Source organism: Cetorhinus maximus, chromosome 13 (genome assembly GCF_964194155.1).
Source record: "Cetorhinus maximus chromosome 13, sCetMax3.hap1.1, whole genome shotgun sequence".
Taxonomy (NCBI): domain Eukaryota; kingdom Metazoa; phylum Chordata; class Chondrichthyes; order Lamniformes; family Cetorhinidae; genus Cetorhinus; species Cetorhinus maximus.
Window position 1 is genome coordinate 17,022,196 of NC_135891.1, and position 144,179 is coordinate 17,166,374.

At 40.3% G+C, this 144,179-nt stretch overlaps 3 protein-coding genes across 9 annotated transcripts in view; 2 read left to right on the forward strand and 1 right to left on the reverse strand.

Moving 5' to 3' along the window:
- The first annotated feature begins 2,474 nt into the window (after nucleotides 1-2,474).
- Nucleotides 2,475-44,700, forward strand: ift52 (intraflagellar transport 52 homolog (Chlamydomonas)). 7 transcript variants are annotated; one of them, XM_078555023.1, is made up of 15 exons: nucleotides 2,489-2,595; nucleotides 15,601-15,659; nucleotides 16,803-16,927; nucleotides 20,909-20,996; nucleotides 23,599-23,728; nucleotides 23,824-23,899; nucleotides 24,939-25,010; nucleotides 28,180-28,306; nucleotides 31,986-32,072; nucleotides 38,400-38,468; nucleotides 38,992-39,146; nucleotides 39,796-39,883; nucleotides 40,407-40,515; nucleotides 43,889-44,028; nucleotides 44,197-44,700. In XM_078555023.1, exons 3-15 carry the CDS (start codon nucleotides 16,809-16,811, stop codon nucleotides 44,248-44,250), a joined length of 1,314 nt encoding a protein of 437 aa, XP_078411149.1. In that variant the 5' UTR covers nucleotides 2,489-2,595; nucleotides 15,601-15,659; nucleotides 16,803-16,808; the 3' UTR covers nucleotides 44,251-44,700. The 7 variants fall into 7 exon arrangements, with proteins under 7 accessions (XP_078411153.1, XP_078411147.1, XP_078411148.1 ...); XM_078555021.1 differs by lacking the exon at nucleotides 15,601-15,659 and having other exon boundaries at nucleotides 2,481-2,595; XM_078555022.1 differs by lacking the exon at nucleotides 15,601-15,659 and having other exon boundaries at nucleotides 2,481-2,595; nucleotides 23,830-23,899.
- Nucleotides 44,701-53,623: 8,923 nt separating this feature from the next.
- On the forward strand, nucleotides 53,624-99,340 carry mybl2b (v-myb avian myeloblastosis viral oncogene homolog-like 2b). The gene is made up of 14 exons (XM_078556282.1): nucleotides 53,624-53,856; nucleotides 63,519-63,612; nucleotides 70,742-70,834; nucleotides 72,176-72,396; nucleotides 75,144-75,300; nucleotides 78,759-78,827; nucleotides 85,969-86,211; nucleotides 89,721-90,080; nucleotides 91,325-91,467; nucleotides 93,211-93,313; nucleotides 93,418-93,513; nucleotides 94,116-94,229; nucleotides 96,241-96,384; nucleotides 97,143-99,340. The coding sequence occupies exons 1-14, from the start codon at nucleotides 53,837-53,839 to the stop codon at nucleotides 97,266-97,268; spliced, it is 1,983 nt and encodes a 660-aa protein (XP_078412408.1). The 5' UTR covers nucleotides 53,624-53,836; the 3' UTR covers nucleotides 97,269-99,340.
- A 21,473-nt stretch (nucleotides 99,341-120,813) lies between these two features.
- Nucleotides 120,814-144,179, reverse strand: part of taf4a (TAF4A RNA polymerase II, TATA box binding protein (TBP)-associated factor) — a 78,807-nt gene continuing 55,441 nt past the window's right edge. Inside the window, exons 6-15 of the mRNA XM_078555029.1 lie at nucleotides 143,114-143,203; nucleotides 141,927-142,160; nucleotides 138,653-138,791; nucleotides 135,722-135,845; nucleotides 134,783-134,952; nucleotides 133,615-133,745; nucleotides 132,426-132,551; nucleotides 127,426-127,482; nucleotides 124,626-124,751; nucleotides 120,814-121,234 (exon numbers count right to left, since the gene is read on the reverse strand). Of these exons, the coding sequence (XP_078411155.1) occupies nucleotides 121,070-121,234; nucleotides 124,626-124,751; nucleotides 127,426-127,482; nucleotides 132,426-132,551; nucleotides 133,615-133,745; nucleotides 134,783-134,952; nucleotides 135,722-135,845; nucleotides 138,653-138,791; nucleotides 141,927-142,160; nucleotides 143,114-143,203 (1,362 nt within the window). The 3' untranslated portion in view covers nucleotides 120,814-121,069. The remainder of the gene's footprint in view (nucleotides 121,235-124,625; nucleotides 124,752-127,425; nucleotides 127,483-132,425; nucleotides 132,552-133,614; nucleotides 133,746-134,782; nucleotides 134,953-135,721; nucleotides 135,846-138,652; nucleotides 138,792-141,926; nucleotides 142,161-143,113; nucleotides 143,204-144,179) is intronic.

The following is a 144,179-nucleotide window of genomic DNA, read 5'->3' on the forward strand; positions in this document are numbered from 1 at the left end:
AAGTGCACTTTCAGATCTTCGGTCATGCCAAGCAAAACACCACTGCTCCAAGATGCCCATGGTAAGGAGTCATCAACCTTTGGCTGCCCCCTCGGATCTTCAGGCTTCCTCGAGCCCACTTTGCTTCAAGTCTGCTCCCTGCTGCTCTCTCTATTTTTAACTCGGAGTCTATTTCTCTGCTCCTTTCTCTCAACTTTACTTAACAGGACCTGTTTCTGATCTCTGTCCTTGTCCCTTATCTGAGACTTTCTTCTAGGGCCTCTTTCTGATCCGTGTCTTTGTTCCTACCTGGGACATTCTTCTGGGACCATACCCTGGTTTGGAACCTTCTCCCTGTCTCGCTCGCGAGGTCCTGCTCCCTGGGACACCTTCTCTGGAATGGCACTCCAGTTCCAATCACCTGACCTGTTTCGTGCGATTGTTCTTCTTTTTCTTCTGTGCCTATACGCAAGGCTAGTTCCCAGCCTAAAGAATGTAGAAAGACTAACTGCACATGTGCAGCGCTTTCCTGGCTGGAGCATGCGTGAAAGGTCCAGGCTACGTAAAAAAAGACCCGAACTGTGACTGCCGATTCAAAACCAAGGTATCAGATTTTGTTCCAATATGAAGTTGCTTTCTATTCATTTTTAGGAACACGGTAGGGCTGAAGATTATTTTTAATATTGCAAATCCACATAAAAAGAACTTGCATTAGGTAGCACTTTACATGTTGGTTCAGGAATAAATGTTGGCCAGGACACCAAGATAACTTTCCACAAATAGTATCATGGAGGTTTTTACATCCCCCTAAGAGTGAAAAAGCTTGCAAGTACAAAGATTAAGCTCCAGTTTCATACTTCACTGCCTGGCTATCTGAATGGTACACTGCCAATGTTTCTGCTAGAGCATTCCATATTCTAACAACATGGTGAATGGAAAAACATTTTTTTCCTGGCCTCTCGATTCTTTTGGTAGTAATCTTAAACTTATGTTCTCATTAGTTATTCATCTAAAAAAAAAACTAGAATCATTTTTTGATAGTGCAGCATTCCCACAGCAGTGCTTTGAATTCCAAGTCCAGTTAATAGTTCAAATTTTTAGTATAGGAATTGAACTCAAACCTTCAGACTCAGAGATGAGAATGCTCCCCTCAGTTTTAGAAAGTGAGGTGAGGAGAATTTGCATTTTTAGATAAATCAGGGTAGTTTGAATTTCAAAGAAATGGTAGGATGTTATACCTAGCCAGGGAAGCTAGGCTAAACAGTGTTTATTTTCCCCAAAGGTTACTGATAATATAAATCTTTTCATAGTGCTAATATTATGAGAAAGGTAAAGTTCCAAAGACATATGGGAACAATGGAATTTACATTAAAAAAGGAGAAACATGTATAAAGCAGAATGAGGCTATGTGTCAGGAAAGCATTGTAAGATTTACCAGAAGTGTGAAAAGCCTCAGTGTTTGTGCATGTCTACAGAAACCAAAGCTGGGAAAAGCCACTTTGAATTCTACTGCTCAGGGTATTGTGGTGACTTGCCTGGATCTGTTTCAATTTTTTTTTTACCGTTACCTTAATCGACCTTAATCGGGGTATAACTGGAAGCCAGATTAATTAGGGGTTTTAGCAATTATTATAGTAGTAATTTGTAGACCTACGTATGTGCTTGAAATCTTTTGTTAATAAGTGTTTAATTTAGTTTTCTAAAAAAAATCTCTGACATCTGGGTGGACTTATTGCTACTGAATTCAGGGCACACATCTCGAAATAAATACAAATTGCAAAGCTGTTGTGACTGCATGAACAAGTTTCCTTCGTGGATTTGATCTGCCTGGCAACCATCATCTGCCGCGCCATAACAGATGTGGACATCACTGGCAATTTATTCCCCAACCTTCATTTCAATTGAGGTGGTGGTGAGCCACCTTCTTGAACCACTGAAGTAGAGCTATGATGCAGGTACACCCAGAGTGCTGTTCCAGCTCCAGGATATTGACCCAACGACAATGAAGGAGCAGCAGGATGGTGTGTGGCTCAGAGGGGAACTTACAGGTGGTGGTGTTCCCCTGTCACTGCTGCCACTGTGAATATTGATGATGGTAGGTGGGGTACTGATCAATTAGGCTTCTTTATCCTCAATCATTTCATCCTATCCTTATATCCTTCTATCCCTGTCTCATTTATGTACTCATCTAGATTCCCCTCTGAATGTTGGTTTTCCATAGAGTTGAATCTATTGCTTTAAGTTCTGTCCGAAGTCAGCCCATATGTTTCCAGTCTCATCAGTTCTGACATATATTTTCGTTACATATATATAAAAAACTATTTCACACAATTCGTCTTTGTGCCTTTTATGATTCCCACATTTTCTCCTTGCCCTGGCGCAGCTCCGACCGATTCCAGTCCGGCGATGAACGGCGCCTTCACCCTCTTAGCAACCGGAGGAGCGGCCACTAGTTATCCGGCTCAGGATGCAGCACGGCTCCTTGGTTACCGGCCCAGGATGCAGCGCGGCGCCTTGGTTACTGGCCCAGGATGCAGCGCGGCGCCTTGGTTACCGGCCCAGGATGCAGCACGGCTCCCACCAATGAAGGGGAGGAAGATGGTGCCGAGTTTACAGGTAGGAAACTGCGGGTGGACTAGGGTCCAGGCTTTTTAATTGTGGTGGTGCGGGACGCCCCTTGCTATTTGGGTTGGGATTTTTATGCCTGTCCAGCTACGGAGAGAGACCATCCGCTTATGAAGCCCCTATCTACATTGAGCATCTGTTGGTGAATAGTAACCATAGAGATTATGGTGGATCCTCTGATTTGCGAGCCATTTCCAACATTGCTTCCACCAATTCACTCACTCGTTGTTAGTTACGAGAATGAGTAACTTCACACTGAGAATCCTCCCTAAAGTTGATGATTTTGGAGGGAAAATATTTTAGTGGCACGTTGCAATGGTGTCGTGGGACGTTGACGGCGCTACATAAATTAAAGTTATCAATCATTTTTAAGAGGAGTTTCTGCCCATACAGATACAGTTGGTGATTATTGAAGATGTGAATTGTCAAACACAATCTCACCAATTTATGGCGTAGATTGTATTGGATTATATTAGCATAAATTTTTTTAATGAGTTGTCTTCCATTTGTGCATTGTGATGTTTTGCAGATAGGGAAAGGAATTCACAAACGATACTCACAATTGATTGTTCATGAAAGTTTGTCCTAGTTGTGTTGCTCATTGCTACAATATTATGTCATTCTTTTAAAGAAGCCAGCCATTTCAAATCTATATGAAGTACCTATTAAATCAGCAGAATTCATCCTGCTGGAGTTCGTAAGAATAAACCCCTTCCCTATCATCTATCTGGCTTTCTGGTCATAGTTTCTTATCTAAAATTGGCAAAATCATTTTGCCATGTAATGAATTATGGCTTCTATGAGCCACTGAATGTACAGGCTCTTGGACAAGCAGAAAGGAACATGATTTATTCAGTTCACAGCTGTTTCCAGTCTCCAGTGCTGCATACTTTCAGACTACTTGATCAAAGTACAACTGGAGTGTCACTTTTATCCTCCCCTGCTATTTGTGCTTCATACGTTGTCAATCACAAGGCTTGAGCCACCGTCTCTGCTTGAGAAATGTACACGTTTATGTTCTTATAAAAGTTCTTATCTAATTAACGCAGAAAGCCATTAGGGATTCACAAATATATTTAGTTTTTGAAATAAAATTTGAAAAGGACATTGCTGATGCTTATTTATGTCTGTTGGCGGACCAAGCAGAGGAGACCTGATGGGTTCAACAACCATGAAGACAATACAGCAACTACACATCTCGAGGTGTCAGCTCAAGTATAAGGGAACTGATGGCCTGAAACTCAGCTATGGGCAAATAACCCTTCTGTCTTGAGGACAGGCTCTTAAATTAAAGGCTAGAGGAAGGACATTCCCAACATAATATTTACAGCTTTGTGCAAGCTGCAGTTATGCCAGCCTGCGGAGCCGCTGTAGAGAAACACAGCCTAAAGTGTGGGATTAGCCTGAGCAAGCTGATTTTCACTTTAAACAGACTTAGTGCAGATGGATAGAAAAGTCCTACAGCAATGGGGAAGTAAGGAGAAGTGGCAGGTGCAAGATGACAGTGGCAGTCGTGCTTCAATCTTGCATGTAGGCAGCTCAGTGGTACGGGTCATTTGACTGTTTACCCAAGACAATATCATTCAGCAGCACCCTGTGTAACAAAGCAGCCTTCTCCAGTGGTAGCATAGCTTGCTCCAAATGAAGACAGGCCTCGAAAAGGTGGTCCAAACATTGTGTCTCAACTTACCTGGTTTGCTTACCACAGCCAGCGGGCATATCCTACAATGCTACAAAAGGAAGAAGAAACAAAACATCTTGAATCTGGCATGCTGGAATGTTCACACAATGTCAGATTCAGGTGACCACAGACACCCTGAAAAAACATTCCGCACTGGTAGCCAGGGAGCTCGTCCAGCTAGGCATTAACATCGCAGCTCTCGGTGAAGTTTGTTTTACAGAGAAGGGATCATTGACAGAGCACGGAGCAGGTTATACAGGGAAAGGTAAAGATGAATGATGCCTCTCAAATGTTGGATTTATTATTAAGAACTCCATTGCCAGCAAGCTTCAGAACCTCCCCCTTTGTTTTTCTGATTGACTCATGTGACTACAAATACTAATCGACGACAACTAGTTTGCCAACATTATCAGCATATTACTTCCAAGCCAATATAGTAGCCAAAGAAGGCTTCTACTGTGACCTGCTCAATTTACTACTGAAGGTTGACTCCATGGATAAGCTCATCATACTTGGAGATTTCAATGCAAGAATTGAGCATGACCAAGAGCAAGCTGTCTTGAGCAGACTTAGCATTGGTAACTGTAGTGATAATGATTTGACTTTGCTGGAATTCTGCATGGAGCATGAATTCAACATGACTGATTCTCTATTACAGCTGAGTAGGCTGATTCGAGCTAACATTGCTTTCAGAATCAAACCATCACCCAAAAGGAAAGGCCCACAAACAAGGAAACAATAAGAGTCCTTAATTCTGGTAGATTAAGTAGACTTAATCTACCAGAAGTAAAAGCAGTTTTCCAGAGCAAGCTTGAAGACAGACTCCACAGTGACCTGCAACTGAGCAGGAATAATCCAGCAGAGCAGTGGGAACATTTGAAATCTATCCTACCAGAAACAACTGCAGAAGTGGTTGGTTTCTCAACCAGAAGAAATCAAGATTAGCTACAATAGTTGCTTATATGGAAGCCTGCAGCCCTCTGCAAACCAACCTCTGAGTCATCCAAAAATAACTGGTGGACAGTGCTCACTGAGAGGATAAAATTTGTGCAGATATGGGGGATATGAGACCTTTCTATGAAGCCACAAGATCTCTATTTGGATCTTCCTACCAGGTGCAGGCAGCACATAAGCCCTGCTCATAATGAAGACAGCATTTTGCACCAATGGTCAGAACACTTCAAGAGCCTGTTTGGTGATCAGTGGTTGGTGCAGAAGATGTCCATTATATAGTCTCCCAGAGGGAAGTGGAGTCTGAGCTAGCCAAACCACCAGTTTATGAAAAGATCAAGACAACTACAGCACAACTAAAATCATACACACCCCCCCCCCCCTGGAATAGATGGGATTCCAGCTAAGTCTATAAACAAGGTGGAGATGTGATTTTTGGTGGACTTACATACTTGTTTACAGCCTGCTGGCGGAAAGGGAAAATTCCTCAGGACCTTCGAGATGTATTGTCTCCCTCTACAAAAACAAGGGAAAGAAATCTGACTGCATCACCTTGCCCCTCCATTGCAGGCAAAATCTTGGCCAGGGTACTTCTAAACAGACTTGTTCCAAAAATAGCTGAAGAAAGCCTCCCTAAGGTCAGTCCAGATTCAGATCCAGTAGGGGAACTGCAGACATGATCTTTGTGCTGAAACAGATCCAGGAGAACTATAGAGAACAAAACATATTGTAAAGGTCTACTTTTCTGGATCTCACCAAGGTATTTGATAGAGTCAGCTAGGACAGACTTTGGAAGATGCAATCTAGATTGGGCTCCTCTCAAAAGTTCCTCCCCATTCTCCATCAACTGCACGAAGACTAGAAAAGGTCAGATCGAGCAGAAAGGAGCCCTGTCCAACAGTTTCACTATCTGCAGTGGTGTTAAGCAAGGGTGTGTCTGGCACCAACCCTTTTCTCTCTTTTCTTCAGTATGTTGATTCAAGAGCCAAAGGCAGACTTGACAGAGGGTATATACATCCGCTTCCAAACAGACAGCAGTCTCTTTAACCTGTACTGACCACTGGCATGTACCAAAACCACAAGAGCTTATTGTGGAGTTTCTGTTTTCTGACAATTGTGCCCTTCTGGCGCACACACAGGCAATGCAGCTCATTGTAAACTGTTTCTCTGAGGCTGCAAATGCTTTGGTCTTACTGTTAATCTAAAGAAAACAGGAGTGCTTTACCAATCACAGCCCTGAGGACATTGCAATCCACTGCAGATCAGCATTGACAACAGCAACCTCAATTCTGTCCAGACAGTTTACCTATGTAAGCAGCATTATCTCAAATGATGCCACTGTTGACAAGGACATAGACAATCGACTGTCCATGGCCAACGTTTCCCTTTGCTCATCTCTCAAAGCAAGTAGGGAAAAACCATTCACTTCACATTTCTACCAAAATGGTTGTCGTCATCATCACCCTCTTGTATGAGTTGGAATCATGGGTCCTGTACAGAAACCAATGCAACTGCTGGAGCACTTCAGTCAAAATTGTCTTCAATCCATCATGCACTTCAGATGCCAGAACTACATCACAAACAATGAAATCCTCAACAGAACCAATCTGCCCAGCATTGAATGCATTCTCTTACATCGTCAGTTACCCTAGGCACATGTGTCATGCATGAGGATTCTTCAATGCAAAAGCAGTGCTTTTAGGGTGAATTATGCTCTGGTAAGTGAGACCGATGGTGCATCTTGCAAACACTTCCAGCTGAAAAGACAGCTCGCTCTGGCTAACATTGATCAACTGGTATGGGAGCAGAAGGCTGCGAACAGAGACAGCTGGCGTATAACAACCAGGAAAGCAGCCTACAAGTTTGAAATGCACAGATGTGAGGCTTCTGAAGAAAGATGCAGACAACAGAAGGAGTCTGCTTATGCCTGAGCCCTTCCAAACCAAGAATTCCTGTGCCCCCACTGCTCAAGAGACTGCACATCAAAAATTGGCCTCTTCAATCACCAACAATCTTGCAAACTACCACAGAGACAAAGCTTTCCCATGATTTTTGCTTGTGAAGTACCTGCCATCATTATGTTTAGGATAGTCATTCAAAGCTAATCTTTTTATTTATATCATTCACTCACCATACGTTCTCAGGATGTGAGCATTGCTGGCAAGTGTGGAAAAAGTTAGCATTTGACAATTCAATATAACCTTTTTTTAGAAAACCTTTGGGAATTTGCATTTTTATTTTCTGGTAGCTGGAAATCTTTCTTGCATAGATAATGTCATGTCAAATGTTACCATGAGGACACACATTTTTAACAAATGCAGGACACTTAAAGAAAGGTAACAGGATGATGTAAGTACATTCATGAATGTAGGGACTGTTTGCCAATATTTCCCCAAAATTTCCATACCAATTCTTCAACCCCTTGTTCTTTGATGCAATTTTGGTTTTTAAGATGGCACAAGTGTCAATTTCATGCCTTCCCTGAGTGACAATCGGGGTGGAAAATATCTAACTTGACCCAATAAACCTTGCTGAGGCTAAGGGAATGTGGGTCAGGCAGGCATAAAACCCTCTACATCACTGCAGTTCTGTGGATTGGGCTGGGGGAGGCATCCACCTCTCTTGTTTTGGCATCAGGAGATAAACAATATTCTTAAGTAGTTGAGAGATATCTGCACGAGCCAAGTCACAGCGGTAATAATTTTGCCTATCTTTATAAACTAATTGCAACAGAAATTCTCTTTATGAAATATTAATGTATACCATTTTGCCAACCGGTGAGAAGACTTCATTGACTTTAGTGTTGTGCCCCATCCCAATCCTAATGGATATAGGATGGACAAGGCAGAACACATTCCTTTGTGTCCTTACCTATCTCCAACCCTAACCTTTCCTTTTTCCTGAGGGCAATTTCAGCAGCGTGTAATGCACCTATCCATATAAATTGTGGTGAAAGCTTGGATACAGGGACTGACTGTTAGCTCCCTTTATTCATTTGTCAATTAAAATAACTGCAGTAGAGCTCAGAAGTTGTCCAAAATTTTCAGTCAGGTTTTCTCTTGATGCAGTTTACCACAGAAATCCTCCACCCTTGCACTGGCATGGCTGTCCAACAAAAGCTGGAGACTCCACTTCCTCTATGCTATTGACCATAAGGCCACATACACAGCCAGGTTGGTGGACTTCTCACTCCCATTGGAAACAGACTGTAATAAATCTTGGCTATTATCTCCAAAGGCTGAACCTGAACCATCAGCTAAATTTACACTTATCAAAAATCCAATGTGAATTGTTTTGGACCTTGGCATTTGAGACTCCAACAACATGTCACATTGCTTATTAGCTTCCCCTGCCAATACTTTTTATGGCTACTTTGAGCTTGAGATGTAAACCTGTCCTTGTAAGCCCCTAAGGACTTTAGTTCCCTGTTTTCACTATTTATCTGAAATAATGAAATGGAACCCTGTGTATAACCATGTTCATTTAACTTTTTAATCGGGTAATGAGTTCAAAGAGTTTTTGGCTCCATTTTATTCAACGGTTTGTAGGTGAAGAATTGTACTTGTATAGCTGTATATCATGTGCAATTATTATTGTAAAAAAATTGGTCTCCTACTTTTAACCTGAATGAGACATTTGTGAGATTAACCAACTTTCAAAATTGGGCATAAGTGCATGGTGGCCAACTTCTGGTACAAAACGCTGTGGTAAAAGAGTAAACATGAGTCCTGTGGCCTGCTCTCCCTCCAATTCATGCAATTTATGAAGTTGCAAGTTCCAGTTCAAGGCTGACAGGAGTGACGTTGACTTCCCCAAAGCAGGAAACTGATGTGGTCACATTAAAAATTCTGGTCTCTCTGGGTTGATTCCATTTGTTTCCCAAATGAAGGAACTTATTGATGGCTGCACTATAACAATGACTCAGTTCCAACCTCCAGAGCTTTTTACACCACTTACTTCCAAAGGATTCATCCACATTAGATAGCCGTTAAAGAGCTTACTTCTTTAATCATTTGAGAACCATGGAAATGGAATGTCAGGCCTGCTTCCCAGTGTTTGGGAATGAGAATCATCAGGTGATTAGTATTTTTACTAGGCAGGGAAAAAAACTATGCTGAGACTTTTAACAAGAATTCTATTATGCTTTCTATAACTATTTTGAAAAAGCTTTTGACCCATTTCTTCATAGTTTAGTGCATAACCTAACCATGCTGAATGTCATAAGATGTAGAGATTACCTGTGCAGTAAGGGACAAGCTGACTATAACTTCTCTACAATTTGCGAAGCATGCTAGCTCCAAATTCTAGTATTTCTATATTTCTTTCTCCACCTTCATTCTTGGTTTTGGACTTCTTTTTGCAGTAAGTAGTTAGTTACTTGGTAGTCATTGTATTTATCGTCAGTCCCTCAAACGTAGGATGTTGTCTGCCAAGCTTCATGATTTGTGTGTCCTCGAGTGACTCAGCAGGCCAATCCTGGAGCCACAGGTATTTGGGCAGAGAGGACAGAGTTGCCTCCAGGAAGTGTGGTCTCTCAAGCTTGGGTTCTGCACTCCCTCCTTCCACTTTCATCGCTTCTCCCCAGCAGAGTTTGAGGTCATTTTCCATATGTGTTGCAGCTTGTTGGATTAGGCACTCATGTGGCGCATTGGAGGCAAGTTCCTCCCAAGCACCAGTGTCAATTTGTCCCCTTTTCAGTGAGGCCTTCAGAGTGTCCTTAAAATGTTTTCTTTGTCCTCCTTGAGATCGGGTACCATCCTTAAGTTGTGAAAAGAGGATCTGCTTCGGAAGCCAATTATTTGGCCTGTTGATGCAGAGTCCAGACCAGAAGAGCTGGTTTTGCATGATCGTGGTTGTGATGCTGGAGGAATTGGCTTCAGTGAAGTTGCTGGAGTTTGTTCACCTGTCTTTCCACTTGACTCTGTGCATTCTGTGCAGACATTGCTGGTGAAAATTGTCCAGTGCCTGGGAGTGCCTTTAGTAGTTCTTGCATGGCTCTATACAATGGTTGGAATTGGACGCTGCTAAAGTATAACATTTCAGTATAGTACCATCACCTAATGGCAATAATTCAGTACTGCGTCATTATTAAAACACCCGTTTTCATAACAAGTATGTAGAAGAATTACTTTTTTTTAAAGAATCTTTTATGGGATTAGTACGTTCCAAATAAGAGCTCCTCAGTTTAAAATCTCATCTGCAAGAAGGTACATCTAACAATGCTGTACTTTCTGCGCTCCATGTAGTGTTAGCCGCATTGTAAAGAGTATTTACTCTTGACCCCAATCAAAAGCATTAGATTAGGAATCTTTAAGAAAATAATCTTTTGTCCTTTTAAGGTGTTTAAATTTCAAGTGTGTTTATCAGTATCTCTAGATTTTGTAGAATACTAGTTAGTATGAACAGAGGCTCTATCAATCTCATCCTTATCTCTTGCTCTCAAGTTTTTTGACTTTTATTACTTTAAATTTTGTAAGTGAAGATTTTCTGTTTTATTAATATTCATATTGTGATTTCCTTTTCCTGTACAATGTCAGAACTATTCTAGCTTGCAATTGTAGCCTGCAAAAGAAAGAATGAAGAAAAATTTTTTTGGTTTCACTTAATTTTCTTTCAATGATTAATTTTCTCCCCTCTTCATCCACCGTAAAGGATTGATTCCTCGCTGGGGTATAGTTCCATAGGCAAGGGTCACCATTGTTTATCTTCTAAACATTTGAAAAATAGGAACACAAGTAGGCCATTCGGCCCTTCAAGCCTGCTGTGCCATTCAATAAGATCATGGCTGATCTGTTTGTGTTACAAATTCCACATTCCTTAGGGAACCTATCTACCTCCACCTTAAAAATATTCAATGAGCCGGCCTTCACTGCCTTCTGAAACAGAGTTGCAAAGTCGCATAACCCTCTCAGAGAATTTCTCCTCATCTCTGTCCTATAAGGGTGACCCCTAATTTTAAAACAGTGCCCCATAGTTCTGGAATCACCCACAAGGAAACACGTCCTTTCCATGTCCACCCTGTTGAGACTGTTCAAGATCCCCTCACTCTTCTAAACTGCAGTAGAAACAAGCCCAGTCTGTCGAACTTTACTCCTAAGACAACCTGTTCATTCCAGATATCAATCTAATAAACCTCCTCTGAACAGCCTCCAATTCATTTACATCCTTCCTTAAATAAGGAGACCAAAATTGCACACAGTATTCGAGATGTGGTTTCAACAATGTCCTGTATAACTGAAACATAACATCCTTACTTTTATGTTCAATTTCTCTCATAATAAAGGATAATATTCCATTAGCCTTAATTACTTGCTGTACCTGTATACTAACTTTTTGTGACTCATACATTAGAACATCTAGATCCCTCTGCACCTTGGAATTCTGCAGTCGTTCTCCCATTTAAGTACTATTTTTTATTCTTCTTGCCAAAATGAACAACTTCACATTTTCCCACATTATACCCCATCTGTCAGATTTTTGACCTCTCACGCAACCTACCTATACATCTGCAAGTTCCTTATGCCCTCTTCACAACTTACCTTCCTACCTATTTTTGTGTCATCTGCAAACTTAGCTACCATGCCTTCACACCCCCCCATCTAAGTAATTGGTATAAATTGTAAAAGGTTGCAGCCCCAGCACAGACCCCTGTGAGACTCCACTTGTCATATTCTGCCAATCAGGAAAAGACCCATTTATGCATACTCTGTTTTCTGCCAGCCAACCAATCTTCTATTCATGCTAATATGTTACCCCCTACACAATTAACTTTTATTTTCCGCAATAGCCTTTAATGTGGCACCTTTTCAAATGCCTTCTGGAAATCCAAGTACAGTACATTTACAGGCTCCCCTTTATCCACGGTGCATGTTTTTCCATCAAAAAACTCCAATAAGTTGGTTCAACATAATTTCCCTTCCAGATTATCTTGAGTTTTTCTAAGTGACTAGCTATAACCTCTTGACCAAGTGACCATTATTCATGTGTGCATATGTGGCTATTTGACCACATAGATTAGGCTTGCCTGTGATGCCTATCGTCTGCCAATATCTGAATAGAATCATTGATTGGTACAGCACAGTGGAAAGCCATTTAGCCTGTGTCCTTTATCCCGGCACCAGGGAAACAACAGACTCAAGTCAGCAGCTGGACTTCCAAAATGTGTTGTTGGATGTATGCACTTAGAAACGTAGAAGATTTACATATGAAAGCCATTCAGCCCATTGTTTCTGTGCATATCCAAATATTTTTTAAATGTTGTGTGGGTTTCTACCTCTTTCACTCTTTCAGACAGTGAGTTCAGGACTCCTATCAACCTCATGTGAAAGAAAATTCTGAACTCCAATCTCATGCATCTGCCAATTAATTTAAATCTATCCCCCCCTGATTGCTGACTTTTCTACTAAAGGAATCAGGTCCTTTCTATCCACTGCATCTCAGCCCCTCCTAATTTTGTGCTCTTCAATTGAATCTTCCTTCAGTCGCCTCTGTTCCAAAGAAAACCATGTTAACCCATTCAATCTTGTCTTATAGCTAAATCCTCCATTCCTAGCAACATCCTCCTCATCTCTTCTGTGTCGTCTCAAGTGTGATCACATCCTCCTGTAATGCAGTGACCAGAGCTGTATGCCGTACTCCAACTGTAGCCTAACAAGTGTTTTATACTGTTCTAGCATAACCTTCCTCCTCTTATATTCTATGCCTCAGCTAGTAAAGGAAAGTATTCCACCTGCTTTCTTAACCACCTTATTTACCTTAAGTGACTGTGGACAAGCACAGCAAGGTGCCTCTATTCCTCTGCACTTCTCAGTATTTTACAATTTGCTTTGTATTCCCATGTCTTGTTTGCCCTACCTAATAGCATGACCTCACACTTCTCCGGATTGAATTCCATTTGTCACTTTTCTACCCATCTGACCGTTCCATTGCTATCTTCCTCCAGTCTATTTTTGGTATCATCTGCAAACTTCTTAATCATGTCCCTGACATTTAAGTTTAAAACATTGATATAGCATGAAAAGCAAGGGACCTAATTTTGATACCTGGGAATCCTCACTGGAAACAACCTTCTGGTCACAAAAACACCCACCTTTTATTTCCAGTCACTGAACCAGTTTTGGATCGCACTTGCTCTTGGATCCCACGGGCTTTCACTTCTCTGATCGGTCTATATGTGGGACGTCATCAAAAGCCTTGCCTAAAATCCAGTGGACTAGATCAAATACACTAATCTAATCAACCCGCTTGTTACTTCTTCAAAAAAATTCAATCAAGTTAGATGCAATCTTCCCTCATCAAACCCATGTTAAATGCCCTTGATTAATGTGTGCCTTTTTAAATGAAGATTTATACCGTCCCTCAGAATTTTTTCCAAGAATTTTCCCACCAACAAGGTTAGGCTGACTGGCCCCTAGTTACTCGGCCTATGCCTTCCTCTCTTTTTAAACAACGGTAACAGTCCTTCAGCACCACGTTTGTATGGAGGATTTGAAAATGATGGCCAGAGCCTCCGCTATCTTCTCTTTAGAACCTGGAATGTGTTTCATCTGAGCCTGTGATTTATCTACTTTCAAAGATGCTAAATCCTGTAATATTTCCTCTCTTGCTGTGTTTATTCCATATAATATTTCACAGTCCTCCTCAACTATAACATCATCTTCCCCTCTTTTGTAAAGACATGTGCAAATTATTAATTGAAAAGCATGCCTTCGTCTTCCACCTCCACACGCAAGTTGCCTTTTTGTTCTCTAATCAGTCCTACTCTTTTCTTAGCTATTACCTTGTTCTTCAAATATATATATAAAACAACTTTAGTTTTTTCTTGATTTTACTTTGCAATATTTTTTCCTGCGCTCTCTTTTCTTTCCTAATTTCCTTCTTAATTCACCCCTGCATTTTCAATACTCTAAGCTTCCTGCAGCATTGAACTCTCGGTATCTGACCTAAGCTTCTCATTTCATCTCATATCCTACTCTGTATGGTCTTTGATGTCTGGGTAGGAGAGGAGTCTAGATTTGGGAGTCCTACTCCTTTTCCTTTCTGGAAACTTATTTGCTCTGAACCCTCTATTTCCTCCTGAATGCCTCCCACTGCTCTATACGTTTTAAAAGGGTATTTAATGAATTTAAACAATTTAATTTGGTTGCATGCAGCCTATTTACTGGAACCTGAATTACTCCTTTAAACTTATTCTCTCCTACAGAGATATAACCATCAGGCAAAGACTCAAACACTGAATTAGCAAATAAGTATTTTTATATTCTTTCACAGAATGTGGGTGTCACTGGCTAGGCCAGCATTTATTGCCCATCCATAATTTCCCTTGAGAAAATGGTTGTGAGCTGCCTTCTTGAGCCACTGCAATCCATGTGGTGTGGTTACACCTACAGTACTATCAGGAAGGAGTTCCAGGATTTTGACCCAGCGACTGTGAAGGAACGGCAATATGGTTCCAAGTCGGGATGGTGTGCAGCTTCAATGGGAACTTGCAGGTGGTGGTGTTCCTATGTATCTGTTGCCCTTGTCCATCTTGGTGGTAGAGGTTGCAGGTTTGGAAGTTATTCAAAGCTTATTGATTATAAGCAAAATGAAACAACAATACAATCAATCATCACTCAAACTTATCAATCATCTACAAACTAATTAATCAACTTATTCAATGAACTAAAACTTATCAATTAACTAATAAGAGAAAATAAAGGCAAAGTATACTTATCAACAAAACTCTACAGACTTCACACTTTCAAATGGGTGATAAATCCAAAAGAAGTGGACAACAACCTCTACTCTTTATGTCATAACTCTCAACTGCCCCTGAAAAGCACTACTCCTTCCTTGGGATCCACGCTGACAGGATAACTCTCAACTGCCCAGGCCCAGTACTACAAACACAAATCCTCAATGACAGGGAAAGTCTCCACTATCCCCAAAGTTCTACAAACACGATGTCCATGCTGACAGGGATTCTCGCTTCTGTCCCCAAAGATCAAACTGGTTTCCCTTACACACAAAATGGTACCTGCACTCTTTTTTTTTATATATACCTAGAAAGTGTTGTAACCCACCTTAGCCAATGTTGTTGAAGATTGTTAATTGGTCAATAATGTTGTAAAGGTTCATTTTCACTGGTTCTAGCCAATTGCGCAAATTGCCTTTAAACTTAAGACAGTGCCTTTAGGCTATGTTTCTTATCTTAGTGTCTTTGCAAGCATTCAATTCATTCACATCAGAACCTCAGCAGTCAGGGTCAGTGTGTTCCCATGGAGAGGATTTCTCTTTCTATCTAATTCTTTCATACTGATGTTAGTGGAAAAATACAGAAATCCGACTTATTTGATTATTAATTACTTATCCTTCAATTACAGGGTAATTGAGGTATTTCCTCACACAATCATCTGTTGCTTGTCGGTGAATACGACATCAGGTTAGTTTCTGAGATATAATTGTTAGCAGTATCAACTTGGCACTTTTTCTGCCCACGTTAATATAAAATGACAACTTGACCAAGTTGATTCTTTGCAGGCTACATGATTATATAACAAGCCCATAATTATAATAATATGGTCAAGTTTAAGCAAGCACACTAAATTCTATTAAAATAAAATCCAAAATCTAGGTCAATTTGCAGCTCTGACACTGATTTACCTTCAAGTAGCTATTTCCACACCACTTTTGCCAAATCACATCTCAGCTTGATAAAATTGGCCTTTTCCCAATTTAAACCTTCTACTCTGGGTCTATCTTTGTCCTTTTTTCTAAATACAGTAAATTTAACTGAATTACAATCACTCCCTACAAAATGCTCTCCCACTGATTCCCTTCTTTCTGCTCAGCTTCATTTCCTAAAAACTAAGCCCAGAATTGCCTCTCCTCTTATTGGACTTGTTACATGCTGGCTAAAACAAAAGTTCTACTGAATGCATTTCAAGAATTCTGTGCCCCCTATACCTTTTACACTGATTTTATCACAGTTAATATTAGGATAGTTGATATCCTCTACTACAACTGCCTTATTGTTTCTGCATCTCAGCAATTATCCTACATATTTGTTCTTCCAAAAAGGTGGTATTGTAACAGGATGTCAACCATGGTTGATTTTACCAAATCCCTAACTCGGGAATACTCTGGCCAATGTGACATCTCAATGTAGTCTCAGCTGAGTGCTACAATTGCAAGGTACCTCCGGATAAAGATGGGATCTTCCTAATCTGTACCATTCAGTACTGTACTAACCAGCTATTCACTGGTTAAATTCATTGAAACCTGAGAGATAGGGAGACAACACTTTAATACAGAACATGTAATTCAGTATGCTGTGATTAACTATACAGTAGTTAATTTGATTGTCAGACATGTATCTTAAATAGCAGTATTAATTTTGTACAAACTGAACCATGGCCAAATTCACAGATGTAATGTAGCTTATATCTGAAAATACAGGTGTTCATTAGCTTTACCTTACTTTTGGAAGGGTGGCAGGTATGTGGTTATGTTTGAATTCAAATTCTTGCTTACGCTTTTAGCATTGTGGAAAAATGTGATCAGCAGATAGGTTGTCTTTTTTTAGGAAACCATGGAGAAAGATCAGCGAAATACTATAGTTTTTAATGCATCAAAGAAAGAACTCTTTACTGCCAGTTGTGGGTACAAGTCGTTGCAGAAGAAACTACGGACCAACTGGAAGATACAAAGGCAGGTGTTTGTTTACATTTTTAACTTGTAATTACTTTATTTGAGACCCACCTTAGATATTCATGTTTTTAAGTCAAAGCACTTTTCCTATGCTTTAAGTACTTTCCCAAGCTGTAGACAAAACTCCGAAGATCATACTATTTGATTCTACACTTGAAATACACTAGGCTCTAGATTACACCAACTGATGACAGATACCACGCTGACAAACCATGTGACTGTAACTGAAATAGAAGTTTACTAAACAGAAAGAAAATCGATAATAGATTTAGTTAGTTTGCAGTACTTAGTTTTGCTTCAAAACATTTAATGCTATTAATATAACTGCTTTCTTCAGTAACTTAAGCATGGAGCCATGGTAAAAATATTTACACCAGCGTTGTCCATAGGAATTGCTGATTAGCCATGGGTATGGCTCCAGTGACATTGTTTTCATCACATGCATCATTTTTAGTAAGAAATATCTTGCATAAATTCACATAAGAGGTAAATATGCTTCACATGTTCATATACCTAATATTTACCGCTATTCAGTAACCAAGGAAATAGAGCACTCAACAATTAAAAAATACTTGCACATTCGGTTTCTGGCTATCATTATCATTTTACCAACAAGCTCAAAGTTTAAACCACACACACAAGTTTGCGAAGAACATTGAGATCATGTGCCCAATAACAGTGTCTATTATTAAGCTTTATTTGCTAATCAGAAATGCAATTTGCTATATCTGTATTCCAAATTCATCACACGTAGCTAATAGCTAATTTATTTGATTACAATTGCTTTACCTGTTACTGATATCTAATGGAGAATTCTATTAGCTCCATGTACATAATAGCAGGTAGGGACAGATGGAGCACTGCCAGTATTGAAGATTCAGAAGAGACTGAAGGTTCTTTTTGAAGTCTGGCTAATACAAAAGGATAGGCAAAAAAATACTGACATTATTAGTCAAAAATAGATTTCAAAGACACCTATACTGTAGAACAGGTTGACTTGATCCACACACCTCATATCCAATTAATGATGTTACAGAGACGCAGATAAGCCCAGAAGATAACTGGCTGGCTTGCCACTTGATGCAGTTGTCCAGCATCTTACAGATAGCATGACTCCAGCATTGTGAATAGTCAGAAAACAAAACTTCATTTCGCATAAGTAGTTCAAAGACATGCAATTTCTCATATAATTACAGGTGCCAGAGAATCATTGTCATTTTCAGTTATTTGAGTTAGGGAAGCTAAACAGCTAGTTATAAATATTTAATCACTCTATCTTTTAAACTCGTAATACTAGAAAACTATGAACTTCTAAAAAAAAATAATATACATACAAAGAATTTTTTGCAGATCTGAAACAAGATTGGTATGTCCATCACTGATGTTTCAGAGACATTGGATCATGACATTGAAAATAGTTCAACCTGTGACTATTCTCTGGTTTGGAATTCGTATATATTGTGATGGCCCATGTACTTTTGGGGAAAAAAAAACTATGTTTTATGTTGGGATGATTGTCCCTTTAAGAACTAGGTTTGTCTTAAAGATTTCTTATAAAAAGCAGCTGGCTGCCAGTAATTGATCATGTGATCAAGCTGCCTAAGAGATAAACAATAGGGCAAAATGGGTCAACCAGAAGTTAATTATAGGGGTGAATAGGTTCTGTGCTCAAGCAGTTTGGGTTTAGTTTAGTGCAAGTTGGCCAGTGAGGACATTTCTTTCAAGCAGGATTCAGTTGAAATCCTGGTCGTTGGCTAAAAGGGATTTTGAAAAATCCTTGATAATGGAAGGACTTTACTAACAATGAGTTGGATTTCTGGGATAGCCAAGCTGAGAAGAGAGTTGGTTAGTTGAAGAACTTTGGAACCAGGGGAGTTTTGACCTAAAATAAAAACAGAAAATGCTGGAAAAACTCAGCAGGTCTGACAGCATCTGTGGAGTGAGAAACAGAGTTGTCAGAGCTGCTGAGTTTTTCCAGCATTTTCTGTTTTTATTTCAGATCTTCAGCATCCACAGTACTTTGCATTTATCTTAGTGTTCTGACCTAAGATGGCTATGCGTAAGAGGTAAGCAAAGCCTCTGTTGAATGGGGAGTCTACATTCGTGGAACAGTTGGGGGAGATTTGAAGGAACAACCTTGGCAGAAGTAAGTGGAAGTCCCAAGAAATCTTAGTCCTTATATGAATCTTTGAAACAGTACTCAGACCAAGTGATCAATTTTTCAATTTTGTATGAGTATCCGACTTGAGTCATATGGGGTGTAAGTCAAAAGGGTGTAGAAGGAAAGTTGAGTTAAAAAGTTCGGTTTAAAGTATAAGCATCTGTGTTCATTGTACTTTGAATATCTTTAATGTAGCTGTTTAAGATAGAATGTAGCTATTGACGCTCATGCTCTTTGATTTTTGTGTGTAGTAAAATTCTTTGATTTAAATCATGAACCTTGTGGCTTCATTCTTTTAGTAAATAATTGGGTTTTCGGATTCTAAAAAGAATATATATATATATATATATATAGTTACGATCCAGTTAGGAACTGTTTACATTTAAAGAGAAATCTGAATATGTGTTTAACCAATAGAACTACGCCACAACGTTTCACTTATTTTTAACAAAACGCAAACTTTATTGTGTATATATAAGACTTGCACAAAACAAGCATTAATTTGACAATATGGTTTATAATTACATATGTTTTGCACTCGGGTTTAATTCTTACTTTTCCCCAAGAATTCTCTTATACTTTATGGTATATTTGAGTTATTTACTTCTGTCGGGACCACCCATAAGTATGCCACAATCCTCTGGAGAATTCTCCTCGGCTCTAGCTATTTCCGGAGGTAAAACTTTATTTTACCATCTCTTGACTGTGGGTGCCTCAGTCCCTTGTTCTGATTACCTTTTCAATACTTCCAAACTAATCTGCTTGTTGCTTTCTTTGCCACAAGATTATGTGAGACCCACTGTAGATTCTTTTGCTAGTTTCAAACTAGCCAATCTTCCAGCTTCTGTTCCCTCACTTCCTTTAAACTGAGATTAAGCCTCACTCGCATTCCACAAGGATAATGATGAAGTTAGTATTTTTACTCTGTTTACAGGGCTGGTCTATCTAACTATCATGTACTTTAGCTATCTTCTCTCAGTGAGCTGCAAATCATACAAGGTTGTTCCTTCACTGTCGCAGGGTCAAAATCCTGGAACTCCCTCCCTAACAGCACTGTGGTTGTACCTAAGCCACCTCGACAGCAGCAGTTCAAGAAGGCAGCTCACCACCACCTTCTCAAAGGCAATTAGGGGATGGGCAATAAATGCTAGCCTAGCCACCGCCGTCCACATCCCATGAACAAATGAAAAAAAACTGCAACTAACTCTCAGCAAAAAAAATCGAGATAAATTAAAAGCAGAAAACTTTCCTAAGCTGCACTTATCTCCATGATGATGTAGCAAGCTCTGGGCTGTCTTGAAACCAATCTTTAGATTAATTATCCATCATTTACAATTTCTTCTTCGATCTGATGAAGTAAATTGTATTTACAACCTTTCAGGTGTTTACTGAATTTAAACTAATCTAGCTCTAACTCCCAAAACAAAAACATCGTCTGGACTGCCACTCTTACAAAGATTGCAGACATCACATTTCCAGTTCTTTAGCTAAGTAAGCCCACCAGCTGTTTTATGATCTTACCTTTCTAGCTGTTAAGCTCTTAAGGTAACTTAGCCATCAAACTTTTGAGTGCAATAGACTCCAAGCTTGATATAATTTCATTTATCTTACATTCTACAGTTAAACTTTAATTCTTAAAACTAAAAATTATATACTAAACACAAAACCATGAACTTAATGTTCACAACAATGTCTAGGGTTAAGATTAGTGTCACTGCTAAAGACCACCAAGTAAATAAGTGCATATGCTTTAACGAGGTTGTATTGGACATGTTTTTGAGAAAATAATTTCAGACTTAATGCATTCTTGTGTTTGACAGTTTTAAAGATGAAATCACAGAAGAGAAACTGATAGGTGTGAAACTGTGGATCACAGCAGGACCCAGAGAAAAATTCACTGCTGCTGAAGTAAGAAAGAGCATTAATTCTGTAAATGAAGTTTACTGTATTCAAATTGATTTTGCGAGTATTTGACAGTTTATGATCAGTGTTATAATCGCCATGGTGGAATTGTAAGCCAACCAAGTACTGAATGACCCCCAAATGATGAAATCACCAACAAGATTCCAATTTTTGTAACTTTTACTTTAACACAACTTGGAACCAAAGCAAATTAAACATGAATGAACAGGCAAATGATACTTCAAATAAAAAGGTAAATTTCACTTTTAATAGTCAATACAACAAAGATACGTCTTACACCACCATAAGCATTCGCATCACTCCCCACACAGATGTGGCACTACATAGCTACACAGTTTCACAATATGCTGTTCTTTATTCATGCAGGATAGGTCAGGAGTCCTACCCAACAACAGCTTTCATCTCCGAGTTTCGTGGGTATAATTATTCAAAACAAGGCACACTTCTACGAATTCTCTCCGTCAGGTCACGACAGTCCTGATGGTGTAGCTTTTCAGAGTTCCTTTTCAATTGACCAAACAATAACACCCCAGTTCACCGTTTGGCCACTTTTATGGATAAGTATCCAACTCTTTAGCATCTCTGAGCTATTTACACAGTTTTCTAAATTTTAGACCTTTTCTTTAGCCAGCTTGTATATTGCCTCCTAGAGCTGTCTCCTTTCCCGCCAAATGGAAAAACTGACCTCTTCTTGAGAGTGAATTCCTTCTCCCCACAAGAATTAAGTGTGTTCCTCTTTCTGTCTCTGTCTGCTTTCTCTTTATGTCTGCATCTGGGCCTTCACCCTCCAACTCTTCTGCTTGTAGCTTTCCTTTGTGTCTGACCACACTCCATCTCTATCTTAACTTCCTTCCTGTTGGTACTGCTTCCAGGTCAAGGGTCGCCAGGACACATAGGCCAGTATTTCTTATAACCCAAGAAAGATATAATTGATTCCTTTAAATTGATACAAACTCTGAAAAGTCCTTTTCAAATATTCTTAAAAACAATTACAGGTTCCACAGACATTTTAAAGAAATTACAAATGTTCCTTACTGTACTACTTCCAGTTCAAAGGTTGTCACAATAGTCACAAAAATAAATGACAAGTTTATTTAAGCTCCAGAATTCTATATAGCATCTTATTTTAGATTTTAAGATGTTCCTTTTTTTTAAATTATAGGAAACCAGCTATTTCTGATAAAACTCCTGATAGATATAGCTTGCATAATAAACTTCTATTTATGTCAAACGAGTAAACCACCTGGGAACAGGAGTAGGCCATTCAGTCCCTCAAGCTTGTTCTGTCATTCAGTTAGATCATGGATGATCTGTACCTCAACTCCACTTACCCACCTTTGTTCCATATTCCTTGAAAGTCTTACCTAACAAAATCTTTTATTTTCAGTCTTTCAATTGACCAATATCCACAGAAGTTTTGGGAAGAAAGTTCCAAATTTCCACTATCCTTTGTGTGAAAAAGCCTCCTTGATTTCACTCCTAAATGGCCTAGCTCTAATTTTACGATTGTGCCACCATATTCTACATTCTATTTATGTTTATATTTTTTTATATTTATATTTGGAGATGCATCTAGCAAAATTGAATTTCTTGATCATTGAGAAACACATCAGAAGACTTTTACCCAAATGTCATTGTAACCACCCCCCATAGATTTGAAAATTCCACCATTCAACAATTTTTATGACTACATTTTATTTCCTTTTCTGTTTGCAATGGTTTTTTTAGTTTTTTAAAAATATAATTAACACTTGCACAAACCAATGGTTAATAAAATGTGTCCAGTTGCATATATAATAGTAGCTTGGAAACTATGATTAACTTTAATGATATATGTATGCCCATGTGTATTTCATTGTCTTAGTACATTTCTTACAAATCATTTCCTGATAATTTCTGTTAAGGTGGTGCTATGGAAAGGTACATATTTGTGTAAATTATAATTACTGAATTTGTGCTTTGCAGATATTAATAAACAAGTGTTTGATAATGTACAAGAAAATCTGTGCGTGTTTGTAGTTAATTTTGGTGCCTAAGTGCTTCAGCACTCCACCGTAAAGTTAAAATAAAGAAATGCAGGCTAATTTTATGGACCCTGTCAAACAAATTCAAAGAACATAGTCCTCAGTTGAGCTTTCACTGCTACACTATTTATTTGAAACGTTACTGGACCGTAAATCAGTAAACCAGGACCGTAAGATTAATACTGATTAAGTGCATTAAGTAACGGGTATGTGACTGAGAATATGAAATGATGTGATAGGCTAATGAAAACTTTCTAGCACAAACACATCAAACATTTGCAGGCTTCTTACAAATTGCCTCCTAATAAACACTGAAGTGAAATCCCTCCTTCAATGAAAAGCTGGTGAATGATCTTTTTCTCTATATCTAATGTCCCACTTACAATACATTCTCGTCAAAAATATGTTTCAAGATTTTAAACTGTAAGCTAATCGTTTGTGTGCTACTGTACTTACTATATAATCGTTGCGAACCTTTTCAAGCAATGATTGGGACCAAAGTTTTATTTTGAAGAATTATCTGCATTTCAGATTTGATGATTGTATTTTTTTTCTTTTTCCAGCTTGAAATATTGAAAAAGTACCTAGAAAGTGGAGGGCGTATTCTTGTGATGCTGGGGGAAGGTGGAGAATCTAAATATGACACCAATATAAACTTTTTGTTAGAGGAGTACGGAATTATGGTAAATAGTGGTGAGCATCATAACTTTTCTTTAAGTTCTATTTTTCCATTTGTATCTTTCTGTATAAGGGTTTAAATCATAATTTTAAATATCTTTGTCCTCAAGATGCAGTTGTGAGAAATATGTACTACAAATATTTCCACCCTAAAGAAGCATTAATATCAAATGGAATTTTGAACAGGTAACCTTATGTTTCACCTACAGCTTAATCTAATCATTTTTATTCTACCTGTGTGATGCTACTTGTGAAGTACTTAGAGATACTTTACATCTTTAGTTGATAAATTATTTTGGGGAGGAGAACAAAATGATATTCCAGTGATTCAGTTGATGATTTCAGAAAATACATTCTGATTTTATCCCATTAATCATCAGTTTTTGAGAACAGAGAATGTCTTCTGCCCATTTTTTTTTCCATTCAAGTTTTTGATATTTATGTACCTAAATTTTAAGGGGGAAAGGAAATCCTTTCAGTTGTACTAATTTTCCTCATCTCGGTTGCTACTGAGCTTGTGTTGAGATCACGCTCTATTGGCCAACCCATGTTTTCTGTCATGGCAAGTGCTCTCAAATTATGATTGGACTTCCTTGCTAACTTGCTTTCAGACAGAAAAGTGGTAACACAAAGAAAAATGTGGAGGCAAAAAAATTATGCTTTGCTGAACAGTAAAAATTCAGTAGTTAATGATTAAAACTAGGGTGCCACTTCTCCAATGGCTTTTGTGTTTTGAAAAATTGCTTGCTTCATCATTGACAAGGCACACATCTTGCCTGTTCACTAGATAAAACAGAATTCCCAATATTAAAATTACTGCAGCCTATAAAATGGACCACAGATTGACAAATGACCCTACTCCCAAATGAAAAAGCTTGTTAACTAATTTTTTTAAAATTGAAAGGGTTTCATTTCGATTAGCCTTTTCAGTAACTTGCCCTTGCAAACAGCAATATATTGCTTGGCAATTTTAAAACCATTTACTGCCATAAATTTATAACACTTAATGCAGAACTTTATATAATCCTGCAATCAGAATCCCAAAAGTTATAACTGTGTGGGATGACGATGAGGAAAGAGAGATTTGGTTATGGATCCTAAGTTTTGTTTTCTAAAATGTATACGTGGAATTTGATCTTGTGTATGTTGATTATATCTTGAGTTTGCTTTGGTAAAGGTGCTACCCCTCCAAATGAGATTATGGAAAATTAATTGTTGTTCACAGAGAAATTAGTCGAGCTGCTGGGAAATCTGTGCCAGGTGTGATGGATGAAGACAACAATGGCAACAACTTACAGTAGGTTTTGCAAAAGTCAACAAATAGAAGCCTGGTTTCTGTCCCACAGAATTGTAATCTACTACTTACTCTGTTTATGTGGTAGTCTTGCTTAATAATCGCTTATGATTTGAATACAGGAATTGACCACTTAAAAAAAAAGCATTGCAGAGAGGCATTTTAATGGAGTTCATTGAGGATGTCACTAGCAGAATAGATAAGGGAGAACGAGTGGATGTGGTGTATTTGGATTTTCAGAAAGCTTTTGATAAAGTCCCACATAAGAGGTTAGTGTGCAAAATTAAAGCACATGGGATTGGGGGTAATATGTTGGCATGGATTGAAAATTGGTTAGGAGATAGGAGACAGGAACCAGAGAGTAGGAATAAATGGGTCTTTTTCAGAGTGGCAGATGGTGACTAGTGGGGTACCACAGAGATCAGTGCTTGTGCCCCAGCTATTCACAATATATATCAATGATTTAGATGAGGAAACCAAACGTAATATTTCCAAGTTTGCTGATGACATGAAACTTGGTGGGAATGTGAGCAATGAGGAGGGTGTCAAGAGGCTTGAAGGTGATTTAGACAGGTTGAGCGAGTGGGCAAATACATGGCAGATGCAGTATAACGTGGATAAGTGTGAAGTTATCCACTTTGGTAGGAAAAACAGAATGACACAGTAGTATTTAAATGGTGATAAATTGGGAAATGTTGATGTACAAAGGGACAAGGGTGTCCTTATACAACTATCACTGAAAGCAAGCATGCAGGTGCAGCAAGCAGTTAAGAAGGCAAATGGTATGTTGGCCTTCATTGCGAAAGGACTTGAGTACAGGAGCAAGGATGTCTGCAGGTGTACAGGGCCTTTGAGACCACACCTGGAGTATTGTGTGTAGTTTTGGTGTCCTTACCTGAGAAAGGATATACTTGTCATAGAGGGATTGCAGCGAAGGTTCACCAGACTGATTCCTGGGATAGCAGGATTGTCGTATGAAGAAAGATTGGGCCGACTAGGCCTGTATTCATTGGAGTTTAGAAGAATGAGAGGAGATCTCATTGAAACATATAAAGTTCTGACAGGGATGGACAGACTGGATGCAGGAATAATATTTCTGTTGGCTCTGGTTTTGGGGTCTAGAACAAGGGGTCACAATCTTAGGATACAGGGTAGACCATTTAGGACTGAAGTGCAGAGAAACTTCTTCACTCAGAGGGTGATGAACATATGGAATTCTCTACCACAGAAGTCTGTGGAGGCCAAGTCACTGAATATATTTAAGAAGGAAATAGTTGGATTTCTAGACTCTTAAGGGCACCAAGGGGAGAGTGCAAGAATACGGCATTGAGATAGAGGATCAGCCATGATCATATTGAATGGCGGAGCAGGCTCAAAGGGCCGAATGACCTACTCCTGCTCCTATTTTCTATGTTTCTAATAAGCAAAACTACAGTGTAACAGAATGCACATGTGGTAGCTACATTGAAAATAAAGACAAAAGAATTTGCTTTTAAGATCTTTGATGTCCCAAGTGAACCCTAAAGCACTTAGCAACCAATTAATTACTTCCAAGGTGCAGCAACTGTATTACATAAGCAAAATAATGCATTTAATAACAGAATTTGACAGACCGATTTAATGAAATTTGAAAGATAACTTTCCCTGATTAATGCTGTTTATTAATGGAACAATAATAAAAATCAAAACACGTAATTAAGGAGTGTTAATCACATGATAAGCTGTCAATGCAATAATTTAGCTGTCTCCCAAACTGAACTTTTATCCATTCTGCCACGTGCTTGTACAGCTACTCTCTGTACTATTACAATTACTTTTTTTTGTGACAAAGTAGATTAGTGCTCTATTGTATTGTGCCGTAATGTAGTAAGTTATAAGTTGGTGATTGCCAATTCCATTTTAGTCCCAGTGCAAAGTAAGAAAATGTGAAATAGAATAGTTTTTTAAAGATATATTTTGACAATTGAAATGTGTAATTATGTATCATAATCACACTTGTTCAAATTGAAAACAAAATTGTAGCATTATGCTACTCATCAATAACAAATGGGTAGCCATTGTTTGAAAATGTAGTATTTAATAGATTTCTGGAAAACATCTTCATTACCGTAAGTCACGGCGTGTAAGTCACCCTGGCATCTAAGACAACCCATTATTTTTGGCCCAAAAATCATGTTTTAGCATATACCCAACATATAAGTTGACACCCTCCCCCTTTTCAGCCACAACATGCTATATACTCACATTAGTAGTCAGTCTCAACTTTTCACCTCACAGGTGGGTGTTTTTACTTGCTGATACCTTATAGCTGGGTGCAAGGCATCAAGCAGGCGTTACGGGTGAAGATACACAGGAGTTTAAGACATGCCCACACAGAGCAAACCTTGAATGGCAAACGACATAGATAGCAACTACCCACACCCTCGCCAGCAGTTCACTTTTATACTCAGCATATAAGTCTAATATGACTTCAGAATGAATCCTGGTCAAGTTGTTTCCCCACCCTCTAACTCCACTTCACTTCAATACTGTGCTTTGTCTTGACTCCTCATGCACAACACCATGGGAGATGAAGTAGCATATCAAAAGGTTTTGCACTTCTAACTACTCTGCCCATTTCTAGGAAAGCAGCAGTTAAAGGCATTATGAAGGAGCGACATAACTGACACTACTCAATGAACTTGCAACATTGCAGTATCTATTGAATACTTTCAACCGATCAATTACTTACTTTTTCTTCTTTGAAGATACTAAGAAAGTTATTTTTGTTAATGTTTTTATCATTGTTTACAATACACCTGAGAAAAAAGCCTTTCCGTCAAAGATCTGATTATGTTTTTTTGGGTGCCTTCATTTTCATTCTGAATAGTTTCAAATTGTTGATATAAGGTTTTCAAGTTTCACATTAACTGAAGGTGTCTTTCCATCCAATTGTTAAATATTGAAAAAATATTATGGCAATTTGTGAAACTGAGCAAAATCAAATGCTTTCAGTATTTTATTTCTGTTGGAATATCTGCTCTTTTGTAACTTGTATTGTTTTGGAGGAATTTTTTTGAGGCATCACTGACTTATATGCCAACATCTACAGTATTTGGTTATGAAAAATACTATTGACAAGTTGACTATCTTCTTGAACTTTTAGTAATGTCGTTGTTGTTATGTGCCACAGAGCCCTAACGTTTGTTTATCCATTTGGCGCAACACTGAGTGTAATGAAACCAGCCGTTGCAGTGCTGTCGACAGGTTCTGTGTGCTTTCCCCTCAACAGGCCGATTCTGGCATTCTACTATTCCAAGGTACTGTTTCAAATCACATATCCATTATATATTTAAAACTCTTGCATCAGTAATATTTCAGTCTCCAAACTTACTATTGTGTCAACTCTTTTTTTCACTAGAAATTCCTATGTCTCATTTATAATGGAAACCACCTTTGAAACTTGTCATTCACTAATGAAACTCTTCTGCGAGTAGTAGCACCTCAATTATCCAACTCCCTATTCCTCAAGCTTCTCCCGAGAAACATCTATGTTCCAACTGACTTTACAGGGGAGGCAATGGCATAGTAGTATTGTCACTGGACTAGTAATCTAGTGACCCAGGGTAATGCTCTGAGGACCTGGGTTCGAATCCCATCACGGCAAATGATGGAATTTGAATTCAATAAATATCTGGAATTAAAAGTCTAATGATGACCATGAAACCGTTGTCAATTGTCGTAAAAACCCACCTGGTTCACGAATGTCCTTTAGGGAAGGAAATCTGGCGTCCTCACCTGGTCAGGCCTACATGTGACTCCAGACCCACAGCAATGTGGTTGACTCTTAAAAATGCCCTCTGAACAAGGGCAATTAGTGATGGGCAATAAATGATGGCCTAGCCAGCAATGCCCACATCCCATGAATGCATTAAAAAAACTTCTCTGCTTTCCAACTTGTGACAGTTTTGATACTTAACAACAATTAATATAAAATTAATGTATTGTACAAAAATAAGAACCAAAAATATGACTTCAGAATGAATCCTGGTCCAGTTGCCCCATCCTCCAATTCCACTCCACTTCAACACTATACTTTGTCTTGACTCCTCATGTACAACACCATGGGAGATGAAGTAGTATGTTAAAACTTTTAACTACTCTGCTCATTTCTAGGAAAACAGTAATTAAAGGCACTATATTGGAGTGGCATAATTGATGCTAATTAGCGAACTAGCAATATTGGAATATCTATTGAACCACTTTTCAGCCTAGCGATTGCTTACTTTTTCCTCTTTGGAAATACTGGGAAAGTTATTTTTGTAATGTTTTTCTCATTGTTTACAATACAACTGAGAAAAAAGCCTTTCCATCAAAGGTCTAGTTTCAAATTGTCAATATAGGTTTCATGTTAGAGGTGTCTTTCCATTCAATTGTAATGTATTAAAAAAAATTGTCAATTTGTGAAACTGAGCAACTCCGGTATTTTAAGTATTTTATTTCTATTGTATTATCTGCCTTTGTGTGACTTGTACTGTTTTGCTTGGGGAACACCGCAGTGACTAATGAGAGTGCTCCTTTTATCAACTATCTTGGAGGTCTTTACAAGACAGAGATAGAAGAGATTTGAGCAAGGGGAGATTAAAGGGCTGGTGGAAGAGATGTGTTTTAAGAGACTTTGCCTTGTGACCTTGTCCCTTGCCTTTCAAAGTGGTTCTGCAACAAGTTCCAGAAAACTGGGCGAGAGTGACTAGAAAAAAGCTGTAGACGACTAAGTGCAGGGAGCAGGGAATAAACTCATTCAAAATCCAAATATCAGAGGGTAAAAGTTGGAGACAATTCCTTAAATGGGGTAGAAGCAGAAATCCAAGAACACTGCTTAAATCAAACTTACTCAATAATTTTATTTTTTTTTCTCTTTCCAAATTACTAACTTACACTTCTGCTTCTGACATGTAAATTTCATAGTCTTTCAAAGACTTGGAGTGATCACCATCCTGCACCCAGAATAATTGACCATTCTTTTGGTCTTTAATTATCAGAATCATAAGGGTCACCACAGAATAGCTCCTGTAGAGGGTCCTAACATGTGAAGCTGGAATTGTCCCAATGTTTTAACATTTAAAGCACTAGTGGTGAATTAAAAATTTACTGCTTATTTTCAAAGTAGTTTGCAAGAATACAATGTAAGACATGACTAATTATTGATGATTAAAGTGTCCAGAATGTAGAAGCACCCTATTTACTTTAAAATTTCTTTTAAAGAGATGCAAAACAATTTAACAATATCCATACATTATTAAAGTTCTACACACGGCTTGCTTTTCCTGACTGTAAAACTTACTGTTGTCATAAATTTTGGTACAGCCTCTGCACCAATATATACCTTTCACTTTTGTTATGTCAGCTGTCTGGATTTTGCTAACAACGTTCACCTTTATTAACAACTAAATCGGATAGCAACTTCTAGCATCTGTACATGCACGATTAGACGTGGCAACCAGGAAGTCGCTCTCTGACTTGTCCTCCTCCAGGAACGGCACTATCCCAGTACCTTGCTGAGAAACTTGGCACGTTACAAAGTTGTGGTATTTAACCGGTAGACACCCACTAAACACTTCAGAAAAAGCTAGGGCTTCTCCATACAAGTGTAAGTGAATTTTTAACAATGTTCTACATCTTGATTATTGCCAAACAACCTCTCTGATACTAAAAATTAACCTTTCCAAGTGAAGCATTTTCTTTCAGTCTCTTCTTATCTCTCATTACCATTTTCTTTCCATCTGTTTTATTTTGCTTTTTGTATGTAATTTGGCATTGCATTAAATATTCTAACTGGCATTTTCTGGGTTATATTCTGAGCATCTCAATAAGAATTTTTCAATCTGACTGGTTAAGGGGATACAGAGTTGCTTGCCCTGTTCACACATGTCCCAGGTTCCCTGTTAAAGGTACCGAGATATTCTTGATTTCTAATAACCTCTAGTTCCAGTGCAGAAACGCACCAAGTCTGTGGTTAAGTGTAATGAACAGCTAGCTCTGACCATTTGCCATTAAATGCTAAATCTGGGTCATTAAGTACAAGCACTGGCAACCAGTTTGCTCTGTGGAGCGAGTTTCTGAAGTCTCTCCTGACTTTGCCATCATCTTGTATATTTTAAAACAAAAGCTTTTATTTGTTGCATACTGTGGATAGACAATTTGAAATACAAACAGAAAATGCTGGAAAAACTCAGCAGGTCTGGCAGCATCTGTAGAGAGAGAAACAGAATTAACATTTTGAGTCCATATGACTCTTCATCAGAGCAGAGCCATGGACAGTTTGCTAGTTTTTGAATAAAAATTTTGAAATAAAACAGAGGACAACATTTCCTGGAAACAAAACCTTGCTGCCTCTGAGTTTTTACCAATTCTTTAAATATTTTTTTGTGTACAGGTAGTTCATCACCAAAGTACCTTAATAACAATACCATAATAACAATAACAGATATGCACAACCTTCAGTTCAGGAAAGTTGAGAACTTTTAGGCTTTAAATAAGTTGGTAACAGTTTACTGTTGTTTTCTGTAAGAACTTATGTTTCAAAAAATCTAGGCATTCCTTTGCAAATAGCCTGATTGTAGGGACAGTGATAATATATTAGATAAATCTATTTTTTTTAATGCTTTAATTTTTAGATGAGCCCAATTATTAGGCAATAGAAAGTAGGAAAGTGTTATGTTTGCTACAAATATCATCTTGCATTTAACCTTTCTTGCAGCTTATAGAGGAAGCTTAGGCTCTGCTGACACATACTGTATGATATTTTCTCATGGTCCTTTCTGCCAGGGGAAAAACACCAACAATTTAGGGAAAATTCTTGAAACATATTCATACTTATTAATGCAATTTAGAAGAGAGATGTAAAGAATTGAACTTTAACAGCTCATCATATATCAGAATAATAAATTGGGGCTACAGATTGTCCTAATAATTGAAAAATGTGAAATTTGTCAACAGCTCCAGGGTGGAAAATTGGCTGTGCTGGGATCTTGTCACATGGTCAGTGACCAGTACCTGGACAAAGAAGAAAATGGGAAAATCATGGTATGCTGTTTTGGATAATTTTATTAATTATTTAATTGATAAAGGTTATCTTTATTGTGCGTATCATTTTTCTTTTTCTCTGATTTAAAATGTTCAGTTTTACTCCAGGAGTGAAAGAGTGATGTAGCAAAAAGATAAAAGTTGAAACCAATTGACTCAGTAATCAGAATTGTCTAGTGAATGAAGAATGAGTGGATTTTATACCTGTTTGGATTTACTTTCAACAAAAGCTGTCTGCAGGATGGTTAGCACTGGTTAATTGCGTGTTTCTGTTTGAGAAATGTTTAATAGCTTTGTAATTTCTATTATTTGTTACATCACTACTCAGTTTTAGTGAGATTTAGTTTCCTAGACATCGAGAGTTTTTTTCCTCAGCTGATGAAGATAGCAATTTAACAAGAATCCAACAGAGTGTAATAGCTGCAATTCAGTAACTCTCACTTTCTTTACAAAGATAATTTAGGAATGCAAAGTTCACCTAAGTCCCATTTCAAGACCTAAACTGACACCACAGTGCTGATTTTCTGAACACATACAGCTGGCAGTGTCATGCTGGCCTTCCTTCCACCCCCCACCCATATTGAGAAATTGCAGGTGGGCTGTCTGTCATGCTCTGTCTGTTAATTGCAATGGATTGAAAGTTGTGGGCTCATGATATTTTGATAACCCAGGTAGCTGACAAGGCTACCTACTTGCATGTAAAGCATTCCTGCATGTAAAGCATTCCAATAGTCATATGTTGCTATTTCTTTCTAAATCAGGAATCAAATGAGCTCTTTTTCACAGTTTCATCTGAATTAATCTGTTTCATAAGTCATTAGATGTAAGCATAAAATATTAGAATCATAGAAGGTTACAACATAGAAGGGAACCCTTTCAGCCTGTGCTCACTCTGAGAGCAATTCAGCTAATCCCACTGCCCCACCTTTTCCCTGTAGCCCTGTAAATCTTTTCACTTCACATAATTATCTAATTCCCTTTTTGAAGCCACATTTGAATCTGCCTCCACCACATGCTTGTTAGTGCATTCCAGCTCCTAACCACTTGCTGCGTACAAGATTTTCTTCATGTTGCAAATCACTTCAAATCGGTGTCCTTTGGTTCTTGACCCTTCCACCAGACCTCTCCTGGTTTTGAACACTTCTATCAAATCTCCTGCCAGCCTTCTCTATAAAAGGAGTACAACCCCAGCTTCTCCAATCTATCCTCTTGACTGAAGTTCCTCGTCACTGGATCCATTCTCACAATTCTTTTCTACAGCCTCTCTAAAGCCTTCAGATCCTTCCTAAAGAATGGTGTCCAGAATTGTACACAATACTCCAGTTGAGACTGAAGCAATGTTTAATAAATGTTCATCATAACGTCCTTGCTTTTGTACTCTGTGCCTCTGTTTATGAAGCTCAGGATCCTGCCTGCCTTATTAATTGCTTTCTCAACCTGCCCTGCCACTTTCAACAGTTTGGGCATATGTACCTGCTCTGATCATGCACCCCTTTAGAATTGTATCCTTTATTTTATATCATTTCACTCTTCTCTGCATCAAATTTCATCCGCCCTGTGTCCTCCATTCCACCAGCCTAAGACCTCTTGAAGTCTATCACTATCCTCCTCCTCAGTACACAATACTTCCAAGTTTCTTGTGATTTGCATATTTTGAAATTGTGTCCTACACCCGCTAGTCCAGGTCATTTATATAGATCAAGAAAAGCAGTGGTTCTAATACTAACCCCTGGGGAACCCCACTATATAACTTCCTCCAGTTTGAAAAAAAACTGTTCACTCCTTTTCTCTGTTTCCTGTTATTCAGTCAACTTCATTATCCCATCTATTCCATGGGCATCAACTTTGCTGACAAGCCTGTTATGTAATCCTTTCTCAAATGCCTTTTGGAAGTCCATGTATACCACATCAATTACATTAATTTCATCAACCCCCCGCAACCCCCTCTGTTACTCCATCAAAAACTCAATCAAATTGGTGGAACATGGTTTGCCCTTAACAAATCCATGCTGGCTTTCCTTAATTAATCCACATTTGTTCAGGTGACTGTTGATTTTGTCCTGGGTTATCATTTCTGAAAGTTTCCCTCCACTGATGTTTTTTTTAGCTGACTGGCCTGTACTTGCGCTAATCTTTACACCCTACACCACATTATTTTTAGACTAAGTTTAGTATATGCTACTTCAGTTAACAGTTGTACTGTATCTCCCTCCACCTGGTATTGCACAAGATACCACCCTGTATTTGCATCATTGATTCACTACTTGTTTTAACAATTTGAAATTATTGGGTTCCTCAGAGAGTTTGTAGCTCCCTGAAAATGCAATTTAAAGCTCACGTAATGCTATAATAAGCAACTTTACCAAAAAACTACTTCGATGTCAGAAATAGTTTTATATATTATAATATTAACCTTATACTAATAGAATAATAAAAAATAAATATTTTATAGTTTTAAATAAAATTTCATTTTTTTAAATTGATGTTCCAGCAGTTGAGATATCTTACCTGGACACAGGTTGTTGATGCAGTCTATCTGGCCAGCCCAACGATCTAGAGGATATTATGTCCCTCAATATCTGTCATACCTTCCCTATCAGATTTTTCACCTGGATCTTGTTCAGCTTTCTGATTGATACAGTCAGCCACACTGCTTCCCTTGGTAATTCATTCCATATTTCCAAGAAACTGATAAAAGGAAAAGAGAATATGAATGCAAGCTGGCGAGAAACATAAAGGTGGACTATCAAACTCAATGGGCTAGCTTCTTTAGGTATCTGAAAAGGAAAGGACAAATTTGGGCCTAATATAGGTGGAGACGGGAGAATTTATAGTGGAGAATAGGGAAATGGAATAGGAACTAAACTTTGTCTTCATGGAAGAAGATACAGAAAATCTCCCAGAAATACTAGGCAACTAACCACCTTGTGAAGCTGAGGCACTGAAAGAACTTAATATTAGTGAAGAGGTAGTACTTTAAAAGTTAACTGAAATGAAGGCTGATAAATCCCCTGGACTAGATGAGCTACATTCTAGAGTGCTGAAGGAAGTGGCAGTGTGATAGTGGATACATTGGCGGTTATCTTTCAAAATTCTATAGATTCTGGAAAGGTTCCTGCAGACTGGAAAGTAGCAAATGTAACCCCACTATTTAAGAATGGAGGGAGAATGGGGAACTACAGACCTGTTAGTTTGACATCGGTAGTAGGGAAAATGTTAAAATCTATTATGAAGGATGTGATAACTGGACACTTAGAAAGCAGTGGTAAAATTGAGCAGAACTGACATGGATTTATGAAAGGGAAATCATGTTTGACAAACTGTTGGAGTTTTTTGAGGATGTTACTTGTAGCATAGATAAAGGAGAACCAGTGGCTGTGGATTTTCAGAAGCCTTTTGATAAGGTCCCACACAGGAGGTTAGTAAACAAAATTAGAGCACATGGGATTGGAGGTAATAAACTAATATAGATTGAGAATTGGTTAACAGACAGAAAGCAGAGTAGCAATAAATAGGTCATTCTCAGGATGACTGTCTCTTACTAGTGGGGTACTGCAAGGATCAATGCTAGGGCCACAGCTGTTCACAATCTATATAAATTATTTGGATGTGGAGACTAATTGTAATATTTCCAAATTTGCTGATGACACAAAACTAGGTGCCAATATAAATTGAGGAGGATGCAAGGAGGCTTCAAGTGGACTTGGACAGGCTAAGTGAATAGGCAAGACCATGGCAGATGGAAAATAATATGAATAAATGTGAAGTTATCCACTTTGGTAGGAGAAACAAAGGTGCAAGAGTATTTCTTAAATGGTGAGAGGTTGGAAAGTGTTGGTATCCAAAAGGAACCTGGGTGTCATTGTTCATGAATCACCAAAAGCTAGCATGCAGGTGCAGCAATAAGGAAGTCATGGTTGGCCTTCATTGCAAGGGGATTTGAGTCCAGAAGTGAAAATGTCTTGCTGTAATTGTATAGAGCCTTGGCGAGACTTGCACCTGGAGTATTGTGTACAGTTTTGGTCTCTTTACCTAAGGAAGAATGTACTTGCCATAGATGGAGTGTAACAGAGGTTCACCAGTCTAATCTCTGGGATGGTAGGATTGTTTTAAGAGGAGAGATTGAGGAAACTGGGCTTGTACTCTAGAGTTTTGAAGAATGAGGGGTGATCTCTTTGAAACTTACAAAATTCTTCAGGGCATGACAGGGTGGATGCAGATGGAGTCTGGCTGATGAGTCTGGAACCAGGGGACATAATCTCAGAATAAGGGATAGGTCATTTAAGACTGAGATGAGGAGGAATTTCTTCATTCAGAGGGTGGTGAATCTTTGGAATTCTCTACCCAAGAGGGCTGTGGTAGCTCAATCGTTGAAAATGTTCAAGACAGAAATCAATGGATTTCTAGAGACTAATGTCATCAAGGGATATGGAGATAGAGTGGGAAAGTGGTGTTGAGGTAGATGACAGCCATGATCTAATTGATTGGCGGAGCAGGCTCGACAACTTGAATGGCCTACTCCTGTTCTTATGTTCCTATTATTCATCTCAATGCATAAAGCAGTAAAGTCTGAACTGCCTTTTTACTCTCTAAGTTTAAGGCTATGTCCCCTCATAGAATCTGTTCATATTAAACATGTTTGTGTTTATCTTGTTTATACCTTTATGATCTTGAGGGAGACCATTAACTTTTTAAAAAAAATTCTAACTCCCAGTTATTACCTGAAAGAAGTATGCCACAAGGTTTCAAGTTTTAAACAAAAACTTTATTGTACAAGAATTAAACAAAGCAATAGCTAATTTAATACTATATTTTGTAAGTCCTTATTCTTTAAACCCAAAAATGTTAGACCACTTCCTGTTCTGTTTTTAATTCCACCCAAGAGTTCCCCTCTGCTTTCCAGGATCTTGAGAGTTACTTCACTTCTGGGACCAAACCAAGGTGTGCCCTAGCTCTCAATAATTCACTTTGACTCTCCTCAGTTTCCCAGTCTGGCAGTTAAATTTCCAGAGTTCTCGTGCTCTCTCTCTCTTTGCAAGGATTCCACTGCCAATCTTTTCCACTAGCTTTAACAGGCAGACCTGACAATTTTAATTCCTCTCAATTTGCTTAATGATTCTAATTCAGGAACACCTCTGGTTCCTAATGGCTTCTGTGCTCCTTGTTCTGGCTGCTGGCAGACACACAATTGCCTTCTCGCAGTCTTCCAAGCTGACTAACTGCTTCTGTGGGAAAATACAGGAGATAAACCCAAAATGAAAGACTGCCTCCTTGCAATCTATCCCCATGGCAACGTGGCATGCCAAGATGTCCCATATAGAGATTAAGTTATCCACAATTCTCAAATCTGTCTTTTGATCTGAAAAGTATATGGATACTTTAAGACCTTTCTTTTGAGTTGAGACCCAGATGAAAGTTTAAACCTCTTATGAAGTCAACTGTACACATCTTTTCTCCACCAGACTCAGAAAGAGGTCATCCATTGTTCATTGTTCTCATACTTCTAAATCTGACCTTGCAAGTATACTTGCAAGGACCTTTGATGTGTTAAATACCTTAGGTATTTGGAAATATATCACCGTTCCTTCACTGTCACTGGGTCAAAATCCTGGAACTCCCTTCCTAACAGCACTGTGGGTATACCTACACCACATGGACTGCAGCGGTTCAAGAAGGCAGCTTACCACCACCTACTCAAGGGCAACTAGGGATAGGCAATAAATGCTGGCCCAGCCAGTGAAGCCCACATTCCATGAATGAAAAATTTTTTTAAAGTGATCGGGAAACTTCTGAATTCCAAGGTTTCAATTACCCTACATTCACAAATTTGATTTACCCAAAACTAAAAGTTACATTCCTACAACACATGAATCATGAAATTATTTTCACAACGCCTTTTAGAATCTTGAAAACCTGAGACAGCTTTCTTCAATGCTAATGTTCCCAGCTTCTGCAGACTCTCTTAATAACTCAGCTACCAAATTCTAAATATTAAATCACGGCACCCTCATCAGTACCTGGATGTCTTTTATTATAGTAGGAAGACCAGCAACTTAAAATAATTCAAGTGTGGCTCTACAGCATCTTGTACAAACTCAATCACTTTTTAAGATGCTTTCTATATTCCTGTGGCTCTCGTATTTTCTTTCTTTATTGCTGCATAACACGTTGATAGCTTAACTGATTTGTCCACCTGTGCCTGCACATTTTTGAAAGTTCCTGACTAGATTCAATCAGAAGCCAATGACCAAGCTTGGACTCCAGAGATAATCTCAAAGTTTATGTTGTGCTTTGCTGATCCTCCATCTCTTGTTCCTTTTGTCTCAGGATGTTGTTTTTCAATGGTTGACTACAAATGAAATCCAGTTGAACCAAATTGATGCAGAAGATCCAGAGGTAAATAGCTATTTGTAGTAAATAATGGGAAATGCTGCATTCCCTTTTTAAAACTAGATAATTATGCACTTGATACAGCACTAAAAAAAAGTTGTCCTGAAAATTCATAAGCATTATTCCTATAGAAAAATTAAGAAAAACTTGCATTTATGAAGCACTTTTCACATCCTTAATGAATAAACTTGTTGAGCCATCGGGACAGCAATATAGCGCAGCATCAATTCTACTTTAACTGTATTATGCACAGGCAGAACTCAGTCAACATCATTGTGCACTGACACCCAGGTCACAAAACAAAAATGGAAATTGAAAAAAACAATTTTGTGAAGTAGGGTGGGGTAAGAAGGATCTGCTCATCTCACTTTTAAATGTATCTCCTGCTGAAACAGAATGTATACCTATGTCAGGAACCACTTGTTATTAAAGCATAAAGATTGGTGTTGTTTAATTGAATGAAAAACATAAAATTATTTTTTGTGTTGCTGCTCTTCCTGTATTATTGAAGAAAAATCTTTATTATAAGATTTCAGATTACACCATGCTTCCAGATACAGCTAAACTGTCTGACCGACTGAGGGTATGTCTGCAGGAAGGGGATGAAAATCCGAGAGATTTTACCACTCTATTTGATATGTCGGTCTTTAAACTGGACACAATGGCTCTTCCAAAAGTTATCACGTTAGTATCACATAGAAGCTCATTGAATACGAAATGTATTATACGTTTGAGATACAATTTTTTATTTTGGAGAAATGGGAGAGTAGAATTTAAAATAACAGATTAATTATAAAATGTTATTGCTGAAAGAAGAGACATGCTATCGAAGCTTTTTGTCTTGCACTCATCAGAACAGGAATTTATACTGCATGAGAAAAGGGGTGCTGTTTGGTTGGCAAGTTTGCTCTGATTGGTTGAGACGTTGCCATGGCAAGTGCACCGGGGAGCTATTGTCCCTTATCCTTTTGTTTATTCAAAAAACGTGCAATATCTGAACATGTTTCTTTTGTCTACAGAGGCATATGAATATATGTAGCTTTTAGCAAGCATAAGTGAGCTACATTGCGAGCCCGATTGATGATCTTAAATTGGTTGTTCGTGTAATTCTTAGCATACTTGGGATTGTTCAGCAATCATGACCAAGAAAAAATTATTTTGCAAACCAGAAGAAAATGGGAAATAAACTGATGAAATGTAATTCCTAATGAAATGTAGCTAATTAAACAATTTGTGATAGGTGAATCGCTTTATTTAATAAAATCTGCCATGTTTGTACTGTTATAACCTCTATTTCAATCTTACCAGATCTTCATTGTTTTTGTATTTCCAGGGCTTATGAACAATTGAATGTGAAACATGAGTCACTCCAACTAATACAACCTCAGTTTGAAACACCGCTGCCTACATTGCAGCCAGCTGTAAGTACAAATTCTCAGGCCATGTTACAGAATATTTGAAGCAGCCATGGTGGCATCATCAAATGTAATGATCTAACCTTTAATATTATGTGTTCTTTATATGGTCATTCACCTGCTCCCTTCTGTGAGGTTTTTTTTTAAAATATGCAATGTTAGAAAAACTATACCTGGTTGTCTTATCATCGTCACAGAAGCAATGGTGAAAGTGTTGGGATGGTAAGAAAGTGAATATTATTTGCTCTGAAGATGGCAGTGTTGTATCACATGCCCTGGTGACAATGTTGTCACTTTGATAGTAATCCAACAGTCTTGTGGTAATAAGGCTCTAATGGTGACAATGTGGCAGTTCTTGTTAAGTCCATTATATTGAGACTGCAAGACCTACTTTGTACATCAAAAACAAAGTATTGCCAGTTACGAAATAAAAACAAAATTGCATGGTTCTAATTTTCAGTGTGGGTAATGCCTATTGTAATGCAGTACATGCATATAAATGTGTACGTTAATTGCTATTATCCAACAGGTCTTTCCTCCCTCTTTTCGAGAGTTGCCAGCACCAACTTTGGACCTCTTTGATCTTGATGAAACATTTTCATCTGAGAAAGTCAGACTTGCTCAGCTGACTAACAAATGTAAGCAAATAATTTATTTTAATTGTCTAATTCTTCGTTATTTCTAAGCCAGTGTTCTAAGGTTTAACTTTTTGAACATCGGTCATTTGTAAAAGTTTTTGAGGTTTGCACTGATCATTTTGCTTATGTTTAATGCCTATAATGTGTCATACAAATGGGCTTCAGGCAAACGTGAGTTTAAAAAAATATGAATTTAACATATTATTCTGTTTGAGTTTCATGATTTGCTGAAGTTCAGCCTCAATTGTGATATTTTATGTGGTCAAATAGTCTCCTGCCAGTGCACACTGTTTAGGTTCATGCCGTTTGGACGAGGGATCAAATTAATTTTCCTTCTGTTAGTGCCTTCAGGAGGGAAGACGTTTACGTTGTCTACTATTGTGGGGTTAATTTAGAAAATTGCTAATTCTGGACAAACGGAAGTGTAAACTCTTGGCATACAAAGTCCAATCAATTTTAAATGAGAATGATATGTGACCATAATAAACTATCCCTCTCGAACTATCTGTAGCCTTCAACACAGTTGACTACACCATCCTCCCTCCATTGTCTAACTGGGTGGAACTGCCCTAGCTTAGTTCTGTTCTTTTCTACCTGATCATAATCAAAGAATCACCTGCAATAGCTTTTTTTCCCCTTCCCACTCTGTTTCCTCTGGAGTCCTTGAAGATCTGTCCTTGGCCCCCTTCTGCTTCTCATCTATTTGCTGCTGCTTGGAAATATCTGAAAATAGAGAACAGATTTGCCATGTATGTCAACAGCTCAGCTCAACATCAGCATTACATCCTTGGACCCCTTTGCTGTCTGATTTGTCAAAAAGCTCATTCAATGTCCAATATTGCAGAAGCAGAAATTTCCCGCAACTAAATACTGGGACTGAAGCCTTTCTCTTTGATCCCTGCCACAAACTCTGTTCTCTGACCCTCATTTCCATGTCCGGCAAATATCTTTAGTTGAAGAAGACCATTTGCAACATTAGTGTTGTGTTTGACCCCGAGATGTGTTTTTGATCACCTATCTGCACCATCACCAGGACTGTATACTTCCTCCTTGGTAACATTGCTGGACTCTGACCCTACTTCAGCTCATTTGCTACTGAAATCCTTATCTTTATTACCTCTGGGTTGTTTCTTCTAATACTCCTGATCTGTCTTTTGCCTTCCATCCTACATAAACTTGTGCTCATCCATAATTCTGCTGCCTTTATTCTTAATCGCTCCTAGTCTCAGTTGCCCATTATCACTGTGCCTGCTAACCTTCACAGGCTCCCAGGCAGACAATTCTTCAATTTTAAAATCCTCGTGCTTGTTTTCAAATCCCTCTGTGGCCTTGCTCATCCGTATCTCTACAGACTCCTCCAATCCTACAATTCTTCAAGATCTCTGTACTGTTCCACTTCATGCCTTTTGTGTATCCCTAATTTTAATCATCCTGCTGTTGCCAGCTGTGCTATCAGCTGCCTTGGCACTAAGTTCTGGAATTCTCTCCCTAAATCTCTCCACCTTTCTATTTCATTTAAGATGCTCCTGAAAAACTACCTCTGATCAAACTTTTTGTTCTGTCCTGAAGTATGCTTTTGTGATTCTGTGCCAAACTAAATGCAGGTTCTTGTATGATTTATGAAATATCTAGACTAGTTTTTGATCTTATGATTTCACAGTTCTGTCAACAGACTTCTTAAGGACTAGAAGAAGATGGGTTACATCCTATGAGCCATTCGTGTTATTTTAAGCTGTAGCGATGTTGAAATAATTTATGGGTGAAATCATTTTTCCAATCTAACTGAATTCCTCTGAATTATGATGTCTGGACGTAACCTTTCTTTCAGTCAGATATTTTTGGAAAGTCATCGTTAGTTTTCAAACCCAGGTACTAAGAAAGCTACAAGGGGCAGAGTTTGTGTTTCTCCAAAATAGAGTGTATATCTGAGTTCAGATGGTAGATTGATAACAGCATTTGATGTTATCCCCACATGTGTTTACAGAGAGTGGCTGAAGTTAAATCAGTTTTATGAAATTTGAGCAGAAAATCAAAGGTTATGAATGAAAACCCAACATGGCAAGTTGCAAAATAAACCTACGGGTCTTTGTGCTGGCAGCAGAAAACTGGATTGCCATAAAAACCCAACTAGCTTACTAATATAAAATAAAAACAGAAAATGCTGGAAAAACTCAGCAGGTCTGAGGTCATCCGTGGAGAGAGAAAAACAGAGCTAACGCTTCGAGTCTGTATGACTCCAGAGGGCGGGACTTCACTCGACCCTTGTTAATGTGAACCCCATAGCACTTCATTGCTGCGGAGCTGCTCAGCGTGGAGACGGTCAGCTTGACGCCGACGTGGTTTCACCTCCCCCACCACCCACCAATCCCCACCCCCGTATTATTCAGCCCATAGGACTCGGGAGCAAGAGTAGGCCATTAGGCCCTTCAAGCCTGCTCCACCATTGAATAAGATCATGGCTGATCTGGTTGTGGTCTCAACTCCACCTTCCTGTCTTCCTCCTCATTACCCTTGACTCCTTTGTCTATCAAAAATCTATCTAAGTCAACCTTGAATAAATTCAATGACCCAGCCTCCACTCCTTTGTGGGGAAGAGAATTCCACAGACTAACAACCCTCAGAGAAAAAATTTCTCCTTACCTCCATCTTAAAAGGGAGACCTCTTATTCTTAAATTGTGTACCCTAGTTCTCTCGATATCCATCCTATCAAGTACCTTCTGGATTTTATATGTTTCAATAAGATTACCTCGCATTCCTCTAAACTCCAATGGGTATAGGCCCAACCTGTTCGACCTTTTTTCATCAGATAAGCCCTTATCCTAGGAACGAGACAAGTGAACCTTCTCTGAACTGCTTCTAAAACAATTATATCCTTTTTCAAATAAGGAGACCAAAATTCTACATAGTGAGACCAAATCTGGAAAACTAAGGCCCTGTACAGCTGCAGTAAAACTTCCTGTTATCTATATCCAGAAAGAAAACCTAACATGGTCTGGATCACTCTACTTATTGGGGCTTTAGATTACAGATCAACTGAAATCACGTGAAGAATATCAGCAATAGTTCCCCCTTAAAGCTTCCATAATGAGCTAGTTTAACTAGTTAATGAAAAATGCTTTTACATATATACAGTGGACCTACCCACTCGGGCATTAGATTAACACAGCTGTCTGAGGGTTCTGATTTTGCATTGCCAGACTTGATTATTTGGAGTAAACTTGATCTGCTTAATTTCACCTAGAAAGATTATCCTCTTCTATAAATACTAATCATTCCTGCTGCTGTAATAGTGAAATATTGCTACATTAAAAGGACACAGGAATGGCATAAATTTGTTTTGATTAAATACAGTCTGTATTAATTTGTTTTTAGGTACTGACGATGATCTTGAATTTTACGTTCGCAAGTGTGGTGACATTCTCGGTGTATCAAGTAGACAAGACAATCGCAGTGCAAAAGAAATTTTAGAGCATATCTTTTTCCAGGTGGTGGAGTTTAAAAAGCTGAATCAGGTAATTTTTTCTTAATATTTTGAAAACTTGCAGCGAAGATGTAAAAAGAAATCTTGCTATTAATGCCCTTTTAAAATAGTGAACCATTAGAAGAAAAAAGCAGAGTGCCCAATTGAAATCCTGTCAGATGCATTGCAGTGCTCTAGCGATTACTGTTTTTCTCCACAGGAGCATTACCTAGATACAGATGAGGCTGGCATAATTACTTTGCCGAATAACTGAAACCGAACAGCTGCATTATCACTGATATTCATCACATCATCTCTTCGTGATTGAGATATCAGCAGGACTTGGTTCTTCTACAACTTCTAACTTACAAAATGTTAGATTCCTTATTCAAAAATGTATATTTTTGTATTGAAAGGATTAATCATTATTTGTCTGCATACAACTTCAAGGCATTTTGTACACTACTGTTACATTTAAGATGATGGTGAACTTATCCTATTATAAAACATGTGCTTGTAAATACCTCCAGTTACGAATTAGCACTTAACTTTAATCTCATATGTCCATCTTTCCATAGAATTTGATTTAAAATAAATGACTAGTACCTAGGCGAGAATTTTTATTTTCAAATTATACATACTTTCTCTTGTACTTAAACATTACTGTTTATCTATTTGTTGATTTTTCCTGTTTATATTTTAATTTGTAAATAAAAGTTTTTTTAATATTACGCATTCAAGTTTGATATTTAAATACTGATATTTGAATACTGATATTTGAGAGATTATTGGCCTACTAGCAATGGCGAAAGGTTTGCCTAACTTTTGCAATTACAATGAAAAGAGATGCTACAGCAGTTCAGTAATCTATTCTGGGACATTGATTCATAAAGCTTGGGTAGCGCTCAATGGCTGCATTTTTTTCACCAACCAAATTTCCCATCCTGATCTTAAATCCAGTGTCCAGCTACAGTTTGTCTATTTTCCTTTCTGCTGGGTGTTAGAAGTAACTTATGTGCTTTCACCGGGAGCTGCTTGGGCATATGGATCAGCTACTTGATCTGAGAAAACCAGGACTAGACGTCTAGGTACAGAAATTTAATTAGCTAGTGCACTATTCCACTAGTTCCCCTGAACTAGTGCAATTTAAAAACCAAAGTTTGCAACAACAAAAAATGCCCGAGTGGATATTATAGCCTAAGATTTATTACTCAAAGAACCAGAATGCAGTGCCTAATGGTGGTGGAAGCAAGTTGACTAGTAACTTAGTGAATTGGGTATGTACACGTAAAAATGCAGAGCTGTTGGAGAAAGCAGTGGTGGTACTGTGTAGATCTGGCATAATCCAAATGGTCTCTTCCTGAAGTGGCTAATAATTGTATAATAGACTTCCATTCTCATTGGTAGATATGTTCTATATTTGGAGCATTTCACTTGTGCCAAAAAGGATCTTGAGGTTGATAGCTTTTAAATTGAACAAGCAAATATCAATTGAATAGGGATTGAATTCTGTGGTGAATAGGGGTAACTTTTCAGCAGCCAGTCAAAATTAAGCAAGTGCTGGTCAGGTGGAGCAAGGGAGTTGTTACCTCCATCCCCAAAAACACATTTTACCACTGGATATTTAATCCCATTGACTATTTAAGCCTCCAACCATTAACTAAATAGTATATGGCACTTGAAGGCACAGAATATATAGGGAAATAAACAAGCATTTGGCTGGTCACTATTTATATAAAGCAGCAAAGGTAGGATGCACGTCACTGAAAATTTACCAAAGCCTAGTTTATGTATGTAGAAACAAAGTTTGAATTTACAAATTATACTGGCCAAGAAAATGAGCCAGGGCGAGATACGGGAATATCAATGGAAGTTTAAGAACAACATTTTTTTTTAAAAAGTTGAAACAAAAATTTGAGAAGATGGGAAACAGGAAGAGTAGGTTGGCCGCTTCATTCTAGTGGAGGTCAATCCTAATTGTAGGGACACCAAACGCAGAGGAAATTTCTGGGATGAGATGGGAAAACAAACTGGTGAACCCCCGATATGAAGATAAATCGATTGCCACAATTTTTGAAGAATACTCAACTTTTATTTATCCACGTAAAAAAGTTTCGTCTACACCACAAAAAAGCTTTGATTACAAAGGTACATTCGACATTAAAAAAAGTACGATTATTCCTTATGCCCGACATTTATTTGCAACATCGGCGTTTTCGGCTGGGCTGGGGGTGGGGTCCTGTTTGTAGGTGACTTTGTTCCCGAGAGGTGGGACGGACAAAGGAGAAGATACTGAGAGAAGCAGGGGCGAGAGTTTTCAAATCCACAGAAGGTTCAATGTTGCCCCGCAGTCTCAGATACATCCTCTAAAGTGAAGGCGACCTCTATACTGGAGAGGTCACTTGGGATTTCTGCAGCCTGCTGGAAGTCCGCAAACCCCTTACTGTCTTCGTCCCAGAGTGGCGTGGAAGATGCAGTACCCAACACATCCAAAGAGAAACTCTTTGATTCCGAAGGAGAAGGACAAGGACGGTGCTCTCGGGCGAGGATGCTGGTATCGGTGTTCGGCGGAGGTGATTGACTGAGTAAGGTCGAGTCTGCCAGTGGTTCAGAAGGACCCTCGGGCCAGTTGGGCACAGAGACTCCTTTTCTGAAGAGCATAGTAGAGGCCTTGGGTTTACAAAATAAGTCATCAACTTTCTGGCAACCACCATCATTACCCGTCACGCCGCACTCCCACTTCGAGGAGTTTAGTCTTCGCTCTACATTTAGGAGTTGGTTTCCATCAGTTGTATCCCAAATATTGGTTAACTGGTCAGAGCTAGACAAAGATATCGCTCCAAAGCCGTCAGCCATAAAACCTCTGTCCAGTGTCGAACTCATACTTGTCTCAATCAAATATAAATCACCCACTTTCATTTGAAAGTGTTTTATACTGACGCTGTTTAACCCAAGCCCAAGCCCATGCATATCACGTGCAATTATTAGAAATCCGCGGGTTTACTTGATTTGTTTACGTTCTGGGGTCAGTCATTTGTGCAAATTATTAATATCAATTATCACCCAATTAGCTCAGGTTTGTTCGGTAGCTGTTGTGTGATTGCTTTTGAAGTAGGACACCACTGTAGGGAAGACGAGCATTTTGATTCCTCCCGGCTGGTAAATTTGTGCCTACCTGTCTGCCAGGGTGTGGGTGATTTTCATTCATGAGTCAGTCAGCCTATGTGGCTCTGTAGTAGGATCTAGTGCCGTTAGGGCTCAGCCAGATCATCTTGAAAGTCACTCTAAACACCTCATTAAAGGTGCAAATACCCTTGCTGTGCTATTCAAATGCCTCAGAGACTCATTAAAGTTGGGCCAATGGCTTTAGAATTCCTTCTCACCAAACCCCCCAATTCTACTGCATCTTGCTTGCCTGTGTCCAAAGCTCTAACATTTGATTGATGAGTCCCAATGATGTTGCAGAAAGTAAGAAATAGAAAGAAAAAATGTAAACAAGTGGGAGAAATAAACAAGTGGGAAGCAAATGAAGAAGGAAAATTAAAATTGAGAAAAAATAAGTCCAACGGGGAGGGAGAGAGAGAAAGGAAAGAAGATCCAAGTGGATGGGGAAAATTGTACTCACAAAGGCAGTCTAATGAAGGACTAGAGAGAGAATTAAGTAAAAAAAAGATGGAAATAGCATAGTCTGACCAATCGAAAAAGCAACAAAACAACTTGCATTTATTATAGCATCTTTAACATAGTAAAACAATCCAACAGATTTCACCAAGGTAAACCAAAAAATGATACTGACCCAAAGTTTTGGGGGATGACCAAAAATTTGATTGAAAAAGTGAGTCTTAAGAAAAGCCTTAAAGAAGGGAACTCCAGGGAGTGGACATAAGTGGCTGAAGCCATTACCATCAATGATGTATAAGATGATTGTACAAAATGTACAAGAGTAGAAGGAATGAAAAGTTTGGAGGAATGGCTGATGGAAGTTACAGAGATTGACAGTCAAGCCAATTTGAGGCAGTGGGAAATCAGGGCTGGTGAGGATTGGGATTGCTGGATAAACTAGACTTTTAGCAGGATTGGATTTTTATTGAATTCAAATTCCACCATTTGAACCCAGGTCCCCAGAACATTACCCTGGATCTCTAGTTCAGCAACAATACCACTACACCATTGGCTCAGCTATGCTGAAATCTATTTGTTAAGAAGTCTTAACAATGCACTTAGAAAATCATATGATCAGACAAAGTCCATATGGTTTTATGAAAGGGAAATTTTGTTTGACAAATTTAGAGTTTTTGAGGATGTAAATTTACGAGGGGTTTTTGAGGGGTAATATATAAGCATAGTTAGAGGATTGGTTAATGGACACAGAGCAAAGATTAAGGATAAACAGGGCATTTTCAAATTGGCAGGCTGTAACTAGTGGAATGCCACAAGGATCAGTGCTGGGCCCTCAGCTATTTACAATCGATATTAAAGACTTAGATGAAGAGACAGAGAGTAATGTATCTAAGTTTGCTGATGATACAAAGCTAGGTAGGAATGCAAACTGTGAGGAGGAAACAAGGGAAACAACAGGCTGCAAGGATACAGACAGATTATGTGAATGGGCAGCAAGGTGCAAGATGAAATATAATGTGGGTAAGTTTGATTTGGTAGTAAGAATTGAAATGGCGTGAAACTTGTAAATGTTGATGTTCAGAGGAACTTGGGGTACTCGTACAAGGAACACAAAGTTTGCATGCAGGTACTGCAAGCAATTAGGAAGGCAAATGGCATGTCAGTTTTGGTCAAATGTTCTTGAATGGGACGCTTTCAAGAAAAGCAATGGGGTAAGGCAGGGCTGCATCCTGGCGCCAACTCTCTTTGGCATATGTTTCTCCATGCTGTTATTGTACACTTTCAGCAAATCAAATGAGAGTGCCTACCTGCATGCCAGAACTGACAGCAAGCTGTTCAACCTGGCAAGACTGTGCGCCAAGACCAAAATGTGTAATGTCCTAGCCCATGAGTTGCAGTTTGTTAATGATGTTGCACTGGCATCCCATACTGAAGGTCACTTACAACTAGATCGGTTCTCCTGGGCCTACAAAGAGTTTGGACTGACAATCAGCATCAGGAAGACCAAAGTTATGGGCTAGGATGCAGAGACTCCACCTTCCATCAATATTGACAACCTCACTCTAGAGGTCATCGACAACTTTACATACCTTGGATCAACCAGCGATCTGTCCTTTGATACCGAAATCAGCACCAGTGTTGCTAAGGTTGTAGCTGTTGTGTCAGAGTTGAGAAGTTGAATGTGGACCAACAGGAAACTAACCTAAAATACATAGCTCTGTGTGAACCAGGCTTGTATTCTCAGCACCATCTACAATAGTGAATCATGGACAATTTCTGCAATCTAAGAAAAGCAGCTGAACAGCTTCCACTGCCTCAGATGAATATTGAACATCTCCTGGTAGGAGAGAGTGCTGAGCATGGAAGTACATCAGCATGCAGGGATCCCCAGAATGTTTGCCCTCTTGAGTCAACGGCAATGCTGTTGGCTGGGTTTGTGAGCACAGAGAGCTTTTCTCTCAATAATGTTTATTGACTTTGTTCAGTCCCATAGCTCTCCTCACATATATCCAGTGTCCCAGCTATCCCCTATTTATATTCATTTTTAATAAATCAAATAATCAAAAAAAAAATCAAAGGGGATGATCCTCTATTTATATTCTCTTTTCAATAAAACAAATGATCAATAAATCAAACTCGCAAAGAGTGGGGATAAACAGCCCCTAATGGGGCACTGTAACTAAAACAAAACGACAAAGGGAACTTAACTAACTAGAACAGAATATTATTCCTGGGATTATCCCCTATTTATATATCCTTTGAGAAAAACAATAATCAGTAAAATAAATTAACATATAAGAGTGTGACAGCCCCATCCCCTATTTATATGTGCTCCAAGTACTTAATTAAACAATGCCCTTCATCTGTGTATCTTAACAATATAATTAACATACTATTAATAGATTCCCCTTTCTTTAAGCAATAACTAGGTGCTAAGAACACAGGCCTTGTAAACCATCAGCCTGGTCCTAAGGGTCAGCTTGATTTTATTCTATGCACGTTTTGTATCAGCCAAAGGCGACAGCTGCTTTCCCTATGCATGAATCAAGTTTGGCACCAAGTGACAAATTGTCTGACAGCATGGACCCAAGGTAGCAGAATTTGCTAGCCACTTCCAGTGGGGTGCAATATAATGTGATCAGGGGTGAAGATGCAACACCTTGTGCTAGGACCACAGTTTTCCTGATGGAGAACAAGTCACAGGCATGGGAGGACAGTCCATGTGTCTTTGTAGCTGAGTTTCCATATGGTGGACTAGCACAGCATCATCAGCGTAGAGGAGTCCACTGATCAGGACACGATGTGTTTGTGTCTTTGCTTTCAGTCTTGATAGATTGTGGAGCTTGCTGTCTGACCTAATATGCAAGTAGACTCCTTCCATATCTGTAGGGAAGGCGAAGGCCAGGAACATGGAGAAGAAGATGCCAAACATCTCCATTCTTCATTCTGAATCTGTTGGAAGTGGAGCCATCAAATTGTACAGGGCAGTGCATGTTGTCATGGAAGGAACGGTTGAGACAAAGGAGCTTTGGAGGACAGCCAATTTTGCCTAAAATCTTGTAGAGCCTTGCTCTGCTGATGGCGTTGAATGCCTGAGTGAGAGCTACAGCAGTAAGGTAAAGAGCTATATCCTGTTCCCTACACTTCTCCTGTAGCTGGCACATGGAGAAGATCATGTCCACAGTAGATCTGTCAGCACAGAAACTGCATTGTGCTTCCAGGTACACCCCGTGTACAAGTAGATGGACTCTTTTGCGTATGACCCTAGCAAAGGCCTTCCTTGTGACGCTAAAGCGTGAGGTACCCCTGTAGTTGTTGCTCTCTCCTCTGTTGACTTTGTTTTTGTATAGTGTGATGATTTTTGCGTCATGCATCGTCTGTGGAATGGAGCCTACCTTCCAGCAGAGAAGGAGAATGTCATAATTGTGTGGCAATAGATGGGACTTTCCGTGCTTGAGCAACACCAACATCACGGATTATTTGATCATTACCACATTGCTGTTTGTGGGAGCTTGCTGTGTGAAAATTGGCTACCGCGTTTCCTACATTTCAACTGTCGCTACATTTCAGAAGTGTTTCGAGATGACCGGCAGTAGTGAAAGATGCTATATAAATGCAAGTCTATCTTTTCTTTTTGCTAAGCAGGTTGTTGCAATGCACCCACTGGTTTGAATGTGCAGAAATATATTGGTCTGGGGCAATCCGCCAGATGGAATGTTGACCTGGGAATGGAACCAATGACATGTGTTATGATGTGAAGCCCCAGCTGGCAATCCGCCAGAGAATCCCCACCCCCCTAAAACAGTTCAAAACAACAACAAAAAAAGCAGCAACACTATTCTCTCATTAAAGTTATGCAATAAGATCTGGAGAGAGAGCAGGGAGGTCAGGAGTAGCAGCATGCTGGATTTGCAAAAGGAAGGGCAACAGCTTTTTGTTTGCAATCACTCACCGTGAATATTAATGAAACCCTGACTTTGTTAATGGAACATGAACACAAAGGAGGGGGGATGAGAGGGGAGGCGGGGGGATGAGACGGGAGGCGGGATGAGAGGGGAGGCGGGGGGATGAGATGGAGTGGGGAGGTGGGAGAGTGGAGGAGAGAGAGAGGGAGGGAGGGAAGGAAGGAGGTAGGGAGGGAAGGAAAGAGGGGGAGGGGTATGAGGGGAGGGAGAGGGGTGTTGGGACGGGGATGAGAGGGGAGGGGGATGAGGGGAGGGATGTGAGGGCGGAGGGGGATGAAGAAAGGGGGATGAAGGGGATATGGGGAGGGATTTGAGGGGGGAGGGGGATGAGGAGAGGGGAGGGGTGTGAGGGGAGGGGAATGAGGGGGGAGGTGGATGTGAGGGGATGGAGAGGAGGGGTGGGGGAGGAGAGGGGGATGAGGGGAAAATTGGCTACCGCGTTTCCTACATTTCAACAGTTACTACATTTCAGAAATGCTTCAAGATGACCGGCGGTAGTGAAAGATACTATATAAATGCAAGTCTATCTTTTCTTTTTGCATAAGCAGGTTGTTCCAATGCACCCACTGGTTTGAATGGTGAAACAAGTTGACGCATTATCAGGAGCAGAGCAGAAATATATTGGTCTGGGGCAATCCGCCAGATGGAATGTTGACCTGGGAATGGAACCAATGACATGTGTAATGATGTGAAGCCCCAGCTGGCAATCTGCCAAAGAATCCCCACCCCCCCAAAACAGTTCAAAACAACAACAAAAGCAGCAACACTATGAGGGGGGAGGGAGGGGGAGATGAGGGGGGAGGGAGGGGGAGATGAGGGGGGAGGGAGGGGGAGATGAGGGGGGAGGGAGGGGGAGATGAGGGGGGAGGGAGGGGGAGATGAGGGGGGAGGGAGGGGGAGATGAGGGGGGAGGGAGGGGGAGATGAGGGGGGAGGGAGGGGGAGATGAGGGGGGAGGGAGGGGGAGATGAGGGGGGAGGGAGGGGGAGATGAGGGGGGAGGGAGGGGGAGATGAGGGGGGAGGGAGGGGGAGATGAGGGGGGAGGGAGGGGGAGATGAGGGGGGAGGGAGGGGGAGATGAGGGGGGAGGGAGGGGGAGATGAGGGGGGAGGGAGGGGAGATGAGGGGGGAGGGAGGGGGAGATGAGGGGGGAGGGAGGGGGAGATGAGGGGGGAGGGAGGGGGAGATGAGGGGGGAGGGAGGGGGAGATGAGGGGGGAGGGAGGGGGAGATGAGGGGGGAGGGAGGGGGAGATGAGGGGGGAGGGAGGGGGGAGATGAGGGGGGAGGGAGGGGGAGATGAGGGGGGAGGGAGGGGGAGATGAGGGGGAGATGAGGGGGAGGGAGGGGGAGATGAGGGGGGAGGGAGGGGGAGATGAGGGGGGAGGGAGGGGGAGATGAGGGGGGAGGGAGGGGGAGATGAGGGGGGAGGGAGGGGGAGATGAGGGGGGAGGGAGGGGGAGATGAGGGGGGAGGGAGGGGGAGATGAGGGGGGAGGGAGGGGGAGATGAGGGGGGAGGGAGGGGGAGATGAGGGGGGAGGGAGGGGGAGATGAGGGGGGAGGGAGGGGGAGATGAGGGGGGAGATGAGGGGGGAGGGAGGGGGAGATGAGGGGGGAGGGAGGGGGAGATGAGGGGGGAGGGAGGGGGAGATGAGGGGGGAGGGAGGGGGAGATGAGGGGGGAGGGAGGGGGAGATGAGGGGGGAGGGAGGGGGAGATGAGGGGGGAGGGAGGGGGAGATGAGGGGGGAGGAGGGGGAGATGGGGGGAGGGAGGGGAGATGAGGGGGGAGGGAGGGGGGATGAGGGGGGAGGGGGGGAGGGAGGGATGGGGAGGGAGGGAGGGGGGATGAGGAGGAAGGGGATGTAGGGGAGGTGGAGAGGGGAGCGGAGGGGTGGAGAGGGGAGCGGAGGGGGGAGGAGGGGACGAGGAGATGGAAGGAGGGAGAGGGTAGGAAGAGGGAAGGGGGGGTGGTGAGGGAGGCGGTGGAGTGAGCGAGTGAAAGTGGTGGTGCGCAGGCGCGGTAGTGGCCAGCCAGGAGCGGCGCATTTGGCGGGTTTTTGGAAACTGTTCCCCGGAGCTCGAGCGGGAGGGAGTCGGAGATACAGGGTCGGCCGCCTCCGCCACAGGGACAGGGCAGCGGATCTCCATCCGACATAGGAGTGGGCCGGGCGGCTTCATTTATTTGAACTTCTACCCCGGTTGATGCTAGTGACTGATTCCCAGGCCGCAGTCACCCTGAGAGAGCTCAGCTTTCCTGGGCCTCTCTCCCCTCCCCATGGCTCAGCCAACCCTCTGGTAAGTGACTGACTGGACTAAAGGAGAAAAATAACCCCAGAAAAGCTAGTTTTAATCCCCCCCCCCCCCCATCTCTCTCGCCTTCAGTAATCCTGATAATGGGGGCGGTGGCTCTTTCCCCGCTCGAATAATGAAGGTTTAAGTTGCAGGTTCTCAACATTGGTAATAAAAAAAAAGGTTCTGAGAGGGAGAACAGGGAACAGTTTGTTCCTGTCCTTTTGTGAATCAATAACTTTGCTGCGATAGAATCGGAATCATTACTAGGAGGAGAAAGGAACAATTGGATTCATTTTATCCCGAGGGTTATCCAGGACATGAAATGCTTGAAAACTGGAACATTGTTTAAAGGGGAACTGCAAGTTTTTCTAAATTACAAATATGAAACGGGCAGGGGGGATGGCATTAAAGTTGATGATTTTCCTGGGCAAAAGCAATGGTTTTTGGTATGCTGTGTTCATTGTTACATTGCTGTTTGTGGAACCTAGCTGTGCACAAATCGGCTGCCTTATTTCCTACACCACAGCAGTGAGCGCACTTCAAGTGTTGGCTGTGACCTGCTTTGGGACATCCTGAAGCTGTGAAAGGCACCGTACAAATGGAAGATGTGGAACCCAGAAAATCTGTACCACCCTATCTCCCCAGTTTAAAAAGTTAGCACAAGCACGGGTGTGCCATGGGCTGAAAGTTTGAAAGATCTTCTTTATTAGTGTGATTTTTGTTTTTGTTTTAAAACTATGGAACTGGTGAAAATACGTAGAGACTTTCAAAATACCATTTTGGCTGTGAGCCTTCATCAGCAAGGTTTCTAATTATCCCTTCCGTCTTCAAATAGTTTAATATTTCAGAGTTTTAGACGGCTTTAGTAGATTGCAATGTTTTGTGTGTGTTTGGTTGAATTGCCTACAGAACTTATAATTTTGTGAAGAAATATTTAACAAATAACTTGTTTGGAAGGACAAGATAATTATGAATTGATTTGCTTGCAAATGCTGTCATGAGGAAAATATTGAACGATACTGTAGTTTTTCTTCCCCAAACATTCTCAAAAGTAAATTTTGCCTTAAGCAAGTGCTGACTACAACAGGAGCATGGTTTTCCTGCTGTCAACTCCTAAGTATTTAAAAGTTGACCTACAGAGCTCAGATAGTATCACAGATATTTTTGTTGGGCTTACAGTCTGTTGCCAGATTAGACACCACCTGCTTCTGTCTGAGTGTCTGTGCTTGCTTCGGGGGAGCTGTTTCTGCATCAGTTCCTCGGCCTGATTGTGCTAGCCTCTTCACTCCCCTTTCTAAACTTTTTAACTATGATTTTAGAGCTTGCTCTCTTGCTGGTAAGGAATTTTGTTTTATTTTTAAATTATTTCTTTTTTCTCTGTTATAAGGGAACATGACTTGATGCAAGTTCAAAAACAATTTAGTTTAATTTAATTAACAGTTTAATTTAATTGCAAATTAAACCAAGAGATAGAGCAGTACTAGAATTGAGCAGATTGAAATATAAATCAGGAACACGGGTGCACAGATGTTGGTTGAATGTGGCTCTCCAGGATCAAATCAACTATGTAAAATCGGAAAATACTGTGGTAGTTTAATCCTGAATTAAGATGCTGGTTCTACAACAGCTATTGACTAAGGCAATTGATTGTGAAACTCGTTGCTGGCAGTATTTGGATGTAGGTTCTGATCCAACTCTTTCAGATGAGCTTTCTCTGCAGTGCAGTGTCTTCCTTGTGCTGCTCTTCCAGTGTGTGTGCAAAATACAGATACATTAAATAAATGGCTGTCTGCATTGGAAAGCAGAAGCAAAATAGCTTCAAAGTGTTCTACACCTGACCTTTACCATCTGTTGTGTATTGACCTCTGTCTAGTTTCAACCAATGGAATGGCATCGGGCTTCCCCAATCACACTTACCAATTCCTGACGAGTGCTCCTTCCGCAGATTGATCCACAGTTGGTTCATGCAAACTAAAACCGTATGCATGAGTTAGAATATAGTTCTTTCCTGACTGTCGTCAAAATCCTATGTGTCCTATGGTGTCCATGGAAAGTTTGAAGTAAGCTGGTGGATACTGATTCCTCTTTGAGGTCACCCGGGTGCAGACAAAATATTGGCCTCTCCTCAAATTTATCTCTGCTGTTCTGAATGTGCCTATGGTTGCCCTTGGCAATATTTCCTGATCCTGAGACTGCAGTGCCCTGTTTTCTCCCAGATTTGCATTAATCCCATGAATTAATTTTTTTTCAATTATTGTTGATCTGGCTGTTTACATGAAAGATTGTATTCTATCTATATAAATAAAAACTTTATTCACTATTGACCATCTTTTCCCACAGATCTGATTCATCTTGTGAAAGTTGATGCATTGTTGCTTATGAGCAGACCTCAATACTTGCATTTCTGGCTTAACTGCCATAGAGGAGCTAAACCCTGCCTTCCAGCTCTCTTTAAACCCAAGCCCAAGTCCCAGCCCCTGCCCTCTTACTACTTTCTGTAGTATAAGGGTCTGGTATATATAGGGTTAACTGGGACTGAGTACAGTACCACCCACACAGCGATGTAAGAAGACACATGACCCTAGACCTAGGGTTAGTGTGGTGTTGGCCAGAGATGTGTTGAGACCTAGAGGTGGAGTTAGCTCCATGTCTGTACCCTTTACTGTATATGTGTATATAGTTAGTTACAAGTAGTTAATAAAGACTTGCTGTTAACATACAGAAGGCTATGAACACCATTTTAACACAGATATTCTGTAACCAACGCCATTGCTGTTAACATATAGAAGACTACGAAGAATTCTTTAACAGACACATTCTGTAACCAGTACCATCCCAACACATGGCAGCTTGGTATCAAAAACCCTCAACCTCGAGAATGCTGAAAAAACTAAGAACAAGGAAATCTTCAACAAATTCTGAACTGAAAGAAGCTCCCAACTGAAGATACAGACACTGAGAAAATTTGTCAGAAAAAGCTCCACACAGAAAAGCTTAGAAGCTAAAGGCAGAGATTTTATTGCAGTAGAAGATTTTGTAGAATCCCCCTTGGAACTCAGCTTCAGCATGCAGAGTCCAGAGCCTGCAAGGGTGAGCTAAATCTTTTTAACTTCCAGGTTGCAGCCAGCCCTGCGAAGACCCTTTTACTAATTCAGACAGAAGCACCATTTGAACGAAACCCATTGCTAATCCCGATCCCCAACTCTGAGCCTCAACAGGTGGCCTCCGAGTTGAAAATAAAAATTAACTTACTCAACTCGTGGGAACCTCACGCTGGATAAATTAAATTGGCAGACAGCCAACCCATGCAGCCATTGTTCAAAATTCCTCTTCCAGAAGTGTGCCAATGCCATTTTGCCAAGCGTCAGAAATCCATTATTCTGCAGTGAATGGTGATGCCATTTTGGAATCCTGTAAGCTCTTAAAGCTCTCCCCACGCTTTCAAAATCTTCTACATGGATCACAATTCCACACTTCTAACTCCACTGGTACTTGCCCTGGCATTCGCCCAGGGCCCAGACCTGTCACAAAATTGGGATCTTTGGAGGACAGCGTTTTTAAGATACAGCATCACTTCTGGTTTAAATAAAAAATCGGAAGAAGAACAAGTAAGCACATGTCTGCACTCAATAGGACCAATTGCAGATGACATAATTGCACAATAGGATATTAATGAATCATCCACCAAATTTGGTGAGGTTCTAAAATCCTTGGATATTTATTTCAACTTGCAATCCAACAAAATATTGGAGAGAACTAAATTCAATGAGAAAACCTGGGAAACCTGTTGATTCCTTCATAAATGATTTCTACAGGATGGCAAAGTGGTGTGAATATGGAGATTTAAAGTCTGAACTCTTCAGAGACAGAATAGTGGTGAGTGTTGCAGACGATTCATTCTCTGACCTCCCACAAGCAAAAGATGATCTAACCCTAGATAAGGCAATCCAGATAGTTAAAAGCAAAATACTGCGGATGCTGGAAATCTGAAACAAAAACAAAAATAGCTGGAAAAACTCAGCAGGTCTGACAGCATCTGTGGAGAGGAAGACAGAGTTAATGTTTCGAGTCCGTGTGACTCTTCATCAGAACATCAGAGGTGAAATATAAGCTGTATAAGGAGGATGAGACAGGTGGAGCTGGATAGATGGCCAGTGATAGGTGGAGGCAAAGGAGAGGTTGCCAAAGATGTCATAGACAAAAGGACAAAGGGGTGTTGACAGTGGTGATATTAGGTAAAAGATGTGCTAATGGTGACATTAAGGGTAGAAGGCAGGATGAGCAAGTGACAGATGGCCCTAGTGGTGGTGTGGGGGGAGGGGATCGAAATAGGCTAAAAGGTGGAGATAAAACAATAGATGGAAATAAATTTTAAAATAATAAAGGAATAGGTGGGAAAAGAAAAATATATTTAAAAAATATAATAATTATTAGAAAAAAGGGGATCGGAAAGAGGGTGGGAATGGAGGAGAGAGTTCATGATCTGAAGTTGTTGAACTCAATGTTAAGGCTGTAAAGTGCCTAATTGGAAGATGAGGTGCTGTTCCTCCAGTTTGCATTGAGCTTCACTGGAACATTGCAGCAGGCCAAGGATGGACATGTGGGCATGAGAGCAGGGTGGTGTGTTGAAATGGCAGCGACAGGGAGGTCTGGGTCATGCTTGCGGACAGACCGAAGGTGTTCCGCAAAGCGGTCACCTGGTCTGCATTTGGTCTCTCCAATGTAGAGGAGACCGCATTGGGAGCAGCAAATGCAGTAGACTAAATTGAGGGAATCCAGATAGTTAGACTGCCTGAGCTACGTGAGCGACACAGGACAATCTTGTGGGGAGAGAATATGGCATTGGGCAGAAGCCAACCCTCAGTCTAGCTTGTCAGGTCACAAAGATGAAAGGACAATCCAAGTCAGGAAAAATAAGTCCTGAACCACCCAGCAGAGCAACCTTGCCAGTGCTGCAGTGCGAAGCACCCTCCCAGGAGAGATCCATGTCCTATGAGTGTAGTTCAATCCTTCCACTGCAAAAGACAGAGATACTTTGACAAACTGTGTAAGTCTGAATCGCAACACAGCGCAAAGGCTATCCATGAGATTGAGACCGAAAACCCAGAAGAGAGACAGCCATGCTTCTTGGGCGAGATCGAAGATTGCAGTTCTTCATTTTGGAATGCTGATATCCTGGTAAATAGTCACCTAACAAATTTTAAACTAGATTCAGCAGCCAGCGTCAGTCCTATCAGACAGGGAACCATGGCTCAAAGGCCTCTGCCTTCGAACAACAGACACACCACTTTGCAGAGCAGGGGAAGTCTGGCTTCTGGTCATTGGCATGACCCTGAAACCACTGAGGTATGGTAGCAAACAAATCTTTGAGCTGATGCACATCATCCGTAACTGCCTTTTTCTCTCCTGAGCAGGGATGCCTGCACAACCCTAGATCTCCTCCAGACATAGAGGATGTCAAGACTACCACTGTCATTAGCCAGAACAGCACGGACCTGAATACTCGAACACTAAATAATATTCAGACTCTGATTTCACTTTCGATCTCTCCTTGCAGAGCAGGTTTGTCCATGATTGTTGCAGGTTCTTGAAAGCCCCCCCAATGGTCAGATCAACCTAACACCCACAAAATTACCCTTGCATCTCTAGTAGAAACAGTACCAGAGAATGATCAGCAGTCTCAGAAGCCTCTACCTCCAAATATGATGATGGTACAGCTTGTCAACACGGCAACTACTGTACGCACACACTGCAACCTCCAGACAGCATTCCACAACCACAAGAGACACTGGAACCTGGTAGCAGTGTTGCACTGTCAACAACAAACAGCAGAGGTGGGCGTACCATTAAACCGCCACAGGAACGCTCCTCCTCAGCCTAAGAAGGCTTTGAGATGGCCCATACGGATAAAGAAGAAAAAGCAGTGCCAGGGAGACTGAATGCCATTTTTATCCACCCCGCAAGAAATGATTGAGAGTAACAGCAACCATGGATCAATGCAACAGCCAAACCAACCAGGCATAGTTCAACATAAAGCAATGGAAGAAAAGAATGAAACCGTATCCAAATTCCTGTCCAACCTCCGAGCCAACAAACAGAACCAACGGATCCTGTTGCTCATGACAATGGTGACCAAGAAATGGAAAGGTTATAAGGCCTCCAAACCACCTGAACCTCTAACTTCTGAGATTTGAAAGGGGGAGATGGGGTTGGGAGAATATTGTTAATCCTAATACTATAATAATGTTGGAATCGTGTTGTGGAATAGCATTAAGTTTGTAACAATAAGGTAAACACATAAGATGTACAACAATGTAAGATTTGAAGTAAACTAATGTAACTCGAGGGAGGTGGTGGCGTAGTGATATTGTCACTGGACTAGTAATCCAGAGACCCAGGGGTACTGCCCTGGGTACCCGGGTTCGAATCTCACCACGGTAGATGTGGAATTTGCAATTGGTCATTGAAAATCTGGAATTAAAAGCTGATGACCATGAAACCATTGTCAATTGTTGTAAAAATCCATCTGGTTCACTAATGTCCTTTAGGGAAGGAACTGTCCTCACCTGGTCTACATGTGGTTGACTCTTAAATGTCCTCTGAAACGGCCTAGCAAGACACTCAGTTGTATCAAACCGCTAGAAAGTCAATAAGGCCCTAACATGTAGGATGTACATACATGGACTGCAGTGATTCAAGAAGGCAGCTCACCACCTTCTCAAGGGCAATTAGGGATGGGCAATAGGTTCTGCTATATACAGGGTTAATGTGGTACTGAGTAGAGCCAACAGTGACCCTTTTATACATGTATGTAGTTAATCAAGGCTTGCTGTTGACATGTAGAAGACTTCTTTAACAGACATAGTCTGTAACCAACATCATCCCAACACTTTTTCTAGTACCAAACTTCAGCTCTCCACTCCTTCAACATAATACTGACCCTCACTGCCCCCCAAGCTTGGTCTTATGCCACCTCTTTGTACTAATGTGGCTGAAAGAAGTTTGGAGCCCAGGACCTGCGTCCTAGTCTGCATGGCAGATAAAAGGAGAAAGTGCCTTTCCCTGTGTGCATACAGCTATATGTGACAGGAAAGAAAGTGAGAGATGTACAGAAATGAGGTGGCAGGGATAAGGAGCGACTTGCACAAAGAGGGACAGTAATGTAGAGTCAGGAGGAGAAATGACAACAAAGGGCAGTGTGTAAAAAGAACGGGAGGATGGGGTGGTGGTCTGGGGAGGTGGTGGATTGGTGGAGAAGGACCCAGAAACAGAACAGTACTAATGGAAAGACAGATTGAGGCAGAAGGATTTGAGGGTGGGGAAAAAGATGAGGTACTAAAGGAAGATGCCAATCATTTATTATACAATAAAATCTTGTAATCAATACCACAAATCATTTATAATTTGAGGATTATTGATAACTACTTTGTAAAATTACAGTTATATAACTTAATATCTTGTCATTTGTGCAGTCAATACAGTGGGGACTTAGTTGCAAAAAAATTTTGTTTTTGAGAATTACAATTGGTGCTTCACAGACATCTGCTAGAATTATTTTCTGAGATTTCTACATATGTTCCCGTTCCCCATGTTAACTGAAAAATTCCATTTGCTACCTCTCTCGGGCTTATTCAATTCCTAGTCTGTTTCATTTGTTAACTGTTTGGATTACTTAGGGTTAATATAGAATATGCAGCCCAGGGGCAGGCCATTTGGCCCAACTGTGCCAGCATTTAAGGAAACCAGTCTTCCCTCTTTACATACTATAGTTTCATCTCATAGTAAACACATTGACTTCCCAATAATGATGCACTTCAACTTGTTAGTGATAGAAGGGGGAAAGTGGTGTGAGGAGGCTGCTTCAAATAACCACATTTATTCACCCATTGATCTTCCCCCCCCCCGCCACCCCCAATTCAATTGTAACAAAAGGTCATTAACCTAAAATGTTAGCCCTATGTTTCTCTCTCTTGTTTCCAGCATTTTCTGTTTTTATTCAGTTATTTATTTTTAACCAGCCTTCCAGACTTGGTCTGAATGCACCATTCAAGAAATGGAAATAGACAGTGTGTGCATTGCAAAACTGTTGCTTGTTTGGATACTGGGTAAGGGAATGTTTTTTTTCAATGGCTGTGCAGGAAAATTCCTGAGTACAGTCAGGAACAGATATGGTTGAAATTGAAAAATTTGAATTAGTCCCATAAACTATTTTGATCCAGCTTCTGCTGGCACTTTGACATGTTAGCTGAAAACAAAGCCTGGCTATTAAACTACATTTGATACACATGACCCATTGCCATGACAGTATGTGGACCATTAATCTTTTCATCGGCTGGTCAGATAACATAATTATTAAATTCTTTTAAATGGACTTTTACAAAAACAAAGACATTGACTTTAAAATGGCTGCAGAAGACACCTGGCCTACAAATTGGCAAAGCCTGGGGACCTCTGAACATGGATTTGCCTGGAGACATAGCTACAGACAGTTCCCCTGATGGACTTCGCACCTGCTGTTGTCTAAACTCTTTACAAAGGACAAAGGTCCACTAGACTTTCCGATCCCAGAAACTACCAGGAGCAATGAAGGACTAACAAAACTCATTATAGAAAGAGGGTACTAAGGACCCTGTCTGTTTCAATGGCATCTTGATAACTTTGGCAGTGGGAGATCAGAGCTTTCTTGGTAACATGGGTAACTCTCATTGTGTGCTAATAATAGCTGTCACTTGACTGAAACTTCTTATGAAAAGCTATGAGCTTGTCTTGCAGTATGGAACAGGAACATCTGAAAGTAACATAAGCTGTCTGTCTCTCTCTCTCTCTCTCTCTCTCTCTCAACTAAAGTAAACTTCAAAATTCCAAAGCAGTATTCCCAGGGGAAAAACAAGGGCCACCATTTAAAGAACTGCCTCAACCATGAACAACAGCGAAGAACTCAATTTATTTGCCTTTTATTGTTGAATCTTAATTTTGCCAAAAATTAACCTCTACAGTATACATTATAAATTTGCATATGTGTGTGTGTGGCAGTGCGCCTGTTTTGTGACGGTCAGGCTGTGTGTTTACCTTTTTAAAAATATTTTTATATCTTTACCTGGGTGGTTTTTTAAATTCAATTAAAAGCCAGCCTGATTTCAACTCGGGAAAGCCTGTCGGACTGAATTCTTTGCAATCAGCATGTAAATGGTTAAGTACGTACACTGAATTAGCACATTTATCCATCTATGCTTTTTTTAAAAAAACCCTGTTACAACCAATCGGAGTGGAAAAATGGGCAGATCCTGGCACCTGTCCTCACCTGGTTGTAGCAAGTACCTTCAACAAACTTGCAGGATAACCTAGGAATTCATTTTTTTAAAAAAACTCATCACATGAGCTGGGTGTGGTGGTGGTTCATGCAATCCGTGATAGCTAGTCAGAGAAGGGAGTTAACTACTTGCAACCATGTTAGTTTTTTTTTGATGATTGGGCACTGATGGCAGCAAATTGATCATGGAGTACTCAAGTGCCCATAAGAGACTCGAGCTTGCCTGATCCTAGTCACACTAATTATGTTGACCCTACTTGTTTCAGCTCCAAGTCAAATGATCTGTATGCTTATATGACTTATCTACTCTATCGTGGAATATGCTTTCTTTTCATATGTGTGTTTCTGTAAATAGTGAAGAATGGGATGAACCCTTGCAGGATTTGGATTGTGATGTCTCGGACCACAAAGACGCAAAGTTCTTCAAAATCAAATGGTCTTCGGAAGAGGTATCTGCTCTGAAACCAAATTGCTTATTTTTAGTGCTACTTTTTAAAAACAAAATACACTTAGAATTGTGCAATGGATAAGATTTGAATGTCTGGTATCTCACAGAATGACAATGGCACGATCATTATCAACTGAAGCATGATGTGCTACCTTGGGAGTTAACATTTAAGTGTGAAATACAGTAGAAATACAGAACTCTGGAGCATCTTTCGTTAGTATTCTGTCTGTTATGGAAAGAAGTTCAACTCTTGGGTAGTACTAAATCAATATTATTAAAAGTATTCAAAAAAAAATTATCTCATAGGAACATAGAAAATAGGAGCAGGAGTAGACCATTTGGCCCCTCCAGCCTGCTCCGCCATTCAACAAAATCATGGTTGATCCTCTACCTCAAAGCCATTTTCCCGCACTGTTCCCATGTTCCTTGATATCTTTAATATCTAACACCCTTCAGTGTTTCTCATTGGAGGGATCAATTTTAGTTTTAACTTCTGGAATTCCCTCCCTAAATCTTTTTGCTGTGTTACTTTCTTTTTGATCATTATTTAGTCAATTCTAATTCTTATAATACTGAACATTACATGCTCCTAATTTGCTAGTTAAAAATTTTTCATAACCACTCTGGTTAGGAACAGGTATTGTTCTATTTTTTTTGTTAGGATGTTAAACTTTTTATGCTTTCAGGACTTGCTGATTTATTTATGTTAGTGCAGGAATATTTCACTGAAAGATATCAGAATGAAATACTAGAAATTAATGAGAAAGTGGAAATCTGTTCCTGAAAGAACAATGTGCAGGGTGCTCCTTAGTGGGTGAAGCAGTAGCAACAACCAATTCTTATGGTGGATTTGCACAGGCTCTACAAAATAAAATCAACTGTCTTGAAGGAACTGCTATTTCAAAGTATGAGGGTCAATCTGTAAGCGCACGGATGTGTCGTAGAAGTCGTGTAGCATATCACTAAAAATGGCTGTGGTGCCTTGGGTGTCTGCTGAAATTGAGCTATTTTTCACATGAGGGTATTGCATTTATTTAGACACTGTTATTTACAACCAATCATGCATGTTGTTGTGGCCTTTCGTAACCTCAAGAAACTGTTCAAGTTTTTAGGTTTACCTAAAATAGGTTAATCAAATTCACTCAATTTAAATGACTACTGCAGCTGCTTGTCTGATGATTCTCAATTGCATTGAAGCATGTGCCAGAGCAGCAACGGGCTGAATTTGTTGTTTAAATTTCAGGTAGTTTGTGACGCCATCTACTGCTCTGCTTTATCTGCTGCAGAACACCAGATCAGTTGTTCGAATTCAAGTCGTTTCTCTGTTTCTAGTATACTGGTGATGGATATGCATTCGTATGCTTAACTGGCAGTCAGACACAGCCAGGCTATTGACAACATTTTAAAGCAGGCTTGTCCTACTGGTGATAAAAGCAAAAAACTGCGGATGCTGGAAATCCAAAACAAAAACAAAAATACCTGGAAAAACTCAGCAGGTCTGGCAGCATCTGTGGAGAGGAGCACAGTTAACGTTTCGAGTCCGAATGACGCTTCAACAGAACTAAGTAAAAATAGAAGAGAGGTGAAATATAAGCTGGTTTAAGGGGGGGTGGGACAAGTAGAGCTGGATAGAGGGCCAGTGATAGGTGGAGATAACCAAAAGATGTCACAGACAAAAGGACAAAGAGGTGTTGAAGGTGGTGATATTATCTAAAGGAATGTGCTAATTAAGGGTAGAAAGCAGGACGAGCAAGGTACAGATAGCCCTAGTGGGGGTGGGGTGGGGTGAAGGAATCGAAAAAGGCTAAAAGGTAGAGATAAAACAATGGATGGAAATACATTTAAAAATAATGTTAATAGGTGGGAAAAGAAAAATCTATATAAATTATTGGAAAAAACAAAAAGGATGGGGAAAAATCGGAAAGGGGGTGGGGATGGAGGAGAGAGTTCATGATCTAAAATTGTTGAACTCAATATTCAGTCCGGAAGGCTGTAAAGTGCCTAGTCGGAAGATGAGGTGCTGTTCCTCCCATTTGCGTTGAACTTCACTGGAACAATGCAGCAAGCCAAGGACGGACATGTGGGCATGAGAGCAGGGTGGAGTGTTGAAATGGCAATCGACAGGGAGGTCTGAGTAATGCTTGCGGACAGACCGAAAGCGCTTTGCAAAGCGGTCACCTAGTCTGCGTTTGGTCTCTCCAATGTAGAGGAAACCGCATTGGGAGCAACAAATGCAGTAGACTAAGTTGAGGGAAGTGCAAGTGAAATGCTGCTTCGCTTGAAATGAGTGTTTGGGTCCTTGGACGGTGAGCAGAGGGGAAGTGAAGGGGCAGGTGTTGCATCTTCTGCGGTTGCATGGGAAGGTGCCGTGGGAGGGGGTTGAGGTGTAGGGGGTGATGGAGGAGTGGACCAGGGTGTCACAGAGGGAACGATCCCTACAGAATGCCGCCGGTGGGGTGAAGGGAAGATGTGTTTGGTAGTGGCATCATGCTGGAATTGGCGGAAATGGCGGAGGATGATCCTTTGAATGCAGAGGCTGGTGGGGTGATAAGTGAGGACAAGGGGGACCCTATCATGTTTCTGGGAGGGAGAAGAAGGTGTGCGAATGCGCGGGAGATGGGCCGGACACGGTTGAGGGCCCTGTCAACCACCGTGGGTGAAAAACCTTGGTTAAGGAAGAAGGAGGACATGTCAGAGGAACTGTTTTTGAAAATGGCATCATCAGAACAGATGTGACGGAGGCGAAGGAACTGAGAGAATGGGATGGAGTCCTTACAGGAAGTGGGGTGTGAGGAGCTGTAGTCGAGGTAGCTGTGGGAGTCCATTACAAGCCTACCATCCGTTACAAGCCTACCGACTCCCACAGCTACCTCGACTACAGCTCCTCACACCCCACTTCCTGTAAGGACCCCATCCCATTCTCTCAGTTCCTTCGCCTCTGTCACATCTGTTCTGATGATGCCATTTTCAAAAACAGTTCCTCTGACATGTCCTCCATCTTCCTTAACCAAGGTTTTCCACCCACGGTGGTTGACAGGGCCCTCAACCGTGTCAGGCCCATCTCCTGCACATCCGCCCTCACACCTCTCTTCCAGAAACATGATAGGGTCCCCCTTGTCCTCACTTATCACTCCACCAACTCCAGCATGATGCCACCACCAAACACATCTTCCCTTCACCACCCCCTGGCGGCATTCTGTAGGGATTGTTCCCTCTGTGATACCCTGATCCACTCCTCCATCACCCCTTACAACTCAACCCCCTCCCACGGCACCTTCCCATGCAACCGCAGAAGATGCAACACCTGCCCCTTTACTTCCCCTCTCCTCACCGTCCAAGGGCTCAAACACTCCTTTCAAGTGAAGCAGCATTTCATTTGCACTTCCCTCAACTTACTGCATTCGTCGCTCCCAATGCGGTTTCCTCTACACTGGAGAGACCAAACGCAGACTGGGTGACCGCTTTGCAGAACATCTTCGGTCTGTCCGCAAGCATGACCCAGACCTCCCTGTCGCTTGCCATTTCAACACTCCATCCTGTTCTCATGCCCACATGTCCGTCCTTGGCTTGCTGCATTGTTCCAGTGAAGCTCAACGCAAACTGGAGGAACAGCACCTCATCTTCTGACTAGGCACTTTACAGCCTTCCGGACTGAATATTGAGTTCAACAATTTTAGATCACGAACTCTCTCCTCCATCCCCATCCCCTTTCCGATTTTTCCCCCTCCTTTTTCCCAATAATTTATATAGATTTTTCTTTTCCCACCTATTAACATTATTTTTAAATGTATTTTCATCCATTGTTTTATCTCTACCTTTTAGCCTTTTTCGATTCCTTCACCCCACCCCACCCCCACTAGGGCTATCTGTACCTTGCTCGTCCTGCTTTCTACCCTTAATTAGCACATTCCTTTAGATAATATCACCACCTTCAACACCTCTTTGACCTTTTCTCTGTGACATCTTTTGGTTATCTCCACCTATCACTGGCCCTCTATCCAGCTCTACTTGTCCCACCTCCCCCCTTAAACCAGCTTATATTTCACCTCTCTTCTATTTTTACCTAGTTCTGTTGAAGCGTCATTCGGACTCGAAACATTAACTGTGTTCCTCTCTGCAGATGCTGCCAGACCTGCAGAGTTTTTCCAGGTATTTTTATTTTTGTTTCGTCCTACTGGTGGCCCGCAGGCTGCATTGTGGCCTGCAAAGCCCTCGGAGCCACTGTTCAAAAGCTGGTAAGATGGGCCAGTAAATTCAAAAGGCAGGTAAGTGAAATTCAAGATTTTGCAAAGGGCTGCTCCTCCAATCGCAGGCCGTTCCTTTCCTGCGTTTGCTGCTGATAGGCTCACTGCCTATCAGCAGCAAATGAGGGAGAGAAACAGTCTGATTGAAGGAACAGCGAACACCAGCGGTGTGTCCTGAGGGCTGCTGGGCCCGAGGGAAGTGAAGGTGTGGCAGGGGGCTGGGGTCTGGGGAGCCGGAAGGTGGATGGTTGGGAGTGAGGGAGTGTGTGTCTGCCTCACTTCCAGTCTCAGGTTTCTCACTTTCTCTTGCCACTACACACCATCACGCTCTCACACACAATGGATGAAGGTGAGTGAGCGAGCACCCTGATCCTGGGACCGAGCCGGACACACACACACACACACACTTTTTTTTCGCAAATTCAGTTTATTGTTGTGCTAAAACTATCTTTCCGAAATTTGCTCATTGACTCCTTAAGTGAGGGAAAAAAAATAGCAAATGTAGCCCTCAAAAATAAAAGGTTGGACAAGCCTGTTTTAAAAGGTTACCCTTTCTGATGTTTAGGGAAACTTTGTTCATGACATCAATGGCCTGAATCATAAAATATATTAACAAAAGCATGTAATATAGTTGTGTTTTTAAATATACACAACTGTACTAGCTGTCTTTGATTCACATTGGTAAATGGGTTTATCTTACATTCTTTAGTGAGGAAATTGCTATTTTTAAAGTCACTTATCAGACACAGTACAAACAAAGTACTGTATGATGCAATTTTTTTCCCCTTGGTCAAGTGAATCTAAGTTAGTGCAGAAAACATGGTCTCGCAGTTTCATTGGTTTGAACCTCTTATTGTTGCTTTGCTGCAGAGTTCTTTAATTTCGGGTCTATATAATCTTTATTGAGGTTGCAAGAGGAACCACTTACCATGTTAAAGGGGTTTAAGTTAACTTTTTACCTTTGTATAGGATGAAAAGTTGAAGAAGCTGATAAACCAATATGGCAAAAATGACTGGAGATTTATAGCAAGTAATTTCTCTGTAAGTATCTTTGTAGTTGTGACTTTTGAAGGTAGTCATTCTTGTCCTGGTTCTTCATAAGTAAAGCTGATCTTACAAACTACCTTCCCGTTATTGGGAAAGTCAAAAAATCTCCTGATCTACCTATTACTCACATAAACACGTGCATCCACACACACTTCTGTGCACCCGTACTGGACCAGTATTTGAGTGCTTTGAACAAGCAGAGGTAAGAATGGAAAACCGTTAGAGGATCAAAATGGAAAAAACAATACTCCTGCCATTTAAACATGTTATTTCTCTGAGAAAAATAAGATAATTTAGTCTACACTGAACATGAATTATTTATTTTTTACTTTTCACTTAAATCTTGTTTATCTTAGTTCAAAGTTAAGTGAAAAAGTGATTTTGAATTGGTGGACTGTACTTGATATTTTTTTGCTTTGGGTTTAATATAAAATTTAAGTATATCTTATTTTCAGGAATAGTCATTTGGTAGTACAGAGCTTGAGCATTGCTGAAAAAAGAGACATGTCTAAGCCTATCGTCTTGCATTCATCAGGACACTTGCAAGAATGCCAATATAATGGGGAAAACATCAATTTATACTGTATGTGGAGATTGTGCTGATTGGTTGGCAACTCTGCTTGCCAACCAATCAGCACTCTCTTCACATACAGTATAAATTGTTGTTTTCCCCATTTTTATGTTGGTATTCTTGCGAGTGCCCTGATGAATACATGCAAGACGATAAGCTTAGACACGTCTCTTTTTTTTGGCGATATTTTCAGGAAGTAGATTGGTTTTTTTTTAAAAAAACTGAAAACAATTTATTTTGAGCACCTCAAAATGGTTCACGAAGCTGAAGCTGTTGCTGAATAATAAGAATGGAGGCGGCTGAAGGTTTAGTAGGAGTGGTTTTGAGAAAGCCTTTGTGGGTAAGGAGAAGAGTTGTGTGTTGGATGGCTTTAGATGGAGAATTTCAGAATAGGACTGAGTTGCTGTATTGTAGAAGGGAGGTGATGCACAGGTGATCAAAGGAAATTTGCAAAGATATAGGACTGTAGAAGAGCAGCTTTATGATGCAGTGGAGGATATGTAATCCAGGGTGAAGTTGTGAATTTAATACATTGATAGATTAGAAGCTAGTATATTCCATAAAGATGGGCTGATGTCTGAATTGCAACATAATGCAAAATACGATAATAGCATCAGAGTTTTGGACAAGTTGGAATTTATGCAAAGTGGAACTTGGAGGCCAGTGAGGAAAACAATACAAAAGTAAAGCTTGGAAGTAACAAAAGAATGGCCAAGGGTTTCAGCATCAGTATGGAGAGAGAATGGCAGAGCTGAGTTTACAATGGTAAACAGTTTTGGCAAGAGCAGCATATGAAGTTTGAAGTTCAACTCAATGTTGAACAGGCTGCTATTATGTGCGTAGTAAAAGTTCAACTTGAGCAAGCAAGTAGGCAGAATGATGGAGTCAGCAGAGAGGTCAAGAGTATGGAGTTTCTGGTAAAAGCAGAAGATAATGGGTTTGGTCTTTGTTTTAAGTTGTAGAAAGTGATGGCTTATCTGTAACTTGATATGAGAGAAGTAATTTAACCACATAGTAATGGTCGTAGAGTCTTGGATAGACACTGAGCTGGGTGTTGTCAGTGTATATGTAAAAACTGGTCCTGTGCTCATCAATAATGCTGCTGAAAGAAGCCAAGGATGGAACCTTGGAAGAGGCCTAGGATGGAATTTTGGGGAGTGAAAAGAGATTACAAAATGAAACTAAACAAAGCTGAACTTCCTGCCTCTTGTGTAATTTCTGCATTTTTGTGTTGATTTCACTTTGATTTGAATTTTTAATTGTTACAGAACCGAACTGATCTTCAGTGCCAGCATCGGTGGCTAAAGGTTCTGAACCCAGAGCTTGTGAAGGGGCCATGGACGAAGGAAGAAGATCAGAAGGTAATAGTGTACAAATGGATGAAATTATAAAGCTTATAATATGGTAATAATGGATTTTTGTAAGCACTATGAATATAAAGTTTATTTTTATTTCTGTAGCTAATATGAAGCAGTCCATGTCCAAATGCAGCAAGACCTGGACAATATCCAGGCTTAGGCTGACAAGTGGCAAGTAACATTCGTGCCACACAAGTATCAGGCAATGACAATCTCCAACAAGAGAGAATCCAACCATTGCCCCTTGATGTTCAATGGCATTACCATCACTAAATCTCCCACTATCAACATCCTGGGGGTTACCAAAACTGAGCTGGACTAGCCATATAAATACTGTGGCTACAAGAGCAGGTCAGAGGCTAGGAATAGTGTGATGAGTAACTCACCTCCTGACTCCCTAAAGCCTGTCCACCATCTACAGGCACAAGTTAGGAGTGTGATGGAATACTCCCCACTTGCCTGGTTGAGTGCAGCTCCTACAACACCCAAGAAGCTTGACACTGTCCAGGACAAAGCAGCCCGCTTGATTGGCACTACATCCACAAACATTCACTCCCTCCACCACCGTCGCACAATAGTAGCAGTGTGTACCATCTACAAGATACATTGCAGGGATTCACCAAGGCTCCTTCAACAGCACTTTCCAAACCCACAATCACTATCATCTAGAAGGACAAGGGCAGCAGATAGATGGGAACATCACCACCTGGAAGTTCCCCTCCAAGTCACTCACCGTCCTGACTTAGAAATATATCGCCGTTCCTTCACTGTCGCTGGGTCAAAATCCTGGAACTCCCTTCCTAACAGCACAGTACCTACACCACATGGACTGCAGCAGCTCAAGAAGGCAGCTCACCACCACCACCTCAAGGGAAACTAGGGATGGGCAATAAATGCTGGCCCAGCCAGCGAAGCCCACATCCAGTGAATGAATAAAAAAAATGTTTAAAATGTCATTGTAATCTGTTTATAGTGGTTCTATGTAAAGCAGCACATCAGTATCACTGAAGACTTGGATTTATAACTGATTCCTTATATGGTGCTGGTCTCCCATCTTTCCTTTCAGTAAATGATGTAAGGTGCTGAGTATAGGTTATGCCCTTATCCAGTGGGGTGAGGAGTGGAAGGTTGGAGAAAGAAATCACCTGGCTTTCCTTCCTTATTGCTGTGCCTAACTGCAGCAATATTGGCAGAGGGCTGGGATCAGATTGCTAACCTCATAATTGTAATTTTTGGTGTGTTGTATAGGAAAATTTGGAAGATATTCACATGCTTATTGAGTCACATAGCATATTAAACAGAAGGGTGTATTAACTGATCCTTGACTCTCACTCTTTCATTTAGGTAATTGAATTAGTTCAGAAGCATGGGCCAAAACGTTGGTCGTTGATTGCTAGGCATCTAAAAGGTAGACTTGGCAAACAGTGTCGTGAACGTTGGCACAATCATCTCAATCCTGAGGTTAAGAAGTCATCTTGGACTGAAGAGGAGGACAAGATTATTTATGAAGCACACAAGGTCCTTGGGAACCGCTGGGCAGAGATTGCAAAACTACTACCAGGAAGGCAAGTGTTCCATTTGATCTTGTCAACAGTGTGCTAGGAATGAGCATTTCCTTTTAGTTTGTTTTCTGCTGGATTTGAAATTAGCAGTAGCTGAAACATCCAGACAATGAATACCCAGATTGCTGCAAAGCTGTTCGTCCACACTTTCACTTGCCTGATGTTTGTATGTATAATAGCTCTGTTCCTACAAGCTGTAACAGTTGTGCAGAAGAGCACATTTAAAGAATACTGTAGAAATTTTGGCCACTAGCTTCTCATAGGCTTTGACAGTATTGTTCCAGTGGATGAAAGGAGACCAGGGGCAGGTGACATTTTGGGAGGAAGTGAGCAAAAGAAAGAGAACATAAATGCAACAGAGGGAAAAGAATGTCCAAAAGTATGGATTAGGGGAAAAAAAGGAGAAAATAGCAATACATCAATATTTTACCCTAAGTTCATAGTATATTATCAGTGCAAAAGACAAGGCTGAAACATTCTCAGCCATCTTCAGCTAGAAGTGCTGAGTGGATGATTCATTTCGGCCTTCTAAAGTTCCCAGCATCGCAGAGGCCAATCTTCAGCCAACTTGATTCACTCCACATGATATCAAGAAACAGCTGAAGGCACTGAATACGGCAAAAACTGTGGGCTTGAAGACTTGTGCTCCAGAATTAGCAGTGCCCTAACCAAGCTGTTCTAGCACAGCTACAACACTGTCTATTCATGACAATGTGGAAAATTGCCCAGATATGTTCTGCCCACAAAAGCAGCACAAATCCAATCTGGTCAATTGCTGCACCATTGCCCTCTCAATCAGCAAAGTGATGGAAGGTGTTGTTAACAGTGCTATCAAACGGACTTATCAGCAATAAACTGCTCACTGATGCTTATGGCTTCAGCCAGGGTCACTAGGTTCCTGACCTCATTACAGCCTTGGTCCAAATATGGACCAAAGAGCTGAACTTGAGGTGAGGTGAGAGTGACTGCCCTTGACATCAAGGCAGCATTTGACTGAGTGTGGAATCAAGGAGTGCTGGCAAAATTGAAGTCAATAGGAATTGAGAGGAAAAACTCTCCATTGATTGGTCATATTTAGCACAGAGGAAGATGTTTGGTGGAGCCAATCATCTAAGTTCCAGGGCATCACTGCAGAAGTGAGGATATCCGCTGATGATTGCTGCTGAACATTGTGCATTCACAACTCCTCAGATACTGAAGCAGTCCGTGTCCATATGCAGCAAGACCTGGTCAACATTTAGGCTTGGGCTAATAAGTGGCAAGTAACATTCGCGCCACACAAGCACCAGGCAAACCTCCAATGAGAGAGAACGTAACCATCTCTCCTTGACATTCAATGGAATTACTATCACTGAAAGCCCCACTATCAACATCCTGGGAGTTACCATTGACCAGAAACTAGACTGGAGTAGCCATATAAGCACTGTGGCAACAAAAGCAGATCAGAGCGTGGGAATTCTGAGGTGAGTAACTCATCTCCTGAATCCCCAAAGCCTGTCTACCATCTACTAGGCACAAGTCAGGAGCATGATGGAATACTCTCCACTTGCCTGGATGAGTGCACCTCCAACAAGACTTGAGAAGCTTGACATAATCCAGGACACAGCAGCCTGCTTGATTAGCACCCCATCCACCACTTGAAATATTCATTCCCTCCACCACTGACTCACAATGGCAGCAGTGTGTACTATGTATAAGATGCACTGGAGCAACTCATCAAGGTTCCTTCGACAGCCCCTTCCAAACCTGCAACATCCACCACTGAGAAGGATAAAGGCAGCAGATGCATGGGAACACCACCATCTGAACATTCCCCTCTAAGCCACACACCATCTTGACTTGGAATTATATTGCTGTTCCTTTGCTGTTGTTGGACCAAAATCCTGGAACTCCCTTCCTAATAGCCCTGTGGGTGTATCTGCACCAGATGGACTGCAGTGGTTCAAGAAGGCAGCTCACCACCACCACCTTAAGGGCAATTAGAGATTGACCACAAAGGTTGGCCTTGTCAGCATTTCCAAATCCCATAAAAGAATTTTTAAAAAATCAGAGTTCAAGTATTGCAGTCTATAGCTGGTGCTGTGAGAGGCAAGGTTTGAATTTTACAGATCAATTTTTTAAAAAAGGCAGTAATATTCAGTTTTGAGGTACAAATATGTATTTCAGCTTGCAAAACTCTAATGTATATTCTCCTGAAAGGTCTGTGCTCCAAAAAGTTAACACTGAGGTTGGTTTATAAATATATATTTTTTAAAAACTTGTACCTCGGTTTTATTTGGAGACATGAGAACTGAAATTCCTTAATTTCTGCCACTGCAAATATGGTAAGACATACACTACTGGTCTGGCAGTGTCAACTCATCCCATCATATGAGGATGGATCATTGGCATAGAAGGGCAAGTGTAGATACCACTTACTGAATTTTGAGTATACACCCTGTGTGAACCCAGGAAAATTAGAGCATTCCTGTACCACTCCATTTACAGGGGGCGGGGCAGGGAGGGTGCCTGTCGTGACAAGAATGGGCCCAAAAGTTGCTCTGTTACCACTTTCTTAATGGCAATTTCTCACTTTGTGATTGACACACACAACGATGCTAAGCTTCAATTTCCATATTCGTGCATTAAGTACACTTCTCAAGTTTGACATCATTTAAAAGTTTTGATCAGATTTTAAGCACTCCAAGCTAACCGTTCCTTTTCTATTTAATATAACCCAATCACTGAGTAATGACATTTTTTAATGATAGAACGGACAATGCTGTAAAGAACCACTGGAACTCAACTCTGAAAAGGAAGGTGGAAATGGAAGGCTACTTGCAAGATGGTAACCAGAATATGCCTATGTTTTTATTCACTCATTCAGAGGATGGTGAAATCCAGTGTTTCAGGACCAAAATAACTCAGGTTTGTTTTCTTTAAATCTTCAGTGAGGGATTCTTTCTGGATTCAAGTTTTATTGATTTTTGCTAGTACAAAATTTTAGTCAGTGCTGGGAAACTAAGTTGAATCATTCATTTGGAAAGAAAACTGTATATCATTTTTGATATTAGGATTAATTGGAAATCAGAATTGATTGTAAAATGCCTAAGTTGCTGTTTTTTTCCCCTTAATTTATTTGCTCATTTTTGCTGCCCTCTAGTAGATACTCTTTAGTTGCTCATTCAGAAGGTACTGAAATCCAGCGTCTCGAGAACATTTTGTCATAGCACCAATCATGACCCTAGGACGGGCCAAAGTGCTTTACGTATTTACTATTTTCATGATATTGGTTGAGGGATAAATATTGGCCAGGTCATGTGGAGAACTCCCCTGCTTTTCTTCAGATGGTGTGGTAGTACCTTTTACTTTCATCTTGGTATGGGCCCCAGCAACATCCCAGATGCAGACTTGTGCTTCAAAACCAGCCGCATCCCTAGCTAAGCTGTTCCAGTACAGCTACAACACTAGTGTCTACCTGACAATGTGGAAGAATGCTCAGGTTTTGTCCTGAATGTAAAAAAGCAGGATAATCCAATCCAGCCAATTATAGCCCCAGCGCTCTACTCTCATTCATCATCAAAATGATCCAGAAATGAAGTGTGAGTGATTGCCCTTGATATCAATGCAGCTTTTACCAAGTGTGGCAGCAAGGAACCCTAGATAAATTGAAGTCAAGGTGAGTTGGGGGAGGTGGGTGGGGGTGGAATTCTCCTCTCGCTGGAGTCCGTACCTAACACTAAGGATGATGGTTGTTGAAGACCGATCGTCTAAGCCCCAGGCTACTGCTGCAAGAGTTCCTCAAGGCAGTGCCCTAGGCCGGTTATATTCAGCTGCTATATCAGTGACCTTCCCTCCAAAGTAACATCAAAAGTAGGAGTTTCACTGATGGTTGCAGTGTTCCATCCCATTCATAACAATCCAGGTAATGAAGCATGCAGCAAGATCTGGACAACATTCAGGCTTAGGCTGATAAGTGCCAAGTAACATTTACATCACACAAGTGCCAGTCAATGATATCTCTAACAGGACAGATTCTAACTATCTCCTCATGACATTTAGTGGCATTACCATAGCTGAAACACCCACCATGAACATCCTGGTGTTTAAAATTGACTGGAAATTTAACTTGGACTAGCCATATAAATACCAATAGTCATGAGACATTTTTGTCAAAACTTTTTGTCTTGCACTCATCAGGACATTTTGCAAGAATATAAATCCAAATACAACACACCTTTTTTCAGCAATACTCATAAATACTGTGGCTACAAGAGCAGGTCAGACGCTGGGAATTTTTTCCTTTTCACTCTTTCATGGGATGTGGACATCACTGATGAGGCCAGCATTTTTTGCCAATCCCTGGTTGCCCTTGAACTGAGTGGCTTGCTAGGCTATTTCAGAAGGCAGTTAAGAGTCAACCACATTGGTGCAGGTCTGGAGTCACATGTAGGCCAGACTCGGTAAGCACAGCAGATTTCTTTCCCTAAAGGACATTAGTGAACCAGATGAGTTTTTACAACAATCAATGGTTATGGTTATGATCATACTGAGACTAGCTTTATGTTCCAGATTTATTAATGGAATTTAAATTCCACCAGCTGCCGTGGTGGGATTTGAACCCATGTCCCTGGAGGCTTGGGCCTCTGGATTACTAGTCCAGTGAAATTACCGCTACACCACCTGACTCCCCAAAGCCTGTCCACCATCTACCAGGCACAAATCAGGAGTGTGATGGAATACTCTCTGCTTGCCTGAATGAATGTAGCGACAAAAACTCAAGAAGCTCGACACCATCCAAGACACAGCAATTCGTTTGAGCGGGACCCTATCCACCACCTTAAACGTTCGCTTCAGCACCACCAGCACACAGAGGCTGTAGTGTGTGCCATCGACAAGATGAACTGCAGCACCTTCCAAACCTGTGACCTCTACCACCTAGAAGGGCAAGGGGAGTAGGCGTGTGGGAATGGCCCCACCTGCAAGTTCCCCTTCAAATCACACGTCATATTGACTTGGACATATATCATCGTTCCTTCATTGTTGCTGAGTCAAAATCCTGGAACACCCTCCCAGGTAGCACTGTGAATATATCTACACCGCACAGACTGCAGCAGTTCAAGAAGGTAACTCATCACCACCACCACCTTCTCAAGGGCAACTGGGGTTGGACAATGAATGCTGGCCTAGCCAGGGATGCCCATTACCCTGCTGAATAAATTTTAAAAAAACCTGAGGGGATAGATAGATTTGATTTAACCACTAAACTCAAAGATGACATTTCGGAGTAGGCACTCCCTCAGTACTGCACTGAAGTGTCAGTGTGCCTTGTGTTTAAAGTCTCTAGAATGGGAATTGAACCCATAAACTTCTGACTGGGGCGAGTGTGCTGTCACTGAGATGAGGCTTGCATCTAAAAAAAATAATTTTAGATTAATATCCCAGGTTTTTTGGTTTTGAACAACCCCTAAATAAGTCTTTGGTGGGATGGGGGGGGAGAGTGGAAGGGAGAGGTATTACTGCCTGTGTGCGTGTCCTGTTGCAAGCAATGGGTTTGATGTGTTGAATTGGCTTCTCCTGTTCTGTAGTTTAATAAATTATCATCCTGTCCTCATTACTTTTCTCCTGCACAAACCGGTTTCCTTCACGGCATGGAGTAAATAAATGTGAGTAATAGTCATTTGATAGTACAGAACTTGAGTATTGCTGAGAAAAGAGACATGCTGTTGAAGCTTTATGTCTTGCACTTATTAGGACAGAAGCAAGAATATCAAATTTCAAAGAGAGCAACAATTTATACTGCATGAGAATAGGATGCTGATTGGCTGCCAAGTGGACTTTGGCTGAGGCATTACCATGGAGAATACAATATTTAAACTTGAATTTAAACAAAAGCTGGGGAATAACTGTTCCTGGTGCGTTCTCTGTGATAACGTCTTGACCAATCAGAGTCCACTTGCCAACCAAGGAGCACCCTTTTCTCACGTAGTATAAATTGTTGTTCCTTTTGAAATTTGGTATTCTTTCCTCTGTCCTGATAAATGCAAGACAAAAAGTTTCAACAGCATGTCGTCTTTTTCAGCAAAAGTAGGTAAATCTTTCTTCCTTACCTTCGTCCTGTCAAATTTCTTTTTCCAGTAAGAATGGATTTAATTTCCTTAGTCGGTCTTCGTAGCTGATTGGTACTGTGGGTGTTCAGTCATGCTAAACTTCTCTGAGCCGTTTTCAGTTAGAGTAGTAACTATACTCAATGCAAACTTTCAGCTTGAGAGCTTTGTTCCCATAGGATAGGAAATTGATCTTTTTTTTTAAATGTGTTTAGATAATTTGAATGCATTCAAAACAAAATTGTAATATGATCTTGCTTTTTAAAAAATCCTTTTCAGCCTTCTTTAAAACATGAACCTGTTACGGTAGAAGCAGTTCCACAGCCGCCATCTGTTACTATAAAGCAGGTTAGAAAATATTATTCACATTTTTAAAAAAATACACCAATATTCCAATTTATTGCAAGATTTAACATCTACGATCCTTAGAAATATAATAGATTTTATGGGTTTTATTTGCATTTTTGAGCATTTTGGCTACAATTTTATTTGCTAAATAATGCATGCATTTATGTTCGTGTGTTTAATTCTAGTTTGTAATAGCGTTGAGAGTTCATTGAAAACTGCAGTTATGCTGCAAGTACCTGAAACCAATCAATGATCCATAGGCAACCAATCCCTATTATAATGTGCAGTGATTGAATTTCACAGGCATCCAGCTGCAGCAACAATAGTTCTGAATATGGTTTTTGAAGCATGCTAGGGCCACTGTTCTCCAGCAGCTAGGTTTTAATGCTAGAGGAACAGAGCAGGAGGGTGTGCTCATAACTTTGAATGGAATTCTTTCAATTTTATCAGGCAGTTCAATAGGCCACCTGGGGTCTTTTTGAATGTCAGCTTCATTCTAGCCTGCAGTTATACTGCAACCATTGGTGACTTTAGGAAAAGGTGTCTCTTACTACATGTGTTTTAGAACATTTAGATGTGAGATGGCAATCTTGAGTTCCGCTGCTAGATTTCATGTCACTGTATGACCCAAAATTACTTTGCATCAATGCAAAAAATGGCAGTATAATAGCATTCTCAGTTTTTTTTTGTAAGTGATCAAGGAAGCGCAGTACACTAAAATCTGTAAAAGAAGAAAAATAATAACAAAAAACTACTGTGGATGCTGGAAATCCAAAACAAAAACAGAATTACCTGGAAAAACTCAGCAGGTCTGGCAGCATCGGTGGAGAAGAAAAGAGTTGACGTTTCGAGTCCTCATGACCCTTCAACAGAACTGGTTCTGTTGAAGGGTCGTGAGGACTTGAAACGTCAACTCTTTTCTTCTCCGCCGATGCTGCCAGACCTGCTGAGAAAAATAATAAACCTGATGCACATGGGTGTCTTTGAGTTTTCTGAGCTAGTAGTGCTGAATTATGGACTGAATTGGCAATGTTGTATTGCACTTGCTTTGATGGAACTCTGTTGCATATTGTTGTCATCTGATCTGTCACTTTTTATACAGAGCTTTTATACAATTGATGAACAGTTGCTGACTTTGGGTTGTTAGAGCACATTTTATCAGGAATATACTATATGCCTGAGGGATCCATGCATAATTTTGTGAAATCATTCTGTAATCCCAATAACTACCAGTGTTAGATCTGTAACACCTGTCCACATTACCCACGTTTGGGTTCACTCTTCCTGCAGTACCTAATACATAATAAAATTTCAAATAGGCGTTCTGGTCTATGGTCTGTATTTTACAGTGTCAATCCTAACTCCTGTTACTATATAGTATATAACTAATACAGATTGTTATTAAATGTGTTCTCCTGTTACATGTGTAAACACATTTTATATGCAGACTGTTTAAAACAATTGTAATACATGATAGGCCTCCCCCTCATCTTGTTAGGTTTTCCAGAAACTGCACAAATGTTTATTTTAAAAAGTACTTCAAAATCGCATTTAAAACTCCCATTCCATCTTGTTTAAGAAATCTAATATTTTTTTGCCAAAAAGCACTGAACAACTTCTTTAATAAGCAGCTAGAACTTTAGTTTTTTTTTGTCAGTTTAAATACTCAATTACAAGATAATTTCAGATAAGGAAGGCCATTCAGCTTATTAATAGATTCATTCAGAGAAATCCTACAAGAGCACCCCCCACCCCTCCACTGTATCTAGTTGTTTCTTAAAACATTCCAATGTTATGACCTCCAGTTCTATAATTGGACGTTCATTCCATGTGTTGATCACTTTCTGTGTGACAATCTTCCTGCTATTCCTCCTAAATTTGCCGTTTAATAGTTTGAAACCCTTGTCTCACTCTCACAATTTAAATTAAACTAGCGCTCTGGATTAAAAATAGAAAGTGCTGAAAAAAACTCAGCAGACCTGGCAGCATCTATGGAGAGAGAAACATTTAATGTTTTGAGTACACTATGACTTTTCTTTGGAACTGAGGAGGGGTAGAAATGTGATGGGTTTTATGCTGTTGCAAAAGGGGAGGGTCTGGTGAAACAAAAGGAATGGTCAGGAATGGGTTAGAGGGTGGGGCAGATTAAATACTAAAGATGTCATGGAACAAAAGGCAAAGGGAGTAAAGAAACAAAACAAAGGTCCAGAGTAGGCATTAAGAGCAGAATAAAGGTCCACTCAGTCTGAAAGAAAAAACAACATACAGTGTGGTACTTGGCAAAAAAACATTCCAAATGAAGGACAGAGTTCATGGTCTAAAGTTGTTGAACTCAATGTTGAATGCAGAAAGCTGTAAAGTACCTAATCAGAAGATGAGATGCTGGTCCAACAGTTTGCATTGGGCTTCACCGAAACATTGTGGCAGGCTGGGGTCAGAAATGTGAGAATGAAAGCAAACTGGTGAATTGAAATGGCAAGTAACTGGAAGGTTGGGATCATGCTTGCGGACTGAGCAGAGGTGTTTCGCAAAGCGTTTCGCAGTCTGCGTTTGCTCTCCCCACTATAAAGGAGACTGTATTGTGAGTAGTAAATACAGTAAACTAAATTTGAAAGAAGTACAAGTAAATTGCTGCTTCACCTGGAAGGACGGTTTGGAACCTTGGACAATGAGGAGAGTGGAGGTAAAGGATCAGGTATTACACCTCCTGCAGTTGCATGGGAAGGTGCCTTGGGAAAGGAATGGGGAGTTGGGGGTGATAGAGGAGTGTAGGCAAAGGAATGATTCCTTTAGAGTGCTGACCAGGGAGGGTGTTTGGTGTTGGCATCATGCTGGAGATGGCAGAAATAGCGGAGGATGATCTTTTGAATATGGAAGCTGGTGGGGTAGAAAGTGAAGACAGGGGATCCATATCATGGTTCTGGAGGGGGTGGGTGGAGGGAAAGCAGTGAAAGCAGAAGTGCAGGAAATGGATCAGACACGGTTGAGGGTCCTGTCAACCTCTGTAGGGGCCGGTGGGGGGGTGGAATCCTCAGTTGAGGGAAAAGGAAGACATGTTGGAAGTGCCGTTGTGCAATGTAGCATCATCGGAACAGACGTGCCACAGACTGAGAAACTGGGAGAATGGAATGGAGTCCTTGCAGGAAGCAGCTGTGAGGTGGTGTAGTCAAAGTAGCTGTGGAAGTTGGTGGGCTTGTAATTAATATTGGTAGACAGTCCATCCCCAAAAATGGAGACAGAGAAGTGTCAGAGGTGGACCATGTGAAGGTGAGAGAAGGGTGGAAATTGGAAGCAAAATTTATTAGCTTTTCCAGCTCTGGATGAGGGCAGGAAGTGGCACTGATACAGTTGTCGACGTACCAAAAGAGAGTTATGGGAAGGGTCCCTGAGTAGGGCTCTTAAGATCCCAGCTGATGTTAATATTGGAAAAGTCAGATCCCAGAGTGAAACCTGGCTTGGTAGATCCTAACTTTGTATTTTTTTAGAAACCGTAGAGGTCAGTTACTGAACACACTCACAAGAGTCTGCCAGTGTACTGTTAACACACATAATAAAACGTTTATTAAACAAGAACAAAAAAGAATGAACTATAGTACACTAGACAAAAAGGTTGGAAGGATTTCAATACAGATACCAGGGCCTGAATTTTCAGCTCGGCGGGCAGCTGCGGTCAGCGGGCCTGGGATGGGGGCGGGAGGAGGGCGGGCGATGACGTTTCCATGGGCGAGCAGTGAGAGAAAGCTCTCTGAAGGCAGGGAGCTGCAGACTCAAAAACCATGAAATAAAGTTGTGAAAATCTGGGGGAAAAAATGTACAAGCATCACCAATCAGGCACCTGAACATATAGATGATAAAAATGCTCGCCATAGATTTTTATTTTTATTTTATTTGATAGCGGAAACCTCATCCCACCCTTGGATGAAGATTCACAAAAAATACAAATTCAGTCTGGCCGATTTGCCTGTCTACCAACTGTAAGGTTGGACGTACCACGAAAAATCAGAGATAATTGCGCTGTTAATGGGCTTAATTGCCCTCTTAATTGTTGCCTGGGGCGCTTCTGACTTTTGAGCATGCCCGCCGAGCGAAATGTCGCGCAAGTGTGGGATGATGTCTGGACGTTTGCTTGACGTCTTCTCACGCGATTTTACGCTCGATCAAATCGGGCGTGCACCTGCCCCCGGACATAAAATTCTGCCCCAGAAAATTATTCAAACTCTCACTATTCCTTTTGTCCCAGCAACCCTTACAGACACAAAACCCCAGTGAAGATTCACCACTGTCTGAACACCAAGGTTCCTTGCTTGGATTAGCTCAGTTTCAAATCATTTTCTTCCAGTGGACTTCTGATCATTCAGTAGGTGCTTTTCTTTAGCTGATATCTCTCCCTGAGACACCCAAAAACTGCAATCTAAACTCACTATTACTTCAACTTCAGAGCAAACACACGAATTCCTAAACTCAGTTGCCCAGCAGGTTTGCAGGATTTCTTATTAGAGAGACTAGACCTTCTGCCTGCACACTCCGGTATACACAGACTAACTGATCACTCTTCTGTGTTTCCCCAACTGTGTGTGTCTCTAGACCCGTCACTAGGCAACAGGACAGTTTTTTTCTACTTTTTAAAAAAACTTCATTAAACTACTAACCCCTTGGTAAGCCGTCTCTTCACTTAGAGTTGTAAAGCCTAATTAAAAATACATGTATACAAACAGGGTCCCAGACTTCCTGGCACCCGGCTCTCAAAAGCCTCTAAATAAAACTAATGCCAGGTTTCACCTTTTAACACCCAAATACAAATTATAAATTAAACCTAAGCTATACATTGTTCCTAACAACTGGAACAAGGAATGTTCTACATATTCCACAAAAAGACAGGCATAACAGGGGATCATGCAAGTACCCACAGTCGCACCTTTCATTTGGAGGAAATGAGAAGTTGAAGGAGAAATTTTTCAGCCAGGTGGACAAAGGTGGTGTTGGATGGGGACTGTTTGGGTTTCTGTTCAAGGAAGAAGCAGAGAACCCGCAAACCATCCTGGTGGGGGTTGGAGGTGAAGAGGTGACGGTTAGGGCCAGGAAACTGGAAATTGTTGAAATGACGTAGGGTGTCAGAAGAATCATGAATTGGATGGGAAGAGACTGGACAAGGAGAGAAAAAAGAGAGTCAAGATAGGAAGAAATAATTTCAGTGGGGCAGGAACAGGCTGAAACAATAGGTCCAACAGGGCAGCCTTGTTTGTGGATTTTGGGAAGGAGGTAAAAATAGGCTGTATGGGGTTGGGGGACTGTAAGGTGGGAAGTTGTGGAGGGGCAATCTCCAGAGGAGATGAGGTCAGTGACAGTCCTGGAGACAATGGCTTGATGTTTGGTTGTGGGGTCATGGTCCAGGGGAGGTACAAATAAGTGTCTGAGAGTTGGCGCTCAGTCTCTGCAAGGTAGTGATCGGTATTTTGTGCAACAACTGCACCACCCTTGTCAGCAGGTTTGATAACCAAGCCAGGGTTAGACCTAAGAGAACGGAGTTCAGAGGGAGACAGGTTAGAGTGGGTGAGGGGAGCAGAGAAATTATGATGATTCTCAATGGAAACATAAAGAGAATGAGTAAGAGGCAAGAGAGAGGGATCCTGGTAGAGGGAGAGTATTGTAGACAGGTGAAAGGGTCCATGGACCAGGGGGAGGACCCCTGCCCAAAGAAGTGAGCATGAAGGCAAAGACAATGGAAGATAAGTTCATCATCATGTCGAGCCCAGAGTTCTTTGAGGTGGGGAAGTAATGGGATAAAACTGAGGCCTTTGCTGAGCACAGATTGTTCACCATCAGAGAGGGGAAGGTCAGAGGGTATAGTGAAAACATGGTTAAAGGTGGGATTAGAAGAAAGGATGGAGTCAGAGGGAAGAGAAGGGGAGGAAGGATTTGAAAGGGCATCAGTGCCCCTAAGTTGTTGGAGCTTGCGTTCCTTAACACCTGAAAGGAAGGGAAAAAGTTTCTTGTTAAGGCTTTGGATGAGACAAAGCATGAAATTAAACTGGGGACCAGGACAACTTTGAGATCGGGTGAGTCAGTGCTGCTGGAAAGAGGTCGAGTGTGTACATGTGGTGGTGCATGGCACTGATTGTGGATCTCAGGATGCGGCGAGAACAGCAGTCTGAGGAACGTTGTATGTTTCGGAGATACCTGTAATCCTGGATGGATTCGAAATATAAAGGATGGAACTTCAGCTGGAATCACTTTGGGGTAAGTCAGAGTCAGAGACAGCACTGAAGGAGGAAATGTGGCTGTGAAAGTGAGTTTTGGTAAACATCTTATCAAATACCAGGGGGCAAACTGAAAGCAATGAAGGCAAGCAGGGTGAAAGACTCAAACGGAAATTCTGTTGGAGAGGAGAGCAGAACTTCTTCAAGGTAGGCATTCCTGGAAGAGAAGTGACAGTGAATTTGACAATAAAACAAAAGCGAAATACTGTGGATGCTCGAGGTCTGAAATAAAAACTAACTAATGGAAAAGCTCAGCTGATCTGGCTGCATCTGTGGAGATGGAACCAGAGTTGATGTTTTGAGTCCAATATGACACTTCTTCGGATGGCAGCATCTGTGGAGAGAGGAACTCTGGACTCTGAAATTTAGCACTCTGGATTACCTTTTCCATTTCCTTAACTATCTGATATAAGATGATCCTGCAGAAGATTCCCTTGCAGATTAACAAGTCCAAGTTTTTCTACCTTTTCTCATAACTGACGCTTGGATCAGCCTCATGGCACTTCTCTGCACTGGCCCAGTATAGTGCAGGCATTCAAGCATGTCGAACAGAGAAGAGCGATGAGGGTCATCCAGAGTTTCAAAGGATTGAGTTATGAGGAAGTACTAGAAAAACCTGGGCTTTTAAGCTTGGAAGGGAAGCATCTGAGAGGTGATCTTCTGGAAGTATATATGAAAGTTGCAGAAAATTTTTATGGAAAAATAAATATTGCCATACAATATGCTTTGACAATTTTTCAGTGATTCTTTGAGTTTAAATGGCCTATGTACATTTTTACATTTAGAGCTCATTGTGCACTTCACCCAAAATCCGTCTTTGACTTGCAGATCCTTGGTAATTCCTGTGGCGTTGAAAATTATTAAGATTTTTTTCCTATTAACAGCAGGAGGACAGTATTGCCAGTTGGTTAGGCAATCTCCTCACGGATAACAGTGTGCCTGGTGATCATGGACGATCGGGCACTTATGAAACTCAGCAAGAACAATGTATTTCTGATCAATCCCAGGAACCTAACCAGTCTACAGAAGAGGCTTCTGGCAGCATGTTCCTGATTGTAGATTCTGGGACAAGATTTTCTCCACAGTCGGCCCCTGAATTCTCCGAGCCCCTGGAGCTAATCAAATGTGTAAGTTCTGCAATATGCTATGAAAGCAGCCACTCTCAAATTGTGTGTTGGAAAATAGGAAAACATAATATGTGCCCCTTTACACTTCTTGCACTTTTCAGCACAGTGATGTTTCCTCTCAATCAGTGCCAGGCTCTGTTAATGTTCATTGCAATTGCCTAAAGGACAAGTGCCCTTCTCTGAACATATGAATTAGGAGCAAGAGTAAGCCATTTGGCCATATGAGCCTCCGCCGCCATTTGATAAGATCATTGCAGATCTGATTGTGGCCTCAACTCCCTGTCTACCCTATAAACACTTAGATTCTTGATTAACAAGGAAATAAAACTCGAGCCTTAAAAATATTCCATGACCCAGCCTCTACTACTCTCTGGGGCAGAGTATTCCACAGACTAATGACCCTCAGAAAAAATTCCTCCTCATCGCCATGTTAAATGGGAGACCCCTTATTTTGAAACTGTCCCCTAATTCTCAAGGGGAAACATCCTTTCGGCATCCACCGTGTCAAGGCCCCTCAGGATCTTGTGTTTCAATAAGATCACCTCTCATTCTTCTAAACTCCATTGGATACAAACCCAGCCTTTTCAACCTTCTGGATATTAAAGTGGATTTCGATAGAGGCTGTGAACTGCCTAATGTTGTGTAGTGATCTCTTTTTGAATTCTGAATAGTTAACTTCATCATATTTAATTTTTTTTATGCCAAATCTACCTCAGCCAAAACATATACAAATGCTGGCCTGTGTATTCAAAGGCTCGTTTGTAATGGTCCCTGTGGTTGAATACCAAGGTGAAGCTCTGATTTGACGCACAATGAATAATGGCTTATCTGAGGCATTGGGGTGGTCTGCCACCCTTGCATGTGTCATCTTAAGATTTGAGATTTCCATTTGAGTTGAAGGAGGACTCAGAAAATCATTTAATTCAGCAGGGGAGGGTGGGAAAACTTCAAATCTTCCCTCTAGAAGACCCTTAAAATTATTTTAGCAAGATAGATGGGGGAAGGTATTGCGCTTATCCACAGCCTGACGTGTGCAAGTTTTTGCCTGTACATTAGAGGGTTTTGGGTGCATCACTCTGCAGCTTGCCAGCTCAGTTGACGATTGAGGAATAGGATGGTCCTGTCAGACTTTGCCTTAATTCCAGAAGGAGCCAGAAATCTTCTGGGCGGAAGTAGTGTTTACTTTACCTTCCCTCTATTGTGTCCCCAAAACATGTTTTGGGGGAGGGGGCAATGGTTCAATGTCAACCTTCAGCCCTTCCTTCTCTCCCTCAGGCTCCAAAAATTATTTTGGTTTTTAAGTGGCAGGGGTGGGTTGTGGAGAGGGGGTGGAGAACACTTTGGCATACATAGAGGAAGAAGAAATTCAGCATTCTAGAGACTGCAAAGGTTTTTCAACAGAGGTTGGTTTCAGCCAACACTTAAAGCTCCGTCAACTATTGCATCATGTGCAATGACAGGCATTCTCTCTCACTGACATTTAAATTAGTGTGGTGGGTTGACATCTGAGACTCTGGGGCCATCTAGGTCTGACAGTTGCCTGAGCAACTGGTGAGGATATGCAATCTAGATCATGGCTTGCTCTGCAGGAATTACATTTTAAACATAATTTTTTTCAAGTTCATTCATGGGATGTGGGTGTCACTGGCTGGGCCAGCATTTATTGCCCATCCCTAGTTGCCCTTGAGAAGGTGGTGGTGAGCTGCCTTCTTGAACTGCTGCAGTCCATGTGGTGTAGGTACACCCACAGTGCTGTTTGGGAGGGAGTTCCAGGATTTTGATCCAGTAACAGTGAAGGAATGGTGATATAGTTCCAAATCAGGATGGTGAGTGGCTTGGAGGGGAACTTCCAGGTGGTGGTGTTCGAATGTGCCTGCTGCCCTTGCCTTCTAGACGATAGTGGTTTTGGGTTTGGAAGGTGCTGTCGAAGGAGGCTTGGCGAGTTTCTGCAGTGCATCTTGTAGATGGTACACGCTGCTGCCACTGTGTCAGTGGTGGAGGGAGTGAATGTTTATGGATGGGTGCCAGTCAAGTGGGCTGCTTGAATGGTTGCTCCTGAATGGTGTCAAATTTCTTGAGTGTTGTTGGAGCTGCACTCATCCAGGCAGGTGGAGAGTATTCCATCACACTCCTGACTTGTACCCTGTAAATGGTGGACAGGCTTTGGGGAGAAGGGAGGTGAGTTACTCGCCATATTGTATTATTCCTAGTGGTATTAAATTAGTCCTGTTTTTGAGTTCCATATATTCATACCAGTTTGTTGCGTGTTTCATTAACATTTTTTTCCTATTTTTGAAATATAGTAATCACTTGTATTTCACAATATATTCTTTGTCTGAAATAAAAAGGTTATATCTCTCATTTAAAAAAAAAATAAAAAGGTTAAAAAGGATCGCAGTCCTGTCCAAATCTATTGATACCTTCTAGCTTGAAAAGTTATCCAAAACTGCTACAATTGTTTTACCTTGGAGAAATAATTTAAAAATAGCTCAGTTCTAGTAGTAGTTTACATAACAATGTCTGGTGATCAAGATGAGTAAAGAAAATAACGGAGAAGAAATTACATCAACTGATCACAGAAAAATATACAAAAGTTTTTAAATTGGAATTATTATTTCTTAGTGTTATCAGTGGTGAACAGAGGGAAGTTGAAATACTTTGGGCATGTGGTATGAAGCATTGGTGTGAAAAAAGATGATGCTGGAAGCAGTGATAGAGGAAAAACATAGTGTAGGTAGACAGAAGACCAGATGGAGTGATAACATCATGGAACTAACAGGCTTGAGTTTCATGAAGACACTGGGAGCAATGTGAGTTCGATGCAGCTGGAGGAGAAGGGTGCATGTTGCCACTGCAACTCTGCCTTCCTCAGTTATCTGCATCACCACACAATAGTGCAAGCATGCTCTGTTGAATGAGCATTTCCCCCAATATATTCCGTGTTCATTGTGTCCAAAGCTTCCATAATGACTCACAGTTTTGAATTTGAAGCATATAAGCTGCAAGCTACCAAATATTAGATACTGCATTAACTTATTCACTCTTATAAATGCTTAAACTTCAGTGACATCTGCATTATTAAAGGAACAGGCTTGTGTGGAAGAACAAGTATTAACATGAATTACCATAACATGTATTAATCTGAAATATCTTATCTTCTATCTGATATTGGGCAAAACCCTACCTTATTGAAGGTAGTGTTACTGATTTGTCTTTCTCACACTCTTGAGACACCACTGAGTCTAGTGGTCACTTGCTCATCTGGTTGGGTTTTGATGTATAGTACTGGCTTTTCCCTTCAGAGTTATGTACATGATGGCCTGAATGACCTCCTTCTCTGCTGTAAATCTTACTACATTTCTATGTTAATTAAAGTCACAGTTCTAATATTAATGGAATGGTGAAGGAGTGATTCTAGTAGCAGGGTGATAATCGAAGCATACTGGAAACAATCTCTGTAAATTCTACTGAATTGGTCTTATTAATTGTGCCTGTTCTCCATACTTAAGGATCCAGATGCATGGTCTGATCTGTCATGCTTTGATTTGCCGGAAGATCTCATCAAACAGACTCCCGATAAGACCACACAGCCAACTTTGACAGAATACCGCATTGATGCAAATACCATCTCCGACCTGAGCAAAAGTGCAAAGAAGGGTGAACTCATCCCCATGATCACCTCCCCAGTTGCAGGAAGCTTCAGTACACCACCAACAATCCTGAGGCGCAAGAAGAAAATAAAAACTACACTTTCACCGGTTAATGATAGCAGCTATACTAATAGTTTTGCAGCCTTTGAAAGCAGTACCAGCAGCAGCATGACTCCAAAGAGTACTCCAGTAAAGACCTTGCCTTTCTCACCATCACAGGTACTGAGTACTTTCTGCCCTCCAGACTGACTCATAGCAAAATGGAATGTTTTCTCGACCAGAGAAGACCAGAATGGTTCATCTGGCCCATTTAGCTATAAACCACAGCTAAATAATAACGTAATGTTGATAAAAGACTGTACTGATTTAAATGATATTTTATTTGCTAAACACATGATGCTTGTCCCTCCCCCTTTGTCTAGTATCTTTTGCCCTTTTTTTAACTTCTGTATCACAGTTTCTCAGTAGCTGAGAAAAGTATCTGCAGCTGGGCATCTGGCAATACACCCCTTTGAAAGTGGTTGCCTCCCAGAAGCTCAGAGCTCTAATTTAACCCTTTCTGCAGCAAAGCACTTATCCTCCACTCTGCTCCCTCTTGACGTCAAACTTGAGATCAGAAACTTGGTATTTGAGATAACAGATGACTTTTATCTGAGGCAGGAATTCTCAACGAGAAGATTGAGCAAAGGCAAGATTCCCAAGGGAGAAACAATCCATTTCTAGCACTGTTCTTGGTCATTTTTCTGCATCATTTGCTTTCCACAAACAACTAACTCAAATCCGCAGTCTGTCAGCCCACTTTCCTTAAGCTCTCCAGCATTTATGCTGATACTGTCTGCGTAGCATCTGCTTCTTTTCCTCTGGAATTTAGTTTAAATCCAAGAGAAGAGAGCAGTCACAGTTTGTATCAAGAATGTATTTCAACTGGGGTAGGGGACAGGTTTACTTTAGGTTGCTGCCTGTCCATATCCTCTCCATAATTTTTATAAGAGCTTCATCAGATTTTGTCCAAATTTCTAGTCAACAATTACTACTTTCCTTTCAATAACGCAATAAGTCGAAACCATGTCACTTTCCAGAGCTTTCTGTAAGAAGTATTGAATTAGCTAAAGTTTTTAAAACAGGTTATGATGTGTTTAACTACATTCTAGCCCCTGCCTGATACTCCACTTGAGGTTCATTTCTTTCTAATTTTGTTTTTCTGTGGGACTGTATTTCAATGGAAGTGTCTAGTTGCTGAGTAGTCAGGATTGCTGATCAGCTCTGTCCATGATACTGACAAGTATGGTTGGGCGAAGAGGAAATTTCACAGCTGTTTTTTTTTCAATCTTGAATAGGTGATTCTAGTTTAATTAAATGTGACCTTATCATTTAATACATGTCTTATGTACGTATGTCAAGTTAGGGTTGAAATTGTTTAAAAATACACAGTTGTCATGTTTTTCTCTCTTCTCTCCTTACAGTTTTTGAACTTCTGGACTAAACAAGATAACCTCGACCTAGAGAATCCATCTCTTACCTCGACCCCAGTTTGCAGCCAGAAAATCATAGTTACAGCACCACTCCAACGAGACTATACGCCCAAAGTTCAAAAGGAGAATTCTGTGTAAGTAGCTAAGCTAGCCGGCAATCCTGTACAAAAACAAGATACTGTGGATGCTGGAAATCTGAAATAAAAACAGAAAAATGTTGGAACTCAGCGGGTCAGGCAGCATCTGTGGGGAGGGAAGCAAGAGTTAATGTTTTGGGTCAGTGACCTTTCATCAGAACTGGGACGAAGTTAGAGGTTTAATAGGTTTTAAGCAAGTACAGAGCAAGGAGGGGTGGGGATCAAACAAAAAAGGTAGGTCTGTGATTGGGAGGAAGGCAGGAGAGATTAAATGACAAAAGAGGTGATGGTGCAAAGCAAAAGAAGATGGGAATAGGCAAGTAAAGAAACAAAAGGTGGTTCTTAAAGGCGTGTAAATGGGAAAGCAGAATCATCACTGACAGCTGCCATACAACAGTTTTAAAAAAAAAAGGGCAGAAGAAATTTCAGTTTTCCTTTTTTCCATGAATAAAAGGATGGAATAGACAGACCTATTCATCTTTCTTATTGTAAAGTATCGAGCATATGTTAATGTAAAACCCTTATTTCATTTCTCTAACAAAGCAACAGTTGTAAAATGGATTTACTAATTCAATTGTTCAATTCAGTTTTGATTGATAAAGAGACTCCTGGAAATGCTAACAGTTCCCAATATATGGAGCAGTGCTTCTAATTTGCGTTCTATTATAGGACTGGCACTCTTCAGCCTTCTGGACTCAAAAATTAGTTTCACAATTTTAGATCATAAACTCTGCCTCCATTTTGTTTTGACTGGTTTTTCTTTCGCAGGTGCAATTTTTGTTTTTCTCCTCTGGTTTCTTTCTTAATTCCTCTTATACTGCATTCAGACAGCTGCTATCCAGCAATTCACCCCTCATCCAGACAAACCTTTTTATTTACTTTACCCATTGCCACTCCCTTTGTACTAAGAAACCTTTTGTCGTTTAATCTCCCCTGCTTTCCCACCTAACATAGACCTTCTTTTCTGTTGCTCTTCTCTCCTTTCCACTTGCTCAAAAATTTTTTACCGTAAATAGGCATATAAGTTGACACGACGTGTTAGACAACACCATTCTTTTCGCTTAAAAATCATGTTTTTGCATACACTCAGCATATAATTTGCGCATCCCACCCTCCCCCCACCAACCTTTCAGCACAGCAGGCTATACAGGCATTAGTAGTCGGCCTCAATTTTTTTCACCCTACAAATGAATGTTTTACTTACCTTAAACTGGGTGCAAGGGATCAAGCAGGCAATACAGATTGTTGTGAAGGTGCGTGGGAGTTTAAGACATGCCCCCACAGACCCTGCACGGCAAACAACAAAGATGATGGCAACCACCACACCAGCCTTTCACTTTGATACCCTGCTTATAAATCGAATCTTGTTTTTGGAGTGATTCTACAAGGCTTCAAAGGCCGACTTATATACCACGGTATATTTTTTATCCTTCTTCAGTGCGCAGTGGAGTGGGAAGGGATATGGCTTGTTTAAATCAATTTGAAGTAGTTCCTTTAAAATTTCATTACAGTAGATAACAAGAAAGCATGGCAATGACAGACCTTAGCCTTTCTTAAAGGTTTGTATTCTGTTCTTGAAATTGACCTAATGTAGCTACACTTTTTTTTAAATAACTCTAGAAGGAAAGAGTACTTTTTTATCTGTACTGCTTCAGTCATGTATTAGATTGTGATGCTTGCAATTGAAAGAATACGAAATTTGATGTGAAATGTTTCTTTTATGTATCTTTATCTTTGCAGGTTTCGAACACCAAGAAGTCGCAGATCTCTTTTGGACAGCACACCAAGAACACCTACTCCTTTCAAAAATGGGCTGGAAAAATATGGAGCAGTGAAACCTCGGGTACATATTGACTAGTTTGTGAAAATGATTAATTTCCAGTTGCACACATTTCTGAAAATATTTTAATTGCATGTTTATTTCCCTTCCCCCTTGCTTAAATCCAGTATCCAATGTCTCATTTTGAGGAGGATCTAAAAGATGGTTTGAGGAGCATTTTGCAGGAAGAAGAAGCCCAGTTAGTAAAAAGAAAGCAGCACGGGGTTAGTGTGTGCAAGTGTTCAATCAATAATGTTTACTTTTTTTCTCTAAGTCATTTTTAAATTCATATTTTTGACTGGGTTCTCTAATATAGCTTCACACTTTATGAAGCTTTTTTACATGTAGATGTATATTTATTATCAATAATTTTATGACGCTATTAAACAGATTTTCATTTTCTTTTATTGTCTGTAGAAGGGCATGTTTTAGGAGCCTAATTTATCAATGCAATGGTATTTGTCACAAATTTTACTTAAGTCTTATGAAATCATTTTGAAACCTGTTTTTAACAGTTTATCTTGTGTTAAGATGATTGTAGGACAAAGCTGAAGCTAATGTATGTGTCCCAGAGGATGCATGAGGCATCTTTGGGGTTTCCTCTATAAAGTCTCTCAACGGGCAAGGCTCAGTGGTTCCATTTCTTGACCTTTTCATAAAATGCAACTTTTATTTAGTCAAAAATTATTATTTATGGAAGGCATTTTAAAATTTTGCCCTGCACCATGTTAAAAAAATTTGTAATGTATGGAACATTTTGCAATCTGTTTAAAATTCTACAATGAAGCATCCGTTTAGTAAGACCTCACTGTTCTTGTTTGTATAGCTACACAGACCTCTTATGAAGAAAGTGCGAAAGTCTCTTGCCTTGGACATTGTGGAAAAGGATGGGGGTAATACAAATCGAGCTGTTTTCAACACCATCGGCGCACACAAACAGGTAACTCACCCACAAGTATAGGCGTACACGATGTTGACCTGCAGTAAGAATCCTGTAAACTGTAATGTATGACTTTATTGAGTTTGAAGACAGTTGAAACATTTATTTGCTTTTACTGCTTGACTTGTTATCTATATGAAATAATAATTCAGAGGCAAAGGGTTGTTCTTCAATAAGTGGCTATTTATGTCAACCATACTGTTTTCGGACGTCTTAGCAATTACAAAATTTCAGAAAGAAGAGTTTGGCTCTTCCAGAGATGATGTTTGACCAGTTGGCTTTCAGTAGAGGTGGAATCATCAGACCACTTAGCCATGGCTTTCACTTACTGTTATATCCAGATGGAAATGGACCAGTGATTTTTGTTTGAGGGATAAAGATAAAGGAAGTTCTTCAACTCTCTTCTGAACTCCATCACACCTTCTGGCTTAGTTTTTCCCTAAATAGCAATCTTTTTGGCCATGTCAAAAGTTTTGAGCAAACCCTGATTTTCGATCATATTAGGCAATCGTAAAAGGTGCTTAACTTTGAGGTAGAATGGTTTCTAAGGGTCAGTTGAACCTTTGTGTACAAATAAAAGAAGTTGTTTTAAAAGGGACTGTGTCTGGTAACAAATACATATTCTAACATCAGAAGGCTCCATAACATAAAAATGGGCATGGGAGTAGGCCATTTTGCCCCTTGAGTCTGGTCAGCCATTCCATATGATCATGGCTGATCTTCCACCTCCACTCCAACATCCCCTCTATCCCCTAATTCACTAATATCCAAAAATCTATTGATCTCTAACTTGGATATACTCAATAGCCTAGCACCCACAGCTCTCTACGGTAGAGTATTCCAAAGATCCACAACACTTTGAGAGAAGAAATTTTTTTCTCACCTCAGTCTTAAATGGTTGACTCTTATTCTGAGACTGTGAACATCATTCCCCACCCTCCTTAGTTCTAGACTCCCCAGCCAGGGGAAACATCCACCTAGCATCCCCATCAAGTCTCTTAAGAATTTTTTATATTTCAATGAGATCGCTGCTCATGCATCAAATTCTGGGGAATACAGGCCTAATCTACTTCATGGCCTCTCAAAGGGAAATCCCTTCGTCCCAGGAACCAATCTAGTGAATCTTTGCATTCTCTCTAAAGCAAGTATATCCTTCCTTAGATAAGGAGACCTGAATTGCACTCAGTACTCCAGGTGTGGTCTCATCAAGACCCCATACGAACATATGAAATGGGAGCATAAGTAGGCCATTTGGCCCCTCGAGCCTGCTCTGCCATTCAATAAGATCATGGCTGATCTGTTTGTGTTTCGAGTTCTACATTCCCATCCAGACCCTGATAACCTTAGATTCTTGTTAGGCAAGGGAATCAATCTACCTCTGCCTTAAAAATATTCACCCCACTTCCACTGCCTTCTGAGGCAGAGAGTTCCAAAGTCACACAACCCTCTGAGAGAAAAAATATGTCCTCATCTTTCCTATAAGGGTGACCCCTAATTTTAAAACAGTGCATGCTAGTTCTGTACTCTCCCACAAAAGGAAACATCCTTCCTGTGTCCACTTTTTCAAGACCACTCAGGATCTTATATACTTCAAACAAGCCCAGCCTGTCCAACCTGGTCTCATATGACAAACCCGCTCATTCTCGATATCAATCTAGTAAAGTCCTCTGAACTGCCTCCAATGCATTTACATCTTTACTTAAATAAAGAGACCAAAACTGCACACAGTATTCGAGATGCGGTCTTACCAATGGCCTTTATAACCGAAGCATAACATCCGTAATTTTATGTTCAATTCCTCTCGTAATAAAGGATAGCACTCCGTTAGCCGCCTTGATTACATGCTGTACCTGCATACTAACTTTGTGACTCATGCCCAAGAACACCTAGATCCCTCTGCACCTGAATTCTGCAGTCATTCTCCATTTAAGTAATACTCTGCTTTTTTATTCTTCCTGCCAAAGTGAACAACTTCACATTTTCCTATTATATTGTTTTTATTTTCTCATAGAAGCAGACAGAAGACTTTTTATCAAGATCTTTGAACAGCTCTTCATCATCAAGTAAAAATGATACTCTGAACAGAGGTTTTATTATACCTAACAAAGAGACTAGTTTTTCCTCCAAGCACTCTAAACCAGAAGCTCCAATATGGGTATGTAGCGTTATTGATTGTAAATAGATTTATTTAGGTATTATCTATAGAATTGGCAGACCTGGGCCACTAAATTTCTATCTTACTGCAACGTGTAGAGTTCACAATTTAACATAGCCCTTTTGTCTTGCAATTGTTTCCACCCTGATTCTTCATTCCACATATGATTTCAGCTCCATGGATGTCTTTGTTATCCCTCTCTACAAAACACCTTTGCTTTGCAGTACAATTTGGTGGCTCAGTCAAATGACTCAGGCATTCTGCTTCTAATGTCCTCATGATGAGATGAACAACATTCAAAAATGGCAAGATAACAGAAAATAATGTGAACTGTTGGTGTAGGTGGTCGCCATTTTGAAATGTGTGGGTGCCTTAAACTTCCATGCATCTTCTTTGCACTGCGGCCCGTATTGCCTGCTTGATCCCTACCACCAACTTTTAAGGTGACTATAATCCTAACCATATATTTCTGAGCTGAAAAATTGAGGCCAACTCCTAATGTGAGCATAGTCCTAATTATGTATTTATTTGCTCACAAATGGGGGGGTTGACTTGTACGCTGATTATAGGCCTAAACGTGCATTTTGGTGCCGATAAAATGGGGTTGTCTTATATGCTGTGATTTACGGTATACTCGACCCTCAACATTTCGAAGTTGTTTGATGAGAGTATTTGAAAACTTACTTGCATACTTGGAACTGAAATATGTTGTATAAGTGGCATTCAAAAATATTTTTTCCTCTGATTTCTGTTTGCAGATGAGCAGTGCTTGGGAAGTAGTAGCCTGTGGAAGAACAAAGGATCAACTTATAATGACTGAGAAAGCCAGGAAGTACTTAAATGCATTCAAAACAACTCACACCTCTAGGACTTTGATTTTATAACATAGTGCCGAACAGATTAAAACATTCTATCTAGATGATTCTTCCAATGGAAAGAATTACCTTGAATTACCTTCAGGATCTTTTTAAACAAAAAACGGTGGATCTGTAAAATCCTGGTGTTCCAGTCATAACTTATATCAGGATAGTATCTCCTCATTGTGGGCGGAAGATCGTTCCAGCGACAGACAATTTCATAAATCCAGTTTGCACATTACATCATTGGTTGGGAAGCTTCAAATCTTAAGAGCGTGACTGGTTGTTGCAGCCTTTTTCTAAAAAAAAAAAATCTTGTGTCATTGATTTAATGTTAACCCTCTAACTCTCTTTCACTGGAAAGCTTCATCGTTGAACAATCACTGCATAGGCAAAATTGTGCTTGATGTTGTAATGTCATTGAGAAGGATTCTTTTAACAATGTCTTATCAAGTTTGTCATTGTAACCTTGTTTCTAAGACCTCTTCAGATTGAAGATGCACTGTCTTTACTGCTTCCAGAAGTAAGATTTCAGCACAAATCAGGAGTGTAAAGCACTTAAATAAAAGCAAAAAAACTGCCGATGCTGGAAATCCGAAACAAAAACAAAAATACCTGGAAAAAGTCAGCAGGCTGTCAGACCTGCTGAGTTTTTCCAGGTATTTTTGTTTGTGGAAAGCTCTTAATTCAAGTTACTTTGGAACAAATATTAAGTTCGCTTCTTAAGAGTTTGCAAAAAGTTCTCATTTTATAACTTGTGTGGCAAAAGATGTGCGTTGTTAAAAGCTGAAGAATGTTTTCACTGGGATCAAGCAGATAAATACTATAGTACTTGCTCATATTAAAAGGCATTTGAGTTATACAAGATAGCCTGCTTCCAAAATAGCTTAAGTGACCTTCTGCAAGGTATTGCTTTTGGCATCACTGATTAATCCTCCCAAGTTTGTGAAAGGTAATTATGATTTTTCAAATAACAAAAGTGTATAAACGAGTGTGCATTTTTAAAATTACCACCATTCCAGCATTAAGATTGAAAATACCAACAGTGAGAGACCATGTTGCTTGGGGATCTCGCTGTCCTATATCATTGCTATCTGTTACCATCAAAGAATCGATATCTGATCATTTTGAATCCTAAAAGCAGTAACTCCAATACCAACGCATGCACAACTGAAAATATAAGGCTTTGTGATGTAAAGTTAATATGGAGAAATTTGAAATGGTCACCATGGAAAAACTTATTTCTCCAATTTTAGCTAGGTATGAAATAAGATAATGTTGGTCAGTCAGAATGGCCCATCTATTATACATTCACAGTTTTCTTTCAGCTGTTTCCATCCAAGAATTTTGCATAAACTGCTTTGTTGAACAATGCATGAAGTTCTGAAATGTACTACTATGGCCTTCCAGGTCTTACAAATGTAAATTCAGTACTTAAATATGTATAGACAGAGAATGCTTAATAACCTGATGAAGTTGATTTTTTTTTAATAAGTGATGAGCATTAAATGTTTTAGGTTCTGACTAGAAGCCTTTCTGCCCCCACGTCTTCCGCAAACTGCTAACATGGAGATAGTGTTTGAAGAAAAAAAAATCTTTTGAGTCAAAGACTTGATATGTTTCACATAATTTGGAACCCTATATGTGAACTGCATGATTTTTATCCCAATGGTGCTCCCTCTCTCCTGCCTCATCAACCTTCCCCCGACATACAAATGCGCTCTTATTCATTTATTCTTTTATGTTTCTTCAGGCTTTTTTATCATTCTGCATGGCTCAGTACCAGTTTTCTCTGAAGAGCTGCCTGTATTGTCTGGTGACATGATGCTATTTAATGGAGACAAAGGGCAGGATTTTCAGAGTTGGGAAGACTCAACAGACCTTTAAAAATGGCAGGCAGGACATGGATGGAAGTTCTGCCCCCCCATTTCCATTTTTGCCGATTGGGGAAAGAGGGTGGGACATGATTCACCAAGGAGGGAGAATGAACTCAACAAGGTCATTTAAACTTGATGCTGAGTTCAAACAGACCCTATTTTGGCTGTTGCAAGGATCTTAGCCTGCAGTGTGGGACTCTCAAATTTATGGAGTAGACATAAATACCCTGAAAGGTTGGATAAGGTCTGTTTAACTGTCATGACCTGAAGTTTTTTTTAAATCCCGCATTCTTTAAACTTTTTAAAAAAACTGTCTGAAACTATCAGTGATGGTTTAAAAAAAAACCTTTGCTGGACTGCTTTGTTTGACAGGATAGCTGGTTTATCAACTGTTTGAGCAGTTTTAGTAGAGTTCTTTGACAATTCCCTAAGGGCGATTCATTATGAATGCCTGGCTGAGTTCCACATGCTACAATTTTCTCTGTGGGAGGGGGGTTCTGAGTTCAGTGCCTATTAAAGGATTAAGGAATGAACAGAAATTCTTTTCATAAGAAATTTGTTTTAAAAGCTTTGTTGCTTTCATGACTCGTAGTTTTTTCCCCACTTAAGTCTGTATAGTAAGAGTTGTATTAGAGTTTTAGAAGTTTTCTTTTCACTTCCACATGGCCCCTGAGGTCTGCTCATCGTGGATACCAGGTGAGTTGGCATGGGCAGCATGAGGGGCCATGGGGGGTGGGTGGGAAACATGAGTTGGCATGGAGATCACAAGAGCCATGGGGGTGAGGAGGGATGAAGGCTAGAGAGCTAAAATCTTCTAAAATAACTAGGACCAAGTCCCAGAAAACAAAGGCGGGCCTTTAACTAGTCCGCCTCTGCACTCGTCCACCCCCGTGTCCTTCTAGCATCTGCTCCTGGGGTCAGCGTGCCTGACTTCATCCCGCACCTGCACACCCCCTCTCCTCTGGAAAGAAAATCTCTCAATTCTGACCTCTTTTTGCTGAGGCAGTTCCAGCAAGTTGGGAAATTTCCCCACTCATGCTACCTGCCTTGATAGCTAAAGTCCGGTCCAAAATGTTGATTCACTAGCCCCTCAGTTTTTTTTTAGTAATCTCTATCGGCTCTGCAAGAAAGAGTAGTTTTCTCAATAATATATTTCACTGTTCTGTTTACTATAATGCCTGCTTTGAAGCCCTCCTGGCCCATTTAATTAATTGAAGATATTCCTTTTTACAAGCTATTCACTCTGCAATTCTGTGATCACCTCTGTCCCTCCTCCAAGAAATAAGCAGGGTATCTTTCTCACTTTTTTTTGCTGCTCTGTTGAGTGTAGATTTCCTGATGGCAATCTGCAGATCATCCAGACAGCCTGTTGCAAAGTTTTCACTTTCATGCTAACCTATGCCCCAATAGTGGTATTTATTATATTGTTGGTACCTAATTTAAGTCTGAACTTTGGAGATTAAAAAGAAAAGTAATTGGGTGAATTTTTAAATCTGTTGTAAACAATATCTGAATCGTTGTTTGGTAGTACAGAACTTGAGTATTGCTGAAAAAAAGATGTCTAAGCCTTTCATCTTGCTCTCATCCAGACACTTCACGAGAACGCCAATATGAGGGGAAAACAATGATTTATACTGAATGTGAAGAGAGTGCTGATTGGTTGGCAAGTTGGACACCGTTTTGAGTTTTAGATGTGATTTGGCAATTGGACAACATGTGCTAAATGATCCTCAGTGTGCTAAGAATTACGCTGACAACCAATTTAAGATTGTCAGTTCAGCTTGCAGTGTGGCACATATGTGTGTATGGGGAGCTACATGTATTCATCCACAGGGCCCTGTTCTTTGCAGATGGAAAGAACATGTACACACATTGCGCTAAACAAAGTAAGTGACAGCCATTTGCTGACTCATTCCTCAGGGCACTGCCTTGACCAATCAGGGTCAAGATGCCTGATTTAAATTTCATACAATGCTTGGCAGTTAACTGTCAGTCATCATCACTGGTGCATTCTCCATGGCAATGCCTCTACCAATCAGAGTCCACTTGCCAACCAATCAGTAGTTTTTTCACACACAGTATAAATTGTTGTTTTTCCCCTTATGTTGGTATTCTTGCAAAGTGTCCTGATGAGTGCAAGACTAATGTCTTCAACATGTCTCTTTTTTTCAGCAATACTCTATCTGAATCACGTTTTAGACCTCATTAGTATTATTTCAATAAGTTTTCTATCTAAAGAATAGATTTGAGTTTTACAGATTGTTAAAATTGTTTTAAATTATGTTTCTCACTATCCTACCCATTGTAATTCCAACAAATAGTTAATATCTATTCAGTAAGTAGAGTGCAAATAGCCCATTGCTCCCCTATCTCCTGGACAGCTGTTCATGAGCTACTTGAATTCTGGGAGTTTACTTTTTGGGGTGTAATTGTGTTGTATGATACTAATACGAGTGAGCATATATTCTCATATAAACTGCTTCAGTGCTTCTTTAGAACTATGGTGGGGACTTCTGTGGAATATAATAATGGAAAATGAATTAGCAGAAGGAGTAGGCCATTTGACCCCTCAAGCCTGCTCTGACATTCAATAAGATCGTGGCTGACCTGATTGTGGCCTCAACTCCACTTTCCTTCCTACCCCCCTAACCTTTAACTCCCTTGACAATCAAGAATCTATCAAAAATAAAAATGCCTGGAAAAACTCAGGTCTGACAGCATCTGCGGAGAGGAACACAGTTAACGTTTCGAGTCCGTATGACTCGTCAACAAGAATCTATCTAACTCGGCCTTAAAAATATTTATTGACCCTGCCTCCACTTGGGGGAAGAGTTCCACAGATTCTCAACCCGCTGAGAGAAAAAAAAATTCTTGTCGCCTTCATCTTAAATGGGAGACCCCTTTTAAACTGCGTCCCCTAGTTTTGGTCTCTCCCACAAAGGGATCCTTTCAGCATCCAACCTGTCAAGCCCTCTCAGGATCTTATGTTTCAATAAGGTTGCTTCTTGTTTTTCTAAACTCCAGTGGATACAAGCCCAAACTTGTCCAACCTTTCCTCATCCCTAATCCTAGGAATCAGTCGCATGAACCTTCTCTGAACTGTTTCTAATGCAATTATGTCCTTTCTTAAATAATGAGACCAAAACTAGACAATCCTCCAGATGTGGTCTAACCATTGCCCCATACAAATGTAGCAAAACATCCCTACTTTTATATTCCATTCCCCTTGCAATAAATGACAACATTCTATTTGCCTTCCTAATCACTGCATACTAGTTTTTTGTATTTTATTCAAGTAAAGTGTTTGCAGTCTCAAAAGCTGAACCGCAGTGTGACTTGCGTCGAAAAATTCATATATGAACTAATCAGGTTAAAACTTACAAACATGTAACAACCATGTAATAACAAAAATTGACAAATTCAGCGGGTAATGGGGTGTAGTGGATGAGGATATTAAAGGAGAGGTATGTTGAATTAAAATTACAAATCAATGCACTCTATTCAAAACAGGCACTGAAATACATATAAATGTCATCATTCAGATACCCGAACCATGTTAAGAATAGGGGGGCTACGTCGATACCTTTCCATCCTGCATTTCACGAGGTTGAATTTAATTGAACTTTATTCGCTCTGGGCATGGTGGGGGTAACCAGTCTGTGGATAGATTGCGTGAAGGATTTTACTAATTTAGTTCAAATTTAGTTAACTATTGGTGATTGTGCTAGCACATTTGTTGCTGATATTGTTTAACTTGGTTTCAGTCCATTTGTAAATTACAGAAGGATCAAAATTGTCCCACTCCAATTTTGGTCATTCTAGGAAGATATGTTTAAAGGCAGGGCAAAGTTGGGTAATATGTTGAGGATGCAACTACATTTATTGGAACCTTTGTGTGCCTGTTTTATTTTTGTACAGTTAAGTGATTTCTTAAAAATTAACATAAGTTGACCCTGCTCATTGCAAGTGAAAAGTTTTAGCCAATTTTACTTACTATGCAGTCTTGTTTAGATTCATGTATGTAACTGACACTCTAAAAATGACATACCATAGAATTAAAATTTTTGTGCTAAAATTATTTTAGAACAAATTTGATTATAAATTTAAAGTTTTAGAAACTTTGAAATTTAAAGATGTTCTGTTTTTCAACCGTGTAAAAATTTAAAAATGTACAGTGAGAATTGTCTTTAATTGCATTAAAGTTATTACTGATGGCTAATGGAAGAAAGTTGATTGATTTAACATTAATTCAAAGATATAAAGTTTTTAAATCTTTAAAATTAATTTGGCCATTAATGTATAACTTTTTTTCTTGAAGTTTCATAGAGGGCTCAATTGCTTTAAAAAAAGATAAGTAGTGAAATTCACTTCCTGAACACATAATGAAAGCTTTTGTTAGATTGAGTTCTCAGATATCTCCTTATACTGATTGAGATAGGATTTGTGCTTAAATCATCACAGGAAACACTCACCTATGATTGTATTTAAACCAAAGTGTTGTGGGATATGCTAAAGTGAAATTTAAATGAATCACTTTATTGATGATTTATATGTTACACTATCTAATTTCCATATGTGAAAAATTGCAATGTCAAATATTTCAAACAGCATATATTCCTGGGAGACTGATATATTTAAGTTTATTTTAAATTTTTCTGACTTTTTTTCATCCTGTGCAATTCTGTGCAATTGATCATTCTGGGCTATGTGAGTAATGTGCAAGATCATATCCTGTATTATGAAAGCTAATAAGTCTCACTCAAGTGATGCTGGTGTTGCTAGTTGGCAACATCAGCTACATATTGGGCTGGATTTTATGGTCCTCCACCAGACGTGTTTTCGGTTGTAGGGGGCACGTAAGGTATGTTGGGTGCCTAGCCCACTGCCTTCCTGCCCATTCTCAACCCAGTCCTCATAATATGGGGAGGGGTGGGGTAAGGCACCCATAGCCCTCCTGCCCTTAGGCCTATTGAGTGCCTTAAGTGGCCAAATATTACCCACTTAAGTCCCCCAATTTGCCTCCACTGCCTTAATACACTGGGTAGTGGCAGGCAGGTGAGAGTGGGAAGGTCATTTTTTAAACAACTTTGGTGAAAGGGCATGAAGAGGGGCAGGCACATCATGAGCATGCTCCCCACAAGATGTTAAGATGATGCCTCCTCATCTGGCCCTCAAAACCTACTTCACCTGACCCCCCACCTCAACTCGCTCCCCTCCCCAGGGTGCTCAACCCTTCCCACCTTAAAATCCCGGACTTGCCTGGGTCCGGTGTCCACCTTTGATCGCCATGGGCTTCCTTGCAGCCCCAGCAGTTCCCACTACTGAGTTCTAGTGCTGTTGGGACTGCAAGAGCTTCTGACCCAACAGATTGGCCAGCAGCTCTCAAGGGCGAGTCTTCCCACTGAGGAGCGGAAATCCTGCCCTTAGCTTGTTTAAGCCACCCGTAGTGTGTTATCGGTGCAATGCAGCCTTTTTTATATAAAGTCGGTTGGTTTGGAACTGACTTTACTTCTGGCGGTCAAGCAGTACCCCTCACCCCCATAAAATCCAGCCCATTGAGATAGCTTGGGTTGTAATCCTTTAGGAAAATGGAATCGGATTGGGAAAGAAGCTAATTGGTCATGGAGAGAAAAAAAAATAGTAAAAACAATTTGCTTTTCCTGAAGTAGTTTCTGTGGCTTCTGCGACTGAATTAATAAACCAACCATTAGGATTTCTAGTTAGTCAGTCTTGTATAGAAGAGGTGCTGATAGTCTGGGTCAGATTCCAGATAACTCCTTTTGCAAAAAGTGAGGTGACTTCTCTGGATAGTGTTTCGGAATATGATGCAGGCTCCTAACCGCTACAAGGGAATCGAGGTTTGGAGGGGCATAGGCAGGAAAGTGGAGTTGAAGCAACAATCAGATCAGCAATGGTCTTATGGAATGGCAGAGCAGGCTTGATGGGCCGAATAGCCTACTCTTGCTCCTATTTCTTATGATCTTATGACATCCACTTACAAGTCTCATGACTGCAATTAGCTCTCAGCAATGCCAACTATAGGCTGATAACTAGTTAATTCGATCTGAATTATTTAAGGTAGGCCTAGGATGAACATTGATGAGCCCAATTCATATTTGCTGGGCCAAAATTGCCATAAATGGTTTATGGAATGCAATTTTGCTATGTGAAAATAAAATATGAACACAATGCATTTATGTGAAGCTGCTCTGCGGCCTATGAAGACATTAACTTCTTTAAAATGACAGAATTCATACAAACAGAGATTTTCTCTAGTTGGAGATGGACATTGCCCTGCATGTGTTGTAGCTACACCAGGTTGACATCTCATTTTTAGATAGGACTGGTGCTCCTCCTGGCTTTCCTACACCCCTCATTGAACGAGGGGTGGTCTCCTGGCTTAATGTAATGATAGTGGGAGATTTTCTTGGCCATGAGGTTAAAGATTGTTGTTAACTACAATTCTCCTCGTTGATGGCCCACAGTGCCCCATCAATCCCAGTTTTGAGCTAATCTGTTCTGGTTCTGTGCCAAGCAACATAATGAAGGGTGTCTTTAGTGTAAAGACAGGGCTTCATCTCCACAAGGACTGTCATGGACAGATGCATCTGTGACAGATAAAATGATGAAAACAGGTCTAGTATGATTTTCTCTAGTTCTCTCACCACCCGTTACAGGCTCAATCCGGCAACTATAGTTTCAGTACTCGAGCAACTTGATCTGAAGTGGTACCACTGAGCCACTCTTGGTGATGGACATTAAAGTCTTCCACCTTCTGTGCCCTTGCTACTGTTACAAATACAAGGTTTTGTAAGATTACCTTTGGGACTATCTCTTCAATTCAAAATAAAATGAAGTAGTGAAGGTGACGTGATCTGCTATGAGTTCTGCCTGCCACAAGCCTCTGTGGCTTGGTTAACTATGGAGACCTAGTGCCCAAAGAGCAAGGGGCAAAATGTTAAAAGAAAGCCTGAAAAGAAAGAAGGAGCAGCTAGGCTCACTGTGGGCAGACTTGCTGTCTCAGAATTTTTGGGCTGAAAGAGAGAAATGGGCCTTGGAGACAAAGGTTATAGCTGGTGTGGTCACCAGAGAGGAGAAGCTGCTGGTCCTCTTGTGAGCTACCAGAATGCAGGAGGGAGGATGGTCTCTGGGTGAAAAGACAACCCCATGGCACTCTAAAGACTGGAAGTTTTGCCCTGGTGAGGCCGAGAGGAGAAATCGTCAGACTGCTGGTAGTCAGTTTGGGAATTCTCCGAAAACTGAGGGAAGTGCCTTTTGACAGTCATTCGGTGTTGTAATGTGGAGACATAAACCCATTGGATGTTCGGACAGTTTGTGGACTGTTCCCTATAAAGACTATAATCCAGTGGCGAGCATGCTATAAAGCATATATATGCAGTGCAGGGTTATCAATCATGTTAAGACATTAAGAAGGGTTATCGTTTCTGAGTTTAGAGTGCTAGTTACCTACTAAGATTTTCCTCAGTTCTGATGAAGAGTCATACAGACTTGAAATGTTAAATGTATTCCTCTCCGCAGATGCTGTCAGACCTGCTGAGTTTTTCCAGCTATTTTTATTTTTGTTTCAGATTTCCAGCATCCACAGTATTTTGCTTTTAACCTACTAAGTAATGTTTAGTTGATGAAAGCACAATACTGCGGATGCTGGAAATTTGAAATAAAAACAGAAAATGCTGGAAAAACTCAGCAAGTCTGACAGTATCTGTGGAGAGAAAAACAGAGTTAACATTTTGAGTCTTCAGAGTCATGCAGACTCAAAACGTTAACTCTCTTTTTCTCTCCTCAGATGCTGTCAGACTTGCTGAGCTTTTCCAGCATTTTCTGTTTTTATTATTAATGTTTAGTCAATGTTGCTTTTAGCCTGTTATAGTATTTGAAATCTTGATCTTAAAACCTTTTTTAAGTTGGTCACTGGGCATTCAAATCTCTTATTTAGTGTTATCAGTCTCCACAGGGATTATAATGCTACCCTCCGTGTTTCTTCCAAGCGGTATTCAAAATGGAGGAGCACTAATTAATTAGCTGAAGGAGGGTAGTAGGTGGCAAACAGCAGGGAGTTTCCTTGCCCATGTTTGACCTGATGCCATGAGACTTCATGGAGTCTGGAGTTAATGTTGTGAACTCCCAGGATAACTTACTTCGACTGTATACCACTGTGTCACCGCCTCTCTGACCTGCTTGTAGGACAGGATGTACTCCGGAATGGTGATTGAGGAGTCTGGGACATTGGTTATAAGGTGTGATTTAGTGAGTCTGAATATGACTATATCAGGCTGTTGCTTGAATAGTCTGTGGGAGATCTCTCCAAATTTGACAGAAGTCCCCAGGTGTTAATGAGGAAGACTTTGCAGGGTTGACTGGACAAGGCGTGCCTTTGTCATTTTTGGTGCCTAGGTCAGTGAGGGTATATTCAATATTCAAACTTTTCTGTAGTGGTTTGATACAACTGAATGGCTTTATATGCCATTTCAGAGGGCAGTTGAAAATCAACTACATCGCTTTGTTTTGCTTATAAAGTCACATGTAAGTCAGACCAGGTAAGGACAGCAAATTTCTTTCCTGGAGGGCGTTAGTGAATTAGATGGTTCTTTTTAAGACAATCGGTGGTTTAATGATCATTGATGATGATGATGACTAGCTTTTTATTCCAGATATACTAATCAATTAATTGCATTTAAATTCCCCCAGCTGGGAGCATTATTCCAGACTTCTAGATTACTAACCCAGTAACATTACCACTATGCTACTGTTTCCACAATAACTGCAATTAAAACAAACAGTTGTTGAAGGGAAATATCAGTCCATTGTATCAACATGATGCATATTGAAATTAAAGTTTGATCAGTTCTATGGCCTGAATTTTCTGGTCATCGGGCACGAGCAATTGATGGACCAGGGAGCGGCCAGGAAACAGACCCCCGATCGCGATCAGCCACTGACTGCAATTTCACACTCTGTCCAATTAACGGCCAGCCAGCATGAAACGCATGCTGAAAAGTTCAGTGCTGCCGGGGTGAGGGTCGGAAGAGGACGGGCGACAATGTCACCGTGGGCACGGGTGAATGCTGCGACCGAGCTCCCTGAAGGCACACAGCTGCCTCAGGGAGCTGCAGACCTGCAAATAATGAAATAAAGCTGCAAAATAAATGTCCATGCATCACAATCAAGCATCTGAAAGCGTATCTCATAAAAATGCTGTCCTGAGATATTTATTTTTACTTCCTAACAGATTTCATCCCGCCCTTGGATGGGGTTTTGATGAAAAGTGTAAAAGCTGTCTGGCCAATTCGCCCGTCCGCCAACCGTAAGGTTGGACTGGCCACAAAAAAATTGCACCATTAATGGGCTTAATTGCCTGCTTTAATTGTCAGCGCGTGTGCTTCCAAATTTGTGCTCCCACCAAGTGAAGTAATGCGCGATAACGTCTGGATGCTCACTCAATGTCATCTCGTGTGATTTTACGCTCGATTGGGTCAAGCGTGCACCTGCCCTCGGGATGTAAAATTCTGCCCTGTGTACAAGTGTATAGACATAATTTTTGAAAATTATAAATGAAAAAGACCTACATGTGGAAACAGGACATGGCTGAGGTAGTCAGTGAGTACCTTGGTGGCAATTTCCTTGGTAAAGACAGATGCAAAATTATAGCAAAAGAGGAGGTAGCTAAGATACTAAATGGGCTAAGGTGGCACGAGAAAGGCTGACTGTAATTAAAGTTGATCAGTCACAGGACCGGTGCAATCCATCTATGGATGCTGAGGAAAGTAAGAGTGGGAATTGCAGTGGCGCTGACCATAAATTTCAAATCCTCTGAAGGTAGGGGTGGTGATTGTTACATCCTTGTTCAAAAAAGGGTGTAAGGATAAACCAACGACTATTGACCAGTTAGTGGTGAAAAAGCTTTGTCATTTGGACAAGAGTGGATTTATTAAAGACAAATTGTTGCAGGTGCGCGCTCAACCCAATCAGCGTAAAATCATGCGAGATGACATTGAGTGGGTATCCCGGCGTCATCGCGCACTTGCACGCTACTTCGCTTGGTGGGCGCTCAAAGTTGGAAGCGTGCCCGCTGACAATTAAGCCCATTAATGGTGCAACTAACTTGATTAAAAAAATTCAATGAGGAAACAGGATTGATAAGGGTAATGCAGTTGTTTTTTATTCATTCACAGGATGTGGGCTTTGCTGGCTGGGCCAGCATTTATTGCCCATCCCTAATTACCCTTGAGAAGGTGGTGGTGAGCTGCCTTTTTGAACCGCTGCAGTCCATGTGGTGTAGGTACACCCACAGTGCTGTTAGGGAGGGAGTTCCAGGATTTTGACCCAGTGACAGTGAAGGAACGGTGATATATTTCCAAGTCAGGATGTTGAGTGACTTGGAGAGACTCTTCTGGGTGGTGGTGTTCCCATCTAGTTGCTGCTGTTGTCCTTCTAGGTGGTAGAGATCATGGGTTTGGAAGGTGCTGTCGAAGGAGCCTTGGTGAATTCCTGCAGTGCATCTTGTAGATGGTACACACTGCTACCGGGCGTCAGTGGTAGAGGGAGTGAATGGCACCATGTCCACAAACAATCAAGCGGACTGCTTTGACCTGGACTGTGTCCAGCTTCTTCAGTGTTGTGGGAGCTGCACTCACCGAGGCAAGTGCGGAGTATTCCATCACAGTCCTGACTTGTGCCTTGTAGATGGTGGACAGGTTTTGGAGAGTCAGGAGATAAGTTACTCATCACACGATTCCTAGCCTCTGACCTGCTCTTGTAGCCACAGTATTTATATGGCTAGTCCAGTTCAGTTTCTGGTCAATGGTAACCCCCAGGATGTTGGTAGTGGGGGATTCAGTGATGGTAATGCCATTGAACATCAAGGGGTGATGGTTGGATTCTCTCTTCTTGGACATAGTCATTGCCTGACACTTGTGTGGGGCAAATGTTACTTGCCACTTGTCAGCCCAAGCCTGGATATTGTCCAGGTCTTGTTGCATTTGGACATAGGCTGCTTCAGAATCTGAGGAGTCATGAATGGCATTGAACATTGTGCAATCATCAGCGAACATCCCCACTTCTGACCTTATGTTGGAAGGAAAGTCATTGTTGAAGCAGCTGAAGATGGTTGGACTGAGGACTCTACCCTGAGGAACACCTGCAGTGATGTCCTGGAGCTGAGATGACTGAATTCCAAAAACCACAACCACCTTCCTTTGTGCTAGGCATGACTCCAACCAGCGGAGAGTTTTCCCCCTGATTCCCATTGACTCCAGTTTTGCTAGGGCATTGTTGGTGACACACTCAGTCAAATGCGGCCTTGATGTCAAGGGCAGTCACTCTCACCTCACCTCGTGAGTTAAGCTCTTTTGTCCATGTTTGAACCAAGGCTGTAATGAGGTCAGAAGCTGAGTGGCCCTGGTGGAACCCAAATTGGGCATCAGTGAGCAGGTTATTGCTAAGCAAGTGCTACTTGATAGCACTATTGATGACCGCTTCATTACTGATGCTTGAGAGTAGACTGGTGGGACGGTAATTGGCTAGGTTGGATTTGTCCTGCTTTTTGTGTACAGAACACATTTGGGCAATTTTCCACACTGCCAGGTAGATGCCTGTGTTGTAGCTGTACTGGAACAGCTTGGCTAGGAGCGCAGCAAGTTCTGGAGCACAAGTCTTCAGAACTATTGCCGTAATATTGTCAGGGCCCATAGCCTTTTCAGTATCCAGTGCCTTCAGCTGTTTCTTGGTATCACGTGGAGTAAATCAAATTGGCTGAAGACTGGCATCTGTGATGCTGGGGACCCCCGGAGGATGCTGAGATGGATCATCCACTCAGCACTTCTGGTTGAAGATTGTAGCAAATGCTTCAGCCTTATCTTTCACACTCATGTGCTGGGCTCCTACATCATTGAGGATGGGGATATTTGTGGAGCCTCTTCCTCCAGTGAGTTGTTTAATTGTCCACCACCATTCACGACTGGATGTGGCAGGACTGCAGAGCTTAGATCTGATCCGTTGGTTGTGGGATCGCTTAGCTCTGTCTTTTTTGCTGCTTATGCTGCTTGGCACACAAGTAGCCCTGTGTTATAGCTTCACCAGGTTGACACCTCATTTTTAGGTATGCCTGGTGCTGCTCCTGGCATGCCCTCCTGCACTCTTCATTGATCCAGGGTTGATCCCCTGGCTTGATGGTAATGGCGGAGTGGGGGAAATGCCGAGCCATGAGGTTACAGATTGTGTTCGAGTACAATTCTGATGCTCCTGATGGCCCACAGCGCCTCATGGATGCCCAGTCTTGAGTTGCTAGATCTGATCGAAATCTATCCCATTTAGCATAGTGGTAGTGCCACACAGCACGATGGAGGGTATCCTCAATGTGACGGTGGGACTTCATCTCCACAATGACTGTGCGATGGTTACTACTACCGATACTGTCATGGACAGATGCATCTGTGGCAGGCAGGTTGGTGAGGATGAGGTCAAGTATGTTTTTCCCTCTTGTTTCCTGCCGCAGACCCAATCTAGCAGCTATGTCATCTAGGACTCGGCCAGTAGTGATGCTACTGAGCCACGTTGGTGATGGACATTGAAGTCTCCCACACAGAGTACTTGCCACCGTCAGTGCTTCATTCAAGAAGCAATGTTCAACATGGAGGATCACTGATTCATTAGCTGAGGGAGGGCAGTACGTGGTAATCAGCAGGAGGTTTCCTTGCCCATGTTTGACCTGATGCCATGAGACTTCATGGGGTCTGGAGTCCCAGGGCAAATCCCTCCCGTCTGTATACCACTGTGCCACCATCTCTGCTGGGTCTGTCCTGCCAATGGGACAGGACATACCCAGTGATAGTGATGGTGGTGTCTGGGACATTACCTATAAGGTATGTAAGTATGAATGAGGATGACTATATCAGGTTGTTGCTTGACTAGTCTGTGAGACAGCTCTCCCAGAGTCGATGTTGCCCCCAGACTAGCACCCAGATGTTAGTAAGGAGGGCTTTGCAGGGATGACAGGGCTGCAATTGCCGTTGTCTAGGTGCCTAGGTTCATGCCAGGTAGTCCATCCGGTTTCATTCCTTTTTTATGACTTAGTGGTTTGTTACAACTGAGTGTCTTGCTAGGCCATTTTAGTGGGCATTTAAGAGCCAACCACATTGCTGTGGGTCTGGAGTCACATGTTTAGGCCAGACTAGGTAAGGACGACAGATTTCCTTCCTTCCCTAAAGGGCCTTAGTGAAAGGGATGAAGTTTTTTTTTTTAACCACAATCGACAATGGTCTCATGGTCATCATTAGACTTTTAATTCCAGATTTTTATTGAATTCAAATTCCACCATCTGCCGTGGCAGGATTCAAATCCAGCTCCCCAGAGCATTATCCTGGGCCTCTAGTCCAGTGACAATACCACTACGCCATCTGCCTCCCCTCTGTTAATGTTAATGTGGTAAATATGGAATTCCAAAAGGCATTTGATAAAGTGCCACATAAGAGGCTTGCCAGCAAAATTGAGGGCCATGGAATAAAATTACATTTACTCGGAGACCATGTTATCAAATACTGGATCTCCTTGGGTGTGTGTTTATACTTTTCATCCTCCATACAAATGATTGTCGATCAGAGTATGACAACATAGCAATCCTGATGACACAGTGCTTAGGGGTCCCATAAGGAATAACAAAGGAAACTAGGAACTCAGTAAAGAAGTTCGTAAAATGGTGTGATAATAATTCTCTTAAACTGAAGTAAAAACAAGATGAAGAACTTTAGGAAAAAGCCAGTTAATGATATTGTTCCTGTGAAGATTCATGATGTGTACATTGAAATAGTTACTAACTATTAAGTACTAATTTCTAAGTGTCAAAGTGGATGATAAGTTGAATTGGAGGGAACAGTATACAGATATGGTGGCTGTGGGAAATACATAATTATACTACCTCAGAAAATTAAATCCTTTCGAGTTGATCCTACAAATCATGAAACTCTTCTATACAGCTGCAGTTGAGAGTGCCATCATTTTTGGATGTTTCGCCTGGTGTTGTCTTAGGAAAACAGACTCTTTAAAGGTATAGGGATTATTGAACCAGGCAGGAATTGTATTTGATGAGCAGATCTTTCTTGATGAAATTTGCTCTCAAAGAATTTTGACGAAAGTAAGGAGTGTCGTGAACAATGAAAATCACCCCCATCTCAGTATTGCTGTTGGGTGCATTCAGGGAAAAGGCTACAATCCCTCAGATGCAAATTGATTCTTGAACTCGTTTGTGCTCTTCTCTATAAGACCTTTCGGAAGAATTTAATGCAAGGACGAGGATATGCACTCAGGATGGGGCTCTGACTGATTATTTTAATGCATTGGTTTCTTAAATACATATTTCAATTAAATTAGATCTCTGTGCTAGGGTATCATTATTTCTTTTGTTATTATTCATTTATACATAATTTCTTAATAAAAGAGCAATGCACCTGAAATGAATTTGCAGTGAAATTGAAAAGGGACAGTGGCAGCATGGATAATAGAGATTGAGTGAATGACAGGAAGCAGAGTAGTGGTTGCTTTCAGACTGGAAGAAGCTATACAGTGAGGTTTCCTATTGAGGTCAATACTGGACCACTTTTTCTTGATCTATATTAATGGCTTAGACTTGGATGGACAGGACACAATTTCTAAATTTGAAGAGGACAAAACTTGGAAGTGAACTGCAAGCAGGATGGAGATCAACTTCAGAAGGACATAAATTGCACCAGCCTGTCTAATACAGTGAAGTGCAAAATGATATGTTTTGGTAGGACAAACGATGAGAGGAAATATAAACCTAAAGGGTATAATTCAAAAGAAACCTAGGGGTACATGTGCACAAATTATTGAAGGTGGCAGGACAGGTAAGAAAATGCTTAAAAAGTCATATGAGATCCTGAAGCTTCACAAATTAGGGCATAGAATACAAAAGTAAGAAAGTTCTGATGAACCTTTATAAACATTGGTTTGGTCTCAACTGGAGCAGTGTGTTCAATTCTGGGCATTCATCCTTTTGAAAGGATGCGAAGGCATTAAGAGAAGGTGCAGGAAAGATTTATGAGAATGGTTTCAGGGACGAGGGACTTCAATTACGTAGATTGGAGAAGCTGAATTTGCTCTCCTTCGAGAAGGTTGAGTGGAGATTTGATAAAGGTGTTCAAAATCCTGAGAGGTTTAGACAGAGTGGGTAGAGAGGAACTGTTCCCATTAGTACAAGGGTTGAGAACCAGAGGACATCCATTTAAAGTGATTGGCTGAAGAACCAAAAGTGACATGAAGAAAAGGATTTTACACAGTGGGTGGTTAAAGTTTGTAATGTATTGCCTGAAAAGATGGTGGAGGCAAATTCAATTGTAGCTTTCAAATGGGAGTTGGACAAACATCTAAAGGGAAAAAAAATGCAGGACTGTAGGAAAAGGGCCAGGGGCGGAAAAGCTAAATTGCTCTTCCAGAGAGATGATACAGATTTGACAAGCCGAATGGCCTCCTTCAGTGCTGTAACCATTTTATGATTTAAAAACATATGTACCTCAGCATAAACACTTGCTGAAATGTTCAGTCTCTAAGAGCTTTATATTTGCACTGCCAAGTAAATTGGCAAGAATAGGGTCTGGAGAGGAGAAATATATTACATTTGGATTCATTTCATCACCCATCAATCTTAATGTAATTTTCCACTCAATTGGGTCTTGTCCAATTATCAATCCTTTATCAACATGTAGATTGGTTGTTGGCAAAGTTGACCTGGAGTTGAGTCTTGGATTAAACTTTTTATAGCTGTATCCTAATGGTAAAGAGTAATTTAGTAAACTGGCCAAGAATGATTGCATTTTTTAAGTAATGTCAAGTAAATAAACAAATTTAATATAGTGATTTGACTGACAGCAAGGAGCTGGCATTTTTTAACTATACAAATTGGAAGCTGCAGCTTTGCAAAAATTGTTAAATGATGCAGTTCTGTTTTAGAAAGTAGGTGACTTGTACAATAAAAAGTTAAGTGTAATGGGTTTGCAAACATTTAATTCCCTAGTTATCTAAGAGACAACAGATGGAAGCTATTTGCGACTTCCAATAAATAAGTTGTATTTTCTCATGTTATTTCTTAATGGATCCATGGAACTGTGATAGCCCATTATTAATCATTTTCCAGCAAACTAATAATATCCTTTAACTGGATACCCTCCACCTTCTAGAACAGGTTATACAAACTTACACTGACTAACTACCTAACTGCTTGCCAAAGGATTTCAAGTGCATTCAAATAGATTTCTGTTCTACTGTTTCCAAATGACCCAGTATCAAGAATCTCTGAGAAGTATTCTATTTGCTGAATATTAGATAGCCTATCAACCCTTTCATGATAGTCAAACTACTAAAATTAAACTTATTTTTAGAAATGGATGTCTCTCACTTTCTTAATTCTCTTCCCTTTTTTGCTTTCTGGAGGAAATAATGGTTCTTTGTTATATATCTCTACCACTAGAGTATTCTTTCTCAGGTATTTTGCTAGATAAGAACATATGGCTAAGACCCTGAGAATCATCAAGCCTTCTCCATCCGGATCCAGTGAAGCCTTAACCACAAATTTTCTTGAGACACCAAAAAAATAAGCATCCTCTCTCATGTTATTTCTTAAGACAATAAAGCACAGATCCATGGAACTGTGATAGCTCATTACTAATAATTTACCAACAAACTAATAATATCTTCTAACTGGATACCCTCCACCTTCTTCACTGACTAACTACCTAACTGCTTGCCAAAGGATTTCAAGTGCATTCAGATAGATTTCTGTCCTACTGTTTCCAAATGACCCAGTGTACTGGACTGAATCCAATTCTTCAATCATTTTGAAAATCTCATTCATGCCCAATAGAAGCCTGTGGTTCTATAAAGTGAATAGCTTGTTCCCAAGGTCAATCTGGTCCTCTGACCTTTCTCCAAAAGCTTTTAATTTCTGCCACATGTGGGAACTGAAACTGAACATAATACTTCCAAGTGTGGATGTACCAATGCCTGGTATAACCTAAGTATAGTGCTTTTTGTGTTATCATAGAAAGCATAGACTGAGGTCACCGAGTCCATCATGCCTGTGCTGGCTCTTTCAGGGAACCATCCAATTTAGTCTCTGCTCTTTTTCTGTAGTCCTGCAGGCGATTCCTTTTCAAGTATTTTCAGACTTCAAAAGAACAGTCAGGCTGGTGGACTGCGCAGACAATTAGCAGATGAAATTTAATGCAGGAGCATGAAGTGATTCATTTTGGCAGGAAGCATGAGGAGAGATGGTATGAAATAAAGGGTACGATTCTAAAAGGGTGCAGGAGCAGAGGGACCTGGGGGTATATATGCACAAATCATCGAAAGTGGCAGGGCCAGTTGAGAAAGCAATTAATAAAGCATACGGTATCTTGGGCTTTATAAATAGGGCTTGGAGTACAAAAGCAAGGAAATTGTGATAAATCTGTAAAAAACACTGGTTTGGTCTCAACTGGAGTATTGTGTCCAGTTCTAGGCACCACACTTTAGGAAGGATGAGAAAGCATTAGAGAGGCTGCAGGAAAGATTCACGAGAATGGTTCCAGGGATGCTAAACATCAGCTACGTGGATAGGTTGGAGAATCTGGAGCTGTGGAGGAGGGAGAGTTTAGTGGAGGTTAGATTGAGGCATTCAAAATCATGAGTCTGGCCAGAGTAGATGGGGACAAACTTCCTGTTGGCAGAAGGATTGAGAACCAGATCACACCGACTTAAGGTAGTTGGCAAAAGAAGAAACGGTGAAATGGAGACAAATATTTTTAAGCAGTGAGTGGTTAGGATCTGGCATGCACTGCCTGAGAGTGTGGTGGAGGCAGATTCAATGGATACCTTCAAGAGAGAATTAGATAACTATCTGAAGAGAAAAAAATTGCAGTGCCATGGAGAAAAGGCAGGGGTGTGAGACTATTTGAGTCAGTCTTGCAGAACCAGCACGGACACAACAGTCTGAACTACTTTCTGTGCTGTAACCATTCTGTATTTTTTCAATTCCCTTTTGAAAGTTAACTTGACAGTTTCAGCAATACACTCTAAAACTGTTTTCCTTCTCTATATGCTACCCCAAATCGCATTCTTGTTAACCATTACTCCCAGATCAATCTCAATCCATAACTTTTAATGGGAACCATTGAAAACATTCCTGGAATTTTCCTGCCCTGAATGCATAAATGGCATTACAGCAAATCTAATACCTGTTTATTCACTTTCCTTTCCCCAGAAAGCTCTCTATATGAAATAGCAATTTACTTCCTCCAAATCAGTTCACTGTTTTTTGCTTTTCATGTTGTGGTCTCTAGATTGGGGGTACACAAAAATATGTTAAATAAGGGCTTTGCCAAGTGTTGTCTTTCCCTGTAGCAAGTTAGGTCAATTTCATTCTCTAACTCACAGCAAACTTCCCATCTTTGGCTTACTGCAGAGTTCTTGTTTCATATTCAAAGCAAATTTCAGGAACGTGCTCTCATCTTTCTCCTAGGACATCAATACAAGTTTGCCCTCTAACCCCATTTTCCTGTTTCTCCTTTTAAAACATCACTCTCTTCCCTTTAATTTTAGAGTTGTTCTATTCAGCTCTCATCTTTTTGAATTTTCTTTTACAGCTTGATTAAAATTACTTTTGTTTTTATCTAGCATTTATCATCTTTTACAAAAATCTGTCCAGAGTCTGAGAAATCCATTAGTTGTCCCCATCTTAGTAATAGGCAAGTGTTTCTATACTCTTGTCCTTTTGGTCTGCTGTTTTTCATCTCCCCTATTTTGATTATAGAGAGTCTGTTCCTCATTCTATACTCAGTTCTGATGACTGTCCAATCTAATCGTCCTAAACTTACAGATGATGAACCTGTTGTGCATTTCCAGTTATTATTTATTTCAGAATACCAACACTAAACTTTTTTTTATGACTAGAGATTACAGTTTAAAAACCTGAGGATTGTGTGAGAAATGAGAGGATGAGGGAGATAAATAGTTGCACAGTTTAGAGGTATTGCAAAAGAGTGAGAATGAGGCAGTGCCAAAGCTCAACTTCAACACAAGGAAGAAGCAAGAATGAATCCTGTCTTGGTAGGGGAGGAGAAAGGCTAATATAGAGGGAAGTTGAATGATAAATGTGACACAGGAATTGCCTATTCAGTTGTATCTTGTTCAAGTGTGAAAGAAAGCTTCCCCACAATTGGGAGCAGTATTGAAGTCTTGAACAAATTTTTGGGAGTTAGTAAGGGGGAGAACTATTTGGCACAAGAGGAAACAGAGTTTCTTGGAGATCGCTTTAGCATTGAGATGAGTTTTATGTGAGGTCACAGGAGACATTAAGTCCAAGCAATGTAAAATTCTATTTAACAAATGCTGTAACTCTTGAGTATAGTCCAGAAATCTGACAATTAATCATGATTCAATGTAAATGATACATTTTGGGAGGATAGTTCTGATGGCAAATATCTGGCTGGATGTCAAAGAAAAAAGTAGAAGAGAGAGTTCTTAAAGCTTTCTAAATTTCTAAAATATAATTGCTATGCAATGGCCAAATTGAGTTCTGAATTGCAAAATAGCATATAAGTATAGAACTGATGTGCTTCCAATTACTTTTGTGTCCACAGAAGGTGAACAACATAATGTTTAACACAGCACATTATTAACCATCAGGATTTGCTTAAGTGTTTCATTTTTTTCCATTTGTAGCTTGGTTTAAAGATTGCAATGAATTTTTGAAGCTTACTTTCACATTAGCTTTGAATTCTGATTTTATTTGGTGAAAGGCTTCAATATGGATTTGGATCTTGCAATTTACTTTTGAATGTGTACAGAAAGCATCAGTGGCTAGAACAAAGGACTGATCATTAATTGCATACATTACTTAAAAATTATAAAGAAATTGGAACCACCGAGATATCATTACCAACTGGATAACAATCCCTCTAACTAAAATGATACTGGAATAATTTGCCAGACATCCTAATAAAATGAGATGGTCCAACCATGTTTCAGACAATGAGAATTTGTTATCAAGATTGATGAACAAATTTCCTTAATCCCCTTCCCAATATGGCTTTGGGCTACTATAAATAATGTAGTTAACTGCTAATTAGTCTTTTCTACTTTTTTCAAGATTTTTAGCATCACAGTGAGGAACTAGATTTCAATTCTACTTGAAGTGCTTATTTGCCAAGGATACAGTAAATCACTAAAATGATGCTGTACAATATGGTAAAGTATAATGCTGTTTTGACATGCACTTGCAAAAAATCTTCACTACAGAGTTGTTTCCTCAGCATGCTGCATTTTTTTTTAAACTGAGGAATGCATGTTTTTTTTAGCTTAAAAGCAAAATACTGTGGATGTTGGAAATCTGAATTAGAATTAGGGTTAGGGTTACAGGAGTGTGGTAGAAACATATAACCTAAACTAATATCCTTAAACTTTGAAAAGTGAATTCAAGTGCCAAGAAAGACAGTAAAGCAAAATACAGATAAATTCATTGTTTTAATAAAGGAGTTAATTCTCTTTCAATCCTATATAAAACAATAGTAATTAAAAACTTCCTTTTTTGAAAGTAAAATATTTACATATTAACAAATAACTGTGCAAAATTTACATGAAAAATGGAAAGACAGGATTTGTAAAAGACCAAGGGTGTAACAGTTTTCAGGCATTGGTAAAAATACTGATTAGTTTTCAGTTTACACACAGAACTCATCAGCTTAATAGCATCTTAAATGTTTCTTTAAACAACATAAAATTACACACAAAGAAAGCAAAAGTATTTACAATCATAATGTCCTATCGATAGACAATCATTTAATACAATAACCTCTGAAAATATAAAGAAAAATTTAGTATTTTTTTATAAAAAAATAGATACAAAGAAGGGACATTGCTCTGGTTACCATTAAGTAGGCCCATAGCTTGCATACAGTCTTTTTACCAAAATAATTACGGTTTACATAGCAATTTATGTTATGTGCCAAAATTATGTACAAATTATTCGCTCACTGATAGACACCAGCAAATTGTTTTTCTACACGTGATTCATACCAAGTAACAATCCTTTCACAATTCACCGTTTCTTAGATTTTTTAACTAAAGTTTTACATTAGCTAGGTAGCCAACACAGTGCAAGTAATGTATATTTATGCAGAAAAGTTTTTTTAAAATCCTTTACGGCATCATGTATTGTATCAAATAAAAAAAAAGCATCTTTTTCTTTTTACAAATGCCCTACAACATTCACAAAATAAACCCTTCTTAAAGGCTTCCAAGGAAAGCCTCTGACATGCAAATCACATGGTGAGAACTGCAGAGTTACCACTGAACAAACTCTCCTAACTCTTCACAAACCATACATTTACAAAGGCTAAGTTGAGAAAAATACAGCAAAAGAATGGAAACGATGAAAAGTGGATAAAAAATACAATAATGAAAATGGTTTTTTGCTCCATGTCCTTGAAGGTAAAATGATCCAAGGTTGTTAGCTTCAGACCCATATAATTCAAAGTCTTTTAAGCCAAATGATTCAAAAACAGAATACTTAAATGTCTCAAGTTGCTACTAATCTGCCAAAAAGTTGGCAAATTATACACTGGTGAAATCAGAATCAGTTTTTAAATATGGCTTGTTTGGCAAGAAGGCCACTCAGTCAGGAGACGAGAAGTGATCAGACATTTTTATTTTATAAATAAAGTATCCACAGGTCTCGCTGTATTCAGTTTTCTAACTAAAATTCAAAACTTTAAAAACATAAGAGTTAATGTAAAGCTGAACATTTAAAACATTCTCCCACTCACAGAATTCCAGCTGTTCTCCATTTCTTTCTTTCCTTAACCCGCGCCCCCCAAAAAATGCAAAGAAAAAGAAATGGCAGAAGGTTGTCTCGGTCAAAAAACAAAACAAATCAACCCAGGACGTTTATTTAAGGAATGCACGGTACAGCATTAGTGAATGGCTTGTCTCACGCTCATTCTCCAAGCAGAAGATAAGGTCCCTGAGGTTGACTCTCGTTATTCGTTGCCGTGTGAACTGCCTAGCTGTTCCAACTCCAGAGGCACCTGGTGTCCCGCCCGTACTGGGCCCCTACAGCAGAGAAAAAGAATGGATAACATGTTGCTTTCCATTGTAAACTCAAAAGTTGAAAATAATGGAAGGTTCTGAAATACACCAGTTCAAATCCCAGCAACTTTATCTCAGACTGGACATAAGACCATAAGAAAAAGGAGCAGAAATTAGGCCATTCAGCTCATCGAGTCTGCTCTGCCATTCAATCATGGCTGATAAGTTTCTCAACCCCATTCTCCCGCCTTCTCCCTGTAACCTTTGATCCCCTTACCAATCAAGAACCTATCTATCTCGGTCTTAAATACACTCAATGACCTGGCCTCCACAGCCTTCTGTGGCAATGAATTCCATGGTTTCACCACTCTCTGGCTAAAGAAGTTTCTCCTCATCTCTGTTCTAAAAGGTCTTCCCTTTACTTTGAGGCTGTGCCCGCGGGTCCTAGTCTCTTCTACTAATGGAAACATCTTCCCCACGTCCACTCTATCCAGGCCTTTCAGTATTCTGTAAGTTTCAATCAGATCACCCCTCATCCTTTTAAACTCCATCGAGTATAAACCCAGAGTCCTCAAACGTTCCTCATATGTTAAGCCTTTCATTCCTGGGATCGTTCTCGTGAACCTCCTCTGGACCTCTCCAGGGCCAGAACATCCTTCCTGAGATATGGGGCCCAAAATTGCTCACAATATTCTAAATGTGGTCTGACCAGAGCCTTATAAAGCCTCAGCAGCACATCCCTGCTTTAATATTCTAGTCCTCTCAAAATAAATGCCAACATTGCATTTGCCTTCCTAACTACCAACTCAACCTGCAAGTTAACCTTAAGAGAATCCTGGACTAGGACTCCCAAGCCCCTTTGCACTCCAGATTTCTGAATTCTCTCCCCATTTAGAAAATAGTCTATGCCTCTATTCTTCCTACCAAAGTGCATGACCTCACACTTGCCCACGTTGTATTCCATCTGCCACTTCTTTGCCCATTTTCCTAACCTGTCCAAATCCTTCTGCAGCCTCCCCACCTCCTCAATACTACCTGTCCCTCCACCTATCTTTGTATCATCTGCAAACTTAGCCAGGATGCCCTCAGTTCCTTCATCTAGATCATTAATGTATAAAGTGAAAAGTTGTGGTCCTAACACTGACCCCTGCGGAACTCCACTAGTCACCGGCCGCCATCCTGAGAAGGACCCCAGACAGCCAATCTTCTTTCCATGCTAGTACCTTGCCTCTAACACCATGGGCTCTTATCTTACTGAGCAGCCTCCTTGTCAAAAGCCTTCTGGAAGTCCAAGTAGATAACATCCATTGGCTCTCCTTTGTCTAACCTACTCGTTACCTCCAACCTGACATTTGCTTTGTGAGTGAGATATTTTAACTTCATACTGTTAATGTATTTGTTGCTACCTGAATTCTGCACTCAAGCTTGCATATTTGTGGTATAATATACTTAAAGAACTACTTGTTGGGTTAACTATATGGATTTGTTTGGTGAACAAGTGAGAAACAACTTTTCCCTATGAAGTTATTGCTTTAATTAATTATATTTAGGTTTTGTGTGTTTCTTAAAAATAGAAACTGCTGAAATTGCAGTAACCCTAAGAAATTAATTATTTTTCTCTGTGCAAGATTAAACTGTTGAAGTGAGTTGCTGAAGTTTGATTAAAACTTTAACTAATAGTATTCTACAGATTTCATATTAAAAAGCTGAATATGTAAGTTAGTATAAATAAAATGCAGTGGGAGTAAGGAGTTGGAGCTGTGTCCTTCCATTTGCCTCTAAGAAAATATTCCTTTTCCCACAGATAGAGATGCCTGGGTCATTTTTGTCTGAATGGCACATGCAGGGGATACTACAGAGAAAGGGATTTGAAATAGCTTTATGCTGAGTTAGCAAGACCCGCAAAACATTTTGAGGTCGTTAGTATCTTTATTGCAACTGTAATTATTTAAATACAGGATTTCCAGTTATTCTTTCACCAAATGCTTTAATAGAATCAAACCTTCTCACTCTGGAGAAAGCTACATAAAGCTATATCTGTGTCAAAACAGGCCCAGGAATATAAACACAAAATTTGTCAAAAGTTTGATCTTGTGGCTGGTCTATATGAAAGTCTAATTCGGAACTCTTTTCTCCCGAGTTGAAAAGGCAAGTTTACATTCGATGGGCTCAATATTATTCAAGACTAAACAATATTTCTTTGAAATCTGCCCATTATAATTTCAGCATTGATCGAAGAAAAAAGCTTCCAAACTACCAATCTTGTTCCATGACAAAATCCTTAGGCCTGATTTTGCCATTCTGAAATAGGACAAAACAAAGGCAGGATGGCTAAGAAAAACATGGCAGCCAAATGGGCTGGCCAGAAATCTTGCCTCTGTTTCCACCCAATGCCATTTTGAGCAGTGAGGGAAACAGCATTTGAGCAGTGAGGGAAACCAGATCTGTGCATATTAATGACTCACTCAACATCCAGACTATAGAAGCTGCTGGGCTTTACACCAGCTGCATGGAGGTGTGAACAAGGCACAGGCCTGTGTCCAGGCCAATTAAGGCCATGGCTGCTGGAAGATCTTGTCACCCAATTCCTGCCTCTGAGATGAGAATCCAGCCCCTTGTTTAGGTTTCAAGTTTTGTAGCAACATTATAACTGCTCCTTCCTTGAGTCTAAGTTTGTGTGGTGGCATGCCCACTGGAGATAGACTGTGTAGAAACTCTGGAGGATATAGACTGTTCTCAAATTCGTCATCTATAGAACCAATGCCGATGTATTCTTTTAATTCATACGATGGCTTTTGTAGAACATTTTCATTCAAATCCAGTAAATCTCTATTTTTAGCACAAAGAATAGTTTTCGAAGCATAAATTGTATCAAATAATTGTCCTCGCCATTTTACCACACTTAACCAATTCCATCATTTCATTCACCCTCCACTCATTGCATCCCATGCCAATTCACTCCTCCCATCAATTCCATCCCCTCACAGAAACACTCTCTCCAGGCAAGGCAACTTTATTGTTGGACTCCCATTACCGTCAGCTTTTTTTCTCCACTAATAACCCCCAATCCCCTTCCGACCACTACCCCCCAACCCCACTAACCATTGGCAGCTGCTTGTGCATCAAGTGCTCTAGACCCCAGCTTGCCCTCCATGCCTCTGTGTGCAGCAGGCAACTCCCACCAAATAAACCCAAACAAATGCACCCCTTAAACTAACCAACAAAAACAGTCTGGGCGGACAAAAACTGATTATTATTATTATACATATTTTTGTATGAAATTCTTGACTCAAATATCTAATAGCATTGATGAAAAGTAAGATTTTTTTCTCATAACTTAAAATGGACAAATAAAATCATCTGCTTTTGAATGTTGTGTTGCATTAAAAAGCTGTATTACATTTTTATACAGTACCTCCGTCCCAGCTCCAATTCCAGGCCCTGGTGAATCAACCTTCCGCTTCTTTCTGGGGCCAATGGCAGCTAATGCAGTTAAATTGGCTTCTCTCTGTCTCATCTGAGCCAATTCCTGTTGTTGCATCTGGGAATCAAAGAGATGTTCAATTATTCATATGAAAATATTGAATGTTCTGAATGAATTTATAGCATTACAATTTGATAAATGGTTCAATTTCAATAAATGCTGGGTGAGCAAACAGTCTTAATTAGCTTAAAATTTTAACTTCTTGAAATTGTTAAATATGTTTTCAAAGTTTGCAGATAACACAAAACTTTGAAGTATTGTGAACTGTGAGGAGGATAGTGATAGACTTCAAGTGGACATGGGCTGGTGGGATGGGTGAACAGGTGGCAAAGGAAATGTAATGCAAAGTGTGAAGTGATTCATTTTGGTAGGAAGAGCAAGGAGTGGCAATGTAAAATAAAATGTACAATTCTAAAAGGGAACACCGAGACCTAGGGGGAATATGTGCATAAATCGTTGCAGGTGGTAGGGCAAGTTGAGAAAGTGGTTAATGTGGCATATGGAATCCTGAGCTTTATTAACAGGGGCATAGAGTACAAAAGTAAGAAAGTTATGATGATAACCTTTGTAAAACACTGGTTCGACCTCAAGTGTGTTGTGTCCAATCCTGGGCACCATGCTTTAGGAAGGATGGGAAAGCATTAGAGAGGGTGCAGAAAAGATTCACAAGAATGGTTCCAGGCATGAAGAACTTCAGTTATGTGGATAGATTGGAGAAGCTGGGGTTGTTCTCCTTAGAAGATAAGACTGATAGGAAATTTTTGACAGAGGTGTTCAAAATCAGAAGGTTTGAGAATCAGGAGGCACAGATTTAAGCAGATTGGCATGAGAAGCAATACAACACGAGGAACTAGTTGAGTTGTTCTTTCAGGGAGCTGGCACAGACATGATGGACCAAATGGCCACCTTCTGTGCTGTAACCATTCTATGTTCAACAATAACAATTTATATTCATATCACACTTTTAACGTATTAAAACGTCGCTAGGCACTTCACAAGGATATTATAAAAAACCTAGCCACATGTGGAGATGTTAGGTCAGGTGACAAAAAGCTTGGTCAAAGAAGTAGGTTTCAAGGCATGTGTTAAAGGGGAAGGGAGGTCTGGGGAGGGCATTCCAGAGCTTGGGGCATATCAACTGAAGCTGCAGCCACCAGAAGTGGAGAGATTAATATTGGGGATGCTCAAAAGGCCAGAATTAGAGGAGTGTAGATATCTTGGAAGGTTATTGGGCTGAAGGAGATTACAGAAATAGAGATAGGGGTGAGGCCAAGAGGGATTTGAAAACAAGAATGAGAATCTAAAAATCAAGATGTTGCTTGACCAAGAGTCAATGTAGGTCAGCGAGCACAGGGGTGATAAATGAACGGGACTTAGTGCAACTTAAAACATGCACAGCAGAGTTTTTGATGTCCTCAAGTTTACAAATGATAGAGTGTGGGAGTCCATCCAGCATTTTTGTTACGATTCAAAACTAATTTAATGTGAAACTATTGCTCTTTGTTTTATCCATGATATCTTTGGCTCATGTTATATAGATAGCAAGCACAATAATTTACATAGAGCCATATCATGTTCTCTGAATGTCCCAAACTGCTTCAGGGCCAATGAATTACTTTTTAAAGTCATCGCCGCTGTTGCTTATGCAGTAACCAATTTTCATACAGCAAGGTCTCAAAAACAGCAAATTAGACAAATAATCAACTAATCTCTTTTTAATGGTAAAGATTGAGGGAAGAATATTGGCCAAGGCACCAGAAAAACTCCCTCCCATCAGATATCACATCTGCTTGAACAAGCAAGCTCTATTTAACACCCCACTCAAAAGAAGGCACTTCTAACAATGCTGCAGCCCCTAGGTACTGTACTTAAGTGTCGGTCTAGGTTATGAGCTCATGCCTTGGCATGGAGCATGAACTCACGACCTTCTGATTCTGATGCAAGATGAACGAGGCCAAGCTGACATCTACAAATATAGGTAATATTCCTGCATTGCATGATATCACAGGAAACATAACTGATTCTGAAATCTGTCACCATCGAAACCAGCAACAGAGTTGATTCTGCAAATAAAAACTGGTCACTTCGTAAAATCAAAAATCACTTACCTAAACAATGCTGAACATAATGGTAGGTTTACTTCATTTTGAGAAATCTCCTAGTTAGTTTGTACTTTGTTCATTTTATGCTTGTAAAATAAATGAAGTAATCTGATCGAGCAGTGAAATCCCTTATACAGATATTTGTGAGGTAAGTGTTTAGTTTAAATTCAGGACTTTTTAATATATTGAAGGCCATTATTTTTTCTAAAGCCTGTGACCACTTTAACCAGCCAAACAGTCGAGACACCAGTGTCACTAAATATGGTTTAGAAGTGTATTCTTTAGGGGTTTGAAATTAAGAGTAAAATCTATACTAACAAAATACTGTTCCAGCAACGCCATTCAGTTTGTCTTTGTACAAAGCATCTATTATAAGGATGTGCATGTTAATTTGATTAATAAAAAGTCTGTGAAATCTTCCTGTATATGCTTACCAACTCAACATTTTAACTGCATTATTTGTATCTACAATTAAGCCTGATCTCAGACCAATTAATATAAGTAGATGTTTCACTTCTCTTGTTATAGGTATCGCCTTTCCAGTGCATTCCTATAATTGTCATTTGTACAACCTACAAAATTAGTACAGCATTTTGTTGTGGGGAGGGGAGATAAAGGATTATTCTTACCTCTTTGGCCTTCTGTTTTAGCCTAAGTTGCTCTGGGTCCTCTTGTCTGGAGCGAGACTGTTGATGAAACGGAATAAAATGGTAATTGTAAAACAACTCAGCACTTGTTTTCCAACATACTGGGGTTGTGATTGATAAATAAAAATTCCTGTAAAGATTCTAACAAATCACTACACCTTTCAAGACAAACTTCATATCAATGTCTTTCTTCTTTAAGTTCTGAGCTGCAATGATTTACTGGCCTGGACTTTCCCGTCAGTGATTTGGGGGCGGGGCCCGCTCGTCGACGGGAAAATGATGCGGGATGACATCGGGAGGAAACCCCAACGTCATCCCGGTCCCTTTAAATTTTCAGGAAGGTGGGCGGACAGCGAAATCAGCTGTCCGCCCGCCAACCTGTCAATGGCCAATTAAGGCCATTGACAGGCTAATTAAGATTGTTAAAGACCTGCCCGTCCAACCTTAAGGCTGGGGGACAGGCCAGGAGCCCCAGCGGGCTCCTGATTATACATGAAGCTTCATCCACTGGCGGGATGGGGTTTCATGTCCGTTTTTAAAAAGTTTCATAAAGTTTATGTGTTTCTTATTAACATGTCCCATCTTGTGTGATATTGTCACATGAAGGTGACATGTTAATAATCTTAATACTTTTCTATTTTTGGAATTTTTTTTACCTGTCAGTAATCTGCCTGAGACAGCACTTGGTCTCAGGGAGCAGTGCGCTCTTTGACAGATGGTGAATCTCTCTCTCCCCGCCCCCCTCCCCCCCAATCCCGCACAGGAAGCGCATAGCACTTCCTGTCAGGCAGGCTGCTGGGCAGGCCTTAATTGGCCTGCCCACTCAAAATGGCGGCGGGCCCCGTTTCGCTGGCAGAGTTTGGCTGCTCGCCCGCCGCTGAGCCAGTGGGGCCCGCCCGCCCACTGAGGGCGAAATTCTGCCCACTGTTACAAAAGGAAGGTGAGATGATGGCGGGCGCTGGACAAGTAATCCAGGGACCCAGGCTAATACTCTGGGGACACAGCACCAAATTTACATTCAATTAATAAATATAGAATTGAAAGCTAGTCTCAGTAATAGTGAGCATGAAGCTATCGTCAATTGGTTCACTAATAGTCTACATGTGACTCCAGGCCTACATGCGACTCCAGACCCACAGCAATGTAGTTAACTGCCCTCTGAAGTGGCCTAGCAAGCCACTCAGTTCAAGGGCAATTAGGGATGGGCATCAAATGTATAGAAAAGTAAAGTGCAGTCCCCTCTATTGACACCGTCCACAGTTATCACAGGCAGCTGTCACGCCTCGCCAGCAATAAAGAATAAAGAAAAAAAATACTACAGATGCTGGAAATCTGAAATAAAAACAAAAAACACTAGAAATGCTCAGCAGTCAGGCTGCACCTGTTTATAGAAACATTTCAGGTCGATGGCTTTTCAACAGAACTGAGAAAGATGGAAATGTAAGAGTTTTTAAGCCAGTGGAAAGAGGAGGGGGCAGGAAGAACAAAAGGAAAGGTCTATAAAAGGGTGGAGGGCAGGAGCTATTAATAACAGATTTCACGATGCAAAAGCCAAAGATAGTGGCAAATGGACGAGTAGGGCCGATTAGAGACCTAAAATGGAATTTACACATGGACAAAGTGGCCAGACTGAATGAATACTTTGTATCCGTCTTTACCAAGGAGGTCATGGTAACAGACGAGGAAACTCTTGTCATTGGAATGGTTCAAAGTTGATAAGGAGGAAATGTTGAATAGCCTGTTGGTACTTAAAGTTGACAAGGCACTGGAACCAGATGAGATGCATCCAAGGATATTGAAAGAAGTGAGAGCAGAAATTGCAGGGGCACTGGCCATAATTTTTCAGTCTTCCCTAGACTCAGGGGTGGTGCCAGAGGATTGGAGAATTGCAAACATTACGCCCTTGTTCAAAAAAGGTCATAAGGATAAGCCCAGCAATTACAAACCAGTCAGTTTAACTTCAGTGGTGGACAAGATTCTAGAAACAATTATTCAGGATAGAATTAGAAAAAATTAGTAAAAATATGGGTTGATAAGGAAGAGCATACATGGATTTCTAAAGGCGAAATCGTGTTTAACTAACTTGAAGTTTTTTGAAGAGGTAACAGAAAAGGCAATTGAGGGTAATGCTGTTGATGTGATGTACATGGATTTTCAAAAGGCATCTGACACAATGCCACACAACAGACTTGAGAGAAAAGTTATTGCTCATGGAATAAAAGGGACAGTAGCAACGTGGATACAAAATTGGCTGAAAAATAGGAACAGAGAATAATGGTCAATGGTATTTTCCAGGCTGGAGGAAGGTTTGTAGTAGAGTTCCCCAGGGGTCAGTGTTGGGACCCTTGTTTTTCCTAATATATGATTAATTAATGATCTAGATCTTGGTGTGCAGGGGACAATATAGTATTCTGGGCTTTATTAATAGGGGCATAGAGTAGGGAGGTTATGCTGAATTTATGTAAGACACTCGTTAGACCTCAGCTGGAATATTATGTACAGTTCTGGGTGCCACATAATACGAAGGATGTGAACACATTGGAGAGAGTGCAGAAGAGGTTTACAAGAATAGTTCCAGGGATGAGAAACTTCAGCTATGAGGATAGATTGGAGAGGTTGGGACTGTTCTCCTTGGAGAGAAGGCGGCTAAGATGAGATTTGATAGAGAGGTTCAAAATCATGAGCGGGCTGGACAGAGTAGATAGGGAGAAGCTGTTCCCCCTCGTAAAAGGATCAAGAATGAGAGGGCACAGATTTAAAGTGATTTGCAAAAGAAGCAAATGTGACGTGAGAAAAACCTTTTTCACACAACAAGTGGTTTGGGTCTGGAATGCACTGCCTGGAAGTGCGGTGGAGGCAGGTTCAATTGAGGCATTCAAGAGGGCATTAGATGATTATTTGAATAGAAATAATGTGCAAGGGTATGGGGAAAAGGCAGGGCAATGGCACTAGGTCATAATGCTTGTTTGGAGAGCCGGTACAGACACGATGGGCCAAATGGCCTCTTCCTGTGCCGTTAAAATTCTGTGATTCTGAGTTGTAATTAGTATAGTAAAGAAACAAAGGCTAGGTCCAGATGAGGCGTAAATGGCTATGTGTATATCTGTCTCCCTTTCCATTGTCTTAAAACTCTTATATTTCTTTCTTCAGTTCTGATGAAAGGTCATCGACTTGAAACGTTTATGCTATTTCTCTCCACAGATTCTGCCTGACTGGCTGCTGATTTACTGTTACATTCTTAACTCAAACGATATGACAACACCAATATAGTGATTATGTAATATAATGGAAAGTGTGCTATGTGCAAGTTCAACTTTAATAATAATATAAAATAAAAACACAAAATGCTGGAAAAACTCAGCAGGACTGACAGCATCTGTGGACTGAGAAACGGAGTTAATATTTCAAGTCTGTATGACCCTTCTTGAGTTAAGCTTTATTCAACTCTGGTAACTATGACCCACAATAAGTCCACCTAGCCCTACAAAATATAGGTTTGTGGATCGAGTGAAGGAATTTTCGTTTAAAATATGACCTATGATTTCATACACTGTGCCGAGTATCAGCAGTCAAAGTAATGCAGTCTCCATTGCCTATAACCGGCACATTGGAGTTAATGCAATTTACCAGCTATATCAGGTGGATGCTACAACTACCCAACAAGGAATCTTCAATTAGCAACCCCCTCCTCTAATTGTGAGCAGTTACATCCAGAATCTTATCACTAAGATAATCATACTTTAGGTGTGAGCAGCTCATTAAAACTGTTTGAAGACCTGACTTTTCCTGAAATCAGCAGCTTTTTGAACCTGTATACCAGCAACAGGGAACTAAACAAGTTGACTGAAACTGAAGACCCGATTTGCTTGGAATCAGCAGAGCCTGTTAAGTTGGTGAGTACGGCCAAAAATAACTGGCACACTTAATACGATATAGTGACTTGATAAAAAAGTTAAGGTAGCTTTGTAATTGACTCCGATGGCAATAAAAAAATTAACTCTATTTCCCTGATACAGGTAGCTGCCCAAAATAACTGTGGACTGTCAATGGTGGGAACTGTACTTTTCTATACACCTTTATATTACTTTACCACAATGAAAAGTTCAAAATTGTTACATCCAAAGGATTTCTTTGGGATAGGGCAACTTTTTTTTAAACCCCATGTGTTCACAAAGTCTGGGTGATGCTGGCAAAGCCAGGCTGCTTTTATTGCCTATCCACAGTTGCCTTAAACCAAGTGCCTTGCTAGGCCACTTCAAAAGGCATTGCAGTGCAGAACAGGTGTAACATTTTGGCCACATTATTTGAGGTTGTCAGGTTTTCTTTCCTGACAGACATTAATGATTCAGGTCATATCTTACAACAATCTAGCAGCTTTCTTGGTCATTTCAATTGCAATAGTTACTTGTGTTTCATCCATTTCACAACCGAATGGGGTGATCTGCCACGTTAGCACACCATTTCTTTTAAAAGCTTGCCTGTGAAACTCCGGGTGCTGACGCCCAGCAGATGATGTAATCAATTTTTATATTTATTTACTGTAATTTGCATAGGCACAAACATCACACTGGTACACACCTGCCAATTCAGTCTCCTCTGCACTGTATAGCTTGTGCTGGTCCTTGTTTCAACTTGTTAAACATATACTTCAAAACAGGTGAATCTACGTCTACTGTAACAGCTGCGACAAACTGAAGGTCTTCTGTCACCAGCTTAAATGGTTAAGCTGGTGACAGAAGACCTTTAATTTGTTTAGCACCATTGGCTAAGAGCAACTGCATTTGAAGTACACAAGTACTGAGGTCAAGTACATGCATATATTTGTATCAGCGTTGACTTTGGCTCACCATCCATTATGTAATGCTTGGTGCCACATTAACTTTAGCAAGGCATTCCTACACATTCAATGGAACTGAGAGTTTAATTTATTACAACATCCCCTTCTGTTTGACTTCACTTAAATTCCATTTAACGTTGCTTACCTTTGCTGCTCGCATTAAAATTTCCCTTTCTTGTTCATCTTTTCTCTGCTTTTCTATTTGATCAAGTTGTTCAAAGAACTTGAGCTGTGATTTTACATCATTTAACTGCTCATACCTGTCGTCCTCCTGAAATCAAAGGTAATCCGAAATTATTTGTTTGCAGAAGTAGTGAAGTAATTCCTATATAGAAACCTTGACAAACAGACAGTCCCTTCACCAGTTTGTTGTTTTATTCAGGTTTGTGAAGAGCAGCATTCCAACCTGTAAACATCTCAATTAAAACCTCTGATATATGGTCCAATTGTGCTGGATGAGGGAAAAATGTTCATTGAACTTCTACCCCATGGAACAGTACTTTGCTTGCTAATAATAAATGAAGTAGCAAAAATAAACAGTTGTTAAACTCTGTGCTTAATCCTGAGCTGAAAAAGAGAAATATTCTGTATATTAGTGGTGACAACTCCTAACAAAAATAATTTTAAAAACCATCATTCATGTGTCTTCTGTTTTGTTTTAAGTGCAATGACTTTACATATATCAATGTAGTGTTGATTTACCATTTTTTAAAAATAGATTTTTAATATAGCTGTGGCTAGTGTGACCTAAGTAAAAATTTGAACATTCCACCAATAAATCTTCCAAGAGGTACTGTTCTGCAGTACAATCATTACAAGCTTTTAATTCCTGTTTATTGTGAGTTAGTTGAGGTGGCAGTAAAGGTACTAAGAGTGGGCTCAGTGTCCCAGGCTGGGGAAGGGAATGATCGGCTAGTTTCTGCTCCTGATTGCAAATCAGTAATGCTTGCCCACAAGTAACAAATGGATGTTAATTGAGGAGAGGATCAGACTTGGTTCTGATTCCACCATCAGATTCCCTGGTACCACTAACTGTCCAGTTCCACACATGGAGTATGTCCATTCTTGAGGTATCTGGGGTTGGTGTGGGGGTGTCATTGATACCCATTGAATTATATCCCAATGTCAGTCAATACTTTCAGGAAAGGTGGAGGGGCAGTTTATAGAGGTCTTAAGATTAAGCAAATGCTTGTAACTGACCAGTGTAACATAAAAAGGGATGCAAGTTCATTTAATTTATGAACCTGTTGTTGATAGGAGTGATGAAGCAGCTCAGATTTTTTTTAAAAATATGAGATTGGGTCTAAAAGAAACTTAAGTGATTCTACACTCACCTTGTATGAGATGTTTCTCTGCTGTGCAACTTCAGATATTTTTTCTACAAGCGTTTGTAATCTCTGTTGGGTGGCATGTGACACAAAATTTACTACATCAGGATGAACGTCGGTAATTCCATGTTTTTTACCTGTTCCCAAAAAAAGTTGAAATACCTTTTAGATAGGTTAAATATTCTTAATTGTATCAATAAAGCAGTCCCCTTTTACTGATGCGTATTGTTCTTTTAGGTTAGTGTTGTCCAATATAACAGTCACTAGCTGCATGTGGCTAACTGGGAGTCCATACGTGGCTAATTAAATTTCTCATTAGCACATTTTTAAAAATGAGTAAGAGACACCATTATTGGGGATGTGATTTCAATGCTCTTTCACACTGTACATATGTGTACTTTGGCCCTTTTGTGTGTTTGTTGGTAAAATGATAAGATGAAAAGCAGTGCACAAGTGTTTTGTGATCATTGAGTGCTTTATTTCCTTGGTTACTGAATGATGGTAGATGTTTGTTAAGTAAATATACACATTTGAAGTACATTTAGCTGTATTGTTAGCGTACCTATTTCAAATAGTGCATATAGCTAAAACAGTGTTGCCATGGCTAGTTAGCAATTTTTGCTGGACAAGACTGTTGGCTGATTAAGAGATCTAACCTCGCTTATGCATTTTCAGTTTCTCCTTGCTGGTTATGTCTAAAACTTTCCTTAGAGATACTTTGAAACATTTCTTCAATAGCACCTCCCAAACCTGTGACCTCTGTCACCTAAATACAAGAGCAGCAAGCTCATGGGAACAGCACAACTTCCAAGTCACATACCGTCTTAACTTGGAAATATATCACCATTCCTTCATTATTGTTGGGTTAAAGCCCATGAATTCCCTATCTACTGGTACTGCGGGGAGTGCCTTCATCACTTGGAACTCCCACTCTAAGAGTCCATAACACCCAGACTGCAGCGGTTCAAGAAGGCAGCTCACTAGCACCTTCTCAAGGTGAATTGGGGACAGTCAATAAACGCTCGCCTTGCCACTGAGACTCACATCCCATGGATTAATTTTTTTTAAAAGTCTGAAAGAAAACGATGTTTGGGTTTGGAAAAGACTCCCTACTGCACTAGTTCCTTCACTAAGAAGATATCCATACTGTGAAAATGGGTAGATATCTCTTTACCTATTTCTAACATTCTTCTGTGCAATGGTGCAGCGAACAGGAATGCTTCATCTTTACATGATCTCGTCAGAGTGCCCACCAGTTCTGAATTTGTTGCCAAAATGCGTGCACTTTCTTCAGAAAGGTTAACTCCAGCCATGGATGCCACATCATTAATGTCATCATCATCCCTAGAAAATTTCACATCCACACATTAATGTCATTATAAGAAGTAATCTACATTTTAGTAAACTGCAAATGCTCATGTAATACTCAACTAAGATGCATAGATTTGTTAAACTACATTTATCTGGTTCAGGAGGAAGGAAGAGTTCCCCGTTTAGATTCTTTGGTTAACAGTGCTGGCGACCTGCTTTCAGGATCACTCCACTGCTAGATCTTGGGAGGCATGTTGGGTAATTCCTTCCCTTATACCATGTAGAGTACCATCATCACAGAGATTTATAATGGTTCAAGAAGCAGTGCAACTAGGGTCAGGAAATAAATGTAGCCCTACCAGTATTGCCCACATCTAAAGAACAAAAATTAAATCAGCCAGATTTATCCTTCCTAATGGAAAACAACTCATTCCTGCCACTTTCTTGGTGTATGGAATCCTCCGCTCTTCCCTTGAGAGCTAAATCAAGATTGTTAGCTGTGATGTACTAATCCACCACAAAGCATCCAGATACGGAATACTGTCCTAATTAAGTAACCCGATAAAGGCCGAGGGATCAGAAATGAAAGTAAAGTTTACTATAAAGAATTAGAGATGGGATGTTGTCTTTAAAATGAACTTTGTCATATAGGTTTTAATGACAGATAAATATTCACTTACTAGTAGTTAAGTGATGCACATATCAATCATATTTTTGGAATAAAGTCTTGAGATTTTAATAACAATCTTTTCCATATTAAGTATCATTCATTCCTTCCTGAGGTTTTGCTTGAACATCTCACCTGAAAGAGCCACTTGCTGCTGCTGCTGCTTCTTTAAGTTTGTTTTTTTGAACAACAGAAGTCTGGACAGAATAAGTCAGACCAGCTTTATTTCCTGGCACCACTGTCTGTTTCATAACAGGAACTGTAAAATCATGGAGAATTATGTTAAACACACTTGTGTCCAGCAAGTTTCTCCAACTCAATTGGTCACAGTACTTTACTGGTAACAGCAATTTTTGGGCCTGGTTATCTGACTTGCAGATACAAATGCACACTTAAATCACTTTGAACAACAAGCTATATATAAGCCGTGTCATTTTGAGGATGACAACAGCAAAATATTTTTTTCTGGCAGGAAAAGACCACTCACTATCATTTAATGAAGTACATCTCCTAAATATTATCTTGTGTTATTACCAGAAGTTCCTCAATGTGCCAACACCCTCAGTTATTTTAGGTAAAGAAGAATCTCCAAAGCTATTTGCAAAAAAAAAGTAACTGAATGTATTGGTAAAATCCATGTATGTCATTATACTAATATTCACTTAATCAGATTTACTGTTATGCAGTTAGATGTACTTTAGTGTGGAATATTTATGCTTTATGACAGTATCTAGGATCTATGACACCTTACTTAGGAGGGAAGGCAGGCAATCTTACAGGGATGGCATTAGGTAGTGTTGTGATGAACAAGATATGGAGTCAAACGGATCGCTAAAAGTCTGGTTTAACACAGTGGTCGTTTCAGTCTTCCCAATGTTTAGCTGGAGACAACAGTGATCTATCCAAAATTGGATATCAGTTAAATCAATCTGACAGCACCAAGGTAATAGAGGAGAGAGCGGTGGTGGCGAAAGCTGGGTGTCAAAGTAGACGTGAAAGCTGATCCCATTACTATGATGGTATTACCAAGGGTAAAGATATAAAAGAGGAAAAGGAAGGCCCAGGATGGATCCTCATCCTTGGACCTCCAAGAGTAAATTATGTAGCAGTAGGAAGAGAAGCCACTATTCTGACTACGATCAGACAATGCAGAAGGGAGTAGATAAGGCATTTCATTCTATGGATTGTGTGCTCAGGCTAGACTAATTGTCATGCTAAAGAAAACTGCCACACTACTAAAAATATTTATGTAAATCGGAAAGGACATCGAAAAGGATATCTACTTTTATCAGCTTCTGAAAAAACGTCATGATTTTTGCACTCAAATGTTTTTACTTTCAGTATAATTTTTAATACTATGCAATAATTTGGGTATAATTTTTAATGCTATGCAATAATTAGGGTACATTTCCAACTGGCTTGTTTTTGTATGAACACAACATATTCATGCTAATTTTCTCTCTGCACCACTCCATAACCAAATCAAAAAAAAACTCCGATAAACAAAAGCGGTGGTTTGAAGATTCGGAAGCATTCCAATATTTTAGTCTGAAAGATGAAGGCTAGTGTTTTTGACGAAATCATTTTTGTTTTAGGATCTACAATCTATGGGGCTTAATTTAAAGTGGATTGTTTAGTAACCTTAGATTTCATTCAATCAATTTGTCTGATAAAGGCAGCTGATTAGACTTCCTAAAGATAAGTTTTTAAAAAACAGCATAAATTTTATAAATATCAAAAATGTACTTTGGATCACTACTGCAGATGAATGTTACAAGAATCCAAGTTCCCCCAAAATAGACAGTGTTGCAGCGTGGGGGTAGAATATACAAATTTGAGTTTGATGGTTGCTTGATTCATTTTGCTCATTATCATGCTCAAAATATGCACCTAAGCTAGTCTTTATGCTTTGAAAACAATTATGTATGAAGTTAGGGTTGTGAATCTTTGGAATTCTCCACCCCACAGGGCCATAGGTGCTCAGTCATTGAGGACATTCAAGACTGAGGTCAATAGATTTTTGGACACCAAGGAAATCAAGGGTTGAGCAAGAAAGTGAAGTTGAGGTAGAAGATATGCCATGATCTTACTGAAGGCTCTAGGGGCCTACTCCTTCTATTTTCTATGATCTTAAGTGTCTTGAGAGTTACAATTCTGTCATACATGTTCAAGCATTTCCTTATTTCCTAATAATAACTGGATGTTCAACTGGACAACTAGGTGTTGGCAACTTGCAGGATTTGATTTATAAATCATTATATTTATTTCATTTTTAAAAGCGATTAAAATTTGATTTATATATATATATATATATATATTCCCCATTGTATATCTCTATATCAATATTTTTAAAATAGCCAAGCGCTGGAAAATGGGATTAGTGTTGTCAGATCTTTGTTGACCGGCATGGACACGATGGGCCGAATGGCCTCCTTCTGTGTTGTAAACATCTGTGAGAGTCTATGGGAAATTATTTGTCACATGTAATTGCATCCTCTTGCCAATTTTGTTGCAGCACGCTAGCTCTGTGCTACCTGCATGCCACTCCTTGCTCTGTACTCCGGACAAACGCCTATGTTGCAACCAACTGTACTTTTCTCTGCTTCCTAAACCATCTTATTTTATCAAACTATTACATTAAAATTCAGGGCAAAATCCACAACTTTAAAATGGGGGACTGAATTACATCTGTATGTCCTGGTCCAATTACCTCTACATTTTCTGCTGAATATTTACACTTTGTCTCCATTCCCTGTGTGTAAAGCCACAGTGGATCAATGTGTTTTAATGACAGGTCTATATTTTTCTGACACGGTTTCAATGCTTCTCTTGAGCTGGTGTATATTTCCTATTCAATCTTAATAATTTGAAAAGGCTTCTTTAAGGACTTTTAAGCAAAAATATTCAATTATCAGCTTCAAAAAGGTTTTTTATTAAAGAAGCACGGGGTAAAGAAAAATAGATGCCAACCATAGATTGGTACCTAAGTAAACAGATCTAAATTGATCTGTGGCTTTGATGTTTACATTTACTATTTTAAGGAGGTTTAAAAACATTCATATTTACCTGTCTGAAGTTGCTTCAATTGCACCTGTGAAGGACCAGTTAGCATGATGCGATTCTGAGGTTGCCGAAGTGTCACCATCGGTGTTTGTGTCAGTGTTACCTGCGGTCTGACCAGTGTTCCTTGCTGTTGTTGAACAACCTGAAGGATATATGCATTAGTTTAAACTAAAGTCTAAATAAACAATTTTAGAAATCTTGGATGGTAATGATCATCAGTCTCCAGCAACTACTCTAAATATTACCATTATAAAACAGATGCAATCCCAAAATTAATAAAACCAGATTTACAAAAATGGGTACAAAGCAAACAATTGTGAATATTTTTAGCCTACATGAATATTTGGAGTGACATTCTGAGTGAATTTGACTTCTTTCTGGATAAATTCTGTGTCCTACTATTGCAGCTATGTTCCCACAACAGCCAAGGAGATAATTCTGGTTTGAACAGTTTTTTGAAACTATGTTTATGCTATGTTTATGTTACTGCGCTGGTAATCCAGGGGCTTGGATTAATGGTCTTGAGACATGGGGCAGAATTTAATGGGAGCCCACCAGAGCGGTCAGTATGGCGGAGGGCAGGGCAGGAGAACTGGATGGGAGTAACTGTGTCCAATTCCCATAGGTGGAAAAACTGTCCCATATTTAGTGGGGGACAACAAGGGCCCAATACGGGAATCTTGCCCGCTGGTTGTGGGATGTCAATTAGGCTCATTACTGAGCCACTTAAATCCAATTATCCTTGAACCAACAAATGAAAAATCACTTTTAACAGTTAATGAACGTACAAGTTTCAAAAGACATTTGGTATTCAAAAAGGTTAATCTACTCTGTTTCATTTCAGTGATGTGTGCCAGTGGAAAAACACTTGCTTTGGCTGTTTTTTTTATTGTAAATCACCGCACAGGGATTTATTAGGACTCACAAAGGTCCCCCATGCTGCCCAGCAAACCCTGCTGCATTTGCCAGTGACCTACCAGATGGGTCCCTCGTTGATGGACACTCCATGCCTAATCAAAGGAGCCTGCATTGGGAAGGGATAGGGGCCGCTGAAAACCACCCACCCTGCTCTTGCATCTGTCCCCCCCTCCCCCTACGCCAGTGACCCATTCCCCGCAATCCCCATCCTGCCCCAATTACCTATCTCCAGGTATCCAGTGATGATCCCTGCCAGCAATGGAGAGCTGCTGGACTCTGATTGATCGGCAGCTCCCAGGGGGCAGGAGTTCTGTCCAACTGGGGCCTTGATCATGTGGGAGGCCCAATGCTGCCCAGGTTAAGTGCATCATTGCACTTAAATAACATCAGGCCACCTGGAGAAAAGTGACACGGGGTTCTCCAACTGTTGGGAGGGGGACCCCTATCGCACACACTAAATTCTACCCATGAGCTCAAATCCCACCTTGGCAGCTGGGGAATTTAAATTCAATTGAATAACTCTGGAATAAAAAGCTAGGATCGGTAATATAAACTACCCTAAAAGCCCATATGGGTCCTTTGTGGAAGGAAATTCTTACCTGATCTGGAAAATATATGACTCTAGACCCATAACACTGTGGTTGACATGGTCAAACAAGCTGCTGAGTTGCATTCAAGAAGGCAGTTCTTCCACCTTCTCAAGGGCAATTAGGGATGGGCAATTAATAATGGCCTTGCCAGAGGTGGGTGAAAAAAATTCCAACATTCTACAATGTGATGGCCATGTAATTGTGCAAAATAATAAAAATATTGACTTGCTCCAACCGTATCCCCAAAACAGTTTAACAAATAGTGATCAGTAATGCTTTAATTTTGGGATAGGACAGTAAACAGTTGCTGTTATTTTTTTATAGTAGTCAGGGTGTTTATTCTTAAACAATAGGATTTTAAAAAAACAATGGCTACAATTAAGGTAATTAAACATAGAAACATAGAATATAGGAGCAGGAGTAGGCCATTCGGCCCTTCGAGCCTGCTTCGCCATTCATTATGATCATAGCTGATCATCCAACTCAATAGCCTGCTCCCGCTTTCTCCCCATATCCTTTGATCCCTTTCGCCCCAAGAGCTATATCTAACTCCCTCTTGAAAACATACAATGTTTTGGCCTCAACTACTTTCTGTGGTAGCAAATTCCACAGGCTCACCACTCTCTGGGTGAAGAAATTTCTCCTCAGTCCTAAATGGTCTACCCCGTATCCTCAGACTGTAACCCCTGGTTCTGGACTCCCCCACCATGGGGAACATCCTTCCTGCATCTACCTTGTCTAGTCCTGTTAGAATTTTATAGGTTTCTATGAGATCCTCCGTCAGTCTTCTGAACTCCAGCGAATATAATCCTAACCGACTCAATCTCTCTTTATATGTCAGTCCCGCCATCCCAGGAAACAGTCTGGTAAACCTTCGCTGCACTCCCTCTATAGCAAGAACATCCTTCCTCAAATAAGGAGACCAGAACTGCAAACAATATTCCAGGTGTAGTCTAAACACTTTGCACAATTTTCTTTTAACTACCTAGTATTTAGGCAATTTGAAAAATCTTGCACAGAACTTTATATATTAAAAACTAAGTTTATTTAACTGCACAACAGTTAATACACTTTAGGATGGTAGTCTATAAGCCAGTAAGCTAATAAGAAATGCAACAGAATCTTAAATGTTACATGGCTGGTACTGCTCAATCATCTCTTACTCCCATGATTTTGTCTAAAATAAAATTTTCTCTCACCTCATGATTGTAAATGGAATACACTGGTAGCAGTGTATACCATCTACAAGGTGCACTGCAGCAACTAGCTAAGGCTTCTTCAACAGCACCTTACAAACCCACAATCTCTATCACCTTCAAAGATAAGAACAGCAGATGCATGGGAACACCACCACCTGCACGTTCCCCTGCAAGTCACACCATCCTAACTTGGAACTATACTGCACTTCCTTCAATGTTGCTGGGTCAAAATCCTGCAATTCCCTCTCTAACAGCACTGTGTGTGTGCCTACAGCACGTGGAATGCATCAGTTCAAGAAGGCGGCTCACCACCTCCTACTCAAAGGCAGTTAGGGATGGTCAATAAATGCTAGCCTTGCCAGTGATCTTGAATCCTAAAAACAAATCTTACAAACTTGTAGTTGAGCTACTTCTTTTTGTTGATTAAAGACTTTACTCAGAAAATCTGTCTGAGGCTGCATCTGCATTGATAATCCTAAACAAAATATGGTAATAAGAATGCCTGAAACATGCCAAATGTATAGATGTTATAGTTACTCCATATGTGGCAGTTGTGTTGATTTGTCCTACCTTGCCAGCTTGCACTGACTGTCCAGGTTGTGCTAAACTTAGCACAGGATGTTGGAGGGTGCTAGTTACTGTTGCTGTAGCAGTAGTTGTCCGCACTACAGGTCGCTGTTGAACAGTGTTTCCTAATACTACTGCTGTCAACGCTGTTGTAGTCTGAGTTGAGGATTGTTGTTGACTTTGCTGAATAAAAGCTTGCGAGTCTTGAGTGAGTTGGCGCAAGGCTGGCAAACTCCGCTGGAAAAACAGAGAATGGTTAAATATTTGTGCTAATCTTATTACAAATTTCTCTGTGTAATTGAGTTGTGCTAATTGGATCATCCATTTTAAAATGCTGCTAATTTCTGGATACTTTGTTAAGATCAACTCAACTATTTACTGGTTCCGGGTACTCTGGAAGCAGGACTGGCTAAATTTGTAGAGCAGCTGCTTCACTGTATGCATTATTGTGGGGAGGGAGGAAAGAAAGAAACTTTAAAAAGAAACTCTTCCGTAATGTGTACTGTATACCCAAGGTGGTTGCAACTTTCACTCTCAGTCAGATCGGTTAAGTTACCATTTTGGGCTGTGCAAAACTTGACATTCGTTTCAGTGAAATTAGCAGAAGGATTTTAACCACGATTCTTGAAAGGAATCTAACTGAAAAGAGCAAAATACACTATTTCAATAAAATGCACATCCTCATTGTCCAAGAAGATGAGGTGGGAAAGATTTTGTTCAGAATTACGAGCACAAGTCCCCTCCAAGTCACTCACCACCCTGACTTGGAAACATATCGTTGTTCCTTCACTGTCGCTGGGTTAAAATCCTAGCGCTCCCTTTCTAACAGCACTGTGGGTGTACCTACACCACATGGACTGCAACGGTTCAAGAAGGCAGCTCACCACCATCTTCTCCAGGGCAACTAGGGATGGGTAATAAATGCTGGCCTAGCCAGCGACGTCCACATCCCGTAAATTAATAATTTTTAAAAATGTCAACTGAGTGAGCCTGATATCAAGAAATGGTTCTTGTAGAATATAAACTAAATAGAATATAAACTGATAATACATTTCTCAAAAGTAAACATTTCCAGCATTATAGTTGTATTTTCAAACTGATCCCATAAAAGGATCACTTTCCAGGTGGAAAGAACAAATAGTCACAACTATCTCCTCCAAATATGAAAAATAAGACAAATGATTAATTACCTTCAGGAAAGGCACAAGATAAGGTTGAGGTGAGGAGTTAAGCTCCCTATATAACCGACTGGTGAAGTCTTCTGCTTCAATTTTCCCATCCTGTGAGAAGAAGAAAACAAAACTTGAGTCACTTTCAACATGATCAAGAGCTTCTCCATCTTCAGTGGATAACTTGTGCCCTGGAGGGAAAAGACTAGAACCACAATGGCCAGGTCTTATTTAGTACTGGTAAAGGACTAGCACTACCACTTTGAAAATGTAATGGTAGGAACATTCTTGAGCTAGACAATACCATACATGTGACTCCTCTATTGCTGCTATAGCCTTATACCTATACCTGCAGCATCTGTACTTGTGCCAAAAATAATATATCAATCTTCTGTAAAACAGCTCTTGCCATACACTGTTGTACTCTGCAAGTGGGACTTTTAAAATTTGGGTTAATTGAAAGCCTTTAAAGGAAGTTTGTTGACAAACTTATACTTCTTCTTTAAGATTAAAGAATTAACATAAAGTGAAATACACGAATTTCAAGTCTGAAGAATACAGCTTTTAAACACTGTTTGACACGTTTCATTTGAACTACATAGTGTTCTTTGATGGAAAAATTCTCAGGCGGATTCGATTTTGTGCACTTTATGGTCAACTTTCTTACAGTGCTGAGAATTAGGGCTCCAACATTGCTTTTATAGAATGGGGATGCTTTTAAATTTTTGGTGAAACCAATGATTCAATGTCTCACCTGAATATTTAATCAAAAGTTTGGTACACCTATGGCTTATATGATACACTGCTTCGTATAACATCTTTCAAAATTGGAGAACTGTATCCTCTATAACACACAGAAACACAAAAGTTTACAGAACAGAAAACCAATTGTCCTACAGTGTTTGTGCCGTTCTTTGCTAGAACAATTCAAAATGAATTCCAATGCTCTGCTCTTTCCTCATCGATCTGTATCACCTTCTATTTAAAATATGTTTATTAACTCTTGCCTTAAAAGATGCTGTGGTCTCTGCTTCAATTATTCCCTATTTTAAATTATTCTATCTTTTCTAACAAATCTCTACGTAAA

What these genes read in the sequence shown, in the direction of transcription:
- mybl2b (XM_078556282.1), top strand. Translation starts at nt 53,837, where the DNA reads ATGGCTCAGCCAACCCTCTG. An exon ending in ATGGCTCAGCCAACCCTCTG is followed by an intron (nt 53,857 to 63,518) that starts GTAAGTGACTGA and finishes TTCTGTAAATAG; the next exon opens with TGAAGAATGGGATGAACCCT. An exon ending in TGCCTTTCTCACCATCACAG is followed by an intron (nt 90,081 to 91,324) that starts GTACTGAGTACT and finishes CTCTCCTTACAG; the next exon opens with TTTTTGAACTTCTGGACTAA.
- ift52 (XM_078555021.1), top strand. Translation starts at nt 2,563, where the DNA reads ATGAAGGGGAGGAAGATGGTGCCGAGTTTACAG. An exon ending in TGCCTACATTGCAGCCAGCT is followed by an intron (nt 39,884 to 40,406) that starts GTAAGTACAAAT and finishes ATTATCCAACAG; the next exon opens with GTCTTTCCTCCCTCTTTTCG. An exon ending in AGTTTAAAAAGCTGAATCAG is followed by an intron (nt 44,029 to 44,196) that starts GTAATTTTTTCT and finishes TTTTCTCCACAG; the next exon opens with GAGCATTACCTAGATACAGA.